The sequence below is a fragment of the Calypte anna genome, chromosome 2 (assembly GCF_003957555.1).
Source record: "Calypte anna isolate BGI_N300 chromosome 2, bCalAnn1_v1.p, whole genome shotgun sequence".
NCBI classification, from domain to species: Eukaryota; Metazoa; Chordata; class Aves; order Apodiformes; family Trochilidae; genus Calypte; species Calypte anna.
Genome location: NC_044245.1, coordinates 30003053 through 30147231, shown reverse-complemented (window position 1 = coordinate 30147231; position 144179 = coordinate 30003053). Strand labels below are relative to the sequence as shown.

The 144179-nt window shown below is 37.6% G+C and overlaps 1 protein-coding gene across 3 annotated transcripts; it reads right to left on the bottom strand.

Annotated features, from left to right (window-relative positions):
• Nucleotides 1-71352: 71352 nt before the first annotated feature.
• Nucleotides 71353-132026, bottom strand: AHR (aryl hydrocarbon receptor). Of its 3 annotated transcripts, XM_030444414.1 has the most exons (11): nucleotides 131550-132026; nucleotides 123880-124067; nucleotides 95597-95712; nucleotides 91927-92016; nucleotides 89992-90115; nucleotides 84905-85035; nucleotides 83797-83999; nucleotides 82064-82173; nucleotides 80421-80562; nucleotides 78385-79654; nucleotides 71353-74455 (listed from the first exon to the last, which is right to left on the bottom strand). In XM_030444414.1, the coding sequence occupies exons 1-11, from the start codon at nucleotides 131603-131605 to the stop codon at nucleotides 74300-74302; spliced, it is 2586 nt and encodes an 861-aa protein (XP_030300274.1). In that variant the 5' UTR covers nucleotides 131606-132026; the 3' UTR covers nucleotides 71353-74299. The 3 variants fall into 3 exon arrangements, with proteins under 3 accessions (XP_030300274.1, XP_030300275.1, XP_030300276.1); XM_030444415.1 differs by lacking the exons at nucleotides 123880-124067; nucleotides 131550-132026 and adding an exon at nucleotides 102315-102374 and having other exon boundaries at nucleotides 73913-74455; XM_030444416.1 differs by lacking the exons at nucleotides 89992-90115; nucleotides 91927-92016; nucleotides 95597-95712 and having other exon boundaries at nucleotides 73913-74455; nucleotides 131550-131892.
• Between the last annotated feature and the right edge of the window lie 12153 nt (nucleotides 132027-144179).

The window sequence follows — 144179 nt, the reverse complement described above, 5'->3', positions numbered from 1 at the left end:
AAGAAAAATCTTAAATTACTAAGTTTGTCTTGTTTAATTCATTGCATTAATGCAGCATCTTACTTTTGAAATTAACTACCAGCTACCATATGAAGGTAGAGACATTTTCAAAAGCATCTTTAAAAGAAGCCTTAAAATAAAAGGCTAAAGTTCAGGTACAATGTCAAAAAAGGAGAACTTCATACTTCATGTTCCACACATGCAGATTTTGCTTGTGCATTCTGAAAGCCAGGTCAGGTATTTCTTTTCACAAAGTGGCCTGACCATACAAGCAGTTGATCCTTTTACATTTAAGCAACAATGTTTTTCAGATGATGTTATGTTATGATCAAATTACCATAGTTTTTGAGTGGCTTTGGGATATCCTAAAAGGTGGAAGATTATTATTAATGAATATATTTAAAATAAATATTTACAAGAACACCTATATTTCATAAGTTAATTTCCTATGTCATTAACCTATGTTATTTACAGTCACACAGACTGATCATCATCTTCCTAGTTAAACAAATGAATATTATTTAATTTTAATCATTCTGACATTTTGTTTTAAGTAACAGCTTTTTGATCTCTGAATACTTTCATAGCATGTTAACAAAAAGAAAACTGTTACTCAACAAAAATTAAATGTGGTGAAATTTTCTCATACGGATGCAATAAAGAACACTTCTGGTGGTTTGACATTGCACAGCTGAATTTTTTTTGACAGGCAAAATAACTAAAGTTCAGTCTGAGCTTTGGCAGTACTATAAGTTATTAAATACTTGAAGTAATCCAGTAAGTGAAACTTTGTTATAAGCAGGTTGCTTGAAAGTATATTATCTCCATAGTTACAGGCATTCTCATTAGGTTAGCAATTTTTTTTATTATTATTTGAATGTATTACTTGTTTCTTAATTTTTATTGTTTCTGGGACTGATCAAAGGCCTTCTGGAAGTTTTCTGTTTTCCTTATTTCTCCTCCTTTCTTTTACAAGTAGGTTGAACTTGTTCTGAAAAATTTAAAAGAATGTTCTGTTAAAAATTAAAAATAGTTCAGAGCTGCTGTTTAAATCAACTAATTTTCTTTCCCCCACAATATTGAGTTTTATCTAGCTCTCTCATTCCCTTATTTTGCAAAATAGTACTGTATCACTGTGCATATGTTAACTTATCCTTTGGGCTTTCACAGCTCCAGCATGAGAGTTCGTCAGTCTTAATGTACTTCTGCAGCAGCTGTGAATCCCTGTCTCTAAGTGCAGATGAGGCAACCAGAACTCCTCTGCGAGAGCACGTGGAGCACAGTGCAGGCACACGAGGGTATCCACGGGAGCTGCAGAGAGGACAGCTCTGACACTGCTACAGGAGCAGCTCCAGCCATGCACACCAGCACAGCAGTGTCACCTCCAGGATCCCAGGTAGCATCTCTGCTGAGAGTTATGTGGGGTCCTGCAGATGTATTGCATGCTCCAAGCTATTGGCCCAGACTCAAGGAGGAGTTTGCTGGCATGGGTATACTATCTCCACATTGGTAAACTGTAGTGTAACGAGGCAACCAGGTGCCACTAATTGCCAGGGAGTGAGCATGAGCTTGTGTCAAGCCCACCTGTGCCCAATTAGGGTGGGCCCCCACTGCGCATGAGCAGGACCTGGGGGCCAATAAAAGGTGAGGCCTGAGACACAGGCGGGGCTCACTCCTGAGGTAGCCAGCAGAGAGGTCACTCGCTCTCAAAGCAACAGCACCGATCCAGACTATTCAGCCCTGTGGGCCATAGGCTTAGAGCACTATTTGTGAGTCTCTGCTGGAACACCTGGTTGGACCTTGAAGCGCCGTACCCTAAAAGAGGTTTGTCTTGCTACAGTAAACTCCACATCCTAGTTGAGGGTCACTATCTCTGCTGCATTCTTTCTGACATGCAAAACATACAAGCTAAAGGTCACTGAAACACATGGAAAGGAACCCGTTGGTTTTGACCGATGTTTCTTCAGACTTTGTGAAGAGACTGGGCTCACTAAATCTGCATATAGGGAGGTCTCTATTGACTTGTTCCAGGGTCATGTCCTCAGGGTTTGCAAAAATGCCTTCTCTTTTTGTAACAGGAAAAGTGAAAACACGTTCCTTGGACTGATTGCACAGATAATTTGAAAAAGAAAATATCTGTCCAAAGAAGGAGAAATCTATGAATGAGAGAGATGTAGCTGTTGTGCAAAGGTAACAGGAGTAATGAAGCACATTCAATCCGAAGTGTCCAAATCACAGTGCCAATATATTTTACCAAGTCCCTCCAGATATGGCTGTGGTTCTTTCAATAAAGATATTAAAATTAATACATCTTTCTAGTGATGATCTATAGGATAAAATAATTTATAGAATAATTTCTTTCAATTGACATATTTTTTTTCCTCTGGTAATTGCAGATATTTTATTTCTGTCATACAGAATTGTAATATGAGGTAACATTGAAGTTAAAATGAGGAAAAGATCACTTTACAATTCCAGAAGTGTTAGGTGAAAACTGAGAAACAGACTAGAGGGTGATGAAGAATTTTTCCAAAATGTGATTATTTTTTAGAAAAAAAAATCAGAATTCTGCCATTAGGCATTTTGCTCATCTTTCATAGAATCTGCCAAACCAGTAGTGGAACACATTTTTAATAAATGAGGGTGTATGCAGTGAAATAACCAATGCTGAAACCCTTGCTGTAAGCAACTGAACTATTGTGAGTCATCCTATGAATGACAAGGTTTGTATAAGATCATCTGTATCATAATTACAAAATAATGCAGAAGTTAAGTCATTCTGGCAGTCACTTATCATAAGAGATTTAATTCTTAAACTTTATTAGGTTTTATCATTATCCACATTACCATCGATGTAATACAGGCATTTTTTGAATATTTCTATGAGATAGATAATTTTAACTTTTCATTAAAACGAGAAAACATTTGTTGTACAGTGAACTGTTCTGTAGAATCCCAATCTGAGGACTTTTATGAGTAAGAGAACATGCAGTTTTATACAAGCAGTCTTTTGGGACTTTTAACTGTTTCGGGTTTTTGGCTGTTTTTTTGTTTTTGTTTTTTTGCTATCATGCTTATAGTGTGTCATTATTGGGCTTTTTTCTTGACATTCAAAAGGAAGCAATATTAGCTTTCTGGAGCTAAGCCAAAAGAATCTTTATTATGTTGTAATTGGAACTAGTTTGCAAAAATCAAGTATCAAGTAGAGGTGCAGAAACTTGCAAATATGTCAGCATTTTAAGACAGCTGTTTAATTTTTCTGCGGGTCTTTTTTGTTTGTTTTTTGTTTTTTTCCTTGTTGGGTTTTTTTGTTTGTTTTTTAACACATATTAATGAGGAAAATATTTAAGGATTTTTCAGTCAGTGTGGGATTTTAAGGGTGGGATGAGGGATGGGCTGAGCGTTACTCACAGTACCACAATAATAAGGCTTGAATACTACAAATGAAAGCTCTTCTGACAGATACCTGGTAGGTAATAAATTGTGGGACTAGTTAGAAGCTGGCAGAAATGAGGTTTGCAGAAGAGTTGAGGGGTGCTGATCTCAATCATGGAAACAAAGGTGCTGGAGAGGAAGGTGAGCCTTTGTACTGAGCTGTGAGACTGCCGCCAGGTTACAAAGGTCAAATATTTAGTAGCATTCTTTCTTTTTACAGCTTTATTCCAAATATGAAGGCAGTCTAGAAATCCAGTTTAGATAAGGGAAAGAAAGAAATACATATTTTGCTGTGCTTTGATATTGGATCTGTTTTATGTTTCTTTATTATAATACTAGAGCCTCGAGGAGTAGTGTGATCCCAACTCAACAGCCAGAGCAGTGACCAAAATATCCGTACTGCTGTGTGGTGTGTTGGGGAAAAAAAAAAAAAAAAGAGAAATCAATTCCAGTTATCATAGTTGCTCTGAACTCCCTTGTGGTGGGCTAGGAGCCCTTTCTCTATTCTTATATTAAAAATTTGCTGAAATTTACAGTAATTGCAGTGTTCTGTAGGTAGTCTTCCATGCACTCAGGCGATTTCTGGTTATCAAAATAGAGCTCTTTGTCAAAACTTATTCAACTCTAATTACATGATAAAATATCCAAAAATGTATTTAATGTTTAACAGCTCACCTAGTAAGAGTTGTAACAGACCTAGAGAAAGGAAATAAAATTCTCAGCTTACAGGTACTAAAAATAGTACTGTGACAGGCAACATTTCTCTGAAGACCAGCCCACAGGTTGGAATGTGTGAACAAAAAATGGAGCAGAAAAAGCTCGCAAAGAAATCCTGTCCTTGAAACTTTTAATAAAACTCTGTTGGCTCCCGCAGCACCCATATTTCTGATCCTCAAGCAGAAAAAACGTGTCTACCTGGAAATACGGATGGTCTTGCTAGGAAATCAAGAGAGGATGTGTATGCTCTTGTTCTGCATCATTGTGTAGGAGACCTCACCTCCAGTGACAGCACAAGGAGTCCTTGGGGACTAGCAGTTAACCTCAAGACTTCTGTTGATTGAAATGGAAGTACCATAAAAACCCTGTATGAACCCTCTATTCCCACTGGTGGGATTTTAATGGACCTATCATTTAAAGATCCACCTCATGTTTCTGTGGGCAAGGACCAACAATTCATTTGTGGGTTTTACATTACCTAGCTAAACAGAGCTCCATGCTACCTGATTCCTTTCCAGATTACCAAAGTGTAAATATTTAGTCACAAGTAAAATAACTCCAGTGTGACATAATGTTTAATTAAATGTAAATTAATATCAGTTTCTCAAAAAATGGCAACATATGATCTATAGCATGGGTCACAACTTTGACCAGCAGGGCAAAGCTCTGTGAAAATATTCAGCATTTGTGCAGGTGCAAACCATCAAAATTGTGAATCTTTCTGCAATATGGATAAATATTATTAAACCATATTTCCAATTATTTTACATTTTGTCCCACTAAGTTTATCAACATGCTCTATAACCATAATTGGCTTTCTACACCAACCTAACCTGTGACAATACATCTACTCAGAGAAATAACTCTTGCTTAATCTTACTGTGGATCAATCTGTTTGTGGAGAAGGAGGAAGAAGAGGAAACAGAAAAGTACAGTTCTCTTGGGGGCACAGAGCACCATTTGCTGTTATTGGGGTTGATGTCATTTACTGTTATCTTTGACTTGCAGACTAGAACATGATTCTTTGTAAAATTCCATGAAACACATCTGAAATGGTGATAAGGGGAAAGAAAATTCCTCCATTTGGGAACAAATAAAACATTTTGTGAGAGTCTTTTTTCTTTTCCTTGGTAAAAATGTACTGCTGCAGAAAAGCTGACACTGAGAAGTATTATCATGTGAAAGAAATGCATGTTTTAAGGAAAAAGTGTTCTCACTGACTAAGTTTCAATGTCTTAAAGCTTGGCTAGATTTAAACTTTCTCAAGGGTCTGCAGAAACAAGTAATTTATGTTTATGTAAGGAGAGAGGGATTCTTTGCACAAGCAGAGCAGTAATAGCTCTGGTATTTACTTCTGCAAAATTGTTATTTTCTAGGGAAAGCAGTTCATGAAATTTCCACTGCTAAGGCCAATTTGCACAATCCAAGTCAATGTTCTGGAGTATTCTCTGAGGGCTAAAGGGCTGAATACACCCACCGTATCTCCTCCCACCAGCAGCAGTCATGGGGGCCCAGGCAATCACTGTTGTCCTCTCTTAACATCCCATGAAGTCATATCACTTCTGCACCTATCTTTATCACAGAATTATAATTAATAATGATTCTAGCTAGTATTTTTTTCTTTTGTTTAATAACACAAAGACAAAATGCAGACTTATTTCCAGGGAACTAAAGGGAAATTTGCATTATCTCTAGGGTGGTGTCAAGTTTTTACACAGTGGGTGTTGACATTTTTTGCAGGATTTTGCATTACGTCCCTCACATTCACATTAAGACAGTGGAACACATTCAACCAGTGGACTAGCAGTCAAATCCTCTGAGGAAGCACTTTTCAGAACAAGTATCTCTGTGACTTGGGGAAAGGATGGGAAGCAAAGGACTTCTGTCCCTACTTTATAGCATTAAATACAAAGAATACATATCCCTTTTTTTGGCTTTGCATTAGGGGTTCTGCTTTTGACCTCCATGTCGTCCAACAATCTGCTAAAAATTTCCAGCAGCTACATTTTTCAATGAATCCAAGTACAGTATGAGGTTTTCCAAAAGGTGAATGAAACAATCCATTGAAAATGTCAGTCAGAAGCCAGAGTATAATTTTATTTATTTTTGATCCTTGTTCAGAATTCGTATGATTAGCATGTGGCAAACTGTAAAATGAAGTGGAACAAAAGTGCCTGAAATAAATTTCACCTTGACCTGATTTCCACTTGACTGAATTTGTTGCAGTAAACTGGTGACACATAGTGGATAAACAGTAACACATGTTTGCATTTGAAAAGGGAGAACAGATGGTAAACACACTGATATAAGGGCCGTTACACAAGAGTTCTGTGTATAATTCAGAAAGGTCAAATCCCCTGAAAGCCAAAACAGGTTTGATAAGGGAAAGGGATTCATTGACAAGGAGTCAAGTGGGCACAACTGAAGGAGAGAGGACTTCATGCTCCTCAGTGGGTTTCTCTCAGAAAAGGCATCTGGCCACATCTGTCTCCTTTAGTAAAAACAGTCTTAGAGGTGTTAGTCACATAGATAATTGTTCGGAAAAGTGCTTCCTCAGAGGACACTACTGCTAGTCCACTAGTTGAATTTGTGCCACTGTCCCAAAAAAACACCTCTTGTGCAACAGTAAAATCCATGCTTTTTATAGTTTGGAAAATATTTTGACCTTCCAAAGACACTGATTTACTGAAGCTTGGCTTCTGCAGTGTGGATTAGCTGCTCTTTCTGGTGACTACCAGCTGACCATGAGCACTCCATTGGGTAAAGGAATCTAAGATGAATTTGGGAAAGCAGATGTCTTTGAATGTCTTCACTGCCTGCATGCCCCCTGGTCTGCTTTAAGGGTTACCATCCTAATTTTCCACATTGGGACCACAACATTGGGACACCTGGGCTAGAGCACTGAACAGAAGAAGCCAGCTCCTAAGTAAATTACCTCTCCACTGAACTGCCTGCTGTCAGGAGCACACGGGATAGGTTTGGTCTGGATGGATTTGAAAAGGAAAGGAGCTGCTCAGCCTCGCAGGTGGTTGAAGCATTTACGGTCAATAAGAGAAACAAGGAAAGGAAAGAAAAAAAAATCCAAGTAAGAGATCATTAGCCAGTGGTGGTAGTAAACTCCTAGCCCATGCTCTTGTGGTCATTCAAGGCATCTAAGTCAAAAAAAGCTATGTACATGCAAATACACTTTTCTTTCCAAGCACCTATGTTTTATCTTGTAGTATGGTTCTAAAATCTTAAGTGTTGCTGCTCAGAAATGCATCAAATTATATCTAATTAGTGACAGATAATAAGTAGCTAAGCAGAAAATATTATTTATATAAGTGTTTAGTTTCAAGAACTATTAAAAGGAATTTTATTAAAACATCATTCATGGTATAATAGTCATTCTAAACTTAGTTTCTACTGTTAAAAGTGTACCTAGAGAGGATTATTTGTAAACCATATTTTTTCAATCAGTTCTTGGCAGGAGCCTATAAATTTAAAATTGAAGTTGGTCTGTTTAAGGACTCCCAGAAAACAGAGATGTAGTGAAAAATTAGGTGCTGAAGTCAGGCATGTTCAGTGTTCAGCTTGTATCTGTTTTCAAGAATTAGCAATGCCAAAGTCATTTCACTTGTGACTTCTTTAACAGCTGTCGGCAATTGGAGATCCAAATTTAGTGTCTTATCACATCTTTTACTTGAGGGGCTACTTATTCACTTAAAACAAAAGTGATCCAAGCAAACAATTTTCCCAATAATGCAGGATTTTCTTCTTAGCTGAAGCAGAGACCTTTCTGGTATCCCTGCCAAAATAAATAAATAAAAAAATAAAAAAAGACATATTTCTACCCCTTACCAATGTGCCTGAAGTTTCTTTAGTGGTTATGGCTCCAAGGCTAAAAGATTTGTGGCTTTGATACTTGCTGAACACGGGGTAGAGGTACTGTTCTATTTTCCTACTCAGCCACCCAACAGTGGAAAGATCCCTTCATCTACCCTACACATCCACCCCTTGCCTTTACATGACATCTCCCTGTGATGACTTTTGTGTATGACCTGAGGGACTCCAGGAAAAGACAAAGTAACCAGAATATGTCACAGCTCTGTGCTTCCTGGGCAATTTGTAGAACCTGCCTCTCCTGTGCATCTACATCTTCTAATTTATCTTAAATAAGCAGTCCACCTCATGTATTCTGAACAGAATTTGTGAACTAAAACACAATAAGCGAGAAAACTGTAGGAATAATTTTAAAAGAGCACTTCTGATCTAAAGTGGACTGGATAAGCATTAGGTACATCTATAACAACATATCCAACCCGCAAATAATGAATTTCAAAGAACTTACTGGCCATTTTTCAGTTGAAATGAATTTGTTCAGAGAAAATGCTAAATGGAAAAACAATCAATACAAATCCAGGTCTGGTTTTTTTAGGATTTAGGGACAAAAGGAGTACTGACTTGTTGGATGTTATGTATGTGAGAAACACCTATTAATTGTCTTTAGCAGAGCAATCTGTGTATCATAAAAATCCAAAAATCCAAATGGCTCTTACTCAAAAGAGAGATCGAGGTGAATGCATAGGGTATTAATGTAAAAATTACACAGCTCTAATATCATCTCTAAAGCTAGTTGCTAAAATCTGGCCTCCTGAGAATCAAATCAGCATTTTTATTCAAGGAAGAAATTCAGTAGCGTTTAAGACCTCCGAGACAGAAAAATTTGCTCCAAGGTGAGTGTATATAGAACATGTTGCCTCTAAGTTAGATAGTATAGAGGGTTTCTGGAATTAGATGTGTATTTAGTATTTGTAAGATGGTTTCATATTTTTGTAACAGCATATTAACCTGAATATATTATTACAGTCATAGCTTTATTTTATGAACCTGAAAATATACTCTGATTTTTTTTTTTTCAAGTGACATTTAAGAGAAAGGTTCCATGAGGTTGCCTGAGTGCTGCTCTTTCAGAACCACTTATTAATTCTGTCTTTAAAGGTCACCAATAAAGGGCAAAGTTCTTGGCTTTCTGCTTTTAAGAGTATTTTTCTCCTTTTTTTTCTTAATGGAGGATATTATAGGTTTCTGTATCTCGAGGTAGTGGCTTATAAAAGCATGGCAAGATAAATGGCTGTCAGGTCCACTATGTATTTTGTAAAGGGATCATGTTATAGGTGTATCATGATGATTTTTCTTAGTTGCCCATAAAGGATAGGATATTGAATGACATTTTTTTCCTCTTCAGTACTGGTATATTCTGTCTGCACCATGTGTCTGTACAGCTAGGTGAAATTAATTATAACTATAAGCATAAAATTATAGAAGGAAATATTACAGAATTTATGAGTGGGCATATGAGGAACATGTTTAATTCTGAAATAAATACCTTATCTCTAGCATTTGTTGAGTTGTAATAGGAATATAGTCTGAACAGCAGGAAAAGGCAGAGCTCAGAAAACATCACACAGCAGCATGCAGTGTGCAAGAAGAACAGCCTGAGCAAATGTAAATTATCAGAATTTTTAAAATAAAAAATGATAAATCAAGTCATAAAACAACCATGAAACTTATTCCAGTTTCTCATCTGATCTATGGAAAAAGCTTTTTTAACCATCTGCTTTCATAAAATAAAGCTGCTTGACTAAAGTAGTTTGGTTCTTTTCTGGTTTTGCTTACACCCTAGTGAGCAAATTCTGACATGTAAATTTAACACAAATAAATGGCCTTTAATGACTGCAGCAAATACTTAGTGAAGCAGACAAGAAAGCTTCAGCAGTTGGTTACTTGTTGGACACTTAACACATCTGCATTTCAGGAAACAAACAGATAAATTGTACATTTTATTTTTCAGCAGTTGGCATGTGGCCAGAGAGGTAATAATCACCTTTGCAGGTAGGAAATCAGATCAAGAGACCATTTAACAAAAAAATTCTAAATAGTACTGGTTACAACCATATATTGTAGATATATCTTTAAAGGCTCATGGAGTATGTAAGGATAGCTTATTTGCTAGGCTCAAGCACCCAGAGTATGTGAGCTGTGACTATGTAAGTTGAAGTCAGCTTCTGTGGCAAGTTTCATTTAAAGGAACTTTTAAGAGCCTACTTCATGCCTACAAGTAAAAAATTAAAAGTAAAAGCTTAAAAAATGAATGTGTGTGGAAAGAAAAAATTACATTGTCAGAAACGACGAAAAAATTACATTGTAGTTTGAAGATATTTAATACATTTATACAAGAACTAAAAAGGGCTTGATTCTACTATACCTAATATGTGGATTGCTTAATAAAGGCAAAAATATATTTATTTATTTATAATGTATTTTTATAATAAAAAACAATTGGAAATATTTTTTTCCCTAATAAATTTGTTTGGGGTTTTTTTGTTTGTCTGTTTTTTGCTTGCTTTCTCTTATGTCCTGTTTGTTAGAAGAGCTATCACTAACAAAAGAGAAAGAAATGGTCTTCAGCCTTCAGAAATCAGTATAGATTTACTGTGAACAAGTGTGTTTAGTTGAAAAAAACCAAATTCAATAATCTTCAAGGTCAACTGTTCTGTTTTTAATATCCTTTTTATATAAGGACACACTTGTCCTCTAGATGGTGACCAGTGATCTCAGAAATAAATATGTTGCCACTAGATAGTGCATTATGACATCTACATAAGCTCTAAAGTATGCAAGATATATGCTACCATTATAAATGCTTTCCCTTCTTCCCTCTATCTTCCTCTTCCTCTTCTATTGGACTTCTTATAGTAGGTATATATTTCTATATGATTTACTAACACTATGTTAACAGGTCAGGTGTGTCATAATTAAAGAGGAAATCAAAATTGTCCAAAAATAAAACTCACAGTGCCTCAGTGGGAAAGCTAGGGAGGCTATAAGTAGAAGTTCAGTGTGGGAGAACTGGATGACTTGTCAAATGAAGGAAACAGGACTGGATGTTAAATGTGGCTGGTCAAATGTAAACAGGAAATTATGAAAGCAAAAAAAAAAATAATTTGAAGAGGCTTATTCAAAGGATGTTGAAACTGTTAGCAAAATCTTTTGGATTACAAAATGAAAACAACTAGGAAATTGGTGAGACCACATATCAACAGAAGTTTGAAACAAAGTACACAGGGGTGATAAGGCTACAAAAGAGATGCTCGATGACTTTTCTAATCCTACCTAACTGCTGAACACTCTGAGGATAAGCCTATATATAATAGTTTTGTAACAGATGGGTCATTTTAGATGTAGATAGGACTGGACAAATGCAGAAGGAAATTAAATGTGAAATGTCAAAAGAATGTGCAAAGCACTACTCTGCCAAAAGATTGGCAAATTGCTTGTGTATTTGTTATCTAGAAACTGGGTTGTGGGGAAGATCCTGGAAACTGCAGGTCAGTCAGTCTATCTTCATTCCCTGATAAGATGGAACCATCTATAATAGAGGATAGGATCAAGGACCACGTCAATAATACCAGCTGTTGGAAAGGAGTCAACACAGTTTCTGTGAAAGCCAACCTCATCACCTCATGTGTTGGTACTCTCTGAATATGCTGATAAGCATGTGAATAAAGAACAGTGGCTGGAAATCCAAAATTTGGATTTTCAATGAGCCTTTGATGATCTTTTACACCAAAGGTTCCTGAAGAAGCTGAATTGCCATGAGGTTGGAGCAAAGGTAACCTTCAAACCAGGTGATCATCTGCCTGTACTATATGCTTCATGTATCACAGCTACATCACCTAGCTCAGTTTAGATAGGAAGACTGTCATGAAGACTGGAGAAATAATTTTGCCATTGCAGCAAATCATATTGAACTCTGGCTTGATTACTCTGTGCAGCTCTGGTCTTCAAGACTCTGAGACAGAGAAATCAAAGGTGCAAATTTGATCTAAAATGCTTCAGCAGAGGGAGTAAGCCAGCTGGGATTCCAGCCTGCAGAGCAGAGGCTGGGGTGAGATATGATCAGACTTTACACAACTGTGAGTAGAGTAGAAAAACAAAACATGGAACTGTTATTCACCAAGTCTCACAGCAAAAGGACAAGCTAGATTAGGAAACTAGTAAGGGAAGTAGATACTGAAAGATAAATAGACAGCGATATCCACTTATGCAACAGCTTTGAACAACAGGGGGAATTGTAAAGTGTATGGCACAGAAAGTGTCAGCACTGAAGTACCTGATTCTCCATTCTTCATGATCGCTGAGCCCCAAGTGGAGTGACTGTAATGTTTTGCAGGAATCCCATGATAACCTTAACCGGAGATTTGCACAGTAAAGCTGCATAGGTGTCCTAATGAGGTTTCCATAATGTAGCTCTATTACATTTTTTATTTCAAGGAGAAAATAGAGATGCCTAGGATCACTCTCATCCCAGACATCTAATACAGTTACCTAGTATCTACCTTCCTACCTTTTCAGGTGAACTCAGCACTACTGTATGCTGTTATGGAGGTTTTCTATATTACTGACTGTGTTTTATCTTGTGTAATAGTCTTTAGAAAATCTGTATAGAAAGTTATAAGTGTTAACTAGCAGAAGCACAGTAAGTTCCTCACTGACTTTACTTTGATGCATATATTCAAAAAGAGAACTCAACAAGAAAAGGAAGGAAAAAATCCTGCCTGAAAGTTATTTGGACAGATTTTTGAAAGATTTATTGCAACACTACATAAAAGCCTAAGAATCATGTCTGCAGGAAATTAGCTATGCATTCCAAGGGACATTTTAAGTGGAAATTCAGAACTAACTCTTTTCTAATCTGGTCTAAGAAAATACAAGACTGGAGAAACTTCCTGTCTTTCATCCAGTCCATTAATATTAAAAAAAAAACACAACAAAAACACCACACACAAAAAAAACTTGACAAAGACCATCTTATTTAATCTTTATATGCAGTAAAAGTTCTTTCAGTGTCTGATTAGCAGTCTGATTGTATCTCTGAGTCTTTAGGGTAGATTTATAAAAGCACTTCTTAAGGAGGAGGATTGTGTCCATCAGAGGACTTTTTTCTGTTTCTGAGGACACTTGGATGGACTCTAATAACTCTTCTAATGCTCAGCTGGTGTTGCAGTCCTTTGCAATAAATTACATAAATACGTGTCCTATTCGTGTGTCTATAATGAATGGAAGAAGGGCTAAATGAAGGAAGCATAAGTTATGTTTAATGGTATGTGAGTCTTTGGATTATTGAAAAAAATTCAGTTCTATCATAAGTGCTTCACCTGGGGACCCACTGATACCACCTCTTCATTGTACCCAGTTGCTTCACAAGAGCCCTGATCTGAGCCCAAGCAGCCTGCAAAGTCTCAGCCTCCACTGTCCCTGGTCCAGAGCAGGGGCAGGACTCTCTACACACCACTCACTACAGCAGGGCAGATCTCACAGCCCCATTACCTCCTCTGCTGCAGGACAGTCCTCTCCCTGCCCAGGAAAGTGCTGGAGAGGACTAGGTCTCCTCTACATCTGGGATCGCTGGTGTCTCTGGGTCAGAGAAAGGAAGCGTGTGGGGGGAAAACATCTCTCCTTCTGTTCCCCAGACCCTTTTCCAAAAGATGTAGTGTTATTATAACAGATGATAGTATGGAGATGCTTTTTATAGATTCCAGAATTGGAGAAGGCTCATGCAGCACTGCATATTAATTTTGATTACAGACTTAACTCATCTGACTGACCAGAAAATGAAGTGATATCTCCAAGTCTTTATTATTGTAAGGATACGATACCGTGGCTCTTACCTTCCTTACCTTGAGGATAACAGAGGCACATTTCCCATCAGAATTTTATAAATTGGTAAAATCTTTCTGGATCATATTTCCCTCTTCCTCCAAGTCCAGATGGTGCATAGGCTTACATCAAATCTGGCACCACAACCCATGCATATTGCACCTTCATGTCAGCCCCACAGGGGTAGTTCCCTGGCTCACCCTGAAACCAGAGATAGGCATGTGGCAACCCAGGTTGTGTGCCAAAAGGCACACGTAGGGTACAGAATGCCTTTTTTTCTGTTTTCCAACCTATAATATCTAAATATGCTTGTCTTGTACTATCTTGCTAATGCTTTGCTAATTGTTTTCTGTGGTTGTTTTTTCTTAAATTCTCATTAAATGATACACATGCACACACAATTCTATTACAGGGGGGCATCCTTACCAGCTAAAATACATTTATAGGAGCCACCAGTTAAGACTGTATCCAGTACAAGGTAAATAGAGTAACTAGTGGGCTATATGTTACATTCACTGAAAATGAGCTTTCTTCCACTGTATGACCACTATTTCCCTGCTTTAATACTTCCTTGTTATCAGTCTCCATTAGTGTATATGGCACTGGAATAACTAAGTTCAACATCAGTCATGCAGCTTGCAAAGAAAGTTCAGACCATTCTTCAGAGACTAGGCTCCCATAGCAGTGCATTGGAAGAAAAGTTGTCTTTAAGAAAGAAAATGGAAAACATTGTCTTGGCTCTATAAATGCACTTTGGTATTCTCCATGAGTTGTCAAAGCTGGTTGGGGATGATTTCAAGCAATCTTTGTCTTCTTTTTTGGGTTAAGATATGTCTTGTCAAGACAGACTAATGATTTGTTTGTAGTCACTGTGACCAGTCTTAAGAGGCCCACACAAGTCTGTAGGTTCTAAAGCAAACTTGGCATGACTTATTTGCCAGGGCCCACATTTGGTAGGTTAAAATCAGGTTTATAACTCCTGCTTAAGAAACTTACAAGTTAATTACCACTAATGAAGGTCATTCCTGTTAACCAGAAGATTCCAGAGATATGTCCTGAGCTGGTCTGGATGAGCTGGATGGACACATGCAAGACACTCATCCGAGGCTTCCTCTGCAGAGCTGACTGTTACACACTCACACCACAGATGCAGTGGCAGTATGTTATAAAGCACTGGAGTTGGGAAAAGATTGGATCAGAAGGTTTATGGTATAACGCACGATTAAATAGAGCAGAGATGGGAAAAGACTGGATGAGAAGGTTTATGATATAACACATGATTAGATAGAGCTGGCCGCCATCCAGCTTTGTGTGTGACAATCAGTAGCAGGCTGGAATGGCTGAGTAACAGATGGATGTGTGGATGTTAGAAAGGTTTGTATTTAGGCACGCCATGCTAAGCCAGCTAATCTACTTCACAGATGTCCTTGCCTCTGCAGCTGTTTTCTTTACATGTCCTTGAAAGTTCACAGTCTGATCCAAGGCTACTCCTAGGTGCACCTGATAGACTTCTACTTGACATTGTTTCTGCTGTGTGATAAATCCAATGTTGAGCAGAAGCACTGTGAAGATGTAGTATGATGGTTTTATTTGGCTAAATTCTGTCACTTCTTCTGGCATAAAACCAGATTGTTCATCTCAGCAATCAGAGGCTCTGATGGAGCACTTATGTAATGAAACGGATTTTTTTCTACATAACTTTAAAGAAAGTGATACACTGAATCAGATAGTGTGAGACTAGCAGTTTTGTTGGCTAAGACAACTGCTATCAAAGTCAGCATCCCATCAGGTTCTCACAGTTTCTGAGGGAAATAGGAGTCGAAGAAGATCATAAGAAATGAGGCAAAAGTACTAACAGTAAGACAGACTACCAGGTAGTTGTACCTGAGATTCTAAAAAAAGATACTCTTCCTAGGATGTCTCTAAAATACTTGACTATTTCTAGATAAAAGATCTTGTCCAAAAAAAAAAACAACAAACCAAGAAAACCCCCCAAAATTATAGTGTATGAAGCCTACAGGTTCAGCAAGAGTCATTGGGGAGGAGAGGAAAGTGCCTGCACTGTTGAGATGCTCTGTCTTAAGGGAGGAGTGCCCATCCATTCAGATACCAAAAGGCTGTGGAAATGGCATTGGCACTAGTGAGTGAAATCTGCAGAGATTCTTATTTCAGTTAAATTTAAACATAGACCTGAAAATGTTGAGGTTGGGCAGACCCTGGATTTGCAAGGCTCTACTTGGACAGTGGAAACACTAACCATAGAGTTTTAACTGCCTGTTAAGCATTGTGCTCCTTTTTTTTTTCTTCTGGATAGTTTATAAAAAACATGCCTGTGATGTACATAATGTAGTTCAGTACATATATTTGTGCATCAGCTAAAAATATCTGTCTCACTTCCCTTCTGGAAAACTTCCAGAGAAGCAAATGCAAAATTTAAGGTTGTAAGATAAGACTTCTAGAAATTATTTTTTAACCTTTTCCTCCACTGAAAATTGGAAGTATTGCTCCAGGATTTTCCATTAATGAGAGAAAGTGTCATAAAGTAGTAAATAGTAAGGACAGAATACCTTCCATCTAGCAAATTTTACAGAAACTATGGTTTCTTCTCAGGGTTATGATGGGCGTGGTCCTACTTTGGTAATTGCAACAAAAAACTACAGTGGGGCATGGATCACACTCATAAAGTGATTCAAACAGGAACTGTATCTTGATAAGGTGAAAAACTGTCAGGAAAGACTGCATAAATATCAGTGCTTTATTTTTCATCATTGCTTATCCATTAAATTCTTTCTTTTTGTTTGAATAGATGATTCAGGTGTGCCTTTTTTAGGCCTAGTTAAAGCTAAATTGGATTTATTTTTCACCAGAAGTAATGAACTCATTTTGCTTTCCAGGTAGCTGAAAGAAAGAGCTAAGGCTATGCTTTCACAAATAACAGTCGAAGTATAATGCCAGTTCAGATGATCTGTATGGAAAGATGTTGCTTAACATTCTTTTGCTCAACTGATTATGCAGAAAAGAAGTTTCTCAGTTGGAGAACAGAGAAGTAGGGAAAGCAGAGAACTTCAGAAAAGCTTGCAAAACCCTGTCTGGAGACTGTGGGCTTTGGGGTATTGGCTGAAGGCTAAGAAAATGTTTGTTTCATTGTATGTCCAAGAGACAAGACATTTGTACATTTTTACTATAAACCTCAGTCTCAGAACTTGGTGGGAGGCAAGGACTTTTTCTGCTGTTCTAACCACATTAGAGGTGCAACATTTTTACTTCATTTGTGCTTTCCACTGCTTATAATTTAATAGTATTATTTCTATTCTAACTAGACCTCCTTCAGAGACACTCAAGTCTAGCACCATTTTTACTCCTTATTGAAAATATCCCAACAAAAATAACTATTGGTTAGCCACACTGGCTAGAAGGGCTACTGTACTAGTTTTATAATAACACCTTTGCACAACATCTTTCACCGTGTGCCTAACAAATTGTACCCATCCTTGAAGTATTAGGGAAAGGGGCAGTTCTCAAAGTGTCTTTAAATAACCCACTACAGTAGAGAAAGTAAATCAAATTAACTTTTTATTATGTGAATTTTGGATGGACAAATAAATAAAGCTCCAGTTTTCTGACTTCTGCCTAAGGCCTCCTATTTATTCACTTTCATACTTTTCTCAAAGCTATGGCCCTGCCAGGTGCTGCTTGATTTATGAGAATCACAGGGAGAGGTGGTATGGATATTCTGAAGCAGCCTGAGTAAACAGCTTGCATATCAGGGTGGAGTGGGTTTAGCTTAAAATCTTTGGAATTTTAGGGATAGACCAGAGAGAGCAAAATTAGAGCAGCATTTCTGGGGCTCACTAGTGTGCTGCATTGTTAACCTGCCAGGCATAAAATTGCCTTTATTGTTGGGAGTCTGTAATTCTACAAATACCCCAACAATTTTTGGTTTTAACATCTGAAGGAACCTTGATGTTTACAGCACAGGTTTTTTTCATGATCTACTGATAAATTCACTGAGAAATGCTACTGAGATATGCTACTGGCAAGTGTGACCTTCTAGGGATGTTGGTAGTTTGGGTTAATGCTTTTTTGTTTGTTTGTTTTCTTCTTCAAAACTAAAAAGTAAGCAACAGAGATAAGAGTTTGCCTTCTTGGGTACTAAAGAAGGTTATTTTGATTCTCTGGCATGGATGGTTGAGTTATAGCAACTCTTGTGGCATTTCTCTTACCAGCACAGGTTTTATGAAACTAAGTGTTTTTTGCAGTATCTGAAATAGAATGGAAAACCAACAAGGGCATTTAGATAATAATTTTCATTCATATGAGGAGTCTTGAAGTCAGACTCCTGATTGTTCCACCTTGCTGTATTTTTTGATGAGCAATGTTTCTAGGGCATCTGAAACTGAATTCCTTATGGATGAAATGAAACAATTACATGCTCCAGGAGTGGAACTGATGGTCCAGACATCTCTGCACATTGAGTCACTGAATAAGCCCAGAGATAGCCTGAAAAACATAGTCCCAAAACAAGTAACATGGTCATCAGGCCCTTGGCACCAGATGAGGGGACCATTACACAACAGTTCTATTCCTAGCAATCTGTATTACTCCCTGGTGTTGGCATAATCAGTATTATGCCCAACAGGTATAAGATGGAACATAGGAAGTTCAATTTAAACATAAGAAAACCTTTTTTTACCATGAGGTAAAAGGACAAGGCACTGGAGGACAAGGACAAAGACAAGGACAAGGCACAAGGCCACATCCAGAACAAGACACTGGAACAGGCTGACCAGGGAGGTTGTGGAGGGTCCTTCTCTGGAGATATACAAAACCTACCTGAATTCAGACCCATCTAATGTGCTCTAGGTGGTCCTGCTTTAGTGGGAGAGATGGACTAGATGATCTCTAGAGGTCCCTTCCAACTCTGATAATTCTGTGATTCTATATGTCCTCTATGAGACTCTAATGTTACCTGAACTGTTTAGAGAAAAACCCTAAGTTCATAACATCTGAAGAAAGAGTGACTTCATTTTGGCTGATGAGCAGAGTGCATTCAGGTTGTAGAAGTCTGAGTTTTGATGAAGCAATTCACATATTAGTAATTCACAGATCTGGGTCACAATAAACAATGACTACATGTATGTGATAAAAGATATACATTAGACAGCTAAGCAATAGCACTGCAGATGGGACTGTGTCTATAGTTAAGATTAAAAAGTAGTTCTGATGCTTTCATTGATCATTTAGGAAACCCATTGCATCTTAGAGCAGTACTGGAAATATTGAGTTGGAAAATCTAGATTAAAAGTAGAACCTCTCCTTTTTTCTGTGACCATCGATACATTTTTGATTAATTTGCCCTAGTGTATGATAGACCAGCCACACTTTTCTCTCTTTATAATACAACTGCATGCCTTTTCATGAATTTTGTGTACCTGAAACAAAATAATTACTAAATAATTTGTTGGATCCACTTTTATACAGACAGTAGAGATCCACTAGAACACTGCTAGGATCAATTATAGAATACAAGTTGAGGACATTTATTATGCAAAATTTTAGGTTATCAAAATAGTTGCTTGGGATCTTAGTACTTATGCAAATGCTTTCTGGTTTTCCACTCTGCATAGAAGGCTCAAAACTTCAAGCTACTTCAGTAATTGTCTGGAATTACAAGGTTAAGATCTGTAAAGAGGAAGTCATACTTAGAAAACAAACCAACCTCCTCATCCTGTCTTTAGAAAATAACAGAGATAACTAAAATAAACACCACATGTAATGTATTTCTTCAAATGTACATTACAAGAAGTTAAATACATTAAAATCTAGTTTGCTTTCCCCAGTGGTTCCTTTTGTCAACTAAGTTGTGCCTTATGCTGAGATTTTTATGCAGAGATTTTCTCTCTGCAGAGAGGGTGGTAGTAATTTCTGGACTTTCAGTTGTAATTAAAACATCATGATTAAACCATTTCTGTATCAGGACCTTCATTATAAATATGATGGTGAAAAAAATCATAACAGAGAAAGGCATCCATTGAATGAAGTGATGTGCACAGGATTGCACACAAGATCTATTGAGGAGCCAGTGAGACTCCTGACAGTATTATGAAGTGCTGTGCATGAAGTGCCTATGGAACTATCAGAGACATCTCTTTTGACAATTGTATGTTTTAAAGCAATTGAGGTGGTATAAAATAGTATCTCTCTTGATTTCAGCTCAAGGCAAAGTACTGAACACCCCCTGAACAAAACAAAAAAAAATACTGAGTGCAATACTGCTCATTTAAGATGTCCATGGCTGAAATTCTGACACTACCTGAGAATCGCTGCTTTTTACCAGATCATGAAGTTTTGCACTGAACTGTATGAAAGCTAACAGAATGCAAACGAAAGCATTTGCACTAGTAAATTGTGATTCACTTGGAAAACTTTAATAAACTCTGTGCAATTGTTTGCCTAGCAATAGCAGGAAGGTAAACAGTAATGTGTCTGTAGATGCAATCAGCTGAACACAGTTTCTGTTCAACGCTTGTCTCTCAGACTGCTCAGGCCTGTGCCCCACAACATCTGTCATTCCTTAAATGTAAGAGCTGTATTGAATTTTCTTTAGTTCTGCCTCTAACCAGCTCGATTTTCTTGTAGCCTTGCAGGATTTGTATACAGAAGTGTGTTGTGCTTATTTCAACATGAGTTTGTATTATTTGAGCTGAATCAGTTGTGTCTGACATTCTTTTAGGAAAACCTATTAATTTTGTCATTACTCTTCTCCTCTCAAAGTCCCATTCCACCTGTCTCTCCTCCAGGTTATGCATCCTGTTGAGTGCCACCTAAAATGACATTGCTGCCTCAGAGACCTCATGATCAGACTTGTGTGGCATTTATATACATACCTGGTGCTTGTTAGTATGATTTTTTTTTTCAGAGTTCTGAAAAGTTTTCAGAGCTCTGAAAACTTTTCAGAGTTTTGACAAAGCAGTCAAAGAGTAAATGATTTACCTACCTACATTTTTTCCAGTCATTCCCAATTCATTGGAATGCTGATCCTTGGTTAGAAGTTCAGATCACAAATCGACCATCTATTTTCTCTTAAGAGCTGATAATTTAACCAGATCATATGGAAACAGGCTGCAATCAGGTCCTCTCTTAAAGAAAAATCTCTACACAAATGCCCAGGCAGCCATGGGATCTTAGGGGCAGATAGGGAATAACCCTCCAACACACCAGGAGGCTGATATGGGTGTATGGGTATGGCTGATGCTACAGCCTCAGTGTCCCATTGGGAGGATTTCACATCTCCAGGCATCTATCCACAGTGATTCTGTTTTCACTTCCCTGCATTTACGAAAATCTTAAAGCTACATTTGCAAGGACAGTATCTCCTTGGGTTTTTTCACACACCTGGGTCATGACATTTTTGTAACTATATAATCCAAGCCTAATCAGTAACATGTGCAACGCAAGGAACAAGTTAGAGCAGGAAGAATAATTATTAGCAACCAATTGACTCGGCAAATGTATCTATGTTTTCTCTTTGTGAGCTACCTATTAGTCCCCACTGGATGGTTCCCAAACCCACAGAAGTGTTTCTAATGACCACTGCATACCTCTGGCATGAGCATTTCTGTGAGCTCATAGTAATGACAACTTCTCATCCCATAAATAACTTTGCAGATAAAATCAACATGAAGTTTCACAGGATGTGAATAAAAAGTGACTTTTAGTCCAATAGACTCAATTGCAGTCTATATCCAAACAGATTTCCACAACTGTTTATTTATGATATTTGCTACCTACAGAGTACTATAGTAATTGTACAAGGATTATGCTGAACATAATGTCCATGTCTACACACAGTACTGGACAGTGTATTAACTAATATCCTTTTATGTAATGCCATAAGTGTTCTTACTGTGGCTAAATCTTATAGGGCATATTTTAAAAACATATTTCAGGGTGATCCTTAGACTTCTGAAACACAAAAGCTGTGTCAATGACACTGCCTTTATCTTACAAAGTAGCATTTGACACAGTGGGCATAGTTCAATGAAACATTCATCCTTGTCACTGTATAAAGCTGTTTATTTCTCAGTTGAGATAAATTCCTTACTCTACTCAACTCACATAGTAAAAAAATTTTCAGGATATGGTAACTGTTTGGAGCTAAAGTTGTGACATCAGAGAGCCAGGGTTTCTGCAAAATGATATTGTCTATTTTTTGTCTCTCTCTCCCTCTTACCTTTCTCTCTATCCCTTCCCACCCTTCCCCCACAGAATGCCTCTCTCATATGGAAGGGAAAGGATAATAATATTAAATGGTAGCAAATAGAAAAGACTGAGCTAACCACAAATGTAGATGCTTAGAAAATTAGACAGAAGTGTCCTACTCTCAGCAGACTTCTGTTCTTGGAAAACAGTGGGAAGCAGGAGACTGTGGCATGTTTGTTATTCATTGCCTCCATTTATTACATTAAAATAACTATCTCATTTTTCTTTGTGCCTCAGGTCCAAAAGGATAGCAAAGTACAGAGAATTAAACATCTAACATACAATTAAATACATAACCCAAGTGACTCATTAATAGGTCACTCAAGTGTATGGATCCTGCATATACAGTTATACAATTTAAATTAATATAGTTTGTGATAATAGAAATATCCTGCTCTTTCCCTGCTTCGCTCTTTCAATTTTTTTTCACAAGTAGGAATATATGGGGTTTTTTTCTGATCAGATTTGTTCATTGTGTTTCAATGCCATTTATGATGGGATTTTTTCCTTGAAAGCTCCTGTTTTCCACAGTCCTTTCCTCACACTACACATTTTTTGACAGCCCAAGCACCCAAGCACTTTTCTTTCCTCCTCTTACCTCTTTTTTTTTTTCCTCCCTGCTTTCATTTGCACTAAAAGAAAAACAAACAAACAAACAAACAACACAAATCTTTTTCCTATTTGCAGACACCTTCTTCAGAGATGTGAGTATAACTATTTCTTTTTTTTTTTCATTAATTATGGGAGCTCAGCACAGTCTAATGCATTTTTTTACCTATACTAATTTCCTTAACAGACACAGTAAGATTGGTTTGTTATGATACAAAATATCATCTAAATGACATTTCTTCCCAGAGTGAGCGAGAGACAGAGTGAGAGAGTGTGTGACAGTTTTCTGTTTTCCTGATTCCAGCTTTGTCTACTTTAGGATCAACTATTCAATCCAAGCTTAATGAAGTAATTAGGTCAGTGTGAGGCAGTTTCCCAAGAACAAAGTCTTTTGGAATTCTCTGTTCTTTCTTAAATGCAGAGATATTACCCAATACAGCACAGTTCTTACAAACAACATAGTATACTGCAGATTCGATCTGTATCTAACACAGTACCTCAGGAAGTCAAGATTATTCAAATTAAACCTGGCAATATTTCAGTGTAACTCCTATTTTCCTTTTCCCTTTTAAATTTTTCAAGGCTGAAAGAACACCTTTTCCCTGTGAATATTCTTGCCTTGTATTGCTACCAGAATCTGCTGAATTTTCTACAGTGATGATGAGATTGTGTACGGCAGCTTGGATAAGTACTTTTTCACTGTCTAAAGGAGCACATTAGAGCAGCAAGCCACTGTACTATCTGCACAGCAGTGGGCAAGAAGGTGTATCTGTACAGTGTATGACAAAGAGGTCCATATGTAACTCACAGTGACATTAATATATTTTCCTATTAATTAACTATTAACTCTATCATCGCTTAGTCCACATCAGTAGCAGTCAAACACTGTTTCTGTACAAATTATAAATGCTACAGTGAAAAAGATACTCCTATGTCAGTTTAGAGAAAAGATTAATTTCTTGAAAGCCGTAAAATACTTCTGTGCTAATCAGTTTAAGTAGCAATAATCTCTTTCTGGAACTAGAAATTCATTAATTAATCATCCCAACAGTAAATGTGGTCTAGGCAGAAAAATCAATAAAACCCTCAACCGTTCTTTTAAGGTCAGATGTTATCAACCAAAACTCTGATGTTTTACTTATGCAAGACTGCATAACTATTCAGAGATAAGGCAACCACTGCTGAAAAAAACAGCTTAGCTTAGATGAGGATGGATTTTCATAAAGACCTGAAAAAGGTCTTTTCAGTTTTATTTGGCTTGGTTTTGTCCTAATTTTTTTCATAGCACTGCTGCCTCATTTTATACTGCTTTCCCATAAGTGGAGAAACAAGCAGGATTTTCATTTAGCATAAGGGAAAAGGTTAGTTTTGATCATTATTGAATTTGTAGACTTAGCAGTTACTACTTTACAGAAAGACCTGGGAAATTTTTTGAAGTATGGAAATACCTTCTAGATGGTGAAAAATTTTCAGTAGGCTCTGGAGATTCATGAATGATTGAGTAATAAATAATTAATTAACAGTTTTCCGTAAGAAAGGACAGGGTGGTGGCACTCATCAAAGAGATAATAAACACAGCTATAAGCATTAATTTTCACATCTGTGATTAAACTGTGGTACACAAGTAACAGAAGATGCACTTGGTACTGAATCCTAAGTTGCCTCCAGATTTATTTAAATCATAAAGTTGCAACCTAGAGAAGAATTTTGGAAGAAAAATCCATCAAGAATTGATAAACACTCTTAAGTGCCTTGAAGACAGACTTTCAGATACTTGAGCCATATATTCTTGCAGTTTTCATGCATTCCTTCCCTAAGTATCAACTTCAGACCTTTGACAGAGTCAAGATCTTTGGCCTTTAGTCTGTCTTGAACATGAATATTTCTTATCCTCTGCCCTAGATCTTTTTTATAGAGTGACTCACTTATCTGTATTTCTGTCAGCAGATGGCATTACTCAATATGACCCTTGAATGTAAACAGAACAAAAGAGAGTTAATTCTTTCAGAAAAGGAAGTTTTCATCAGAGTGCAATAACAAAGTGGGCTAATCTATTTTCATTTTGCAAATTCCACTCTGAAAGTCAGGCAAAAGACAATAAAATGGTCCTCAATTAAATCCCTCAAAACATTACCTAATGTGAAGCAAGTAATTAATTTTCGAGAAAAAATGTGCATTGCAAGTGCAGTATTAAATTCAGAACTTTCCCTGAAGCTTAAAATGTTACAAAACCTTTCCAGATTTCATCTCTCAGGGCCATAATAAAAGATTGAGCTCTTGAAACAAATCTGCATTGCCAAAAAGTATTTTCTATTGCCAGTAAAAATGTAATATTAAATAATCCAGTTTACCAGACCAGTGACTATTTTCACCATCTTCACTCATGTTACATGTGTCTTGCTATTGGAATAACAAAATATACCAGGGTGGAAAGGGACCCATCAGAAATCATCCAGTCCAACTCCATGACCATGTGAGGTGGGAGGGAGAATCTTTTGGAGTTTTTGTTCTTTTCAGCAATGCTTATAGATGTATCATGGATATGTTAATTCCCAAAAAGTAGACCAAAGAAAAGACCTGAAACTGAATGTTACCTGAACTGCTTGAAAGACTGCTTTCAAACCAGAGTTAAAACAGTGGGGCTCATCTGTGCATACACTGAATAAAGCAGCTTGTGGATCCTGAAAGAGATAAAAGGAAAACATATAACTGACCAAATCTCTTGTTATGTAGGTTATTCAACAAGTGAATATTATTACTCTTTGTGAATTGTTCCTCGACATTCTGGTCTCTTCAGGAAGGTCAGGAACCTCCTCAGCAAGCATGCAATGCTACCTGCATATTTAGAGGCTTTCATAAACTGCTTTTTGTTCATCACGATATTCTCATTATTTATTTTTAATCTGTTTCACTTAATTAAAGCTGCATTTTAGGGATATTTAAAAACAGAGACAGTGTGGTTGCTGTGTTGAACACTGACACTGGTTAAATTATTTCAGAAATCTAACTTAGGTACCACTTCCCTTCATCCCCTTTTCCTCTCCCCAAACTCTGGAGGATTTCACCTTTCTCCTTTTGATATGAGGGAAAGATAATCCCTTTTTAAGATTCTAGAGACACACTCAAGTCCCATGCCTAAAACGAAACAATACAGGTGGTGAAAATAACCATTCATGTGTAACTACACCTTGTGCAGAAGCAATACAAAGTAATCCCTTTGGAAAAAACACACTAATAGGAAGTTACACACGTATCTCATGCTCCACTGAAAGGAAAACCATCTACTGGGAAAATGTTTCCAAGCAGCATTTTTTTCTTACTAAAAGACTTTACTGAAAATTTAATAGAAAACTTTTTAAAGAATTGACCAAATTTATACTGTTAACTCTTCCAAATATTTTCAGTGAATGATGATCTTCAACAGCTTAATGTATACAAATAGAATTTTAAAAATTATGGGAAAATATTCCATTTGACAAATCATGATCATACAGTCATATTTAAAGGAAGAAAAACTCTGTCAAATTATCTTTGCTTTAAGCTGGAGTACTGTAGCTAAAGATACTACGATATTCAGAATATAATTTGCATCACTTAAAATTCCGTTGTGTAAAACGAAATGTATTTAAGTAGTCAGCTGGACTTCAGAGTCCATTTGTCTGATTATGTAAAAAAATTGTATATTTTTCAGGTATTTCTTTCTGCAAAGTTTTTTTGTTGACATGCCAATCAGTTAGACATAACTCTTCTTAGATTAGTAAAATGAAAATAATTGCTGCTGTGTTTGTGGTTTTGCCTGAAAAAAACAGGGCAGTTCATTAAGACAATCATTTTATGTATGTTTTCCTTAACTGGAAATGCTTTTAAAGCTTTTATTCCTCCTACTCCTGTAGAGTTTCAGAGTAAAAAAATTACAGAAGTCTTCCTCCTGAAGAAATACCCATGAAAATGCATTTCATTCAGATATACGCAGCATTTCTGTGTATTCCTAATTTAGCTGAACTTGCAGGGCTGATTTTCATAATATGCTTAGCACCCCCCTCATGAAATCTTTAAGATGTCCCCCCTAAAACTGGAGAATTGTTGTATCTCTACTTTTTAAAAATGCTGGCTTATTTCTTTCTGCCAGGGAAAGATAATTCTATGTGACATATGAACCAACATGAGAAATCATGTATTTTAAATTTAAGGAAACCTATAGCCTGAAAAATAAAAATATTTCCACAATGGGTAAGATGAGCAGCAGGTGAGAAAAAGATGTATGGGGGAGAATCACAGATTAGAGCTACCCATAGCTAATTGCTGTTTAGATGAAACATGTGCATCTGTTTTCAGCAATTAGTGTGGAGATCAATAGAAAACATATATATTTAATTAGACATGTGCTTCATTTTACTGTAATTGGAACCCTATGTCACTTTTGGCTCTCCTCATGCAGTATACTCTAAATTGTTTTCTGGGGTGTATTTGCATCATATGGAAGGTGAGGAGCAGACACCAGCTGATGCTCAGATCTCATTGTCTCTTGGTACTATTAAATGTAGGCATTTACAGTGAATGAACCAGACCAGAAACCAATAAAACTTTGATTTGAATTCCATTTAACCCTTTCCCTGATGATTGACCACACTACATGACTTGTAACAACAACAGCTGTGAACCATACATCTGCTCACCAGTGTTTGAGCTTACCACTAGTTTGAAGCAAATTGATTCCCCAATCTCAAAAAAAGGAAAGAAATTTTCATTTCAACCATTCAGAGAAACATTCAGATATATCTCAACCAACCCTTCAGAGATACATTCAGAATATGGAATTATACTGTTTTACTCTCTGGATGCCTCTTAATCAGTGATTTCTGTAAAAAAAAAAAAAAAAAAGGAGAAGAAAATAAATAGAAACAGAAAAAAAATCTTCCAGCACAATGTGACCAGACAATCTGAATCCAATTCCCCAAAATTTCCCATTTACACAGTTTCTGGTTACTGTGGGTCAATCTCACATATATTGAACTGCAAATGAGGGGTAGCTTCCTCTGCAATGTCCAAGAGGAGATCTAAAAAGCAATGGAATTTGGGAAGGAGTTAGTAAAGTTTCTAATTGTCAGTGCCCAAAATGTCTGTGTATGTGTGAAATCATAAAATGTGTTCATAAACATTTTAAGTGTTAAATTCCTATGTCTAACTTATGCTATTTAAATGCTAATTTAAATATTCCAACATTGCTTATGATTTTTTTGTTTGTTTATTTAGCAGATATTAAATTAATGAAACAGGAACACATTAATGAAAATCACATTTTTCACATAGTTCTTGCTCATAATAAAAAATTGTAAATATCTGTCTAATTCAGCATACTGAATCTATTTTAAGCAGAACTCCTAATTAATAGAGTAAGAAAGCTCTGCTAGAGAGTGTAGGGGAAATGGCAGAACTGCATCAGCAGTGGTTGACAACTCTTCCTTAAGCTTTCATGTTAAGATGTTCTGTACTCAGTCTAATAAAGGATGAAAACACCAAAAGTTATGGCAGTGAAAGTACTCTTTGAAAGGATGAATAGGTACCTTTGACATCCACCTGTTAAATGACCCTGTAGCTAAAGCTTACAAACAGGAACTAAGAGCTAAAGTAAATCAAATCATCTGTCAGGGGGAAAGATTTCAAAACAATATGTCAGGAGAGCACATTGCAAAAAAATTATGGGATATTCTGGGATGTTTCCAGTCCTCTTGTTTTATGCTCTGATAATGTCAGAAAAGGATTGCTGCTTCATGGATGAAGAAGAGCAGAAAAAACATTGGAATGCTGAATCTTAGGTTTGTATCCCTTATGTCTTGCTGCATACTCATTTTATAAGGTGAGATGTTCAATGTGCATAAGGAGTCTTTGTTTCCAGGCTTGTGGTTCTGGAATAGAAAGCTTTGAGCCAAATGATCTAAACAGTGGACTTAAAATGAATTATTTTTCCTAATGTCCTTCACTAGAATGTTTGATCGTATCCACTAAGAATTTCACTTTTCAGTGTAACATGAGTGTAAACTAATGATTAATTCACTTTACCTAAACAATTCTCAGGTTGCTGAGGAAAATTTCTCTATGTAATTAATTTTGAGAGATATTAGGCAAAACACTTTTAAACAGAGCAAGCTTGTATTGTGAGTGCCTGAACAATGTTAAAATAAAAACTAAAGATTTTGTGGATTTAGAGGCAAGTTTATCAGGACATTTCTAGATTGTCATCTTGGTATAGATAATGACACTCTATTCATGTCTTCTTTAAAAATTTAAGTCATTTGCTCCTTAGACACATCCTGTTGTAAATGTGCAAGCAGGATAAGATGGTTTGGGGCTCCCTCTTCCTTGTCTTTGTTCACTCCATATTGGTAGAGGAGCCCATTGACCCAAGAAACCTTTGGTCCCGAGGCAACATCTTAATAAAGACACACTTCCGGTAGACAAGTCAGCTGCATTAATTTGTTTTGTCAGAAAATTGCTCTTGTTCTTAATTATATAAATGGGTTCAGAACAGAGCAGCCAGAGAATAAGAATTAGAAAAGCCAGAGAACATCATGTAGCTCTTTTCTCATGTACTGCTTCAAAGATCCACTTTGTCCTGCCTAATATTTTTTTCCTTCCTGGCCCTTTAAAGTGAAGCTGTCCAGATCAGAAGTGTTATTCTTGGGCTGATGCCTGTAAATGTTATCAATAATTACCCCAATTAGTGGGAACTTTTAAAGTATTACTGCCACTGAATAAATTGCCATCACTATCTCTGTTTTCCAAAGGGAAATTTCTTTCAGTGGTGTATGAATTTTTGCTTGCCTCATGCTGCAGCCTTGGATGTTGTTGCTGGACAAAGGCCTGGGCATGGAGTGCACTGAAGGACAAAACAAAAGAACAAAACAAACCAAAACACATATCCCTCTAGAAATCTATTGAAAGTGAAATTGTGTGTGTGAAGTTTTGTTTTCACAGAGTTGACTGAAGTGCAGCTGGTTCAGCCAGGGGACAGAGAGAACTGTCCTGGATTCCTATGTGGTGCCCTTCTGCAACACGAGGAAGGGGACAGCTCGCGTGACAGTTCCAGTCCCCTTTGCAAGGGATATTAACAGTTGACTTCCTCCTTCCCTACTGTGCTCAGAATGGTTGTATAAGTCAAGATAACATCAGGCTTTTGGCTGACAAGGCCAGGTTTTATGCAAGAGCCACTTGGGCTACCTTGGCACCAAGAGCACGTGCCCACACCAGGTCTGCTGGGCTTCCCAGCTAAGCCTTGGATGCACAGCAGCCTGTGACCCACAGCTGATGGAAGTAAGAAAAAAGCATATTTGGATCAAGATACATCAGCAAGAGTGTTGCTCCAAGCTCTCACTCAGGAGGTAGTGAACTCATCTCTGTTGTCAAAAGTGCTGGGAAGCTTTGGACGTGGTTTGAATCGCTGGCCCTGGGGCGGGGCAGTGGAGCAGGGCCCATGTGAGCAGCTCTGCCAGTGCCTCACCAGGAGCCCTTGCCCTCTGACCAAGAGTGAAGCAGTGAACTGATCCAACACCTTCTGTGTGTTGCCACCCACAAAGAGATTATGGATCTGCTCAGGCCGAAAGGATAACTGTTTAGCCTGTACCATGGAGTAGATACTGGCAAATATTAACTTTTTGTGTTTCTATCACTGGTCTTAAGAATCAAAGAAAAAATAAGTCCAAAAAGATGGCTTTAGCTCCACCCTGGGACTTTTTAATATTTTTTGTGTTATTTTAACACATCGTGAGGAGCCATGAGCCTACCTATTTCTTCTCCTTAAGCTGATTTTAAAGTTCTATTGGCATCAGGAGGGTGGATGCAGTCCAGGCACACATTTATGTAGAGAAACATTGTCAACCAGGTGCCGTGAATTGCCAGTGAGTGGGTGTGAGTCCACCTGTGCCTGATTAGGACAGGCCCCTATTGGGCATGAGCAAGACAAGGGGGCCAATAAAGGTGGGACACACACCCACAGAAGGCACCTCAGCTCACTCTGGTGCGAGGCATGGAGAGGCCAGCAGCTCGTTGAGCCTCTGGAGCAAGAAAGGCTCTTCCCACTACACTTCTACCCTGGAAGCGCTGTGTGGTGGCTGGAGTCCTGGAAGAGACCAGCAGCTCGTCGAGCTTCAGGAGCAAGAATGGCTCCTCCTGCTACACATTTATGGGAATAAGTGTGTTGCCTAGAGACCAGAGATCCATGCTGGGAAATACAAAACTACTGCTGCCACCTCATGAAGACCCCTCTGCTTGCGGCCATTTCACTATCAACATCTCTAAAGATTTAGCTGCTCTGGGGAAATGGGAAAATGTCATCTCCTCCCAGCCGCAGTTATTTAAATGCTCCAATGACAACCAGTACTATTCTTCTTTTATGTTTTTCTACATTAGACAGCTGCTAGCTCTGCCTTTATGGGAAAGCCACCCTTGAAGTCACTTGACCTCTGGGTGCCTTAGTCAACACAGATGGAACACTGAATAAAACCAGGATGTTGCTAGAAATCATGTGACTGGATTGAACTGGGGAGTGAGGGCATTTTCAGGAGTTGTTGTTTTTTTTTCCTTGAGTAAATAAGAATTTGGCTTATCTAATTATATGCAAAGGTGCATGAATTCTGTTTTGTAAGAATGTATTTTCACAGTCCAGCAGTCAAAGGTCAACAGCTGTATAAGAAAAAGTGGTGCACATTTTTTTCTGAAACAGTACCCTGTACTTCTTGTATTTGAATGATACCAGGATCACTATATTGAATCATTGCCATATACATGGAATCTGCTTTATATATCAAGACATTAATTTGTTTTATAATTCTGTTTAGAAGTGTTACACATGTAAAACAACTTAATAAATTGAAATTACAGTTTTTTCTCAGAGACAAAATGCTAAAAACTATAGTGATGACTTTTTCACTGTCATGACCCATCAGCCTTCTCAAAGAGCTGCCAGCAATTGCCTCGAGCTTGTTTCCTTCCCTTTTTTCTGGCCTTCTGCCAAAGCAGATTTGTTCAGACATTAAGACCAGCTCTACTTGCTGCTTCAATATACCAACAATTCCTAATCATCCTACTTTGCCAAATCATGGAGTGGATTTACTGAAGTGTCATAAGGAGGACAAAAGGTATGGTGTTACTTTAGAAGTGTGCTGAATATAAAAAAATATGGAACCATGACATTAAGAACAGGATGGAAGCACAGGTGGAAGCAGTAAAGCTTGAAACATCAAGCTGGAAAAATGCACGTTATCTGTTATTCTACAAGAAGAACAGTGTCTGACTATTTTTCTCACATCTATTTGATTGCTGTCTATTAGGTTTTCAGTCATAAAGTATTATACTTTACTGATGAGGCTTTAAAATATTGACTTGATATGAAGCTGTCAAATGGTGAGCGATTCCAGAAGGCTGACTCTGTCATTTAGGTGTCTGTAAAGCAGAATGAGAAGTTCTGAAGGAGCGGTGTAGGAATTCTAGTACAACCTCATCATTATGTATCTGGACACAGAATATCTCTACTTGTAAGCAAAGATCAAAGTGGATTTGATTGGAATGCAACATTCTACCATCATTCATTATTGCATTGCACTGCTAAACAGTGCATGGTCAGAAGTTTTCCTTTCATGATTACACACGAACACTCTAGCTTTGGCAAAGGCAGCCTTCATCTCATCATTCCTGATATTTTAAATTAGTTTCCAGATTTGATTTTGAAATTGAAGCCATGCAGCATTTACAGCTTCACATCACTTTTGTAGCCACCAATATGTTATGAAAGGTTTGTGACCTTCAGCAGGTCAGTTAACAGCCAGGGCCTGCACTAATTTCTGAACAGGAAAAGATTGAATCAGAACTATTATGTCAGAATCCTAAAATGCTTCTGATGCAGTGCCCCTTTTAAAATTCTGACATGCATTTATTGGGAGAAATACATTTTGTAATAGTGGCAGTAAAATAAATGGATGAACATGCAGTATGGGAAAACTGCATATACCAGATGACTTGAAAGCCCATAAAAGCAGCACAGAAGGACCAGATGCATCAGTGAATCAGAAAACAAATGGCAATGGTTAATTCCAGAGGAGGGGACATATAAGCAGTTTAAAGATGCATCTGTAAACCCAAATTTTAAGAGAAACCCTTTCTAGAAAGCTTTACATTAGTTAATACAACTATAAAGGGCTGCATTCAGTCTTAGGGTCTACAGGTGTCTGCTCACAGAAGACATTGATGTTCTGACTGAGAAGATACCAGCTCGCTAAGAGGAAAAAAGCACAGGCTTGACACTGGTACATGCACCAAAGTCACACTGCTTGCTCAGGAGTCCTGGAAAGTATTTTTCATCTCTCCAAACTCCTTCAGGGAAGGTGTGACTCCAGATGGAGCTGTGCCTAAACGCCACAATTAATCTTCATGTTAACATGACAGACAGTCTTCAAGTTAAATTTACTTGCAGCAAAAATTATATGGACAAGACTGCTAGTTATTTACAGTGTACTTCACTGAATCCCATCTTATCTCATTTAGTGATGTGTCCTATTACATACCCTATTCATCAGTCAGATAAAGTTACATTGGCCATGATCACATGTTTGTTTCATAACCCCTTGCCTATTGTGAAGGGCTGGAAGATCTGTGTAATTCAGAGACCTCTTTCTTGACCTACTTCAGTGATAACTGCTTTTTGTTCCATCCTTTGATAAACATTATTTCACATGTGGAAGACAGTCCCACATTTGAATATCTGTAACAGATGTTTTGTATATAATTTAAAATAGTTTTAAAGTGAAAGTTTTAAGAGTTGCTGCATATTACTTTTATTATTGTTTTTATTGAAAACAAATAATTTGTAAGTTTTCCTCCTCCACTATTACAGCAGTGGAAATGAACAATGAACTTCAGTTAAGTATAACAGAATTTTTTGCCCAGCAGAAGTCAGTTTAATGAAATTTCATTGAATAATATTGTTATCTTGATGCAGAATTACCCTCCTCCCCCCCACACGCCTAGTGCCCCTTCCTCTACCCATATGAGAAGAAATTATCTCATTCTGAATCTCTTAGTAAGTTATAAAAAGGATGTGTATTCCTCATAGGCTGCAGGTAGCAAAAAAATTAGTATTTATCAACAAATTTCCTAAGTGGCTTAAACTCTAATGCTGCCAGGATTGGTTTTTATGCAGGCATGAACTCTCTAGGCATAAAACTGCCAGTAGACTTCACCCTTAATTCTCTTCCATTGATATTGTCTAACACTACCTTTAAAAACTCTGTTTTCATGATTTCTCCTCAGTTCCTAGTATGACATAGCAGAAATCTATGCAGCAAATAATGTCAGTAGGACTCTATATTTGAAATTTCAAGGATAGAATAAGAATGGGAACAGAGGTATTATCACAGATTTTTTTGTCTCTATAAACCACAGCTGAATCACAGTAGTCAGTGGCTTTGTTGCATCTGTTCTGTGCATTTTAAAAGAGTTTCTATGCTCTGTGAGCTCTCAGTGGCACACATATTAAGTGCATGTGTTCTTAAGGAAATCCATTCTCACCCAACAGTGTAAAAGTAAAAAAAAAAACAAAACCTCACTAACCAGTAAGTGTTAAAAGTGGCTAAACTCTGTTACTTAAATAAAAAAATAGGATATTTCACTTTACCTGCATCTCTGTCACAACCCAAAAGCACGTCTTCAGGAACTACTGGTTCATAAAGATGGTGAATTGTTCACTGCATTAGACAAAGGGAATCTGAACTTTATTGCTAATGGGACTGAAAAAGTTATTCGAAATTCAAATATTCACCTTTGCAAAAACAGTAATAAAAATAATCTTCATTTTGCAAGAATAATAGCACGAATGCATACTGGAAAATTTATTACATTATAAACCACTGTTATAGAGGAGATTTTTTTTGGAACAGTTACAAAATAAATTGATGAAAGAAGATAAATAGAATTATTTTTATATTCATGCAAACTTTGGTAAGCTACTTATGAAATGAATGAGAATTAGGAGTTTGTAAGAAGTCTCTGCTCTCTTAGCTATGAAGTTTTGGTGTCTGACGGAAGAGACTGATTGAAAATAATGACCTCATCTACTCATTTACAATTGGCCATTCTGTTATTAGGGATATAATGGGGCTTTCTGCTAATTAGAGCTTATTTGGGCTCATTATCTAGATACTGACATTTCCCATGAAATGAGAGGTTATTCTGGAGACTTGTATGTCTCAGTTATAGTCTGGCATTCATTCTGGTATCATTTGAGGACTGTAATTTTGAAAAATAACTGAAGACCTCATGTGCTGTGAAGAGGAGGAAACAGACAGTATAAAGGTTGGGCACTGTGCCACTGTAAATACAGAAGTGTTTGCCATCCATCATATCACTGGTCTGGGCAATACCCAGAGTTATGCCTCCAGGCCAAACTCAAAATCAGGTTTTGTGGCTCTCAAAAACAATTAACTGCATCTGGTATTTGTTTAACTCTTTATTGCTTATGGAACTCATATGAAATGTATCTATAGATCAACCACACATACTGTCTGGCTTTCATGTAAACCTAAAGTGTAGTATAGAAAGTGTTCAGATGAAAGAGTAGTAATGCTGAAAAATATTTCTTCCTAAATGTGGGATCACAGAGAGTTAAGAAAGTATTTGATCCTCAAACATTGCAAAGAACCCTCTGTAACAATTGTAATTTTTTTTTCCTGTTTTCTACTTTCATACACTTTTGACACATTTCCAAGTATTCTGAACAGCCAGTGTAGTCAGTGAAGTTTCTTGGGTATAACAGAGACTGAAAATATGTTTCTCTGAGCTTTGTCTTGCTTCCTCTTTTGAGAGCAAACCTAGATAACAGTCATTATGAAAAATTCCTGTCAAGCCATTTGCAAGGTCAAATGTTTTTCTAACATTTGCAAACACCTTTGTGCAGTTTTGGGCCTTGGGCTGTTCTGATGCTTGAAGAGTGGTGCAGACAAAAGGTACAAATGTATCTCTCGTGGCTTCCTTCTGAGAAAAACAATGATTATCCATACATTCCTTTTCTTAGCTGCATAGAACATTTTGGCAGGTTTCCCACCCTCAAGTGTTTGTATGTCTCAGTGGAGGCATGTAATCTGACAGCACCTTTTAATATTAATACAAACTTTGCCATAGCAACATGAGTGTTGCCACATAAAGGTCACTCTATTCCCTTAGAAAAATAATTTTAATTACTGTGGGGAAAATTCCAGATTAAGCCCAGATTCCCAAAACTGTTATAAGATAGTCGATAGTTTCAATCCCAAACTGCAGCTCAGTTTTGCATTCCCTGTATATTTGCAAGGGAGCAGGACTTGATTTTTCATTAGATCTTCATAGCAAGAAGTAAGAATAGGCAGGACTCCATCTTTAATTGCCAGTAATTTGAAGTCCTTATGTGTAACTTATGGTGAACAAAATCGCTCCCCTTAGCCAATAAGGTCTGCAATTCCAGACCCTCAATAGATGTTGTTTTGCTTCATGGCAGGTCTCAGGACAGAGTTTCTATAAGGGTGGCAAACCTCCTCCAAGTGCTCATTGCTTCAGTGATAGGATGGAGGAAGGGACCCAGCCCAGAGAACCACATCAGCCAGATGCAGGAATCAGCTGGATGGAGTTGCCAACACTTTAGACTGATCTGACTGACACATTGTAGGACACAAAGAAAAGGGAACGAATAAGAAATGGAAAGCAAAATGTCCACCAACAAATTTACCAGTGCAGAGTTGAGAGCTGACAGGTAACAGTTGGTTCCGATACCCCCTGACTTTCTCCTTGAATAAAAGCAGAGGGCTGATATTCTCCCATGAGATTACCCATCATTATAATTAAAAGAGCATTAATTGCAGTGGCACAGGAGAGCTCAGGTGCAAAACAAACAGTCCACGTGATATTTCTTTAATCTGTCCTTTTGCTTTATGTTCTGTGAATCACTGGCACAAGACTTCTCACAGAAAAAGCTGAATTTAATAGGTGAAACCTTTGACCTTAAGAAAATACTGCTGAAACCCTCCAACCCCATGCTAATAAATCCTCCATGACTCAGCTTCTTGAGTTCAGTCCAGAAGACAGCCAGAAATGCCATGAATGACCATTTCATCTTCAGATCACACCATCACTTCACAGGCTGAGGCAAACTGTGAAGCAACATTCTCTGTGCCCTTGTCTTAAGTTTGCCCATGTGTTAGAAGCAGGAACAAAAGAGATATCAAAACCTGCAGCAGAGAACTCCAGATGTACTCTGAGCTCAGCTACCCTGAGGAAACAAATCTTTTCATGCCTTTTGAGGAAACAATAAAGAAGCAGCAACAGACTTCTGTTTTTAAATGAGATGCACCATGCAATTTAACTGCTCTTTTTAAAAATCTTTGTAAATCCAAATGTCTTCAGAAGGATTTTTCAGAAACTGTGGGCTCTTCAGAGCATCTCTACTTTGGCTCAGTGCTAAAAGATGCAAAGTCTCTTCTCCTTTTGAAGTCCATTCATCATTTTTTTCAAGGAAAGTACTGAGCAAAATTTATGGGATGTATCTGGTACTTTGGGCAAACATGAAAAGATTTAGCTGAAACAAAAGAAACCATTGAGTTTACTTTTATCATGTGCTCAAGGATCACAAAACATATTTCACAAGAATCAAATAGCTGGAATGGGTGTGGCTGATCTTAAGCAGCATGAAAAGACAAGAAAATTCATTTGCTCAGGGATCTTAACTGCTGCTTGATGAGTATATTGTATGATGACAAAAAAGTTATTCGCTGAAGCTGAGGGAAAGTGCTACAAGTGGCAGCTGTGAAATGATCATGTGCAGAGAATCTGTCCCTGTTGCTGTTGGAAGCACTGCAGAAGAGCCAGCTTTGAAAGGATTATTATCCATGAGAAGATGGGGAGATCACTTCCTCCCACGGACCTTAGGGTTGAAAATTGTCTCAAAGAGATCTTCCTATTTCTAAAAGAAGACCTCATCTGGGACCAGCTACTTCTCAAAGTTTTGTCCTGAAAAACAAGCAAGCTGGAAAATTACTGAGCTGTGATGAAGTTATTAAGGCTGCCAACTGAAGCCTACAAAGAGGTCTTAATAGCCACCACTCCCCCCTACCATGTATAGATGGCAAGAGAGATTTAAAGTAATTTAATTGCTTCCAAGCCCTTCCTTCTGACTTTTTAAGTGTACAGGATGGTGATGAAACAGCTCTGCTGAAGAAGTCCAGGTCCTCCAATATCCTGTCAGTTGAGACTTGGGAGACACAATGCCAGAGCCTTCTGTGTACTCACATCTTCCCCTGAGCTGGAAAATATACAGATGCTATCCCACATAGGCACTTGATCCTGAGGATCACAAGAAAAAGCAAGGGAAGAAACCCAGTTCTGTCTTGACTAGCATTTAAACACTTTGCAGTAAGCACCTCTGGGGACCACACTGTAAACACACAGAGAAAACAATTTAAAAAATACCTGCTTATTAGGGACACCCTACCCATGCTGAGCACTGGACTAGGCAAGGACAATCTGGGATATGCATGTGCAAAACCCAGCTAGGTTATGGTCACAAAGCCCTTAAATCTACCAGTTCCAAACTGCTGAAATTCAAGCTAGGGAAGTTTGGAGAGATTGATGAATTTACCTTTATGTCCATTAAGTTCATAATCCTTCCCCACTTACCTTTGATGCTTAAAATATTCAGGGCCTAAATTCTTGCATGTTTCTATCTAAGTCCTTACACAAAAATATAAGTGCAACAGCACTCATGACCAAGCTCTAGCACATTGCAGAAATACATTAGCCTGTCTTCTGTCTTAACTCTTCCCTTGTTAACTCTTCCTTAATAGCTCTGTGATGTTTTCTAGCAAAAAACACTGAAATAAAGCCCATCCCTTACCCTGTCCTGCATCACTGGGAAGTCAATACTGAGATGACTTAGGCAGGATGAAGACATCCAAATTCATATCTTTTCTCTGCCTGATCTCCCCTAACCACTGCAGAAGCAGACATGTACAGCTCTGAAATCCTCTCAGTCTGTCTTGACTCACTGTGTAAAAAATACTTAAATATTCATTGAACTTGGACAGAGTGTTAAAATGACTATATTTATACCCCAGCCTCTGCTCATACAGCTACTAATGTGTGTAAAGTGGATCACCTTCAACAAACAGACAAAGTTTGCTCTACAATCTAAGTGTAAGGAAGCTCTCTTGGGAGGAACACAGATCAGATGTCAGGGGGACTAGAGTCTAAGAAAAAGATAGTTTTATTTCAGCCATAATGATAGCCTTCCTTTCTTGGCTTTTTTAAAAAACACTCACATCTACCCTACTGAAGAAAATCATACAGAGCTGTGAACAGTATATTAAAGAAATTCTCTGTCCCTCTACTCAAAAATTTGAAGGTGAACCATCTTCTATAAAAGACCTGAATCCTACTCTTGCCTGGGAATTCCCTCTTGGTCAGGGTAAGTCACTCATGCATGACTGTCTTTTCTGAGCTTCCCAGGCTTCAGCTATTTAAAGATACCCTTGAGTTTCATGACAGAGTGATGTCTTCAGTAGCTCTTTGGAGGCTGCAGGGATAGCAAAGGTGATGCTGCCTCCTCAGTGGAGTAGAGAGTCCAGAGGAGGAAAGTGATGGAACCCCCAGGTCCAGGGTTGGCACCACATGGGGCACAGTCCACCCCTCTTTTTGACAGCTCTTGGGGCAGAACGTGGCCCCACAACATCAGGCGATTGTGCAAAGGCCAAGAAGAGAACATATGGAAAGAATGAAATTGGGGAGCCTTATAAAAAGACTGCATTTAAAAAGATGAAAAACATGGAAATAACCTGTGAGACTTAGCCTGGAGCAAAAGCTATGGGTACTGCCAGTCTTTTTCTGTGCAAATAGAGACTTTTGGCCGAGATCTGAGGTATAAAGAGATTGTTAGCAATACTATGGCTAACTAGTATCAGGTTGGTACACTTGCAGTATTTCCATTTTAGTAGGCCTGATTTTAAGAAATGGAGTGAAGCTAGACTTGAAAAGCTACTTGTGGTTGGCAAATGCTAACAACAATAATTTGGGTTCCTTGTTGTTGTCCACATTTTTACTTCCTGTTCTCAGCCCTTTAAATTTCCATAAGAAAGTGTGGTCTAGGCTGTGTACCAGGCAGATGGTTCAGCTTACCTCAGGTAAACTCTGTCAGGACTTTACCTCCCTGCTCCATTTGCTGTAGCTCATTCCCTTTACTTAAAAGAGAGAGGAACGGGTCTTTACCCTGTGAATCTGCTCACCATAGTAGAGCAGAAAACCAGCAGTACACTGGTTGGACCAGTGCAAGTAAGCTAATAGCAAAATACTTTGCTGACCCATCAGTTATGGCAGCACATCTTGAATTTTTTATGATGATCACAAGTAAAACAAGAGCTGAAAAAAGGTAGTGTGCATGGTGATCATGGCACAGCAGCAAGCACAGCCACAGCAAGTGTCTCTCAATGCATGCAAACTGGAAATATGAGTATAGAACCTTCTTTCTTTAAATGCAATTGTCAGTCATCCTTCAAAGCATAAAAATGTTGTGGGACAGAGTAACTTGTAAGCATAAAATTAAACAAATTCCTTTTTGCAGCTGAGGTTTCATCTCTGCTTATGTTGCACAGACTTTTTTATTTTGCTTCCTGTTCTGTATTTGTTTTATGATGTGTAAATGTACCACGGGGAGGCTATTGGCAAGGGATACATGACACTGACATTTTCTAATGAATTAAATATAACAGCAGGTTATACCTAATCTTTCTGAGAATCCAACTTGGAACTTTAGAAGTTGATATCTATACATCATAAGTGAATAAAACCAACAATGATTCTTTCTCCTTAAATAAATCATGTTTCTCTTCCATAGATGAATTTAAGAATGTTGCTTATATAACCAGAAAGATGAAATTATATATGCAAAAAAAAAGCTTAGTGCTTGATAAAACAACAGACACAAATTAAAGAAATGAACTGATAAAAAAAATATAAGTTTTTTTAAAAAAAACCACAGATAGCCCCCCCCCCCAAAACTATTAAAATTTAAATACCTTGCTCAGGCCAAAATATATTCCAGACAGTTTTGTAAGAGCATTAAGCAGTCTGGGTAGTTTCAACATTAAGCTTTCAGGTAGTACACCTTAAATGCAGTAAATATGTTATGTTATTACCTGTACCTGTCTGAACTTGCTTTACTAGCCCAGGGCTGCTCTCCACACGAATATGTCTGATGTCTTTGCTTTGAAACGAGCAGACGGTGTTGTGGGAAATAAACAGGTCTGTGGAGCACCTACTTAATTTTTTTGTTATGCCTGTTTTATCAGAGAAGGAATGTACACATTGCAACCTCTCCTGCTTTCTGTTAATGCAGAGTGACTATAGAATTCTTTCTGGATTACTCTGCAATCCTTAAGAACCAGAAATTACAGTAGGTACAAGGTATTACCTATCAAACCCAGTGTACTTATCGTGTAAGCAGTGAGTGCTTACATGATAGCCATGGTCTGTAACTTAGCTATCTTAAACCCTGCTAAATGTTTTAAGGATTATTTCACAGAGCTCCCCACCAGTATAAAAAAAATAAAATAAAATAATGTCAGCAGATAATATGTAGCGGCTCTGATTTTGGCAGGTCTGGGCATTGGAAAGCACCAGAGATAATGGTTTATGAGATTCAAACTAATTTATCATTTAAAAGCACAGTGGGCATTCTATTACTAGATGCAACTAAACCAAAAACTTTTACTTTAATAACATAATTGAAAACAGCAGAAAAAATAAACAACTTAGTCATCTAAAATGAATGCAAGCCTCTTTGATCCTTGGTTTGACAGTTCCAGGAGTATGCTTCATTATGATCTAAATTACACTGGCACGTCTAATTATTTACACTGTAGAAGCATTTTTCAGCTTGTTAAAAATAGACACTAACAATAATTTCCCATGGTGAAAGTTTACTCCTTCTTCTTGCTTTATAGCCAAATCCTTACCCATGGTGGAACTTTACCATTTATGCTGTTGATTCTTCAATGAATTAATATTATTTAATTTTTTAAATAATAAGTGCATTTCTCAAAGAACATTTCATTCTTTGTAGACTGTTCCAGGATTTATATCACCCCTTGTTCAGCCATCACATTTTTGTGCATACACTGAGATAATTCTGATTAATTTATCTTAATTTTTCCATGCGTGGGAGACACAAAAGAGTAGTTTAACCAGGGTAGAAAGACATCAGGTGTGAATGAGGGTTCAGGCTCCTACAGAATTATCTTTCAGCTCTCCTAGGAGTTATCAGAGCCTCTTCTACTCACATTTTTAACCCTTTAGAGGCAGAACTGAATTCCATCAATAGTACTCAGTTGCTCCATACAGGTGCACACAAAGAGTTCCCTCAAGGTCACCTTTTGCCCACAGAGCACCCTGAAACCTCCTTCCTTCTTCCTGTCAAATGAGCAAGACTTGCTCTTCTCTGTCCCAGCTCTTACAAAGGTGCTCTGGGACTAATGGAGGGTTGGGTACAGGGAGTTGAAAGATGTTCAGACAAAGGAAAAAGAGAGGGGGGACAGTTTATCACATTGTCAGCAGCTGATAGAGAGCTTATTTTTGCCCAAGAAGTTCTGTGTGCCCTCTAAGGTACAGGTATACTACTGAATATGATGGGGAAAAATAAACCCAAACTTTGCAATGGTATATGATGAAAAAAGCATCTATTCTTGAGCCTCCATTACAAAAAATCTTAAGCTCAGCATCTTCTCTGAGATAACATCTGTCCTTCATTATTTTCATATTCAGTCTTCTCTCATATGTGCTTGTGAATTTTTTCTGTGATAACCCTGACAGTACAGGACTCTCACTTACATTAGAAAACAAGGGTTCCTTTTGTTGAATTACTAGTACTGAGTCTTACAGAGTTATGTTTTTAATGAAAGTTTCCATAGATGGTGGATTTTATTTGGATGGCATTATACTTCCATAAAAAGCAGTAAGTCTTTATTGTTTCCATATATACCTCTTACAGTTGCTTTTTGAGCTGGTCATAGGAAAAGCTGATATCATCTAAAACTTGTATGAAGGACCCTTCAAAATTTTTTTATCATTATCATAGAAAGAGAATAGAGAAAAAAAACATGTGAAAGACAGGAGAAATTTTTACTAATCCACTTTTATTTGGCTCATCTTAGCATGACTATGCCTGCACTCACATTAGCCACAGAAAAAACAGTGACTCTGGTGCTCTCCTTAGCCATGGATAATTTTAGCGTTAGATCTACAAATCTTTGCACATAAAACTTCCAGACACCTACAAATAGTGAGCTCTAGGATAGGATAACAGGTAAAAGTCCTATCAACTTCACATTCCCTTGATTAAATTGAGGATGAATTGTATCTCTAGTTTCAGTGTGGTAGGGTCAAGTATGTATGGTCTCAAATGCCATGTGCTGAAAGACATGAAGGTGTTACTGTTTTCCAAACTTTGAAGGTACTAAAATTGCTATATCAAATAATTTTGATGCTCTTAGGCAAGGGCAAGAATTTTCCACAGTAACTTAGGGAGAAGGGACAGATTCATATCATATGACTTTCGGCATGTAAAGTAATGGTCACTGTATAAGCTGGTTGCCTGGGCTGCTTCTACAGGCACTAGAAAGACATAGGAACATCTGTGGGGCAAATTATCTCACTTGCCTTTAGAGCCCTCATCAGTCTTTGGACCTACAGAGCTGCCAATAAAATTGTGGTAGGCACCTTTGAAATGTACCCGTACCAACTATGCTGCTACAAAAACAAGGGAGTCTTTGTCTGGATATACTTGAAAATCAATCCTTATTGGCATCAGTGTATGGGCAGCGTGATTCATAATGTGATGGAATAAGTGTCATAAATGAAGAAAAAATGGAAAGAAAATTTAGGCATATCTTCTCCCTATCTTTGACACAATGCTACATATACGTCATCAGGGGTGTACTTTGCAGGCTTAAGAGAGCTCCCAGGGAATTTACCATCTAAGGTTATTTGTCAGTGCTTTACATGAAACTACTAAACTTGGCAGAATCCATATTCTTTTCTAATATTACGAGGGATAACATAAGCAGCCAGAGATCCCACAGACTGAGTAATGCTAAAAGAAGGTGTTTTATACTGTAAATCTGGCACCCTCTACTTCTGTATCTTGAAAGTCGAGATGCATCTGGTCTCAAGATGGCTTGGAGTGGAAGTGGACATCATGGTCATGTATAAAATTCCTCTATCTCAGCTTGAGAACTTGGCTGCTCCCAAGCTGCAGGTGGTCCTCTGCTGGGGACACTGCCTCTTGCCAGGAGTCCTTAATTGAGATGGGAGAAAGGAAAGCTCCAGAGTTTCCTGTTTTTTTGAACTGAAGTGTCAATGATCATTATTTATTAACTGACAAAGGGGCCTTTTTTCCTCTCTTTTAATTAGAAACTACAACAACTTGCTTTTCAAAGCTGAAAATACTTGAAATGATCCCAAGTAATATTCCAAAACCACTAGCCTAGAGCTGGCAGTTAGAAACCTAATGAAATCTGATCAACTGGCTGAGCCCTCCTTTTCCTACACACATACTCACATGCACACACACGTTTCCCTTACCCCTGCACCACAAAAAAAGACCCCAGGAAGGGCAACTGCATTCCTTTTGAACAGCCATTTATGTTTGTTACACAGCAGATGACTTGGGATCTCTCCATGAGAGATTACACAGACTGCTTCAAGGAGGAAAACCTCCTTCATAGCCCCTCCCAAAGCAGACTAAGAAAAGCACATTCATTTCACATGCTATTTTTAATTTCACTGCAGGCTCACTACAGGGCTTTATAATCCTGTTATATGGGCAGCAGTTTCATGGTTTGAACTCCTCTTTAGTGGGGTAGATTTACCATTTGCTGTGGGAGAGGGAAAAACTAAATGAAGCTGCTCTCAGTTGCAGCAGCTGCTCCATCACAGGCTTTCTCCTTCCCCATATAGCATGACTGCTGTTCTAGCACAGGCCTCTGCAGCACTACACACACACACACACCAGCTCAAAAGATGTGAGGAGTTCTGTTTTGTTCTGATTTGTTGGTTTTTTTCGACAGCAGAGTTTGACAGACAGCTTGCTGCTGAGGTTCATCCAGATACAGCTGGTCAAAGCAATGCTGCTCACTCACATCTGTCTCCCATGCACTGAATTCTGTCAGGTTTTATTTGTCATGGATGAACTTAATTGTAAAATGCTTGATACAGAGAGAATATGGAAGATACGATATAAAGCAAGCATCTGTTCTACAAGAAAAAAAATGCTGACACAAAACTGGCCTATATAGCTAAACCCATTTCAATGGTTGCATAGGAGCCGTGTGCTTGAGTAGACTGGGATTATTTAGTCTGTCCTATCCAGCTGTAATCCTAGGAAGTTCCTCTACCATAGGCTGCCCATGGAAACAGGTTCTCCATCTTTCTTGCTCTGTGGCATCACAAGAGGTGCTTGCAGATTTTACTTATACACAGATATGCAAGACCATGCCACAGAGGAATACACAGTGATAATGTTAGAGATTTTTGAGGAGTTTTCTGAAGATACTATGGTGCCCAGAAGTTTCCGCAAGGAAAATACTACATCTCTGTGAAAGCATGAAAAATATCTTCTCTATAGGCCTTCAATCAGTGACTGCCACTGGGAAGTGATGGCTTATAGAAATATATAAAACCATCACATGACACTTCTCACACAGTGTAAAGACCTTTCCCAACAGTATGCTGTTTAAAGACATGATACTTCATTTCCCTTTGCACAGAGTTTTATCATGTGTTGTTTTATCTTTACTTGATTACATTATGTTTGATGTCCCTGTCTGTGAAAACAAATCTCAAATGAGGGATTTTCAAGGTTACCCATACTCTGTGTAGTTGGAATATTTTTTTTCCTATTCTGGCCTTTCAGATGGTACAGAAGCATCATTTGAAAAATATTGACAGCATACCATTCAATGCATATGCCAAGAAATATACTTAAATCCTGTTGACTGTAGTGAGACTTCAGCATTATCAGGCAAAAACCACACACTTAAACCTCCCGCAAAATGGGGTCTTAGCTACTTGTTAAAGCCTATTTCTTTTATTCCAAATGTCCATGATAATGTGGAGTTAGTAATGCCACTTCTGGGTACTTTGATCTGTGTAGCAAATTCCTTGTTGTCTGCTGCACATCTGTTTATCTCTTCACCCTGGTTGCACTCCACAAGAACCAGGAGGCTCTCTGAAGTCCTACTCATTTAGGTGGGATGCAGTTCTGATCTGTCAGAAAGGCTAAAACCCATTGACACTTTTGAGTCAGGAATGAGAAGCTGTACCAGATGTGAAAAAAAAAAAATTGCAGTTAATTAGAGAAAACTGACTGCCAGCAGTCCACAGGAAGGTGCAGATCTCAGTCAGAAAATCCCACAAACTTCAGGAACAGAAACAGTGGTGCTATCCCAGGTTGTCTTCACAGTCTTTCTCTGAAACCAGCCTCTAATCTTTCTAACATCAAATTAGCTGTCTCTTAGCTTCTTCTGTGTGAATCATCATTCTTCACCACCTTTTTCACAGGTTCTTCCCCATCATCCTTACCTCAAAAAATATACAAGTAAATAAATAAGAACTGACTGTGACCTCTTTCTGACTTTGTTCTAACTTCAATAGAAACAAGGTGCAGGTTGATGCTTGAGCAGAATTCATGATAATTACATTCCTCTTGAAACTAATGTTTCCCAGTATAGTCATCTGGAGCCTTAGCATAAACTTAGGATCAAGAATATACTGCCTATATTTGTTTTTATTGTTTTCAAGATCTTTATATTTGGTTTTATTTGTATACAGTATATTGTCCAACACCAAAAAGAAAAGGGAGAGTCTCTGTGGAGTCATAACTATCTGTGGTAATCATTATTTTTTCTGTGCTTTGGAAATTTGGAATTTTCTCCCATGTTCAGAGAGTCAAACCCCTTCAGCAGATCAGCTTCACCATCTTTCTGAAGAAGAAAGGCAATATTATATGGATTTTTCCTTTGAAATTTCGTCATATGAGGCTTGTGGGAACAATGTTCTTTTCTAAATGTCACAATCTTTGTACGTCTGCTGTTCTCCATCCTTTCTGTTAATACCATTTCTTTTATGCCAGCAGTTCCAAAATAAGAAAATCCACCTCCTCTGCCAAGGAGACTTGACATTCTGCCACATCCATAGTAAGGCAGCTTTCTAATCAATAAAGCACTTGACACATAGTAGGCACAAAGCATAAAAGTTGTCATTCATATCCACAGCACACCAAAACTGTGTGACCAAGCACAAGGCTACAAATACTTCTGTTTCACAGCATTCATGACTCCATTGTAAATGCAATGGAGCATTCTGCAAGGTATTTTCCCAAAGACTTTATACATTTACCTAGAAAAAGTGAACTGGATTGCCACATTATGTCTATTAGCTCATTCTGAAATCCTGGCACTGGGCTCCAGATGGTGAGTGTGTGCTCCACTCTAAGATAATGGAAGGTCAGGTCTCAGCTTGTCCAGCTGGCAAATGTCAGTACTTACACTTTCTTGTCTGATTTAGAAATTCACAACACAATAATTTATACATACAATTCTTTGTTTTTAAGAAATCAGAAGGATCAAAGAAGTAAAAATGAATGAGTGTATTTTGAATTTTTCTATGTTTCAGTAGTTGAAGAACTTTAAATGTGTAGTTTTTTCTAGGACTTTAAAAGAACATAAAACTTATTGGAACCACATTTAGCTTGTTTTTAAACCCTAGTATTCTGGCCTATAAATTCAGATTATTTTTGTGGGAAATTAATGTCTACTCTAATAATTTGATCCAATTTCTAAAACTTAAACAAGCACGAATTTTTTGATAACCAGTTAAATATCACTTGTGAATTTACCACATGGCCCAGATTCAAATTTGGTCATGTTCCCCAGCGTTTTTGTTTGCATTGATGAAAGCTAATTCTGAAGTAAGGGGCTTAATTACTTGCAAATACTTGAAGGACAGAGATGATGTTGGCTACTGCATGACCACAGCCTAGGATTTTTGAAGAATTTAGGGAAATTAAAGTACCAGCTTGTGGTGGAAAATAGACACATAAAGCTCCTAAAACTTATCTATATTATGATTAAAGGATGTTTTATGACCAATTTACCTCCTTCCAGAAATGCCATGCTAACTATTATTTGAGTTTTGATCAGATACCTTTGTTGTAGTCGGGAAAATGGGAAATGCGTGACTTACTTGTATGCTTCCCTTGAAAGTTTTGTATCGAGTTGAAAACAAAGCACTGTGCAATCCTATATTTTGGGTATCAATCCTATATTTTGGGAACAGGAAAAAAAAAAAGTGTTTCTTGATGCTACTATTAATCAGGTTTTGAAAATCAGGTGGTAGTGTTTCTACCTTGCATGTTACTATCTGCAACAGAGTTTTGTGTGCAAGTTTGTGATACCATAGACATCTCAGTAACATCATACTCCTCAGATGACACTGGCCAGGACACTGGGAGCTGCAAGATCAGTTGGATGTTAGAATTTGGTGACTGCTAGTGGTGGCCACAGATGAACAAGGTTAACAGCATTAAGTAGCTCTTGTTACTCTCTTGGATCCTGAGTAGCCAAGAACAACTGCTTGGTAAAGGACACATAGTAGGCAAGGCCAACAAGAAAACCAAACATAGTAATCAAAAGTAAAGTAGAAAAATGTCTTTGGGTGGGAGAATAAGTTTGTTGATGGCAGACAAGAGTACACTGCCATATAGTACAACAATAATTTTCGAGGTGGACAAGCTATGGAGTGCATTGCTTATTGTATTAATTGTATTGGTCAGGTTTAATAGGATGTCATACATAAATTATGGAGTTCATACTTTCCAATATAAAGGGATCTTTTTTAGCTGTAGCTAATAATTTCAGAGCATGAACTTCGAGTTCTGAGATAAATGGCAAGGATACTATCAATATAACATTCACCAAATGAGGGCAAGCTGAGCTCCAGTCTCCACTGGCAATGGTCAGAAAGCCTCAGACACGTGTCATTATGTCCAAGGTGCAAATGTAGAATAAACTGGGAATAAATACTACCTCCAAGTTGACTGTGGTTACTTTACATGTTTCAGCTCAGGCCAGGTAGCTGTTCCTACCATCACAGTGCATTTTCCCTCAAATCAGATTGCTAGCAGTAGCATCTTATGAACTGGTCTGGTCTGTATTTCTCATTGAAAGAATGAATAGGCTACACCAGTATTTTAGACACATTTTTAGACTGTGCTTGGCAAAACCCAAAATTATTAACATACACACTCTCAATATAGATTATGTTTCAAATTGAACTGACACCTACCTCTCTCTTTCCATTTACTTTGAAAGCAAGCAATGAGTCATTGACATGGCTCAAATGAGAAGCTGGCTAGCTCTATTACTTTTCTTGAGATGAAAAAACCCACAAAACAAGACCTAATAGCCAAAACAGAAACATTTTCATTGTGATACAATAGACCAAGTTTTTGGCTGTAAACCTTACTTGTGGTGTACTATAGTGTTAGCAATTCTTCTACCCTGTAGATAAGACAAAAAAGAATATACGGTTGTTTTTAAAGCATAAATACAAACACAAACACACACACACACAAACCCCAAGCCTTATTAATTTTGGATGTGTTTGTGCTTATCTAACCATAATTGTTAAAACTATTTTGGCAATGTAACAGTGTATTATATAGTTTATTGCTTTTTGTTTTGGAAAATGAAAGCTGCTAAGATATTGTGGTTTGGAAGGTGTCTGCAGAGTTTGTACAGTATTTCTTACAGGCATACACTTTCACTGTATTTTTTTTTGGTTTTGTCAATGGATTACAAGACCTCTTGTATAGTTAGAATTTTATGTACCTTTCTAAAGACCCTTAAAAAGTGTAGTCTCACCTCATTTAGTTTGAGTAACTCCTATGATATCAGGAAAAAATTACCATACGAAAATTAATAATAATGTACTCTACCACCACAAAGGCTCTTGCTTTTTATGCATTATCATATTTTTAAATTCCTTTCTCAATAACTAAATCTGTCTTACTCGTACCTTTCCTTAGAGGTTTTCTATCTATAAAAATATATCTCTTTCTAAGATATATTGAATAAATAAATGATAATGAAATTCCACAATCTTTTTAATGTTGTATAGATCTGATGCCAAAACACATACAGAAGCAGTAAATAGAAAGAGAGGTGAATAAAGGAATTCAAGAAGAAACTGACCAAGGGTGGTGGTGGGTGATTTAAAAAAGATTGCAATAGCAACAACAAAATCAGGTTTTATAATGAGAAAGGTTTGCAATCTGTGGCACATGGTTTGGTTATTTTTTCTCAACATTAAATATACAGAGATACGATGAGGAACATCATCACTGTGGAGTTGGAGCTTACTTGGGGTTTCTCACTTACCTGGGGTTGGGAGAGGTATTGAGTAGCTTTACAGTTATGGACACTGAGGCCATCAGAGTTGTACCAGTGTCCTGCTTTGCCTGGAGACCTGGAAAGTGATCTGGAATTACCACTGGAGTGTTGGTGGATCATTTTTGTTGTTTCACCAGTACTTTAATCTCTTTCAGTTTTTTTCTACTTACCTCTCAAATCTTTCAACTGGGATTTATGTTGTACTCGTTTATCTGCCGGGTGATGGTGGGGGGGAACTTCCTGCCAGTTTCGCTCAAAACAAATCCAAGTGAGATGAGATTCCAAGGATTAGTTGGCAAAAAATCAGATGGTTCAATCCAAAGGTAATATAGGAGCTGCTAACTCTGACAGGGCTCCATGGACCTCTTCACTTCCCAGCACTGTCCCAGTGGTAATCCCTTACTTGGAATACATAAATTTATTTTGAGGAATGTTTCATAGGTTTCTGTGTTTCCTCCCCTTTGCAAATAAAATGATGAGCATCCATTTAAACCCATCTCAGTGCCTTTTCCAGCCTCTTTTCTTCCCACCTTTTTCAGTATCACTAAACAGTAGCTTCAGCAAGAAGCAAATGACAGTTTTTAAAAGGGATAAAAAAAGTTCTTTGTTCACTTTTATCACAGGAGAGAAAAACTGATGAAAGTACAGAGAAACAAATCACTAACTTATTGAAGTGTTTGCCAAAGAGAATGGGCTCCCATTTTGCACAGTCCAATGTGTGAGTGGAGAGGAAGTGAGGAAATATTTCTCTAGTGGAAAAATACTGCTGCCAAGACAGTCATGAGAAGGAGCAAAGGCTGAGCAGTACCCAGGTGTCAGTCTGCAGTCGTGTCTCGCAGGTAGCTTGCCCGGCTGTGCCTGCCAGCACCCTCACCCCCAAGCATGCCCAGGCAGGCACCCAGGATTATGGATTATTATTAGGGCTCCAGGTATGCCTAGGGTCACCTCTGCAGGCACACAGCACATGGAGAGAAGTCTGGCCATGAAGAAAGCCTCATCCTGGTGGAGATATGGCCAGAAATTCAGAGCTTGAAGTACCAAGGTTTTGAGAGAGGCTACAGGTTTTAAAGACTGCAGCACATGGGAAATGCAGACTGAATTTTATATGTTGTTAAATAAAGCAGGAACTTAATAACATCATCAAGTAGCTATCACAGTGACTGTGCACACAGTGGTTGTTATAACACTTGGCCTTTGTTATTGCCTTCTGTTACTGTAGCTATGCATTGACGTATGATAAAGATACGTGGGTGTAATAAGTATTAGGGTGTTCTCATCTCTGGTATGCCACCGAGAGGAGTAAAATCAATAAAGAAGAGATAAAAAAGAAAATTAGTCTTAGAGGGTGAAGCTGTAAATCAACAATGTGTAAAATGCCAATGAGGTTGTTTGGTGCTTTTACTGGAAAAAGAAATAGCAATACAAACTGGAGTGGGTAGGACACAATAGCAGGTAGGGCTCATAACCCCACCTTTGCCTTCCCTGCCAACATTTACCCCTGCCAACACAACTGTGCTGACACTTACTAAGGTTCTCCTTTTTTTGAAGTTAATCTGGCTTCCAGCACCTAGGCATCTGGACTGGAGCCTCCTGGCAGTGCTTGGGGACCAGCAGGCACCTGGCAATTGGAATCAGCATGGCCAGCATGGCCATGGAGAGAAGCTGGCCTTGCAGCAGTGCTTGCAAGCCATGCTGCCAGGCTGGGTCACCCCCTCTTTCACAAGAACATCTTCCCTGTTTCTGTCAAGGTGCAACAATGAGATTCCTCCAGATCAGTACCAGATACTGCTCCAGGTGGGGCCCACATACCCGTACCAACTGTATGCAAACTTATTTCCAACACTTCTTCCAGGGACCATAGCCTGCCTGTTGGTCCCACTAGGAAAGATAAGTGCAGGTCTAGGCTCAGTTCCCAGACCCTGGAGACAGCTTCTGAGAATATAAAAGTGCTCTTCTGCAGTCTGAGCTGTAACCCCATGAGTGCTGCAAAGGGGCCCCTCTGCTCATGGCAGAATTTAAAGGAAAATGGCAGTCATGAATGTGTTCAGCATGCTTTGCAAATGCCTCTTTGATGATGCCCCTTTGGGGATTTAGGCAGAGGAATGTCTGGTTCCCCACCTACCAGCTGCTCAGCCCTGTCAGAAATGGGCCAGTTATGGGAATGGGCTGAGATGTGAACTCTGCAGCAAAAGAGTAAAAGTGTCTCTGGTGTTTAGGTGCCTGCAGGCTTATGTGACAGCTGTGCAGTGGTATTCGGTGTCTTAATTTTGCATTCAGCACCCAAACACTGCTTGACACTCCTAGCTTGAATTCTGGATCTGGTTGCATCTGACCCACTTACAGTTCATTAACTGGTGCACAGAATCGTACCTTCCCATTCTAAAAGGGGTGTTTGGTTTGTTGTCTACTTATATTCCTTTATTTTATATCTGGTTGACTCCATCTCTTCATCTGACTCCTAAACCTAACCTCTTCTGACTCACATGCCTGGTCGCACCCCAGCAAGCCCCAGAAACCCTTGAGACCACCTTGTCCAAACAAGGCCTTTCCTCAGAGTCTTTCATCCCAGGGCCTACAGATTATAAACTTCTACAGATTATTTGACATATATCTCCCAAAAGACAAATTTTCTCTAAAGCTGCAGTCAGGATCCCTCTATGATCTCCCAGTCCCAGTGGCAGATACTGCTCTTCCCCAGAGCTGTACAGCAAAAACTAGTTTCCAGAAGATAGGGTTGATTTTATGGGGGAACTATCGGGTTGGTTTTTTTTTTGTTTTTTTTTTTTTTGACCTTTATTTTTTTTCCTTTACTAAGTGTTTTGTTTCTGAAATTCTTCTCTGTGAAGGGACCGCAGGTAATGCGCAACAGCGGGTTGCGTAACCTGGTGCAATTATCTGTTTGCTCTTGTAAACAGAGCACAGATCCAGCCAGTTCCCAGATTTCATACTTTCCCCAAATGTTTTCGCAGGAAAGAATTCACATTTCGCTTCCTCTGTTGTTGCAAAGGTTCAAAGCATTTATACTTGGCATATGGTTTTATTTTATTTTGAGTTTTATTTATCCTTGTTTTCCCTGAATATACAAGCCACCATTACTACACTGTACTGTAATTCAAATGCATGTTTAACTACATAGTAAAACAATGAAAAGCAAATTTAAACAAAAAGTAAATGAACTCGGCACTGAACCGCAGCATCTTTCCAAATGGAACCATTACTGCCCCACAGAATCACTATGTTGCTTGTGTGGTGGGATGCAATGAAAATTACCTCCTTGAACATTTTTCAGCAAAACAGCAATGGAGACTATACAAATATAGTTATATGTGTATATATAAACACATATGTATAACATAACATTGGCTAGTATCACTTGAACTTTATTTCTCTATATAATATCCTTGATTATACAGCTGCTACCTTTGATTTAGGTCAGTACAAGCAAGAGGAGAACCATGCCCTACCACTTACAGGCAATCATACCATCATGTTCTCAAATGTAATCTCTGTAGCAAGCATGTTTTCAATGGTGTACTTCATATTTATTTCTGTTGTTATTTTTTTTATGTTTAAAAAAATTAATTAATTTGTGTAAAGAGGACTGAACAGATTTAAACAGATGTTGACATTTTCAAAAGTAGAAAAAAAATTTTTGATCATTTTCTGGTATAAGTTTATACTAAGCAGATAATTTTTTTCTAAAGTCATATTTCTGAATTGTTTGGAAATAAACAGTACATGGCACAAAAAAAACCCAAACAAGATCAGAATACATAATCCTACGTTATTCTTATACCTAAGATTCTTAAAAAAAAAAAAAAAAAAAAAAGGTTAATTTTCTTTCTGTGATAAATTTCATACATTAGGAAGATAACACTTTTGTAGCTACAATATCATTAGACATGGATTTATTATTGCAAACAGTGCCAGTCATTCATCCTACTTGTTATTGCTCCTTTGAAGCCAAATGCTCAATGTAGGTTAACAGAATTCCTACCAGTCACAAAAAAAAACAAACACTGTTCCAACTGAAGAGGAAAATGTTGGCAAAAATATGTGAGACTCATGGTTAATCTCATGGAGAACAATGAGTTCTTCAATAAAAAATTGGGAGTTTCTGCACGGCAGTAATTTTATATCCCCCATTTAAAATGAAATAATGATCAAACAATTTGCTGTGCAGATGCATTCTTGTTGCATTAATTGTGGCAGGGTGAACAAGTTCTAACAATATGGTGATTAAAAACGATCATATTTCAATAGAGAGCTAAAAAAGACTGGAAGGTTTCAGCAGATAAGTACGGCAAGACAGTGTCTTTCATCTTTGTATAGCTGGCTTGAAGCAGCCCAGGTCAGCAGTAACCAAAAGTTTTTATTGTCCTTGATAAAGATCTTCTGAAGTCTGTTTTCTAAGTGAAAAGAAGCAGCAGTTTCTGTTTCACTGACCAGTAAATCTCTCACTGCTGGCAGGACCTTTGCAGGCTGTACCAGCACACTGAGCAGGAGTTCAGCATTTGGGACTGTACATTTACTTCTCACCCCTTGAAATATTCTCCTGGAGGACAGGTTTGGCAAAGCTTGCTGTGGGAATGTCTGAAGGACAGACAGTATTGAAGTAAACCATACTAAATTAACATGTAAAATATACAAATTGTTTTAAATAATTATTCTTTTTTATTTGACCTGTTGAGACTTGCTGCAGACTTGTTGGGCATCATTAGAGGCTGTAGGAAATGTAAGTCACATGCTGAATGATCTTAACATGAAACCAGAGAGTGTAGGAAGACTTTGTTTTATCTTCACCTTCTGCACTATTTCTGTTGTTGGTCTTTTATATGGGAATTACATTAACACTCAGTGAGAATCTCATACTGCTTGTTTCTGAATTTGAACCAGTCAGGAAAAGGTTTGCATTACATTTAGAGAGAAAGCTTTGCCTTGCTTCTTTATTAGTGTAAATAATTTTGCTGAGTCTATATAAACCTCAGAGATGTAAGACTTACTGGAAATGATAGGTAGGAGAAAAAGATGGGAGGGAAACCTTCTCTCATGCATTTGTATGAATGACAGTATCTCATACTATGCTGCGTGGTACTTGAGGTAGTGTTGTTGAGGAGCTGATGTTCTAGTTGTGAAAATGACATAGTGCAGTATATGGACTCAAATTGCACCACAGGAGGTTTGTAATAGATATTAGAAGAAACTTCTTCACTGAAAGGGTAATTAAACACTGGAACAGACTGCCTGGGGGGATCGTTGGATCACTCTCATGGGAGGTGTTTAAAAGACATATAGATAGTGGTGCTTGGGAACATGGTTTAAGCACTGGACTTGATAGAGTTAGGTTAATGGTTGGACTCAATCATCTTAAAGGTCTTTTCCAACCAGAAAAATTCTGTGATTCTGTGTAATTCTGTGAATCTCAGTAGATCTACAAAACTGCTGGCAAAGAGAGAAATGGCTACTCAGAGGGCAGGAGCAGTGCACATCCATGAACAAATAGGCACAGGATTCTTGCCTGAGCAAGATATAGCCTTCAACACTGTAGACTGGCTGTCTGAAACAATTTTTTTTTACTTCATCTTGAACTGCTCAGCCCTATCTAAATGTTATTCCTCCTACTGAGATCTTCTCTGCAGGACTGCTCAATCAATAGTTGAATGAATGAGCTCAATTTATGAAACTGGAGCATATAGTTGATGCCAGAGAGATGCCCCTGCTCAGTCTCCTTCTGACTTTTTGGGTAGTCTACACAGATATGTAAAAGCAATTCAGAGTGAGAGAGAATTATTTTCTAACTGTCCTGGAAGTACTCAGCTAAATTTTGGACAGCAGACTGGACAGCTTTTCAGATACTCATTTATTCTCTTCTAGCTTCAGATTTTGGAAATGTCCTCTCAATCAAAACCAACCCATGTTCCCAGAGATTTCAGGACGCTTTCAAAGAATCACTGAAAACACTACTGGTGGCAAGGATTGCTCATGACCCTCCACCCTCCAATTACAGATTGAATATGACCCTGCAGGAATTTTCCATGTGCTGAGAAAGCCAAAATGTTCTAGAGTAGACTGGCAACTTGCCCTTTTGCTTTTATGTCCCTGTCACATCATGTGCACTGAGGACTAAAAAGAGAGGAGCATATGAAGTTCTGTAATAAAAATGTATCTTGCAAGTACCTCAGGCAGAACCTTTACAGAGAGATTTTTGCTTTTGCTCTTGAGCAGTGACAAAATAATGTGCTGGACAAGAGGATATGCTCGACTATTTTCAAAGTAAAAATGTATTTTTTAAGAATTGGGAAAAGCATAATAATAGTTCAGGCTTCATAGACTCAATCTTTTAGAATGGAAGCAAAGGCCTGAAAATCTGGAAAAACAAAGAGGTTTAAGAAAACAAGCCAAATATATACATAAGCATTTTTTGAAAGCTGCTGCTCATGCTACCAAGGAAAATGAGAAAAGCAAAGTCACTTTGCACACATGCCAATGTCACTTGCTAGTCAAGAACTAAAACTCTTTGACAGCCTTTTTCTCTGAAGGCAGGAGCCTCAAGACCCTTCTCTATGGTGCCCACAAATAAGCTTAGTCTTGGCCAAGGATGAATTTGATTGTAAGAAAGATGACTTAAAGGTAATCAGAGAAATCGAGGACACACATTAGAAGTGTTTGTTTAGCAAATGAACCCTATTTTGAACTATAATGGAATCTGTTTTGGCTATAGTGTTGTGTGCAAGCTTGGTTTGTAATGTTTTATGTATATGTAATGATAGGTTAAAGTTACGTGTTTATTAAAAGAAAAGCTACAGGGCTTAGCCAATATATGATCATCCTAGATAAAAGCTGATTCATTTTGGCCCAAAGGCAGAATCACTGGAATAAATTCTACTAAGCGCTAAAATGAGAGAGAATCAAAGCTACAAATCTGGCATGCAAGAGCTTTAATCTAGAAGAACCATATACATTGTATTATAGTTTGGATTTTAATGTACTCATTGCTTGAGGGAAAAAACATCTGCTTTATATTATGCCTGTGGTACAGAGTACATTGATTTCATCATATCTCTGTACAGAATAACAATAAACGGACTGTGAACCATTCTTCAAATAACTTCTTTGAGAATACAACAATGGGTATCATGTTTCAAGGTATGAAAACATAAAGGGAATAAAATAGAATAACTGTGAAATTGCACTTGAGAGCATGTTTCAGAGCATTCTTGATCATCCCCTGTTTATTTTATCCTCCATTTTGTCAGCTGGCTATCTTCATATGACACTGAAGAAATTGATTCAGAAGTTTCTCTTTGTTCCTGTTCTAGAGGTCCTGTATAATACTGGAAAGAAATATTGATCTGTAACATGAAAGATGCATGATGTGTCCTGTGAATTTTTTTTTAATTACAAAGAAGTTATTACTTACAACATTAGGAAAAAAATAGCAGAACTTTTGATTTTTAAAAATAGATTAAGGCAGAAAATATTTGCTAGGCTTTACAAATAGCTGGGCTAAGAAAGTGGATGTGAGGTTGCTTTCTGAAACTTCCAGAGTGAAATAAAAACCTAAAAGTACAGTGACTGCAAGTGTTTTGGAAAATAAGTCAGTAACATGTTTTGACATAAATGCAAATATAATTACCTGGAACTTTTAGAAAAGGCAGAATAGATGTGATGATGGGCACAGTGTTAGTCATGCTATATCACTGCAAACATTTTCTAGAGTGACATACATGTTATTATTGTCATTGGCCAGCACAAAGAAAGTTTAAGGATGAGGTAAAACCCTGAAAGTAAACACAGTCAGTGGCAGTTTCCCACCTCTTTGATGAAGACGTGTGGTTTCTCCTGCAATGCAAAACAATGGTATTACAGCAGCAACTCATCCAGCAGAAATTGTCAGATCAGAGCCTGAAACTTCTGTAGAAGTCAAGATGGGACTGAGCCGGACCTAAGTGACAGAACAATGTAAGGGGCAAGCCTTTAAATTCTGTCATTCTGTCACTGTGGGACCTGGATTTTCCAACTTTGGAGCATAAGTAACCATTGGCTGACCATGATTAGGCCAGCACTTAGAAAACTGTTCCTAGCCATCAGAAAAATTCCATTGATAACTTTGTGTGTGGATGACTGGTTACCCAGAAGTCCTCCCCAACTGCTTCTGTTTAAACTAGAAAAAAACTCCAGCATCTGAATCACTTTCCAGACTTCACTGACTGCAGGTCAGGATCTTTGCTGACAACAACTGTAGCACTGGCACCAACCTCACATGTAGATTTCTAAAATTAGATCTCTTCACCTGGCGCTGAGTGCCCAACCTTTCACTCTGCTGTCGTTTCTGTTGCACTTTTCCAGTTGTATGAGTCAAGACAGCACCGAGCTATGCCCATGCAGAGTAGCTGGCATGCATCATCCTTACTCATCCATGAATATGCAAATCAAAAGAAGTTTCAAACACTCAGTAAAATCGTCTCAGATGCTGAGGTCTGCACACAGGGAATTTGAAAGCTTTTTTGATTTTTTTTTCTTTTTCCCTAAACCTTAACTAAAATAAAGGACCTCATTTTTAACTGGGGAACTAGAGAGTAGGTACGTTTTGTCACTGGAGTAATCTCCAGTGCTTTGGGTCAGCCCAATTACATGACTCAGTGCTTCTCAAAAGAGCAACCGGGACTTCAGGTTTCTCATTTCAATCAAGATTTTGTCATAATTATAGAAGAAGGAGAGCCTTGGAATGAAATTTGCTCCTGCAAAGGCAGTAGAAGAAAATGAAGGAATCTTTTCTATGAGTGGTAACTCAATTTCCCTGCTTGGACTAGAAATGTCCACCTCCAGCAGTTGTGAGGAGTTGCTCAGTGCCTGTGCCATTTCAGGTTGGTAAAACCTGCCCCTTTTTCCTTCCTGATTTCATGAGCTGGCACTGACAACATCTGCCTAGTCAGTTTTGGAAAACAGAAAGTTTAGAAATAAAGTGAAGCAGTTCTGACTTCAACAATGACATGCCAGAGCTGCTTTATGCTGGCTTCTTTGCCAAATTAAAAAAGGGATGGGAATAAGCAGAAATAAGGGGATGAAACCAGCACACCTGGTTTACACACTCACACCTGCTCAAAATCTCCTTGTGCTCAAACACTGCAGCACCCATGCCCCAGTGCTGCTGTGCATATCTTCATAAACCACCTCAGTTTCTACCTGTTGCTGGAAGTCCCACAGCTGCCTTGTGTGCCTTGACATTACATGTGCTGGCCCATGACTGGTGCTGCTGCCTAGCAGGTTCCCTGACTGAGCCTGGCTCTGACAGCAGTCGAAGGACCAGTGTAGAGTTCTGTGAGCACATCAAATGATCTAAATCTCTTTGAATCTTTTTTGAAAAGATTTCCGAAGACAGAAAAAGCAGGAAAAGTCTAGTAAAAAAATTGAAGTAAAGGTAACAGGACCCCGAATTAGTCTACATTTACATTTACTACTTTGAATTTTATTTTTAGCCTGGGACTAAAAATGAGGTTGATTCATGATATTATATAATATCTCAAGTTGGAAGGGACCAATAAGGATTATGTTATACTCTCAACCTGTATTTTTCTATTTTGTGGAAAATGAGCACTTCTTCCACTGCAGTAGGCAAAGGAAGTGAGTACATTTCCAGTTCCCTTTTTGATACCTAAAAGAAGACTATGAAACAGTGAAACTGTGCTAGCACATTGCCTGAAGTTACACTGTATATAATATTTTTTCTTCAGTGTAAGTCAATTGCTTTCAGCAGAATAAACAGAATAAATGGAATAAATCATGATAAACGTAAAATAGAAAAGGGGGCTTTGGCAAGAGTAACCAAAGAGATGGAGAAAGACTGCTAAGGGAGTCAAGGGGGTGAAAGCAAAATATTATGCTATCATTACATAATTATTTAATAATTATTACATAATAATTACACAAAGAAGGAGTCTATAGACTTGCCCCTACCTGCATCTGCCAGAACCCAGATGTCAGAATATATCTGTGATAGTGAGAACCTAGTATGCATGGTCAGTGGTTACATCACTTCAAAGGAGAGTCATTCTGTGAGTGGGACCTCAAGGAAAATGTGTCGTACAAAAAGAACCTTAAGTAAATGACCTTTCTTGCAAAGATCATGTTGGTATTTCAGGTAGACCAGACTATGTTTTAAAAAAATGAAGTAAAACCTTAATGAATGCCTCTGCATTTGGCATAAAGCCAAAGAAAAATGTTGTAGCACTGCTTTTCAGAGAAAGTGATGTTATTATTGATGGGTGTAGGTAATTGTTATGCACTTCTTTGAAGCAGCAGTTTTTCAAAGGCAGTTTAAAGCATCAAGTAAATTGCATGTGTTTTACTGACGGTCCACACATTTGGCCAGAAAAAAAAAATCTGTAAGAGGAGCAGAACAAGTTTATTAGAAGAAGTAACAGAAAGGGTTTCTTAAAGATCAGAGCTCTTTGAAATGCACTATTTTATTTTTGGTGACTCTTACTCCGTCTATTCCAGCAAGTTGATTTTAGTGAGAATTTTGTTCCTGTGCATATGTGTATGTGCTTATATATATATGTCTATAATATATCTGATATATATATATATAAATACATGTGATATATACATAAAACTGCCTGATTCTCTCATAAGCACAGACCTTCATGAGTGGTAGATGTTCTTAGCTTCATACAATTCATGGGAGAGATGCAAATTCTCAGTACACTACCAGGAATGCCCCTGCTAATATTTTAATTTCATTCAGAGGATCTTTAAGGGTCAGTCAAATAAAAACCATTCTATGATTCTACATTCTATGAATCTCTGATTATGAATTCTCCTGGTTATACAGTCTGAATGATTTAATCACAACCGCCAATATGAGGGCTAATATTGGGCATATGTCTCAGCTCACCTTCCCACACAGTTCTCTGAGCTTTTGAGTCACAGATCATCCAGTCTGTAAAATTGTGCAGAACTGTCCACAGAATTTTGTGGCCCAGTCAGCAAGCTCATCTTTGGCCCATTACCTCATCTCCAAGAATGGCTCTTCAGAATGAGAAATAGGAGATAAGAGGGAGCAGTTATGGCAGAGCTTCTTTGGAAGAAGTGGATGCATCATCTATGAAAAAAATCCAGCCCCGTTCAAGCTAGCTGATGCTACCCATATACTTGCAAAGTACATGATTGAGGGTTCACAATCATCTTTAAAAGTCTTTGCTTTAGAAATATCTCTTTAGAAATGTTCTTCTTCCCTCACCAGGCCAGAAACTTGGAGGAAGAAGAGTTAGCATAGAAATCTGAGCAGAGTGCCAGCAGTTCCAGCAAAGCTGAAGCACTGTGGTCTCTGCATCTGGCTTTTGTATCTGCCTAAGGCAGCCTGGACTGACAGCTGTAACACCCAGTGAGTACTGGCAAACAGCCTGCACTGTGTCGCTGTAAAAGCTTTCTGGTCAACTTTCTTACCCCTTGTCATAGACAAGATGCCACCTACAGCAGCAAAATGGATGACTCTCAAGGTCTTTTACTCACAGGACACTTACAGGCAGGATGCCACTTAGCTGAATGTGTTGGATAATTGATCAGAATGGTTTTACGTTGAAGGCTGAGCACTAAAGGCCAGAACTGATGTCCTATCATGCAGCCACGTTTGAACAAAAGCACTGCATTTTCTTTAGTTAGATGAGGTTGGCAGGTTTTTTCACACAGAAATATAAATTGCTTCTGCATTCTTGATGCTTTGGTGACACAATTAACTTTTTCAGATTTTAAAGAGTTTATCAGTACAACAATAACCAGCTATGAGCACAAAAGGACTATGGCCTGATGACAGATAAAAATGATAAGTTGTTACTAGATTCAGTTTTGCCCTCCTAATATTCAGGTCTGTGAGACAGTGGTAATTCAAACTGCCTGCCTATTAATGTGCTAAACAAATCCCCATGTCGATCATGTCAGAATGTGAAGGGATCTAATCCCTCATTAATCTTTCTCCTCCTAAGGGTTCCTAGAGAATGTGAGTCTGCCCCAGTGTGGCAGTGATTCATTTGCCTGATGTGGGCATCAATCTGTTCTGGCTGACCAGCTGCTGCTCTGGGAGGTTGTGAGACTGCTTATGTGGATGCTTTGGATAGCCTATAGCTAAATAGGCACTAGATGCCTATGTTTAGGTCCCTGACTATCTTCCAGTGTGTCATTCACTGATATGAGCAGAAGATTCATTTTTTGAGTTCAGAATGGCAAGATTACGTTGTGTAACCACAAGCTATGTATACCCTGAGTAATTAAGTGGCTGATCTTGATCTTATACCTTTGTCATGCTCTTGATATTCTGAAAAATACAGAAGAAAGCTTCATTTAGCATTATATCCTTTCTTTTTGCAACAGTGAAATATTTCAGCTAGTCACTCTTCATTCCTCAGAGTTAAGAGCAAAAGAGATGATGACATTATCGCTGAGCGAGAAAGAAAAGATGCATACCAGCAAGACTGTGTCAGGAGATTGCTAATACAGCAAAGGTTTCAATTTCTCATTGAAGGGCAGTGATTACATTCTTTGAAACTACACAGATTCTGAGGAGAGGCTGAGTGGCTGAAGAAAAAAAATAGCAAGAAGGAAAATACAAAAGTTGATTTCTCCACCGCTAGAAAATATAAACTTCCAAAAGGTGGTCAGAAAATACAGTAAAAAGATCTTTCTACTGCCTTAACCACTTCTAAAAGTGTATCATCATTTATGAAAAATTATCTTTCTCATGAGCCAAATAATGGCAGTACTGAAATTTGGAAAGAGCCCTGTTTTTCTTCTAATTTCATGATACTGTCTCCGCTTTGGTGCCAGAAAAAGGTTGCAGAGTAGATTAGAAAATTAAGGCTAAAAAAACCTCCCTAAGAGTCAGTGTTTGTGAATCTTGATCCATATTAATTTTTAAAATGGGCATAAGAGCTTTTTTTTGTGTTTTATATAAATTACACTCATCTCCAGCTTCAGTGAAGCAGTCATTACTGCTGGAATGGGAGCAAACTTAGGAGGCTCAGAGGTAAAATTCAGAGCCTGAGACTGCCAGAACTGTTTTCGGTGCATGGGGAGAACAAGTTATTTTCACAAATATGGCCTAATTTTCTACATGGATAGGCAGAAGTGATCTCTTTCCTGAGGCATAAAGGTTCTATATATTTTAAGCCAATTCTAAACCCACCTGTCAGCTTTAAACAAGCTAATTTTCTTACTTTGCAGACTGAACTAAATCGACTGTGACTGGGCCTGCAGGTGAGGAAGAACAGTCAGGGTACGGACACAGGCAGGAATGAAGAGGAAGGCAGAAGTCAGTGGCTAAATGGAACTACGTGTTTGTTTCTTTTTCAGATACACAAAAGCATTGCAGAAACATTTAGAAGCAGCAACTATGGGATTTACATGCAATTTTTGCAAAGAATCTCAAATAATTTATACGGCAATTTGTCACATTCCATGGGACAAACCAGTGTCAGAGCAAAGGAAGATGTATGCTCAGCTGCTATGAGAGCATCTTGATGAGAGCTGAGAACACCCACTACAAGCTGAGATATGACACACAAAAGCTGTCAGCTAGGGAGTAAACACCTTTCCTTTCCAATTTTTCTGGATGGATTTTGAAATATTTGGGTGACTCACTTCCAAAAGTTTTATATTATTTTCAAAAACATGTGAAACCAAAAAGAAAAAAAGAATTTGGCAGGCAACTAGGAGCCCTTTAAAAACACACAGGCAAACATACACTGTTGGGCTGCGCACGCTTTTTTTCCATAGAATGAAAGGCCTTAGTCGTGGACTAGGCAGAGTCATAAATAAAAGATGGGAGAAATCCATTAAGTCCTATAGATTATTCCCAGAGTACAGGCTAGCTCAGTCTAGGTCTGAGTGCCCTACACAATGGCACCTCTAACTGACCCTCAAGGGACCATCCTTACTCCCCCAACCTTTCTTAACATTTTGGTCTACCGTTCTTTCACAATTTTATCTAACAGCTCCCTGCTGTATTCTCTTGTCAGAACAGTTCTCCTCTTTAATCTTTATTGTTTGGGAAATGCAGACACTTGGATAGGACAATTGACGTGAGTTTGCAACACAACATGCAGCAATGCCAAGCCAATACAAATCTGGCATGCATAAGGAATTTCACCATATAAAGAAGGAGGCAGGGGATTTCCCCACTTATGCAAGTCTCTAATAGGATGAACAATTGATTCAAGTAACGAATCTTTTTTCCAGCACTGATATAATGGACTTATAGTTTCAGCAAACAAGGATGAAAGCAAAAAACTCAGAAAAACCAGCTTGCTAAAATGAAAGAATTTTGGAAACACTAATAAAAATGGGCTTGTGTTAAAAGGAAGGATTAAGGATTTTTATTGAAGAACTTGGTTTCTTTTTTTCAAGAAAAATATTGGCTGGTCATCTGCCACTTCTACTTCACTGCTGTATTTCTTCTAATTTTTCTTTTCATACCAACTGTTATATTGCTTGTTGTGTGAAAGTATACACACTGTTCAGCCACAAAATTACTAAAGGTAGAAACAGTCAAGAAATACTCTGTTGTGTGGCTGTCTGGGAGACAGCATCTTGAGATACCTACATAAAGAGACTAGTGGAAAGAAATGAAGAGGAGGAAAAGATGGGATTGAAGGGAAATGTCCCAGGGAGAGCCATTACAGGCTGACTGCACTCTTAAATGAGCAGGATTTACCACAGCTGCCCTAGTCAGACAGATGAAGCTTTTATATGACAAGGAGGGACCTTATTCTGCTGGTGAGAGGAAAGAGATTATGTAAGAATTATTTGCATCACTCTGTGATTCAGTAGTATTTCTGTTTACTGATGCAGTTGATTAAAGTGGATCAGGTGATGTACTTCTACTAAAGCCTTTGCAGTGAAATAGCGATTTTGAAAGTTCTTGTCTGATAAGCAGAGATTAAACAGTCTGATCACAAGCTAAATAAAGCCATAGGTCATAGCCTGTTTATGCAGCACCCCAGGAAACACTCCAGCAGATGGATGACAAGACTTTACATGAGCAGGGTAATGAACATAATATAGCTGCAAGTCACAGCACTTGATTATTTTTAGTTTCTAGTGTGCCTAAAAAAGCAGGCTTTGCAACATTAAGAATCAAAAAAGTCAGAACAGGATGCAATTTATCCTGCAAGGCCAAAAAAGCCTAGAGGTCTCTTTAATGTGATCTTAATGGCACTGTACTGACATTCAACTGATATTTTATTTCGGCAGACTAACAAATAAAAATCTCAAAAGCCACACAGCCTGCACTGTGGTTACAAATGAGCATGATCCCAGAAGCAGGTAAGTAGCTGATTTGCTCCCAAATGTGTAGGACCTCAACATACTTTCATGGTGGGTGAGACATTTTTAATCTCCAGCCAGGAGTTACTATTTTCCCTCCTTCTGCTACCAGGCAAAAAGTGCCTGGGTATTTGACAGCATGTTATAAATTAAAGAACACCGAGGGAACCCTTCCTCTTTAATATAGCAATCTACACAAAAACCACAGTCTGATTTTATCCTGTAAATAAAGCAACCTATCTGGTTTCTAATTCTAGTGAGCTGAGCAGCTAGCTGTTAATGTGACTCTGAAGAAGCATTTCATGAATGATTTAAGCTGAGTATAGGTAACTGTATCTGAAATTATACTACTAAAAATATAGTATGATAAATGAAAGGTCAAATACTGGGCTCTTTAAGGATGGGAGAAGGGCCTTCATCATTTGTTGCATGCTATTTTTAAAGTAGTGTTTCTCAAATTTTGGGATACAACTAAGAAGTTATAAAAGAGGTGATGGGTGGAAGAAGTATGTAGAGGTTCTATTCCTTTCATGTGGGGAATGACGATGGAACATGAGTGGGCTGTAATACCTGGCTGGGTATGTTTATCTTAGCCAGGGAATTGCTACTTACCTATCACTGCTGGCAGAGGCTTGATTCCTCCTTGGCAGAACAACTGACTCAGGGCTGCAGGAAGACTGACAAGCCAAGAAGTTGAGAAAGACTGCTTTGAGGGAAGACATGACGCAGAAGCGAGTGGCAATGAGAGCACTGAACTGCCTTGGGTCTAGCACTGGGGTGAGGTCCCTGTTCCCAGAGCACAGGGGGCAGAGGAGGAAGGATGATGGCAAGGAACAGACCTAAGACTGGTAATCTACTTGCTAATTCTGCTGTAAGATTGACAACCAAGGCCTAAAATCCCATAAATAAGTCTCTGCACTAAGTGGAATAAAAGGCTGTTATGCAAAAATTCCCTGTGTGCTGCAAAGTAGGAAAAACTGTTCAAACTAACACACAAAAATTTGTATATAGGATATCTGTGTTTTTTTCAGTGTTACATGCTCTGACTTGTGGCAGGAACCAGTCATGAAAGTGCCATGGTAGAGTGGCTGGCAGGAAGCATGGAGAGCAATGAGAACTTACATTGAACAGTAGCAAAGAAGTGTAGCAAAGCTATGAAAAGCAGGTAATAAAAGCAACCTAGCAGCTGTTCAGATGGGGTTGTGTTACCCAAGAGGTTTCATCAACTAAGGGCTCCAACTTAAGTGATATCCCATAGTGGACAAGAGTTGACCCAACAGTTGCCACATCAGAGGAAAGCAGACTCTAAAATAGTTTGGTATTTGCTTTAGGCATTAGGTGTTATAAATCATCCTGTTTACCCAACTTGTTGGAATTTTCTATCTTCCTCCTCATCCCCTTAAATAACAACTGTTAAGTGATCTGTGCTAGCAAGCTGGGAACTCAGCTTACTTTGAGCATCAAGTAATTCAGCTCAGTTATTCCAAGTTCCTGGGTGGAAGCTCAACTGGTGCATTTGTTGCAATGCTCCACATTTAAACACAGTTCCTCCCATTGCCAGTCAAGCCCTACTAGAACCACCAGGCTATTGCATAGAAGGCAGTCACCGGTTTCTACACAAATGTCTCAGACAAGTCTGGTCTGGGAGCCTACAGTCAGCTCTGGGCTCTGTGGTGTGAGCAGCACCTAGCAATAAGGCTCTTCTCACAGTACCTGTAAAGGGGTTAAGATCCTTGGCAGCAATTCTGAGCCATATCTTCCTTTGCATGCCCTAGTAGCAACTTCAGCTTCTGTGCATCATCGTAGCAGAAGTCTGGCTACCTTGTTCTCTGAGGAAACATGAAACTTTTCCAGCCATGAAGCAACTGTTCTTGCTATGCAGACTCTCATCTGTCTGCCTTTGCCATGTGGGAGCAATCTATTGAACTGTTTTGAACAGATATTCATACTACACTTCAGCCCTTCCTGCAGAAGCTACTCAGCTGTCTTCATTAGGAAGCAGCAAAGGCTACAAGAATGCATTGATAACATCTAAATGATAAGCTAAGTTGGTCTTATTCTGTTAGCATCTATTAGAGTAGATTCTACACAAGGTTAAAATGACTTCTGAGAGTAGGTGAGCAAGCATGTCCATTAATATACAAATACCCTACTTATAAAAATAAATAATAGACTGAAAAATGTCCCAGTGATGCATCCACTCATCTGGATCTTTTGCCAGATGTCTCACTTTTATTCAGATATTATAATTAAAGACCAACTGGAATCTGGACATTTTAAATGCTGGTTTTAGATGTTCGTAAAGCAAGCAGGGAATGGAACCAGCTGGATGAATGTGACTTTACAGAGCTGTATCTGAATGGAAAAGCATGAAGCTCTAGAAGCATGTTAATAAGGTTTACCTAAACTAAATTTTTCCACATTGCTGCTGCTTAACAATAATATTCTTGGTCTGAAATTCCTGCCATTATGTTTTACCTAGGAATGAAAACCAAATCATTAAGCTAACAAAACTTCTTTGCCTGAGAATTTCCTTTTATTTATTTTGTTAAGAACTATTGAAGGACTGAAAGTAGCCTTCAGCAAGTACATAAAAGTTTATGTGCTGATTACAAGTCTAGGTGTGAAGTTTAATGCAGATCCTTCTTTGCATTGAATGAGGTGTCAGAGGCTTCTTACTAGCCTTCCAAGGCTTGATGAGATGCCAGTGTAATATAAACATTCTCTGGCACACAGTCCTGTGCCTTCGTGATCACAGCCTGCTCTGCACTCATGTGCATGCTACACAGCAATACCACAATCACCCACTATGGCTCACAAACACTGTACCATTTTGCCCAGTAATTCTGGGGACATTTTAAGCAAAAGAATGATCTATTTTCCATAATGATTGGCATTACTATAACGCCCCAGATCTTACAATTTTATTTGAAGCTCTACTGAAACTCGTCTTCCACAGTTCCATTTTAAGAGTAATTCAAAACTTCTGTAGAAAAATGTTCTCAGTGACACTGATAATTAGAATGGTGATGAGAACTTGGAAAATATGTGCTTTAAAAAACATATATAGCAAAACAGAGATAAAAATTAAAGGAAATAACCTTTCTGGTAAGACCACCTATAGCATATTATAGCATATATATATGTATATATAGCATATATAACTCCATTAAAACCAATTGCTACAGTGATCCTTCATCCACTGTAGGTGTAAAACCAAGTACAATAGGCACAGTTGGGATGTGTTGGTTGGGGCTTTGGTTTTGTGGGGAGTTTTTTTGGGTTTTGTTTTTTTGGGTTTTACATTTGAACTTCAATCCAGAATTGATGACATTTCTGCCCTCAAGAAAATGAAAAAGATGTTGGCAAAGAGCAGAATGAGCACCCTGATTTCTGGGCCACAGACTGCCCTGAGCACTCAGCACCTCATATTAGAAATCCAGTTGTCCTAAGTGCAGATCCTTGCTCCCAGGCTCCTGCTTTCTCAGCTATTTGTGAATTATTTGATCCAAGTGGAACAATGTAAGAGGAGAGTTTATTGTATTTCAGGACAACCTATGAACCACTTTGATTTCATTCACATCCTAACTCTAGACAAGGCAGAGAATGGAGCTAACCTGTATGTTTTGCTTGCCTGTTAATTCAGTTTGACAGAAGACTTTCTAACTGAATTCTGTTGGATGAATTTCTTTAGTATGTTCTGCAACCACTTCCTGGTTTGGGCCCAAAAGAAACTCAGGAAACACCTGCTATGGAACTTCTGGAGGACTTATTAGCCAAGTAGCTCAGTTTTGCCAGGCTATGAGTAGTTATGGAATACTCAAAGTAGTTGACAGCTGAATAGAGGCCATTTAAAAAATATGGATGAGGATTCAGAAAGTACAAAAATAATAGTTACCCTCAGACATCCCTCAAGCACATTGAAGGGCAAGACCATCCTTTCTCTTCCTGAACTTCTCTCAAAACTTTACTGACTAGTGTCACAATATGTAAAGTTTCTTCTAATTTAGCTCTTACTTGTATTATCAAGGAGCCAAGTTCCTCTTCCTCATACCACCTACCAAGAGATTCCCATTTCTCCATGCTGAGGGAAGTCTTCGTGTACAGTCAGTAAAAAGCTGAAAATTTGAAAAAAATCTTCTCTTTTCCTTGTAATTCTGTAAATAGAGGAGGAATTGTTACACTAAGTTATATTAATGATAGTAGTTATTGTTATGCAGTACGAAGAATTCCAATTGGTGCAAACATGCCTCAGGCTTCCTCTTCTGTTTTTATGGCTGTTTTGTTTTGGTTTTTTTTCAATAAATCTTCTTAAACCTATTTGTATGGACTTCAGAAATCCAGACAATTATGATCACACATGCTCAAAATTAGGAAAAAAAAAATCTGACTAAATTAATAATTTCTGAATATTGCTTATGCATTTATTTGCAGCCAGGCTGTGTTCAAGACTAGGTAAGAACACACTGGCTTTAGCATGAACTGTAAGAACCACACTAACTCTAATGTTGAAGAACCTCTCCCTTTCTCAAAGGCTGGCTACTCTGGACACTAAATTGCACACAGCTTTGTTTAATGCTAATAACCTACTCTGATGGACCTTGCCTAGAAAGCTCAAGCATGCAAAGAAACCTCCTTATCCCACAGCCTGATCATATCTTCAATTTCACATCTTTGGCTGAACCTTTGAAAATTTTGTACTTAGCTGCTGATGCCTTATAATTGTGGTTCTTCACTTGTCAGGAAGAACAAGAAATAACAGGATTTCTAAAACATATGTTCACCACAAAAAATCAGTGCAAGAGAACCTGCTTGAGAGAAAGAATGGATGTATTTCTGGAGAGCTGGCTCTGGTAAACAACCAAAGTGAATATTGCTTAGTGGAGGTAACAGAAATGAAAGGGGTAAAAGTGGCCTATGCTCAAATTTCATTACTAGTTTTAGATGTCAGCTTGTATTCTGGATGTCTAATGCTGTTTTGGTCTTGTACTATTTAACAGCAGATAGGTCAGCTTGCAGGTAAGGATGCCTAGGCAGAGAGGGAAGAAGGGAGGAATATAATTTGTCAACTTAATAAACAGAATATAAATATTGAAGGTAGGATCAGTATCCCTCCTTCAAACAAAAGTGCAGTGAAGGACACTTCTGGGAACAGGTTGGCATGTGGCTTGAAGGTATCCTTTTAACAATTGCAACATACCAAAAAAAAATTATGGCCTGTGTAGCTTGTATTATTGCATGATCATTTCCTTGATTAAAAGATTTGCAGCCTTGACAAACTCCTCTTTAATCTCAGCTTGTCTTTTTGTGCTATGCAAGGAGAGTAAACAAGAGGACCTACACACAGAGTTCATAGACTACTACTGATTCTGGATGTGTCAATACATTATGAGATCATAGTGTAGTTAAACCCAATTAAGTTCTTGTTCATCGTGTCACTAAATCAAATAACTATTTTAAGCTTGTTAAACTGCACAGGGGATTACAGTGAAACATTTGATTCAGCATTACAACTGATTTTAAAAGCTTATCAGTCAAAGCCAATACAAAGCACAGGAAACAGTAACATCAGTAACTAGAAATAAACTAAAATAATTTTTTTCTTAACTTACAATCACTATTTACAGAAGAGCAGTTATCAGTAAATAGGTTACCAGTGGCCAGCTACAAGTCTCAAAAGAGAAAACGATTCTTATTTTTAGCAGCATCCATTCAGAAATGTATTCCTGCCTCAGTATTGTTGAATCTTGAATTTACTGTAAGCAATGAATATAGAAGCCTTTCAGCTGCTAATTGTGGCTTACTATTTACAAAGTTTATTTTAAAACTCATTTTCATGCAAGTATAAAATACTAATTCCATGGATAAATACACATTTGTTCACCACTCTAAGTTATATACATTGTATTTGCATCTAATATTCAGAGAAGTGCAAAGTCCACAGTGACGCAAATAACAACAGCTTTGCAAAATATTAAATGAACTCTCAAAAGGTATCAGGAACAGCATGATAATGTTTCCTTCTGCATACTGCTGAAATCAAACATTTTTGCCGTAAAAGAACATACATTTCAGCTACATTCAAGTGATTACTTTATTACCATATATTATGTCTTACAAACTTTACTGGAGATGAGCAAGAGAGCTACAAAACCATACCTTAACGCAAGAGGTGTACTGCATGGTACGTGCAGGCATAGCAAAGGAGAGATAAGAACTGGAAAGAAAAAACAAGCTAAGAAAATTTGTACAAAAATGGATCGTAATACTGACTAACACTGGGTTATAATCTTACTTATAACAGACCTGAAGGGCTAATAGAGATCTGAATTTAGAAACATCTGTGCACTGTAGGTACAGTTTGGTGCAGATCAAGAGTGCACTAATACAGTCAATGTTGTACGCATAAGATAATGCACAAAATACGCTGATATGCATATAAACAACTAATTTGTTTACAGTAAGGAGGGCAGCACAGCTGTAGCACTGCATCCTTGGCACTTAGTGATAGGACAACATGTATTTGGTTTAACTAAATTCACAAACAGGATATAAACTGGTTTGTAGGATGTACAACATACATTATCCCTTTGAACCTCCCGGTTTTACAGCATTTTTCTAATTTTCAAGTTCTAATGCAAACATGATACACTAGCTAGATATGGAAGACGTTTCAGATATTGGCTTAAAACAAGACCTTCAATTAAAAAAATATCAAATACTAATTCCAATTACATTAATTAAATCTGTTACTGTTGTCTTGTGCTGAAAACAGAATCTGAAACGTTTACATAAACCAAAAAAACCTTCGACCCTGTAATACAACCCACAAGGTCTTTATGGGCTTTTCCTGAATAGTAACTGATTCCTTAATGTCCCTTTCACATGTGGTAATTTCACTTTAAATAACTGCTGAAGTTACTAATCTGAACAGTTGTAACTGAACAAAAGTGTGGCCTAGCATATCATATCACACAGAATGGGAAAAAATATGCTCTTCTTCAAGGAAGACATATTTCAGCTATGAAAGGATTCCAATTTTCAGTGATTGTCCCTGTATTAAATATTAACAACCATCTGGAGGGAGCCAATTTACTTTTGCCATTTTAAACAAACTGGCTAGACTGCTATTTTATATTATATTTAACAAATGCAATAGAGTTGTTCTTAACATATAATGATGTAACACTTTAAAATTAACTGATTTAAAATATTTTACAAAGACATTTTATTATATATGAACTATACAACACACAACAGTATGAAATATTTTGAACATATACACATTTCTGTATTTTTCACTTACATTATTATTTTGCACCAAACATTGGTGTCTGCAATTCTAACAATCCTCTCAGATAAACACAAAACAAAAATTCAGTCTGTTTCGTGGATGTGTGGGTGGTTTTGGTTTTTTTCCTGAAAAAAACCTATTACAAGGAGAATTTATCTAATGAGTTTTTTTTTTCTTTTCCTATTTTCATATTTTGCACAAACCTTTTCAAATTGACCAACATACATTAAGTATAACCTTTCTGTACTTTCCAGGGCAATTTGCTAGGGCTTAAGTGAATCAAAACTGACCCTCTCCCTGCTATGAACACTGAAAACTGCAGTCAAAGTAAATGTCAATACCAATCACTACTGATTCCTTTCCCCCTTATTTAAAATGCAATCCTTTTCAATATCCAATTTAATGAAAGTATTTGCATAGAGCAGCCTTGTATTATTTCTAAAGAACATTATGAGCATTTTAACACAAGATAAGGCACATGTTTTTCAGCATTAATAATCTAAGACTAATCCTGAGGATCTGCGCCTCCCCCCTCAGCAATACCTGCTTTTTTTAATATACCCTGTATTACCTGAAGAAAGCAGAAAAGCAGTATAAACCAAAACTCTTTAGCTGAACTAAATTCAGAACCTTAATTACTCTTGATAATAGTGTCAATCAAATCCACAGATAAAGAATTAAGTTTCTCTCTAAACAAATTATCTTTAGGGGGAAAAAAATACAGCCAGTAGCACTGTAGATGTTACATAAAATTCACGTAATATGGTTGACATTTATAGTGAGTTTTGCTAAAATAAGCTCCTATCAGAAAAAAGGTAGCTACATTGTGAGGCACTTAAGGTTGACAAGAAAAGGAGGAATGCAAGGGGTCTGTTTCACAGAAAACCTGAAGTTGCATATCATATCCTTGTATTAAGCCTTCTATTAAAGTGCTAGAAATTGAGATTTAAAACAAAAGGATTTAAATACAAAATAAGTGATTAAAGAGCTTAGTATGCATTAAAATGAAGTGCTTTTGATTCTCATTAATTCAGAGCTTTTTAATAGATTTTTAAAAATAAAGTCTGGTAATAATCCATGTGTGAAATCATCTTCCTTGTGCCATTGATGCTATTTGTAAAGTGCCCAATTATTTTACTAAACAACAAAACCATTTGCCTTATCTTATGTTGTACAGCATGACATAGTCTGTAGTACATATGTAATCCATACTGCAACGACACAGTTAATCTGATGGAAAACAGCACATGTATCCTTTCAGTCAGAAGTTTTAATTCCACCTAAAAAGCCAGGTCTTGGATTACATATCCACCAGTATATAGTGCAACCAACCTCATATTCTCAAAATGTAATTTAGCTGTTAAAGTCTGATGCTCAAAGATAGACTTAGCAAGCTTTTCCTCAGAGCAGCCTTAGGCCCAGACAAAATCACAGATGGAGCTCTAGATCTGAATCACATAAATCCACTAGATGCCAAATCTGAGAAGGATCTGGGTTCTGTCGGATGATGAAGAGGCTGAAGGTGTGTGGCAGTCTGTGCATTACTGATCGCATCTAACTGAGAGGGATATGCTTCATTTACATTACCTCCATTGAGACCATTTTGGAACTGGCAGGAAAAAAGACAATATAATGGTTAGTATGAGAAACCAATTAATTCTCAAGTTTTTCTTTACTCCTTCTAAAGACATAGATTGGATGAAATAATTCTAAAATATAAATAAGAGTTTTAAAACTTTTTTTTAACTATGAATGATAAAAATCTAATTTGCATCATTAAAGTAGGGTCTGAATCATGAAACTTACCCACACTGATGTCAGTGGGAGTCCTACTCCCAGATAAAAACGTTGCTATTATCTAAAGCATAATACAGTTTCCATTTGTAGAAAGTACAGACTGACTGAGCACTAATTTCCACCCCAGCTGTTACATGTTAAAAGCAACTTATACACTACATCTCTGCAGGTCTGCAATAGGATCCAGACTTCACAGCTCTTCCAGGAATTCATGTGCAGCTCTTTTCTTAAGCTGAGTGTACTGCACTCAGTTCCCAGGCTGAGCTGTCATAGGGTGGGCTTTTTTTCCACAGTTTTCATATTGGCAGTGTGAAGTAAAAGCAATGAATGGCTTTCATCAGTCCTGGCATAACTGCTCATAGCATTACTTTAATGATCTGATAAGAATGCTTTCTTGTCATGATATGGAAAAGTCAGTTTATCTACAAAATACTCCATTCAATCATGCAAAGAAAATACAACAAAATAGTTTAAATGTTTACATCATCTCTTCAGGAGCAGCTTGCTCATTCATTCAAGTTTTGTCCTTAAAACATATATTGAAAAAAAAAAAAAAAGTCATTCACCTGTCAAAATACACCAGTTTTTGGAAACATTTTTCATTCTACACAAACACCGAGGTCTAACTGCACCATTATCCAAGTTTAATAAGACTATAGCCATGTGATGCATCTTTTTAATCAAAGTTGCCATATTTTTTAAGACAGCTACAGTAACATTAGGTAAGATTAGTTCTGATAGAAGCAGCTTGTTTCACTATTCTTACAATATGAGCACACTTGTTAAAATTTCTGTGGAAGTTCTCAACACAGAATCTAGTAATCAGCAAGGTTTATTAAGAAACACCAACCTTAACCAAATTATTTAAAGCCTTATTTGCCCTCCTCCATCATGGCAGGAGGGCTGCCATGTTTTTAGGCTTCACTGCCTGTGATGCTACTGCAATTACAAGTTAGGAAGAAGGTGAAGGCAGATGACCACAACAGACCCTTCAGGTTTTCTTATCCCCTAGCCTTATCACATAGAAATCACTAGGAGCTGGAAGTCAGCTATCATGGCAAGAGTAGCAAGGTCAGTCCTCTCTCAAGACTTCAGCCATTGATAGGGATGTCAGTGTGACAAATCCAGCCACAAAAAATGGCCCTGCTTTAGTCAGGCTGTGTGAATGTAGATTTAGATGTTAATATCCTATCTGAGTAGTAACATCCTTACTAAAGTTACCAATTCACAATAAAATCAAAGCTCAAGTTTAATATCATAAGTAGTGATATGTTCTCCTCATTTACAATAAAATGTGTATTATTCAACATCAGGGCTTTGGTACAGGCGATATTTTACAAGATTAATCCAAGTACAGAAAATATACTTCTGACTTATTAGTTCCTGTTGGTTCATATATTTTGAAATTTTTTACTCATCTGATACAAGACTAGATACAAATCTTTGTAACATAATCAGACAAAAACACAGGGTTATCTTTCCCTGGAGCAATGATGTTTCTAGGTAAAAAACAGTTCCACATTAAAACACTTCTGAACATGACAACTTTGGTTTACATAGAGCCTTACTTTGTCCTCGAACTATAAAAATGATAATTGGCAGATGTGAACAGAAGTCAAAACTGAGTAGAGTCTGATAAAAGAGATGTTGCTATTTGGTCGTTTTTTCATGTGAGCAGTGTACAGCAGTAGAGGTTACAAAAGTCAATGCTATTTAGTTCAGGAACATGCAATCTCTTCCCATTCCCCCATTGCACTCAGCTGGCATACCTAAGTTTTAGACCCACAAGGAGTTGGAGATAGTGATCAGGTCTTTATGATCACTTTTCTACAAAAAGGTTAGAGAGAATAATCCTTCCTTATCTCATCAAGAAGTGTACTCCTCTTTTAATCTCATTTGGACAAATGTTCAACAGTTCTCTTCAGTGGTAAACAGGAGCTAATGCGCCCAAGGGTAACATCACATCTGCACTAGGCTTCTGCTTGTGCAATGCTACCCAGATCCACACAGCATGGCCAGACCACATCAGGAGGGACTGAATTTGCCACTCAACAACTGAAGATAACTTTTCACAAAGTGGCCTTTGTTCATTTTTCATAACAAGCTAAAACTCATTATTATTATAGCACAGCATTCTACTAAATATGCAGTAACAGACATTCATTTATTGCATTCAGAGATGCTGTGTTAGTTATTAGTCACTAAACTTTTTACAGATAGATGAGAAGTGAACAAACAAATATTAAAAAGGCGGCATAGCAAAAATTAAGGCAACAAAATAATCTACAAATAAATATATTTGAAACCAACCAAAAAACCAAAAGGAATTGTCTCTGTGCTGATCATTCAGAAGTGACACAACACACCAGCATAGCTTTTGTGGAAAGAACAATTCTATACTATTATAGAGATAAACTTGGATGACCCTGGTACTGTTTTGCAACCCTATTATCAAGCAGTATGAAGGACTAATAGCACTGACCACAGCCAGACAACATACAGCCAAACACTGTGCAAGCTTGCACACTGCATTTTGCCAAAGTCATTTCAGCCCTTGGGCACTCAGGCAGAAGTCATTCACCTTGCTGAACTGTCCTGTATTTTAGCTAAATTTGTGTAATTTTATTGTTTTTTTCCACTAGTAAACCAGTTTTAAAAAAGATATATTTTATACTTGAATTAAGTATATTGAAAAAATGGGTATGTTCTGCTTGCATTCCTCTCTTCTGTCTTGTATAGGTTAAATGCCAATTAGTACTTTAAATCTGTAAATGCTTGTGAATGTGCATAAGCATTTGTAGGCTCAGTACTTTAGAACATAAACTCTCTAAGGTAAAAATAAAGAATTGTGGCTGTGTACTTGAGCAGCATTAACAAAAATGGTGTGATTTAAAGTACTTTAATAAAGGTCATGCAGAATCAGCAGCTGCCTTATGTAACTGATTATTTTTTTAAATTATTTCTGAGTAAATTTTACCTATGAAGAACTATGCTTAAAACTGTAATCTCTGATAGAGCCAGGCTCCTCTATTCTACAGCTTTTATTATGGATTCTCCTTTACAGTGTAAAAAAAGTCCTATTTACCTACTCTCAATGTAATTTTTTCCTGCTCTTGTTTTCAGCAGACAAATTAGAGAGCAGCTTGAGGAATAAGCTGACTTTCATTTATGTCAGTATATAAAGATATTTTTACTGTATCATCACATGTAGAAATGCAGTAGTTCACAGTATTTTATGCTACTTACATGACATTATAATCTGGTAATTTAAGCAATCCTAAAATCAAAGGATCTGAGTAAACACTAACATTTTAGCATGAGTTATTTTTCTGGATCCATCCTTAAAACATATTTCATAAAAATGAATGTGCCAGGCAGCATTACTGGAATAATTCCACTCTTCTATAAAAGCTACATAAACAAATTCCAAAGTTTTGACCAATCTGCTTTGCCTTTGCTCCTACTAGTAAAATTACTGTCAGGTACAACAGAGTAGTTCACTCCAATAGCTTTAATACTGTCAAAGAGAGCTTTGAGGCTGTGGATACAGTTACATAAAAACTTGATTAAATGCAACTCTCTTTATCTCCTGAACAAATTAAAGCAAGGACATTCACACATTACTAACCCATCGCTTTCAAGCTCAGTGGATTAATTATGACAAACTCTGCTTCCCAGTCACCATCTGAAACAATAACAACACAATTCAAAATGGGAGCAATGTATAACGATGCTCTTTACCTTGTTCAACAAGGTTTGTTGGCTTGCCATCACGGGATCATACTGCATTTGATCCACGCAGCTGGGCTGTGCTTCCTGCGCGCACTGGTACATAGAGACAGCGCCTGCATAGCATGTCTGGGGAGTCAGCATCACTGACTCAGGGCCGATCCCACACTCACGATTTTCAGGGACTTGCTGCAAACAGCTGAGAAAATCCTCCAAGTTGGAAGAAGCAGAACAGGTCGATCTGTCAAAACCTGCTACAGGAAAATCCATTTGAGCAAAATTAGAAAGCTGTGGCATAACAGCTGCGGGTTGCTTGTAAGGAATAAACTCTTGCCTGCACGCGTAAGGGGAAGTGTTTACTTCGGATTTGTAAGAAAACTCGGATGTAGTGGCATGCACGCCAGGGAATACATATTGCTGGGGTTGCTGCTGCTGCTGCGAGCAGCTAAGAGGCATGCTGGTGCCAGAGCTCCAATTTGTGAACATCCCATTGACTTGCATGTGTTTCATCTTCTGACAGAGCTGTTGCTGCTGCTGCTGCTGCTCCATGAGCTGTTTCTGGTGCTGATGAAGTTGATGTGGATTTAATTCTTGCTGTACCAAGCAACCTTCATTCTGGACCATAGGCTGCTGCTGGTTACAGCCTGAATATAAGAAGTCAGACTTATTTAAGGAATCCTGAACATAAGTCAGGATTTCATCAGTTATGTCAATGTCCCCAATATCATCCATACCAGATAATTCAGTTTTAAAAAATTCCTCATCCTGCTGAATACACTTCAGATCTTCAAAGTCAATACCCAGATTTTTCATGATGCTGTACAAATCACTGGTTTTATTATCTTGAAAGAGTGCTGCACTGTCTTCAGGAAGTGGAACAGTACTGTCCTGGGAACACTCCACTAGCTCCCGTTTGAGAATGTTGTGATTTCCAGAAGGTAGAAGGTTATCTGTCCAGCTGCTGCTACCACCACCACCCAGTTCATCCCTGCTGTCTGAAAAGAAGTTTCGCTCAAAGGAAAGTTTATGTGATGCTGGAGGGCAGAGATACACAGATTCATCCTGCCTTAACATGGCACCAAGGAGGGAGTTGGGATCCACGGAATCGCTGTGTAGCGTTGCTTTGGCTCCTTTTCCTGTCGTGTTTTTACTCTTCGGCTGAGAGGGATCCATAAGGCTCGACATAGGGAAAGACACCTCATACAGCACAGCCTCACCAGTGGCAAACATGAAGGGCAACTTCATGTTACGCTTCCGTAGGTGTTCTGCTCCTTCTTCATCTCTGAAAATAATTCAGATATTCAGCATAATACGGCAGTACTAAAAAGTTACTGAAATCTTTTTCTCCTCTGGAATTAATATGAAAAAAAAACCCAACCCAAACAAGACCTATTATACTCCTAGGCATTTTTCAAATTCTTAGCTATTCCAGCTCTACTTGTCTGAGTTAAACCAAGGGGCAGATTAGGAAATAAGGAGCTTATGACTGTAACACTACCTTAACATATTACATTTGTAATTAAATCTAGATTGCATATACTATTTTTTGTGCATTATGAGCTGAAATGAAAATAAGTGGGCTTTGTTCCATGCATTGTTTTCCTTGCCATAGCAAGTAAATGCATACTTCAGTAACAAATTCTCTCTTTCTTCATTTCACAGACTTCTTACCAAAAGTTATTTGATCTCTATAATGCTGAATTCCATACTATGTAGAACATAGCTCAGTGTGCCATAAAGGTCGTAATTTGTTTAGGTTGTCTGCTATTTCTTCTATACAGCTGCCATTGGATTTCTCCATTTTTGCTAACAGGGATGCTGAATTAAAAGTAGGTTGGATGGAATAACCTAATGCTTGTATCATTGCTCTTATTCTTTATAAGAAAGCAAAATGTCCAAATTTTACACATAAAGGACTAGATGTTTTCTTTTGGGAGTTCAGAATTTAAGGGGGTGTATTGGAAAACAAGTAAATTTCTTTCTGAATATAAACAAGTTTAAAAGGTTTTAGTCTTTGAAATATACTGTTTTAAGTGATGACTACTTACGTCAGAGGTCTTTGTGTGGCAATGATGTAATCTGGTCTCCCATTTTTGTATACAAGACGTGCATTTGCCTGTACCCAGGCCCATCGGTTTTCTTTGGTTAGAAGCCTAAATACAGTCATTCCACTCTCACCTGTCTTCATCACTAGAGTTAAAGAGTAAGCATACTATTTACTGTCCAGTGAACACAAATAGGAACCCTGGCATATCATAATAGTAATCCCATTTGCAAATCAATTTTACAAATCATATGTCCTTTATCATCCATTTCTGTGTGGCACTAATGCATTCCTAATGAAACAGAATGACTGCTCGCTTGAAGTTGTCTAATTTACTGCCAAAATGAGTCAAATCTGCAAGCAAATTCTAAGATTTACAGATTGTAAACATCCTATATGGAGCTTCATCTAATATTTCTACAGTAATAGAAATTATTAAATACTGGAACATGTTAATGACAAAAGCCTAAGCCTCTTTTATATCCAAAAGGTGACTATTACTTAAGAACTCAAAAAAAACATTAGCTGTAAATTAAATGTTCATATTTTCACTAGTTAATGAAGAGGTACTTCAAAATTCATTATTTTTCATTCCCACTTTTACTTCACAAGCAATGCTTGATAAAAATACTGTATTTTGTTGTACACTGCTGAAAACACTGCACTTCTACACAATTAAATACAAAACCAATAAACAACAATAAATAATAATAAAAAAATTAGGAAAGTTTAAGATGCCTAACAAATGTAATCTTTGTTGAAATACTTTTTTTATCTTCTCATCAGAAATAGAGGAAAATCTATCTTAAGGCAAACCAAAATTTCAAACCAAAGTTTCATCCTGATCTATTCTGGAAATATTTTCTTCCTTATCAAGCGAACTAAACCACTGACAAGCAAGCAGTGTCTGAGCTACACCTGAAACAGAAAGCCTGCTTAATGCACACTGAGAAATTAAATTACTGAGGGAGGGTATTTAATTGTGTATAAGGGGACTAAAGAAAAAACAACTTTTCAAGAGGCGTCACCAGAAAAGAAGCACCACCAAAAGATCCTAAAGGTGCTTCTGCAACTTCTAAAGACAAATATGTTTCAGCCAACTGAAAAGTCCACCGAGCAGTTAAGTTTCAGATGACAGAATCACAGAATGTTAGGGGCTGGAAGGGACCTCAAAAGATAGCTGATACTTATTTTCCTTATCTTCCTTATATTTCTCTCCTTAAGTTGTGACTTAGACCAAATTAAGCTGCCAAGAATCAACACCAGAAATGTATAGGACACTAAAATGCTAAATAAATGATTAATTTCTGTTCAAAGTCTTACACTGATAACAAAAGAAAATGCTTTATCTACTCTTCCTAAAAGGAAAGCCGTCTTTGAAATAATCCCTTTGCCCAAAGGAAGTTGTTGAAATAGGAGAAGTTGGCTTGTGAGAGAAGGAAGTGAGAAAAGCAAGATTGAAAAAAACAGAAATATAACTTAAAAAGGTCTATATAGTATTATTAAATATTTTTTCACCCAGTGTAAGTTTTTAAAGGGAGGGAAAAAACACATGAAATTAATTTGAAGACTACTTCATAATATTGTTTTCAGTAGAAATATAATTCATGCTTTGATTTTTAGCCTTTCTTGGAAAATGAAGCTTACTTCGGACATGATTTTCAGCACAATAAAGCATATCGGCTGCATGAACAAACTGGTATCCTGTTCCTCTCATACACAGCTCTGCTTCAGTGTACCCCAGGACAATCTTTCCTCTGCAAGGTAAAAACAGAAAATTGCAACAGTGCTGATAAAACAACTCGCAGAACAAATGCCAATTAAGTTAATTATGGTTAGAACATTTCAGACGCAAACGCTAACTACATTTTGCTGCAGTAAATATTATTGTGGAAGTATGACAGTTCCAATAAAAACACAGTTAACAAATCATGAAATTTTTATTAGTCTTCCAAGATGCCTTCAGTGACTAGGAACAGGTTCACACAATCATTAGATCATTAAAAAAAAAAAAGGTCTACAGTTCAGCTGGCCTATTTATTCTGTTCCTTTGAACATACCCACTTAACAGCAGGCAGCTCGCATTTGTTGCAATGACAGACTGCTTAGCCCTATTTCATCATGTACTTAGAGGTGCTTGCATGTAGACTTAAGTGAGGGCTTAACTTTAGTCATCTAAAACTTCTTGAATAAATTAGTATTTTTAGTAGCTTAAAATTCAAAAGAGGGCATATCTCGAAACTACATCCCTTTAGCTATTCAGTGGTTTGGGATCCCTGCGTTTGCATTTAAGCTTTCTAAGAAATGCTTCAGGTGAGTACTGGCAATAGAATCATGTTTGACTCTGGTAGCTAAAATCAGAGTACTTTACTAGAGGTTAAGTAGATGAAGAACTTAATAGCATTTATGTGGATGCTAGGAGATGCGTGATAGATTGAAACAGTAAAAAAGAGAGCGAAGCAGGATTTGGAACAAAGAAATGGAGACGTGGGAGTAGAGATCAATATATGCAAAAACGTGAAATGTGACAAAAATTTAAGGTTATTAAAATTAAGGTACAATCAAAAATACCAAAAGAAAAAAAGTTGGTGTTTACATTTTTTTAACCTTAGAATCTATCCATTTATAAGACCAAAGAATAACATTATGGTTTACCAGTCAACAGAGCACTAAGTAATTCAAGTCTACGTTATTTTGTAAATGGGAAGTGAAATCCATAAGAGATGTCATGACAAGGAGTTTGAAAACTGAAAGCATTATCAGTCACAAATAAGAGGGAGAGGAGAAGTAAAGAAGGAGGCCAGAAGCTTTTTCTTTTAAAAAAGAAACATCTTAATGGGCTCCTTGCCATGTTGATGCATAGTTACATTATGTTGATGTAGTAATGCAATATTTTTTCCAGTAAGAAAATTACTGATTTGGAAATGAGTAAAAGTTACTGTAAAAAAGAACTGAATTTGTTTACTTTAAAGCAAATAACATTTGCATTATGTTTTACATCTATTTGAACTTTTCTATTTGGAGGAGAAAACAAGCATGTAGAACAAAATGAAACATTTCTGTCAGTTTTAAAATTTCAAACAGATTTAAATGCTAAGCTTTTATTCTTCCCTGTTCATTAGTGGTCTGTCTTCTGAGGTTTTGTGTTTTGTTTTAGGGTTCTTTTTTTAAATGAATAAGGATTAGAAAGCAGCATGTCCTTTCAAGGAAGTACACTATGAATATCCCATTTCTGTTAAGTCACTAGCAGGGCTTAAAAAAAAAATCCTAACAGTTTCTTAACAATCACCTGTACGGACTGAAATAGCAACCAGATTTGTATTTCAGATACATACATGAAATCTATCAGCAAAGGATATTATGCAAAAATTTACACCTACTTTGCATCACAGCCTGTAGGTGTAAAATCCAGTTTGTGTTTAGTTCTGAAGATGAAGTTTTTGGTTCGTATCTCAAGGATAGATGGTGGCTGCAAGGGAGTAGCTACTGCAAACAAAGCGAGCTGTGGTGACAAGGTAGCCCCATCCTTCCCTTTCTTGTTTTGTCCATGAAGAAACTTCAACCGTCCTTGAAAATTCATAGCCTTAGAATGAGGAAAAAGGAAATTTATTTTTTTATGTTGGTTATATATTTAAGAGTTGGATATTTCTATTCCAATGTAAAGCATAATTTTTTTTTAAATCTATCATATTTAAGCTTTGTAGCATGGCATACATGGTAATTAACAAATACAGCATACTGAGCAGCATACGTACCCCTGAGCACCTCACTTAGAGAGCTACTAATAAACTCATTAGAAAAAGAACTAATAAGAAGTTTTTGTCAAAGAAACCCAAATATGTAATAGCAAATGCCAACTGCATCATCTAGTAGCCCAGTGAATGTGGCATTATACATACATAGAAATAACCATGTTACTTCTTTTGCATTTCTGTCAGTCATTAGGACAAAGTACATAAATGCATAATACTGAAAGATCTTTTATAAACAATTCTATTTGCAAAACGTCACTTAGAGAGTGACAAAGTCATACTATTTCATTTAGAATCTACAGTGTTGATGAAAAGGTATATTCAAAAGAGGAACCACAGAGTTTCCTAAGGGAAAACCAGAGTTTTTTTAGTTGTTACAATTATTTCAAGGTACCCAACAGAAAATAATCTCTGTAATGCTTTTTAATCCACAAATTACACAGTGCTTTACAAAAGCAGATGTTTATTCATATTTCACAGAGAAAACTGAGCCATGAAAAATGAGGGTACCTGCACCTGGTTGTAATTGTACATTGAAGGGGAACCCAACAGTACAATCTTTACTTGTCATTCAGTGTCATTAGCTGAAACTTAGTGATTCAAGTAACTCAGATACCTATTGATATATTAAATGTATATGTACAAGTATACATGCAAAGTAAGTTGCTGTATAGGGGTAATACAGATTTCCAACTTGCAAGCATGTGTGAAAGTTTTTACATAGCTCCATACTCACCAGGAACCCAGATGAATTATCCAGGAGGCATCGCAACCTGCAGATGAAATTTCTTTCCATAAAGGACGAATTCTCTGGAGGAAGTTGGTCTGGGTTATAATAGGTTGCTGGCTGTGAAAAGCCATTATCTCCTACAGGAAAAGATTATTTATAAGGCTTATTTTTAGAAGAACACCTAGTGAAGGATATCTATAACAAATCACCTTCCGTCTCATAAACAAAACATTAGGTCATAACCTCAGCAAGAACAATGTAAACTGGAAACATCCTCAGAACCTGCACTAATCACAACATGAGGTGAAGTATCAGTTTTTCTTATGAGATTTTATTTCACAGTCTATAGTATTTAAATAACATATGCAATTTACTTTTAAAATTTTTAAGTGTTTTTTTTGTTAGGTTTTGTTTTGTCTCTCTCTCTAAGTTTATTCATTCTGTTTGTCAACAGCCTTAATTCTCAATCAGCTACAGAAAGCTGAGCTCTCTGCAGAGAGCATCCCAGCACTTCAGAAATTGAAAGATCTGCAAAAGTGAAGCAGGCATCCAGTCAAAGTAACTGTAGGAACTGGCTATTCAAAAGTGTATGGTATCAAACTATCAAATTGTTACTTTTCACAGAGCCAGGTGAAAGCTGTCAGTAGGAATGAATAAAAGGAAACATCTCTAGAGAATCTCCACAATAAATCAGTGTAAGCACTATCTCAGATCTATCTCATTATATCAGATAACAGATGGAAAGAGCAGCTAACTCAATACTGAAAATATCTAGGCTGTGCTAATCACAAAAACACAACAGTCAGACCTCTCCAGAGGAACATGAAGCACTTATTTTTAAAAACAATCAACTCAAAGACATGATTGACAAAAATTGTGTAACTACACGATATTCTTCTGCCACTTCAGAAGAAGCATTTTCTGTTAAGTGGCATTCAGAAAACAGACTTAAACATTTGGAATGTAAAGTAAAAGCAAAAGGTAAACCAATAAACTTCTGATAGAATACATATGTTCTGCATGAGGCTACATATACAGAGGTACCAGAGCACGTCTACTCACAGCAAACTTAACAACATGATCTTGTTTGTAATAAATATTAAAACAACCCCACAAACTGGGGGTCAAAATCACTGGGAACTCACACATGTAGAAAATGAAGAAAAAAATAGTTCAAAACATTATTTCAGAGTGTTATATGTTCTGCAATTTCAAAAAAGTCCATATAGTCCAAGAGAACTGATTGCCATGTATGGACAAAAGAAAACAGATTTTAAGAAAGATCCCATATTGACCTTCCAGACTTGGAGATGAAGTCAGGGAGAGCATGTCAGTTCATCACACACCACATTATGTTCTGTGGAACGTAATTCTGCCTCTTGCACAGCTGGAAAAACTTACAGATAGGCTAGGTGGTTTGTACGCTGCTGAATCAAAGCCAAAGGAAAACAAAATAAAAAACCAAAAGCCAGTTTAATTTAATCTCTAATTCAAGGCCCTGAACTAGAGTCAAAGGAGATGGCCAATGGCTCACCAAAAGGCCCTGAGCTTAAAGCCATACAAATTGCACAAGAATTACACAGCTTTTCAGATAAAATTGGGAGATTTAAAAAAATTATTTTCTTTTTCCTTAGAAGAACTTCTATGCAAGGTCAATTTTTGCTAAACAAACTTCAAGGTATGAAGAAAAACACAGTGTATGAAAAGGCATAATCTGAACTCACAGCCACCTGCAGAACTGAGTATTGGCCAAAGCCATTATTATTATGAGTCTGTTTCACAGGTTACAGAAACTCATATTTCCAATCTAAGACAGTTACCACCTACCTTTGATATTAGAAAATAACAAATTCCCACACTTCTCATATGGAAGCCTCTCAAAAGACAAAAGCAAATTTACTTTGCTATTTCCTACTGCTACAGATTAGTTTCTTTTTAATTACCTAATTCCTGGTGAGAATTTTCAACACTTCTGAGGCAGGGCTTTTCCAAGAGGTGCTGAAACGTATTAGAAGCCCTCTGAAGAAGCAATGATTAAGAAGAAAGGGCAAAGAAATAGCTTGCAAATCCAAACTCATTTTTCAAAAACGCCAACTCTGATGTCCTTGAGAACTCTGGCACATACATTACTTGAAGTCTCTTCAAAATGGCTAATAATAGGCTGCATGTATTAACATTTGCATTTGACAAGTATCAGCCCCAAGGCAGCCACTAAAATACTTTTTTATTTTCCAAGTAATCCCAATATTTGTGCCCCTTTTCTATTGCTGCAGCATTATTCCTGCAAGGCCAACTGCTACTGAGAAAGGTGCCAGTTAGTGAGACCAAAACTGGTATCAACAACTGCCTATTGTCAGAAGAAGAGCTGACTTGCAAAAGCTGCTGGCCTGGCAGGAGCAAACTGAGAGCACTGAGTAGTTTAGGGTGCCTTAAAGGTCTTGTGTGTGTTTGCTCAAACAGTTTTTTCATGGAGATTAATTGCATGGGCAACTTCATGGAGGGGATGTAGAAATGGACTTTAATCCTCAGTAGCAGGCTCCTCAAAGGGCTCTGATTAAGTTCTCCACCTCAGATACATCTTCAGGCTGAGAAGTGCCTACTGAGTGTAGCTCTACTATCCAACAAGCAGTGCAGGGTTTTCTGACAGCATCCTTGCTGCTGGCAGCTCTGCCACAGGAGAGACTTAGCAGTATTCTTTAGGTAAATACACTGCTGGAATTTGAATGTAGGTATCTTAATCTTGGTTCTCTCAAGTGCCTGACAACTTCCCTAGTGAAGAGTTCCTAAAGTTACAGAACGCTTTGGTAGAAGAAGCCACACAGTTTGCAGCTTGCAAGAGGAGCGGAAAATAACTGAAAACAGGAGGGAATGGGCTTCAAGCCCAAGTCTCCCACATTTGTCAAAAGAATACTACTGCACTTTCCCAGGCAGAGGGGAGGCAGAGAGGTTTTAGTGCCAGGATCTTGGAGAAGTGACTCACTGTAATAAAGCAGAGTCTTACAGAGCATCTGTAAGCTCTGGAGCAAAATTGCCAGTTAACTCTACAGGGGGTAGAACCCATATCTCCCATAAAACTCCAACTGGAGCTCACTGACACCATGAACAATGCACAGAACATGCTGTGGATTAAATCCTTTTCTTTCTCTTTAAGCTCAAGACCATACATGGTTGCATAGCAAGCAGACTTTATAGATAGCCCTAACAAAGCTGCACACTTGTGAAAATTTTGCAAATTTTGCAAGCTTCTCTGGCAACATGACAGGGCTGGGAGGAGTGTCTTGGAAACACAGTAGAGTTGAGGAGACCAGTGGTTTAGGGGCATAGCAGAGTATTGAGTGAGAAGCAAGTAGTTCAGACTACACAAGGCAAAATTAGTTCCCAGACTCAGGCTGAAATCTGTGCTTAAGCCTGAGCACAATTATAATACATCCATATACTGTTAGTTGAATGTATTAAAAAAATAAATGGATTAAATAAGCAAAACCAGGGAAGATCTTTATGATCTGACCATTATCCTTTGTTACAAATATGAATCAAGTTTAAAAAGCACAAACATTCAAAAATTGTATGCTACCTGAGGACCAAAAATAATTAGCAGCTTTCTAGTAAGCTAGGAATGTAAGATACAAAACCCTATGATTGTTTGTAATCCTGCTCAGCACTTCCATCATTCAGTCAAACCTGATGTCAAGTATTTTTCAAACACAACCTTTTGTGAATTCATATGCACTTTCTTAAGCACTACAGACCACCATTTCACTCTGAAGCAAGCAGTAAGCCACACCATAAAAACATCGTTTCCGAGTGTCAGCAGCTGTTTGCTACACCAAATTGTATTATTAATTAGCTCTGTAGCATGTTTTCAACTGGATTATGTAGTCTGAATCCTAGATGCTATAGAATGTTGACCCCTTAATGAAAAATTGAAATACACTGTGCAGGTAAATAAGATCTGCAGGTTTTTATTTCTGTATCAAATCATGACATTTCCATACTACAAAACATTTAATGGGAAACTGCTAGGAGTTTCAAATCAAGTTACTTTATGAATGGTAGATTTATTAAAAAACAGACTTTTTCTGAATTAAAAAAATATCAATAACCAAGCAACATAGAGCTTTAGCTACCCATTTAAACAACTGTTGTGCAAAATAGAGTATTACAGTTATCTCAACAGGTTTGTCATTATTATCAGGCAGGCAAATGCTTAAAATATTACATGCAACTATCTGTACCAACACATCTGTGTTCCAATATGTAAGCAATTTCTTTCTCAATATAGCAGGTCACTTAAGCATCAGTTAATAACAAGTGACAACCTGATGCTCTAACAAATATACTGTTTGGTCTTAAAGACTCCTCTATTTAATCTTTTTTTCCTCTTCCCTTTCTACTCCCAAGAGAAGGACTGGTATGTCTGGCAGGCTGCACAGAAGAATACCAGCTATGGAAGAATAAAACACTTCCAGGGACAGGACCACACTATCCCACATATCACTGCAACTACCCCACTCTTAGTCATGGAATGGATCTACCAGCCTGAATTGCTTAAAGTGGCTGTTGCACCCAATAGACTGCTGGTGTTCATATCCTAACAAATGGAATGTTGTGATCTGTAACTAGGAGTAGCAGATGTAAAAGAACACTCATGTCTTCAGAGAAATCACTTTCACAAACAGTGATTAAAGACAAATCATGTAATTGAGGGTAAACACCAAAACAACCCCAAATTTCCTTGTTTCTTATGTCACACCAAAAGATACTGTCCACTTCTCATTGCCCTGTTTGCAACACAAACATGCTGCATTCCCTGCTTTGCTACTTACCCCAGGACTACTGATCAGACGTAAAAGACATTCAGTCATTTATGCTCCACATAAAAGCCTTCCAACTGTGCTATGAATAGCAGTACTTATTTAGAATGCAAAAAAACCTCAGTAATTCCTATTGTTGGCTAAACATATAAAAAATAAGTTTAAAACATGTTATTCTTTCCCTTGTTCATGTAAAAGAATCTAAACTTTTTATATCCACCCATTAAAAAAACCCCAGCTAATCAGACAGGCAAACAAAAAACTTGGCTGCATTCTCACCTTGTAAGCTTGGTCCAGAATCTGCAGACTGGGCAGGATTTAATGCCCAGTGTAGCTGTCGCTGAAACTCAGGTCTGTCTTCAGTGTGAATCAACTCAAATACACTCTGATGTATAATATCAGACTACAAACAAAAAGGAAACTGGTGAGAAAGAGGGAGACTAAGAAACTTATATGACAATATCATAGAAATTGTCGGGTTGACAACATTGCTATCTACATAGTAAAATGGATTTTGCTAAGATATAAAAACATACATTTCCATGCATGAGGTAAAACTGTAAGAAACAATTTTTAGCAACACAGAGAAGAATTAAGTCACACCCATGACCGCAAACATGAGAAATAATATTAAAAAAATATTGCCTAAGAAAGAAGAAAAAAAAAACCCAAACCCCAAACATTTTGACATGGTATTTCTTTACTTGCTTTTACCTAAGCAAGCCTGGAACTGTTACACTTATGTTTTGTGAAAACAATTTTACATACTAGTAAGTAAAGTACTTGCCAGCAGATACTTGGACCTGACCCATTCTAGATGCTAAAGGAATACAAAAGAAACCAAAGACCCTGAAACATACAACTTCCAAAACTAAGCCAAGTGGGTTATGAGCATTGGCTTTGTCTGCCTGAAAGCTTTTTCTCCCCTAAGAATGCATTAAAACCTATAATTATTAAGCTCTTGTATCACCACCAATTGTGTGGTTAGGAATGTGATATAAATGGCAAAACTACAACAGCAAGGATCTGCAGTTGAAAGAAATTAAGGGAGGAAAAACACTCAAAATATTCAAGAAACATTTCCGTCAACTGAGAGGAGTGAAATTGCCTATTTTCTGCATGGATCAAAACCTCAAGCATTATATAAACAGAGGATACTTAAAATAAAACAGTTCTAAAGAAATTAGGATGAACTGGCAAAAGCAGAAGCCTTATTCCTTTGATGAATTCCATAAAAGAATCAATTATTTTCCAGAATAAATTGGCAGAAATGCCGATTTTTATAATTTTAGGACTTCCCTTCCATATAATGCACTTGATTTATTGGCATTACTATATAAATTTTGTGCCAAATTTGTTTTAAAAGCTTTTTTCTTTATTTCCCAATACCAAAAGAATTTGTAATCCCAGGAATAATAATGGGTTTTTTTGGATTATTTTCTCTTCCATAAATATTCCCCCATCTTTATTTTTTTTTCCAGTTAGCTAAAATTGCAGACTAAGCAGACTTTCTCTCTATTTTTAGAAGGCAACCAAATCTATTGTTACCCAGAACTCAAAAATATAAACTGGTAACTATGACTAAGCTTCTATCATCGTAACAAACTAATCCCAGGGGCTCTCTAAGGAAGGCAACATGTGCTCAATTGGGTCTTGGTCTTCAATAGTTTGGTATGTGGCTTGAAAGCCCAAGAAAATCAGCCATACGTGATGTCCATCATCAACTGTAAACAACAAAATTTCTCGTTTTGAAGTAGGAAAATAAAGTAAATACAAGCTAGAGAACACTAACATTCTAAAAATACTAAAATCACCCTGTTGATATTTAAAATCTCAAGGCATATGGAGTTAATTTTGTATGAAAGGTTTCTATTAAAATAATTACCTTCCCATTGAATTATGTCTCACTCAGCATCATAAACTAGGTAACACCACAGTATAAATTTCAAATAGTTGTTCCAGTAAAGACTAATTAAGTGTGAAAATTTCCCATCTTGCCCAACCTAACTTTGGAGACTATATTCCTGTTGTGCTTGGCCTGAGGACCCATTTCAGCTCTATAAGTCGATAGAAAAGTAGTATGGTTTCAGATTAATCCAACCCAAAGTACCTCACTGAGTTTATTACGACCTATCAGACTCTGACTATGAACACAGATGCCCTCTGAAATCAAGTAAAACTTTTGCAAAAAAATAAAGCAAAAAATAAACTTACCTGTTGGAATCCCAAGTAGTCTTGGATAGTAGAAGAGACATAAAAAACCAGAGCATCGGATGTAACAACTAATACAAAACCATTTAATGCCTGGGGAAGAAACACACCAATCTGTCAGCTCCAGAGACAAAATTCCAGATAATTATTATGGCTGTAAGTCTACCTGCACCCTCATCTCACAGTAAAATGGGAAGAATGCAAAACCATATTATCTAACAGCATGAACATTAGGATTATTCTTCATTGTATCTCTCTATGGTTTACGTGGCACAATGAAAAACAAAAATTAAAATGTTCTTTTGGAAGAATAAGAGAGAAACCAAAGCCTGGTGATGACTTTTAATTACCCTTGACTGTGGAAGATGAGGGACAGCAGTACAAACAACTGTAGGTTTATCTGTTGTCAACCATAGTTCACACCATTTGCGTGGCTCCAGCCTTTGGCACAGCCAGCTGCTGGCAGCAGAACAAGAGCCTTGTCACATACCCACTCCCAAAATCTGCTCTGTTCTTAGTGCAGACAGACTGAAGTGGACAGGAAATCAAGCGACCAAGATCCCCTCCATAGCCCAAGAAAACATTTTATAGCTTGCTTAAAATAGCAAACCTCTGCACAAGCAGATTGTGGCAAGTAAACAATGTTTTTGAAGAGATTTCCCCCTTCATGAAGCAGCAGACTAAGCGGCTCCTTATTCAAAGTCACGCAAAGGGCATTTATCTGAACTCCCAATCAATATGCTTCATGGCAATTGTTGTGATAGCAAACAGTACATTTGTGACTTGGCAGCTCATCTGAAAGGTGCTGATTTACTTCTATGGATTTCAGTCAGGATTTAACAAAAGGCTGTCTCAAGGGACCGGATTAAGTACATTGTGCCACTTAATTTCATCAGCTGCATTCAAAGTCAAATTGGCCAGCATGCTCAAAACACATTTTGTAAACCTCTTTATTGTGCAAAATTATTGTAACTAATTCAAAATGTAAAGTAAGCAAAGAATATCCTAAATCTTTCTGTAAGAACATAATATATATTTATTATGAAAATACATTGCTCTTCTACAAACCTTAATGCCAAAGTCATGCACTGTGGTAACCACCACAGATGTTTTTCTGCATTTTACAGAGATTCTGGTTTAGTATTTCTTGCTCTTCAGCTAATGAAGTCTAATTCAAAGATCTGATTATATAGTTTTAAAATGCTGTGCATCACTCTTGCTTAATATGCAGACATTTCTTAATCTATTCTCATAAACAGCTGTGAGCTGTAGAAAACCTTCATATGAAAGTTCAATGAACTTCATCTGAAAACAATCTGAGGTAATAAATAAATAAATAGCAATAATCTGAAATGAACACAGCCAGACCAGGACATCTTGAGTAGCTGTGTAGAATCCTTGGTTTGATGAAGTTAACGATAATTCCTAGCAAGCAGAATTCCACAGTAGGAGGTGTTCATGTCCTCTGCTGACCTTTTCTGCAGGACATTTCACCTCAAGTGGTTGATACAAAAAGTGTCCAAACTGCACAGTATCCAATTCTGGACTACATGTTAAAATTGGTTATTCTGCTCTGTTTCATGCAAAGCTACGTAGTACAGCTCTCTTTCCTGGAATTCAATCACATTTTGCAGTGGCTTTGGTACACAGTTCATCATGACACAGGATTATTACATCCGAAATCTGATGCCTCCTGTATGTCAAAAATTCTGTCAAATGGAAGTAGTTTGCCCCAAAATCTATTTGGGCATAATTACTGGAAGCTTCTTATGCAAGTACCCAAGATATACCACTAAATTGGAGATGGATTCTGATGGATGTTTTGGCAAAATGCAGTCCTAAAATAATTATCTTAAAGGCAGAATGAAATTTTCAGTGTGTTTATTAGTCTTGAGCACTAGAGATAATATTTGTGCATCTAGAAAAATACTCTCAGTATTTCCAATAAAAAGACAGTTAAAAGCAGTGAGAATTCAGCTGTTTTAAAGTCTTCTTAGTGGAAGTCATTTGACTTGCAATTCACTTTATAAATGTGGTTAGCTGGCAGTAGATTATGCATCCTAAATAAAATAATTCAAGCAATTTTAAAGGAGATATATCTTAATTTTAAGGAAGGTACATCAATGTATTTGATCTCTACTTCTGCAAGATATTGAACTCGTAATATATGTTCTGTGTTGGAAATTAAGATCATAACTTTGTTTGTTAGAAAACACGAAGAAATGTGATGAACAAATAAAATATAAGCAATATGGTATTTATTCATACCACCTTTGCAAAAAAAAATAGAGGGAGAATAAACAGGAAATGTTCCTCATCAGTTATAATTTGTGGAAACCTGTGTGACATAAAAGACTTACAATCTTAGGCAGAAGGGAAGGATTTTACCAGTATTTACATCTTACTGATGTAAAACTTCTAGAAAAATTCTCACTTTCATCACTCACTATTTCTTACATTCCCTAAGATAAGTCTATCTACATATCCTTTCTCATTATTTTTTTTCTATATATAAAAAACATTTACAAAACAAATTAATTTAAGAATCAGTTTTACTTCCTTCCCAAGGGGGGCAGAATTTACAGCAACAAATATACCAGCCAATTTTCATACTGGAAAGCAGTTTGCTGTGTCAGTTCCCTCATAAATTTCATGCAGAAGTAACAGAAAAATAACTAAATTTCACATCAAATAATTTCCCACAATATAAACCATATACTGTACCTTTTAAGATAATTTCAGTATAAAAGAAAGCTGTTCACTTGCAGTAACTCCAGAGTTCTTTGTCATACTTTATTAAGGTTAGAAAATTACATACATGTCCTAGTTTTTTCACTGGTTAGAAAACCATTTTCCACAAGTATAATTTTAGTATAACTGCTTTGTGGGATTCTTAGAACCTGTTTTCATTTCTACCCTTTGAAAAGTTAAATTAATTTTGTTCTAAGCAAACAATTGGCTCTGACCTAATGATTAGCCACTTCTGATACATCGATATGAAACCAGACAGATTATTAACACATTTCAAATGGAGCTGCAGGTCACAGTTAAATCTATTTTGTGAAACTAATTAGAACATTGGAATACTTACATTAATGATGTCTTGAGTTTAACCTGGACCTAATGTTACATTATTATATTTTATACACTTTGACACTCTAGGATATTGAAACAGGCTATAATTTTAATATATTAATGAAAAACAGTTTTTTAATGTAGTTTACATTGCTGAAAGTTATTGAAAGTATGTTTAAATCTATCCTGAATCTATACTATCAGTTCTGTGTTCTTCCAAACCACTGAAAAAGCAAAATATTCCAGCAAGTCTAAGTTCTTTTAAAGAAAGTATTTCTTCAGATAATTAGTCACCCAATTTACCATACATGACTAACCTATATGACCTTTATGAGGATTTTTCTTCATATTAAGATTTTTATTAAAAACAGATGCAAAGAGACAGGAAAAAAACAACTCTATAGAATGACTCAAGGAGTTAAGAGGACTCTGTAGTGTAAATACCTGCTCTTCAAAGTCACTACTACCACCAGAGGAAAGTGCAAGAGATGCATAATATTAAACTTAAAGAAAATGAGAAAAGAAACTGACAATAAGAAAACTTCTTTTTCAGTCTCATCAGTGAATAACTGGTGCACACATCCACTGTGTAATATACCTGCAGTAAGAGTTCTCCTTCCAGGATCTGCATCCCTTCTCCATGTTTTGTTGTCCTACAGTTTTCCTGAATACTATTTCTTTCTGGTCTTGCAGAATTAGAAGATTTTAATGCAACTACAAAAAGAAAAATAAAGTGGAGTTAACTTTGAAAGGCTCACTAGAAATTTATGTCATGTGCTCTTCTTGTGTAAGAAAACATTATGTTTTATGAATGCTTATGAAGTCCATATAGAGAGAGATGTTTCAAAGACAGCTTTTTCATTACTTTTAGAGACAACCCCCAAATTTGTCATCCATCTCCTTTCTATCCTGTAATACTTTCACAACAGAATCAGTATTACTGAAATCAAACCTCATTATTTTAGTACCTTTTTCTTGCCCTCCTTCTCTTCATTCTAAGGTTCACTTTTAGTTTTGTTACTCTCGTTAAAGGACATTTTTTTTTCATATAACCTCCTGCAAACTGGTAATAGCTCTGCTTCAAAGTATGACAACAGTTACATATTTTTACCCCATCCAATTTCAGACACCTAACTACAAAACTACAGATAAAAGCCTACTCTACGCCTATATCTCCCTTCAGAGAAAGGGCAGAAAGACAGAGGAACCCAAACTGCCTATTACACAAAGAAAACAAAGTAAATAAAGCTATTACAAACAAAAAGGCTTTTTTTCCCCAGCCAGTTAAATTTTAAACCCTTAAACAATTAATCATGTTTTTTTCAATTTCAGATAAAATTCTGTAACCATGAATCACCATTGCTCAGCTCACAAATATACTCAATTTAAAAGAGAAAATTACACAATGAATAAGGGACCAAATTGCCAGAAAGTACTCGAAAGACATAGTGTCTCCCCTCTCTGCACTACATCTTGTAATAAACAGGATATTAGCAAACAAAACTAGATGCTCAAATAATGGTCTACAACTCAGAATTTATCTACTTTCCACACAGTAGTAAAAAAGAAAAGCCTCCAAATCTGAAATTAGTCTGAGTGAGTCTGTAGTGTCTGAACAGCTTAAAATTAGAATCATAGAATCATAGAATCATAGAATAGGCTGGGTTGGAAGGGACCTCAGAGATCATCGAGTCCAACCCTTGATCAGCTACCGCCACAGTCACTAGACCATGGCACTGAGTGCCATATCGAGTCGCTTTTTAAATGTCTCCAGGGACGAAGAGTCCACCACCTCCCCAGGCAGTCCGTTCCAATGTCTGATCACCCTTTCCGTGAAAAAATTCTTTCTAATATCCAATCTGAACTTCCCCCGGCACAATTTAAGACCATGCCCTCTTGTCTTATTGAGAGTTGCCTGGGAAAAGAGACCAACCCCTGCCTGGCTCCATCCTCCTTTCAGGTAGTTATAGAGAGCAATGAGGTCTCCCCTGAGCCTCCTCTTCCTCAGGCTGAACAGCCCCAGCTCCCTCAGCCTCTCCTCATAATTACTTGAGTAATTGTATCTTGAACCTTTATGATCACGCTAAACACCACACCCAACCTTCCCAACCCCAAACCTGCTTAAATGCCAAGCAGGGAACATTTATAAAAGTAACTGCCCTTCTGTACATGATCTGCAGTTTCTCTCGTAATGACAAGATACTCACCCTAAATTCTGTTGAAAACTTTGATTTTTCAGCTGCACAGAACTAAAGTCAAGAATCTGAAAGAACTCTTGTTCACTCTCTTTCAACTGTGATATTTTACACTACATATATTAACTGAAAGTCAAATTATACCTTTCAGGGTTTTTTTAAGCTATCACAACAGCTAAAAACTTTCAAGCCAGTTTTCATTAAAATATCCCTCAAAGGCACTGCAGAGGAAAAATGTGTTCTAAAAACACATTAACTGGTTAATCAGTCAGGAATTTATCTGAGGGTTTGCTTTGAAATCAAGAACTTAATGTTCTTCTTCCTACCAGATAGTGAAAAAGTCCTGTAATAGGCCATACAGAGCTCCAATTGCAAATTAATTTAAAATTCAAATGAATGAAAGATGTAGCAGTATTTCTTTTCCCAATCAGTACTTTAAAAGGACATCTAGAACATTGACTAAAACCCCTTGAACCCTGCTGGCAGTGGAACAAAACTTATTATCCTTTTAATTTATATTGTATGACTATTGACAAAGCTTGTATTCAGCTTCCAAAACTGCAAGTAAAGCTACTTGACCATGCTTGTTATTCTGAAAAATAACATATACAAATACATATAGATGGTTTTTCTTTTTTTCTTTTATAATGTGCAAATAATAAATAAAAGAGAGGAATACAGATGACTGATGATTGCTACTCTGCTCTATATCTATTAATTAATTGAGCTCTAGAGCTCAAACACAGCCTACACATTGTGGCTCTAAACCTCCTAACTTTTACAGCATGCAATATGTACATGTGAAATTATATATTTTGCTAAATTAGAACATACAGCTTTTGCAGAAATCAGAATGTGGCTGAAATCGAGCAAATCACGACATGGAAACTGCTGACAATCTGGGGTTAAAAAAAAAAAAGGGGGAATATACAGTGGAAATTACATGTGTATACACCATTGGGTGTATACAACTCCTGAAAAAACAACAACCAAACAAACAACAAACCAAACAAAAAACAATCAAAGGTTTACCTAGTTCTGATAGAGAAATCTCAGTCCCACTAGTGCCCTCTAAAAGCCACCGAGTCACTGGAGTTTCTCCATCAACACTCAGACAGGGTGAAGAGAACACACTAATGGGGGCTTCATGTTCTGAGACTTTGGAAATGCATTAGTGACAGCTGTAAAACTAAGTTGCAAAAAGATTGTTTCATCTGTGGAAAGAATAAATTTTAAAATCCTTCCTCTCGGCTGACAAAGAAGCATCAAAAATGTAGTGATGTTGCTTAGGTAGGTGTGGTCTTCCCTTGATTTTAGAAAAACTAAATTGCATTTATTAAATCAAAATGACATTTTGGTTAGCTGGTACTAGAAAAAGCCAGTTCCACAAAAATCAAAACAGCTACAAGGACATAACTGCAACAACTAAATAGGCTTGTTATGTGGAAGTAATAAAAATATAAAAGATAACATAGATAAAAATAAAGAAAGATGACCAAATACTTCTAATTTAATATTCCTGAGAATAAAAAGTGAGATACTCACATTTCACAAATGTAAGTCCTTAAAGTTCAACAGAACTAAAGTGACTGAATATGGATATTTTAGATAAAGAAGACTAGATAAATTTTAGTCAAGATGTCAAAAACGCCTTATTGAATTTCCTACTGGGGAGACACAACAATGGAATGGATGAGACAGAACTTTGAATAATAAATATTTAATAGAAAGTTGCATTAAATAAATAGTATTTATGGGGAGTACATGCTTCAAACTAAGTGTAAACTTCTAAAATTAAAATGTAAGTGTACCTTGTGAAGGTTATAATGTTAATAAAATTAAGGTATGGTAATTACCAGGCCCTTGTGATTAAATTTCTTTATCAATGCTATTCAAGCAAACCTTAAAAAAACTGCTAGTAAGATAGTTTTTTTAGGTTGATACAAATGCTATGAAAAAGATAATACATCCCTGACACTGAGCAACACTGGGATACCTGGGAACAAACCTGCAATGTGTCAGTGCAGTCAAACTGAAGGTTACCTGATCCCAACAACACTGGCCTCACAGCACAGGAGGCACATCTTGCAGAGCAATAATTCTGAAAGGACTTTGTCACATTAGTCACGGTGCACTGTGTGGTGGCATCAGAAACACCAGCTAGAGCTACAGTAATAGAGGATTATAAGAAGAACTCAAGCTAAAAAGGGTAACTCATACAGAAGTAGTATTACAGTCAGCATCACCTAGTTGAAAATCAGTTATGTGTTCTGCTTCTTCCCATAGACTAATGCTACTTATGTAGTCAGACAAAATAATCCCTAGAGTTCATTGCTTTATAATCTCTGAATCTCTGAACTATGTACAACATGTTCCAGCCTATCCTCTCTTAATTTTCTGCCACAGGAAATTAAAACATGAATACATCCACAGAGTAAACAATAGTAATAATAAAAAGCTCTATATATATTTTAGAAGACATGAAAGACACAATCAAGTTACTCTGAATTTCCCATAAATAAAGTTAAAGCAAAAATGAAAATATTTTCTGCTCTGTAATTTTAGCAAGAGGGCTAAACTGTAAGCACATGCTTTCCAAGTAGGTTAATGATTGTCACCTAATCCATCATTCAGCAACAAGCATCATTTTCATTGCCCTGACTTTCATGTTTTTAAGTAAAAACTAAATTTCCAAGACAAAGTAGACAGTGACTTGAAGATGTTTTTTAGACAGAGAACAAATTATAGTCTCTGATACATTTGTTTTACAGCTGTGAAATGCTGTAGCACCCAAATGTAGAAGATAATCAGTTTTACATTATATCTACAAAGATAAATTACATAACAATGGTAACACTGGAGTTTACCAGCTCCTTATTTCTGGTTCTGTTATGTTCAGATAACAGGAGATTTTTACAGAGATGTAATGTACTTTATTAGACTAACAAGATATCTGGGGAATAAAAAAAAAAAAAAGTCTGGCATAAAACTGCTTCTTCGCGTTTGGAACAGAATTTGAACAACGGAGTTCTAAGTATTGCCAGAAGTCATGTTTCATTTTAAAACCATAAGTTAGGTATTCCTTTAAAATATTATTTTCAATACATAAAAGGAGAAAAGGTATTAAGTACTCTTCCTTCTTTCCAGTGAATAACTTTCAGTATGAGAAATTTCTTTCTGATATATCCTCAGCTGCATGAGTTACAAGCAGTATGCTGAATCCACAGCTAATATATGAATTTCATGAACCATTTGTTGAGATATTTAGAAATTATTGTCTTTGTTATGCAGAAAATCAGTATGCTTTGCAGTCATTACATTTGTAGGAATAGCAACACATCTAGTTCCTCACTGGCCTTTTAAAATGCACTTCCATCAATATCATGACATTCACCTTCCATGGGAGAAAAACCTAAAGTTTCTTCCTCGCTTCTAACCAGGTCTCTGAACACTTGAAGACAAATGGGATTACTCAATGGATTCAGCAATCCCTCTCTCACTAGCTATAAACAGTGATCAAGAAATTAACATATTTTATGTTATGCATAACCTTAAGTCCTAACAACAGGAGCAGAGCAAAGAATGTAAAGAAAATTATTTTTAAAAAGAAAGAGTCATTTAATCTCCATGCTATGCCTGAAAAGAGGCCCTAGATCAGGGTGAAAAGGGCCTTTTTCACCTTCAAACAGTTGATCAGTAGAGTTCCTATTTGCTTGCTATGCCTCCCCCTCACCACAACCCACAACAACTGTTGCCCTCTTCCATCTGGGTTGTCACTCCTGTTCTCAGTAAGAACCTTTCCCATCCTTTCCTCACTTGACAGCCAGCTGCTTTCAAGTCCCATCTCTGTTATTTCATCCAGTTGAGTCTGCAAAAATCAGTGATCAAACAGTACCACACCTACTAGAACACCTTCAGCAGGAATCTTTGAAGAAGTAATTCCTTACTCTTTTTACCAGAAGTTAAACACCAGTAAACTACAAAATTGTCACAGAGCAAGTGCAAATACTCTACTGGCATACTCAAAAGGGCATTTAACTGTACACTAGTTATTGCAAAGTAAATGAAAAAAATGGGGGTTCACAGAATTCAGCATTATCACACAAAAGCCAGATTTAACACACGAATCCTTGAGTTGACTACTTTTACTTTACAATGACAATATTGGCAGTTAAACTTAAGAGTTAATACAGAGGAGCATTCATAAAGCATTCCAATTTCCCTTTCCATGAAAGAAGTGGCACACCTACAAGATTTATACAAATATTCAAAAGGAGTTCCAATAAAAATTAAATTAAAAAAAACGCCTTTAATGTGCATGTGACTGCTGTCTTATGGAATATTCAGTTGTCTGCCACAAACAACTCACCAAACAAAATTCTCCTCTCCAAGGAGACCTCATCACTCTCTACAGCTCCCTGAAAGGAGGCTGGAGCCAAGTGGGGGTTGGTCTCTTTTCCCAGGCAACTCTCAGCAAGACAAGAGGGCACGGTCTTAAGTTGTGCTGGGGGAGGTTTAGGTTGGACATTAGAAAGAATTTCTTTACCGAGAGGGTGATCAAGCATTGGAATGGGCTGTCCAGTGAAGTAGTGGATTCTCCATCCCTGGAGATATTTAAAAAGAGACTGGATGTGGCACTTGGTGCCATAGTCTAGTAACTGCAGCAGTAGTGGATGAAGGGTTGGACTTGATCTCTGAGGTCCCTTCCAACCCAGCCAATTCTATGATTCTATGAATATCAAGATGTCAAATTTTACCTGGGCCTTTTAGAAATCATATTGAGGTGCAACAAAACACTTAAATCAGGTTGGAGATAATTTTTACTTCTCGGCTGATCATCTGTTCAAGCCTAAAACCGTACTGAGGCAACACTTGCTGACTAACACAAGTATATCATTTGCACATCAGTCATGCCGTCCTGGAATTTAATCATAAAGAGCTTCCCAGCACTGCTTTACATCAAATTTTGGATTGTTTCCCACAGTTTGGCCAAACAGGTCAAAGTTTGCAGTCAGAGACAGTTTAGAGTGTTTCATAACCTTTTTAGTAAATTATAATTTCAGCTACACTGTTCTAGATAACTTTAAAAAACAACAGTTCTCATGAGGGGGTTGGTCTTACTTTGCTTAAGCAACAAGTGCTAACCTCCAACACAAAGTTCACCAGCCAAAACAAGACAAGGCGGGCACTGCTGAGAAAACAGTTTAATATTAAACTCTTACATAAATCATTAACATATGCTAAACTGTTTATGATGGCAAAAGGTCCATTTTAAGCAGGAGAAAATATGAAATATATCCCTGTATGCATATGCAACCTTAGCTATCCCCATTACTTAGGATTATATGAAATATTTTGCACTATTTCTGAGACTTTAAAAGGAAAAGTATCTATGAAAGTTATTAAGTAACACTCAAAAAATGCTATTTTTAGAGAGATAAAACATACACAATCATAAATAAACATACAAATCATAAATAGCTATACTTCTACCAGACAGCACAAACTAACATTTAATTAATAAAACTTGCTAAGTATAGCTATGAATTTAGAGCTCCAAGTGTAAATAAATGCAATTTACAAATAAATGAAAATACATAAAAGTAATACATTTATGATAATTCTGAGTTGTATTTATTGAATTGTATTTATTTGTATTTTATTATTTTTTATGTATCTCGAATGTTTGAGTTACATTGAATAACCAGATTTTGTAAACATAAGTAAAATAAGGGTGAAACTGTACATTCGGGAGTGACTAGAAAATAGGGATACCTTTTTCTTCTTAAGTGTGTGAATGACTGAATGTACCAAATTATGACAATACTGGCATTGCTTTCAAGGAATACATTTCACTTATAACATGTAAAAATACCAATACAGTATATGCAGGAGCCACCTATATTTTGATTTTTCCATAACAAAAGTTAAATAAAAGCTAAAAGATTAGTAACAATCTTCAACCTCGGAGGACATGGTGCTTTGTTTGATGAGCATATTTTCCCCAAATGGTGTGATGTATGAACATACCAACACATTTAGGAAAAGCAACTGAAAGAACCTATGAGCCACAAGAGACAGTTGTTTACTGATTTGGCCGCAGAGAAATTACTCATGGTTCAAGAGAGATAAAATGCCATGAAGCAACTATCACAAGAGGGTAAACCATACCACCAAAAATACTTTCAAGGAATTATTAGTAGGTTATGGCTGGTAAAGGAATAAAAGATACTGAGGGGAAATAACACCTTTACCAGAACAAGTTCTAACAAGAGATGGGGGGGGGAAAAAAAAAAAAAAAAAAAAAAAAAGCATGAAAATTTTAATTCCACTAATTAAAACAGAAGAAGATAAGGGGTGTAAAAAATGGACAGGTTCTGAGACTTTCCTGGGCTTTTACAAGTCAATAACTTAACCGATGTACAGATACAAATCTCCTACTGATGCATACAAATCACTACAAACCTAGAATTTCCAGGCATCTCGTTTGCAATGCAGATTTTGTTCTAGTGACTTAAATCAGAGTCTCTTCAGTTTCACAGACCTGCACTAAACATGATGCAAGCCCCGTGCAAAGGCACTCCTCAATTTTTTGTCATTCGGTATTTTCTAGTTCAACAAAAATTCAAAGTGAGTAAAATGCAAACCCATCAGTTATAAAATCAGACATGGCACACAGAGCACAACTCTACACAGGTTTGAGGATGTTCAAGTATACAAGAAATTTTCTTTAAAGGAGAAAGAAAAGTAGGATTTTCAAAAAAAATGCTTATGCTAAAGAAAAAAAAAAAGAATTATCTGTAAAAGTGGATAATTCTGATGGCTGAAAGTGCCATTTTACAAACAGTTTCATGGCAACTATTCTGAAGTTCTGATTTGCTACTGAAACTATTAGGAACCTTTAGAGGTTGTCACCAAAGCAACTACTACAATTAAGGTCTATTTGTTTCCTAGGCTAAAAAGAGTTGTTTATATTTTTGGTGCAATTAAGAAAACTTTTAGTATTAATTTTCTATTAAGAATCATCCTTGAATGTTTCACAGACCTTGGACAAAAACAATCTTAGAAACCAAAAATAAACCAGAAAATATTTTGTCAGCTGACAATACTCAAGGTACACCTCAAGAACTTCCCAAGGGCTCAATGTACTTACACTTCAGACAGGTCTTCATACATATTTTACATTCAACAACAGAAGAGCACAGAAGTGACACACATTAACTGCTGCAGAAGTCTAAAATGAAGAAGTCTTCATTGTGATCAATACATAACTGATGTACATGAGGAATAAGAACAGTACAAAACCACTTTTCCAAGTGGCAGGTACCAAGGTTTTTTAACATGTGATGTTTCAGGTTTGGCCAGCAAAATCCATTTAATTTAAAAATTACTGTAGGTTCCCCCACTGTACAAAATAAATTAAAAATAATAATAAAAATAATAAAAAAAATCCAAAGTGCAAAATAGTGTTTTCCACTTATCTGTGATCAAATAACTATGATTAAACAACTTTGCCCAAAAGTTATTTTTGGCATAAGGAAGTTTGTTGCTTGCCATTCCGGAATTGACATATCTGAGCTCACACCAGCACTACTTGGTTCCCAGGTCTATGGCAAGGATACATTTCCAGTGTTCAGAGTCATTAATCATAAGATGGACAAAAACTTGGCAGGAAGTATCACCTTTTTTTCTATTTAGACTTGAATCAAATTTCACTGGCCAAGACTCAAAGGGAGCCACAAATTTCTCAGAAATTATATTTCTGGATCACAAAATTATTTATGAGACAGTAAATAGGTTTACTGTTTTACTGGAAAACAAGAATTTTTTAATTTTTTTTTTTTTTTTTAAACCCGTGATTGCTGGTTGGTAAAACTTACCAAAACAACCAAATAACAAAAATAGAAAAACAACTTTCAAAAGGTTTCAAACCCCTTCTGTATACCTTTTTTCAACAAACCACTTCATCTTGGAATACTGTAACAGTAATTCAATTTCCCTTACCTTAGTCTGATTTTGATACGTTAGAGTGCAGCACAGCATGGTTTTGAATACACATCTTCTATAGAAGATTTTTATTTAAATGTAATTTGTCATTTAAAAATGTTACTAATAGTAAGTTTCATAAGAATTCATATTGTCACCTTTTAAGGGCCTAAAGGCTACATAAAGGTGAACCAACATGGTAGTAACTTACTTGCCATTTTACTGCACTGAAGCTACGTGCTCACTGAGCTGCAATTTCAATCATAAAACTAATTAATAATAAAACTAGGAGATAGGTTTTCATACCTTGTTGTACTGACAAGCCAATGTTCTGCTAAGTACATAACCACATGGGTAAATACTAAACAGGAGGAAGAAGAAACCCATAACCCCCTTCCTTTCTAACACCTGAAATATGGGAAACCCTCTACTAAAAAGCTCCAGCCCTCCCTGGTATTATTTTTATACCATGAGAAAGCCTCTTAGAAGAAATGAACCTTAACCTCTCTCTCCTACGGAAAGCTGAATAGGTAACAGCAGGTTACCAGGACAGGAATTAGATCTTACCTAATGAGTTTATTTGTGACAGGCTAAAGGTACAGCAAAGTCCTAAGCCAGAATTCAGACAAGACACTGGGTTTCCACTGTCATTTTGGGGCACCATCACAATCTTCACAGTTAACTATCCTCAAAGAAGGATGTTGTTTCACTGCAACAGCCTCCAAAACTGACAGCTATCTTTCCCTAGAGCATCAGTCATGGTGGTTTGGTAAGACAGCAGAACTACTACCTAAAAGTGAGAAAGGCAATGAAGAGGACAGCATCTGTGGTTTAGGTATTTTTTTCACATGGCATGCTATCTCTTTTTAAGCAAATATAGGACCATAAGCTACACTAGAGCACGTATACAGGACAGGGTGCGTGGAGGGCAGCTGAGAAACAGGCTGAAGACAAGAAGGCAGTCATCAAAAATATGCTTAAAAGTTGAGAGGATGGATGGTTCTGTGGTTCTGGTACTGTCTACCTGTGAAATGTGGTGGAAATCAGACAGGTACTGTGTACTTCATTTCCTTAACTGTGACACCAGAATAAGAGCACTTCTAACTCCAGCAGCCCTGCATGGATAAATGCTGTAAAGATTCAGGTCAGCTTCTAGAACTGGGAGAGATTTTAGTGCCTCAAATGAAAAGTCACATACATATAATGCATATTTGAAAGCTTATGATTGTGCAGCATTCCAATATCACCTTTCCCAAAGCTTTAGGTTGTTACACTGAACTATAAAGTTTACAAATTGAAGACTTTTGAATGGTTAGTCTAAATACAACAAATTAGGCAAAAATTTCAATGTCTTTCTACATGAGAAAGCAAAGAAAAGAGAAAAAAAAGATTGGACTGAGTTTCATCCCAGGCACTTTTACTGAAGACTGTGCTTAGGAGGTCAGAAAGAAGAGAGGTCTGCATTTGTTCTGAAGTGTCAGAAGGCAGAATTAGCAGCAGCAAGAATTAAATAACTTACGTTGTCAAGAGCTAGACTGTAAAAAAAAAAAAAAAAAACAAAAATAGGAAAACTCTACTTTATTCATTACAACATTAAGAAGAAGAGATTGAGAAAAGCAAGGAAGACTGCGAAGCATCACCTAACAGGCTTAAAACTCTTGAAGAATCAGACTTGTGGGAAACAGGAACCTCTGTGTCCTGTCTTCTGCTATCCCTCAGAAGGATGCATTTCACAGAGGGACAGTTTTGGTCTGTCCACAGGCAGACTTGTGAATATCTCCATTTTCAGACAAAAATTCGTCTGATAAAACAACAGAAAAACCATGGGTGTAAGTTTTGCAAAGCTTATTCCACTTACTCTATCATGAGAGGATTTTATACTAATACTGAATAAACTACATTAGATACTTGCTGCTGGACAACTCATATACCAGTCTTTCAGAAAACAACTGCTCAATAGAGTGGGAAGTGTCTGAAAACCACCACAGTAAAGATAAAGCAAAACGGTAGTTTGGATATTGCCTTTCCAAGGACATCTACCATTTCTCATATACAGAACCTTTTTTCCCCCTTTAAAATATTTCAACATTTTAATGTATTTAAGATTTGAAATTCAATACAGCTTTGCTCGTGATTTAAGTAATCAGTCCAGTCACGTCTCTCTTCCCTATCATTCTAAATACAAAAATAATACATACCTTTTACAGGACAAGCTTTTCATTAGGCCAAAAACCATCAAATTGTCTCAATATTTTCAATACTTCCACTCCATTGTTAATGAACTGCCTCAGAAATCAAGAGAGATGCACAAACAGTAGTCATTAAGCCTCACTGCTTAACTGACCCAGTGATACAGACAAAGCAAGCTCATGCCTTTAGAAGATTTCCCTGCAGGGTAACCACACAAAAACAAAGTATGAGCAATAGTATAACAGATATCTAATAAGATTTCAGTTTCTTGTTGCAGTTTCATGCTTTACAAGATCTACGTGGCTTGCATGGACTTGCAGAGGGCTGTTTTGTTGGGGAGGAGTTGAGGGTTTGAGTTTACTGTGGTTTTTGTATTGTGGCAGGGTTGGTTTGTTCATTTTTAAATAATTTAGAAATTAAACTTAATGTAAAAATCTGACAGCACAAGGGACCTTTTGGGAGTGGTGACACTACCTGGCCATGAATCTGGTAAGATACCCATAATATGTTATTGAACTATCTTGTAACTCTGGAGTTGACAATTATACACCACAACTTGAAAGGTATTTCCAGCCACTGCCACGTAACTTTGTTCCACAGTTTTGCAGAAAATCTGAGACTTTGCTAGATACACAGAAAGAACAGCCCATTTCACTCATTTCACTCATATTCCTTTCTTATTTGGGAATTCTAAATATTCTTTTTTCTAAAGACCCACTGACATTAGAAAGGCTGTATGCAAGTCATTACCATTTCTTCTCAAAATGCTCCTTGAAGCATATTCAACCTTGACTGTGGTTGAAATGCCATTAGAACAATAACCTGGAAGGTGAAATATCTTAAAGAAAACCAAGCAACATTTTCAGTCAGTAACTGCTGTAAGAACTTAAGACTTGAGAGGGACCATATCACCACAGTATATATCAAGGTAAACCTTGAGAATGGTTATTCCCTCTTCCTTTTTTTTTTTTTTCTGAAATTCTAGTGAGGCCTCAGAAACCTCCAAATCTCCAGTGCATATTTTATCATGTTCAGTTTACTCTTGTGTCTTTCTATGACAACACCATCCATTTAACTTCCACAGCTCTCCTCCCATCTCAGTGTTACCCTACCTGCTATATTCACAGACAGCAAGTGTAATCCCAGCCTTCATTTTGCCACGTATACATGACAAACATGGAATAATTTACTGTAATATACACTTTCTAGGGCTTCTCTGCACCTGTTCCTATTATATTCATAATACCTTAGATTGATTTTACAAACTGAATGACCTCTCTCAGATCTTTCAGCAAATCTTAGTTCGTTTAAGCTGCATTTGATAAATGGAGTAACCATGAGTTATGAGAACACACCATCCAATACTATCTCCCAGACTGCTTCAGGAGACTCTACCAAAGCCTTCAGAAGAAAGAAACAAGACAACCTGTCCAACTTAATGAACAGTCATTTTTATTTCTATAGTTAAGGCACAACAGAAAAGCTGAGACAAGAAAAACTGCAAGTTTATATAAATACTTTTCATCGGTATTTATGATCTGCAGCTACTGAAGTGAAAAACACTCTTATCATTTTTGTAGGCATTTTGAACAGACTCCCAGACTTGTAGAAAAAGTTACATAATAGGAAATGCTGTTCGAACATGAACAATTGTAATAAAGATTGATATGGCTGTAGGCCAGAATACTGTACAACTCAACTCTAGAAGGCCAGATCCATACAAAGGACACATGAAATTTAGGGTTTTATAACCAATATACTATGTAGAGACCTCACAATTTGAATACCATAAGTACTTCAGTTTCCTAAGCTTTAGCACAAGTCCCACTACACCTCCTTCTGTATGAGAACGGATGGCTTGGTACACACCCTAAGCATGGTCAAGAATCTAGATGTTCTTCTGACTCTCCCCCATATGGCATAAATTGATGGTCTACTGACAGGTGGCAGCCACTGATTCTATTACATGTTGAGGAAAATTACATAGCTCTTTTTTACACTATCAGGATATGCTAAACACAGGTTTCGTTCCCACCTCTGCTATAGGTGGTTACCACACCCTTCTTCCACTGCAGTAGAAGCCTTAAAGCTGGGGCTACAGATAACACCTACACCTCCTGCTAACAAATTTCCTACCATGCTGAAAATAATAAAGTTTGGCAAGCCTGAAAGTTAAAATCAGAAAGCGGGTTCTCAACTGGGCACTGATCACAAAGGATGAGTCCCTGATCCAGTCCCTTCTGAAAAGGCCATTCCACTCTTTCACAGGACAGATACTTCATGAGAAATGCATAAGCTAGTCCAGAAAACTCAGTTTGAAAGGACTTTAGATCAACTTAGTTAATAAAGAGAAATCAGAAATCATTTGAAAGGAAGCATACTCAATTTGGACAGCATGTTTCTTATAATGGGAGAAGTGGTTTTTTTATAGATAAAGGCTACAGCATCGGTAAGGGTATCTGCCCACAGAGTGGACACTGAAACAGAGAATTAGCATTCACTGATTTTGGCCTTCCCATAGGAAAGAAAAACAGAAAAAAAAGCTTAGAGCCAAAACTTTATGGCAGCTTTCTTTAAAATGAGTGTAATAATGTGCATATATTTGCTTGTGAACACCTGCATGAGATTAAACTTGTTTTTACAGTTACATAGATTGTTCAGGTTCTTACCAAGAAAAACGTTCTCTGGTTTCTTTGCTTTAAAAATTCAGTTAGAAGTTTGTGCCATGCCTTTATCGAGTATATTCAGATTCATATTAGAGTAGGCACAAATCAACTTGTATTTTAGCGGTGCCATCTGTCAGATTTTTTTTGTAATCTTCTGCCAATACTGCAGAAGATCAAATGAAATAAAATCTAGACATGAGGTTTCACTTACTCTGCCACAAGAAATAATGTTCAAGGTGGCAAAGACAGATCTGTTTGATAATTATGTATTTTCTGCTAAAGTGTTCCATATGCTTAGAATGTTTGGAATTAAGCCAGGAAGAAAAGCAAAAGCACTACTGCTAGTTGAGCTGTTCCTCTGCAAAATGTGCATCAGGTTTCCTTTGCACAACTGAATACGAGATAAAAACTTTCTTATCAACTATTTCTTTTCACTATGTTAATCAGAAAAACATCCATGTAATTCCAGAAATGTCTGCATTTAGCTCAACAGTTTCAAATATGAGAGAAAATAGTGCAAAAATACTTGAAATATATTGACAATTTCACTTGATTGATTCCATCAGATTTACTAGGCCTTTTGATCATCTAACAACATTTATAAATATAATGCTTTGACAACTGTCATTAATAACAAGATATACTCCTTATATAAAACAGCACAGTGCAGTTGCAACTATTTACCATCTCCATTTAATCTTAGAGAAAAAGATTTATTCCAAATTTATAATTTAAGACATTTGCATTAGTTCTAAAATTAATCCATCTAATTAAAGATTAGCTTTGATAAAACAAAATGAGAAACTATTATTAGTTCTGAGTGAGAGGAATATATAGAGAACAGATCAGAAGATGACACAGAGCACTTCTCAGGATTCAGATGGTGACTGTTACTGATAGGAACCCCACTTCCTTCCTGCATCCCAAGCTTTTCTGCTGAAGGATTCTGAACCCATCAAGACCGTTTTAATTAGTAGCTGTAAACTGAATCATATTCTGATATTTTTTTTTCCAAGTACACTGCTGCTATGAAGTTCTTTGTAGAAATGAGTATCAACTGATTCCAGGCAGAGCTCTGTAATACTGTATTGACCTTAGAAAATAAAAGAAGGAACAGCAACATGAGAATTTTGGGCCAAAGCTAGCTGAATCTCCCTTACTGCCTTGCATGTCACCATTTATGTAACAAAACTACCAATTATAATTTAAGGAATTAATTTACCTCTGCATTTAATAAATAATCAATTTGTAAAGGAAATAGAATGGTATAGATTACATTTTTAAAGTCTCTCAAACATGGAGTTCAAATTCTTGATACTAAGAAGGGTCCTAATAGCAACTACTGGGTTCTTCCATCAGAGAAAATGAACAGAAGGGAGACAATCTGGTGATTGTATATAAAGTCAGTAAAATCTATATAGACATGAATACTCTCAAGGTAGGGATCATAGAGCTGTAGAAGGATGCCTGTAAGAATGTCATAGCTCTACAGACAGTGCTATCTGTATCTATCAGTGCTATGAAACCCTGAAAATGGCTGAAATACAGCTGTCTTCCTGTTGCTGTAGCTTGCTAAAGGTAAATAAGGCAATAAGGCAATTCATTCAAAAGTCTCCTGGACATTCCATCTAATTGAGTATGACTCAAATTTGACATTTACTTTAATCTGTCTGTAAGTATGGGGTTCTCTAATGCAGCCAAAGAATCTTCAAAATTCTTGAGAGATACCTCAAGTATGAAAATATTTATATACAGTATAAATTCCCATGTTTTATTTTCATCCCAAAAGGAATGTCGCCCACTTTACAAAAGAGAGAAACTGTAACCTTGGGGGTCATTACCAGATCAGAAAAGACTTATCTTTCCCCGAACAGTTTCACACAGATAAGATACCATAAGGTTTCAAGCAGCACATGACTTTCAACACCATAGAAACTTCTGCTTCAAACGCATCTCAGAGAAAATGGCCTTTGCAAAATCTGTTTTCTGAACAGTTCTAATAGTGCACTATTTGCAACTGAAATCACTTTCCTACCCCATTCACTTCCATTTATGTCCCTTAATCAAGCAAGCCCTCTCCAAGAGATTTTCAGGTTATTTACTTACAGGCTTCCTGGGAGAGAGGCAAAAATTACCTTGGCTATATTTCTTCCTAACACATTTCTGAGCTTCAACTGGAAAAATAAGGTGAAAGGCTAAAAACAAGAGGGAATCTCAGCTACTAATAGTCATGTATGAGACCACAGTTAGAGGAAGTAACAGAAAAAAAACCAACCAACCAAAAAAAAACCCCACAGATTATCTGACCCCACTGTTGAACTCCATATAGTGTCTCCATTAAAAGACAAAATGAAAACTCCAGAAAATGTAATAGCCCCCCCAAACATGTCTTTTTATATAGATGTAGCAACGCATTTGAGCCATACTCATCCACAACCATTTCACAACTTGAAGCTGCTCCTCAGCACTGCTACTTGAACTGATGAATGGAAATATAAGTAAAGAGCAGCACCAGAAACATGTCCTTTGCCCTAGACAAACAGAGACTGGAATGGATGTTGCAGAGAACAGAAAATGACAGCAAACTAACTTGAAGCTGGGAGGTTTGCAATTGAAACACTTGCTAAGGTTCCTCTCAAACACAGCCAAGTTTCCACACTTTATGCAAGTTTTTCAACACATTCTTTTGTTTCAGTTTAATTCAGACAGATTCCAATCCTGAAAGAAAAAAGCTTCTAGGATTCCTCTAATGTACATGCACGCGTTACAGATAAAGCCTGATACCTCATTATTATTAATTTTGCCTGTTCAGGTACTTCCTCTCTTGTCATTAGTATATCTAGTACTTTCTTAAGTAAGAAGAGGCAATGTAAGGCTCATTGCACTTTTTACGCTATTAGTAAGTCAACTCTCCAAATTGTTTTCCTATATAGCTTGCAACAGTTACTACAATATTCCACCATTACATCTTTTTCTAGGCTTCCCTACTGCTTAATGAAAAATCTTCTTTGTTAGTCAAACTATGTTTAAAGCTTCTCATTACTATGCACAGATTTTTATAGCTTTCTTCCTTTTACCAGGTGTCTGTCTCTGTTAATTTTGACCAAGCACTTTAATGGTTTTGTACAAGTGTCCTCTTGGCTTCAATTCTTCCTTTTCTTTTTCTTTTTTTCTCCTCTTCAGTTTATATTCAACTGGAAAAACATTTGCTGAAGAGGTCAAAAAACAACTGATCCTTTTCATGCATTCACCACTTGTTGAAATTTTGCCCCAACTTTTGAATCTGAACATACCCTAAATCACATTTTTTAAGCAGGCAGCCATTTGGTGAAGAGCAATTTGCTTGCACACCCAGGCGCACTCTCAGATTTTTTTTCTTTACAGTCAAGGCCTTTTATTGTCTACAAAAGTTAACCTTTAGTTGGCCTGTACAGCAAAATAAGGCCAGAGTTTGGGTTTTTTTATGCCTGTTCCTGCTACTACAAAAACTTTCAACTAGGCAAGCTACAAAGCGCTTGCTAAATCCCTCTCCCAGAGTCACAAATGCTACTTTCTATAAAATTTACTGCAACCAAACTGAAGTTGTACTAACTGCTACAAAAAATTTATGACCAAAAGTAACAAATTACTGTTTTTTCAGCATCTGTAGAACTAATTCAATACCTTGCATAATATTCTAGTCCTCCATGTAAGACATCAGAAGTGGGATAGTTTTAGTTACAGGGAAGACATATTAATCACCCTACTGGCTTACACGAAAATACCTACTACATGCTTAGAGCAAAATGATTTGCAAAATGTAAGTTGCAGAGTAACTGAATTCTTTTCCCTACGATATTGCACCCATGTAGACTCAGTGTTTCTTTTAAAAAGCATTAACAGTAGCTATGGCATTCTTAAACATAGCTGCAGTTATGACGTGGAAGACACTGGTTTTAAAAGCACTTTCAGAATGAAGACATGAGATTATAGCCGATTTGTCAAACATACATACCATAAAATTATAAAAACCTGTTTCAAAACATTCACATAACCCAAGAAGTTGAAGCCTAACCAGATTGTGTGTATGATTTTCTCCAATCTCTTTTGACCTATTCCCAAAATGCAGCTCAGTAGGTCTTGAACTGTCTGTTGAAGATTGGTGTTTCTCTTAAGACCATTAAAAGATTAAAATACATAACGATCTCCTGTTGAAGAACTGAAAAAACATAATATACCACTGAATTGGTCACAGCACAGATTAAAACCAAGTCAAGCTCTGTTACACAGGGCAGTTGGTTTTATGTGTCCTTTTCCTTTTTTAACATTGGCTTATAAAGAAAGCAATAGCATTATTAAGTGTGGAATGTTAAGTGTTTATGCAAGTTGTCTCCCTTAAACGGGGTATGTATCTTCAGTTGCCACAAAGTGGTACTTAATATACTGCTATGTTTTCTTAAGCAGAAGTAAAAACCAACAACCGAGTTGTTTATTTTTTCCATCAGTAACTGAGTGATGCTGAACTTAGTTCACAGAGTGCGAAGTGCTCACTCCAGAAACACCACATTAAGTCAAAATGTGCCTTTCACCAAAAAAACGTGAGTTCAGTCATTGCATTTGGAAGACTCAACTCTTCATTCATGCGAACACTTGCTCCACCTAGAAGCAGATGATCCCAAAATGTGGTCCTGGGCTGGCAGTCAGGGGGATTAAAAAATGTAAAAAAATGAAAACAAGAAAAAAAAGAGGGGGCAGTCAGAAGCTGTTGCAACCATCATGTAGTAAAAGCTCATTCCCTTAAAGCCTACAAAAGCGTGTGCGTGCATCTTGCTTAGAATATCTCCATCAGGCTCCCAGATTGGGATAATGTAAGAGTCACAGGGAACAATATTTACGTGGGAGCTGAAAGGAAAGCAAGAAGTAGGCAGATTACAGGACCAAGAAGTGTAGGATCAGGAACAATATATTATGTCTTTCTCCAAGAGCATCAATGATATCTATATGCTGTCTGGGACTTTCTGAGTTTCTAATACACCAGTAGTACCTGTCCTTAACTTAAAGTAAAACCTAGAACTGAGAAAAAAAGCCATGAAGAATGTACATGACATAGGTAGAGAGCAGCAGAACAGCAAATTATGTGCCGTGTGCTTTTATGGCTAGCCAGTTGTACCAAGTCACCCAATGCCAGATAATTTTTTCAGTATTACTTAGGTTTTTTTAGAAACACGCACATGGAATATAGCTTTACATTTGCTTTTATCATTTACTTTAAAACAGGAAAGTAAACCTCAAGAAACATGCAGTTGTTCAAATTTGTCAACTCTCACTTGAGCTTTGAAGCTTAACAACCACATACCAAACCCTATACTGCTTGTGGTTTCAAGACTTAAAGCCAATGAACTCATGTTCCATAACCATTATCACAGAGACAGCAGTCACCTGCTGAATCACCAAAACCATATCCTGACAACTACTTCTGAGTTATTTCCCATTCAATTGTTTGTCTGGTTATATCTGCCTTGTTTCTATAGAAAAAACTCAGCAAGTAGTGCAGGCTTGTAAATTGTAATTTACCATCAAATCTATTCATATAGTACTGCCTTAGTCACAAAAATAAGAGAAAAAAAAAATTGCTTTTTTTTTTTTTTTTTTTTTTTTTTAAGGTGAGGGATGAAAAGTTGAAAAAGAAAGCGATTTCCTTCCTTGTGAAATGAGATTTATGGAAAGTTGAGCTTAGATTCATAGAGGTACCTACCCGTCATATTTCTGGCTTTGGAATCTTAAACAGTTATTTCATTCTTACAACTTAATTTTTCCATGTATCAGAGCAAGGCAGAAAGTTTATACATGTAAAGCTAATCAGACATTACATAGTGTTTAAAAATCATTCATTTTTTGTTTTGGATTTGTCAAAAAGATTAATACCAAGTAGAAAATGACAGTTAATACTGCAGATTATTTTAAAATTAAACCACTGACTCTGAAGAAAATCATTAAACTCTTCCCTTCAAAAAACCTTACAGAAATAACTGTTCTCTTAGCTCTATACATCAACAATCATCTTTCATTATATAGCCTAGGAACCTCAAGTGATTTCAAAATTCCCTTTACAGTTCAGAGATATTTTATTACCTATCAATTTCAGTGAGGAAGTTATCTTACTGAAACTTGGACTAGGTACCCAATAATTAACTCAAATCTGTATTTATTTTTTTTCCTTCTGAAGCAATGCCTTAACTTTGTCTTCAAACAGCTCAGCAGCAACTTCATAGAATCTGGGAAATTTCTGATTTTAACTGAAAAAAGGAATCAGTCAATTACCTGACATGTTTGAAACAGTTTAATTATTCTACTACTAAAATGCAATGGTGAGTTTTGCCACATTTACATTAAAAAGGTATAAAGGTAGGTTTTGACGGCTTCTTTACAAGACCATTCAAGTTCAGCCCTTGCAGTATAAAAGTATTAATGAGTAAGCACTCTAAAAGAAACATCTCTCATTTAAATTGAGAAAAAAAAAAGCATACATTCTATCAAAAGAGACAAACTGGCCTTTTTATGCCAATTCACAACTTTTGCAGTGATGGAAGCATGGCAAGGGAGCCCAGTGAGCTTTGGGAGGGTTACTGTGCAGAGCAGGATGGTACCAAAGCAAAATCAAGAGCAGTGGTGAGGACAAGAAGGAAAGATGAGGGTTGCTTGTTCTAGGTACGTATCTTAACATTGTCTCATAAAAATACACAAAGCAACAAATGGTATGAGCAAGGAGAAATCTGAAGGTTGCCCTTATCTTTTCCTCCAAACATGCAAAATATTTATGTCACACATTGAAAAGAAAAATCTGTAAAGGAAAGACATCATCTTTCATTTTGTAACTCTGACGTAGATGTCAATGTAAAAATTAATTTGCTGAACCAAATACTTCTGTACAAAATACCAATGTTTCATGTTGGCCCACAGGAATTGTACCCCTGAAAACATGGCAGTGGAATCTGATGGAGAAGTCAGAATATTTGACCAGCTAGGCCATGGAGTTGCTCTAGTAAATTCCTACTCCATGCAATCAGTTAGAATTTGTCTTCAGGGGCCAACTATGTATGTCTTTCAGCTTATTAGATGTTATACAATGCCACACATAAAGTGTACAGTACTGAGCAATTCAAAAGGCACATGGGTTGAATTTCAAGAGGCAATTATTCAGTGGAAAAAAATGAGCATCTCTTTATTCAATTAAAACCAGAGTTTAGGATGCATCACTGAGGGCAACTAACTTATTTCTTTGTCCCCTTTAATGTTCACAGCTGGCAAACAGCAAACCTACATTTTCTTAAGGCAGTTTCAGATAACTCCATTCTAGTTCTTAAAGTCTACTTCACTTAAGTAACTTCATTTAACTCAACTTCTTAATGATAAGTTTTATCGTTAACATAATGCCTTGTTAAAACGTGAAGCTCACCACTACACAGAGGTGCAGAAAGTCCAGGGAGGCTTCAGCCACGAAACATTTATTAATACATCTGAAATTCTGAGAAGCACTTCTGAAACTGGTTTTCTTTCTCTTCATTGAGATTCTCTTGAAAAAGAACTGTAAACAAATCCACTAGGACAACACAGCTCTGGCAATTTGCATTATCTTCTAGTTATCTACCTAGATTTCCAAACCAATTTACAAAGCAATCATTCTTTAACTAGTTAGTGCTCTGTCAAAAGAATGTATGGAGCAGAAATTGTTTCAAATGAGCTAAAGTTTTTGTTTACTCAGGAAAAAGAAACAATATTATAACTGGCTAGAAGTGTAAACATCTACAGAGCTCAATTATATAAGCAAGTCTTATTTCCTTATCAAAATACACATAAAGTCAAAAAGGGAATGCTGGGGCATTTCTCCTACCAACAGGCATCCACAGGAGGAAAACTGCTGAGTCATGAAGGCACACACAACATTAAAAGCTATTCCAGTATTACAGATTACGTGCATTTTTGAAGTGTATTCCTACTGAAGTTTCTAATTGCCATGACATATATTTAGAGGTTGTAGTCAAGCAAACTACACTTGGACATTTTCAAATGGATGAATCCCAAACACCACGGAACACAGATGTTGAGTGCATGGTGCTACCTCTAATTCTATTTCTCCACTTAAACTGCCTTTGGAGGAATGATCAACACTTACTATGGTTTGTATGAAAAAAGCTCCATTCTCATTATCTTTAGGTGTAACAGTAGAGCAAATAAAAATGTAAACAAAGATTACCAGATGTGGAATACACAGTGTCAGAGAGGAAGCAGTACTTCCTGATGCCAGGCTTTTTATCTTGCAAGGTTTGAATGCCACACTAACCCTGGCAGTGTTCATCTCCAGAATACTTATATTGTTAGCACAGAACAAATTATATTTTAGGCTCTCATCTTGCCAATGAGAGAATATTCAGTGCAACAGATAACCCAGAGCAAAGCTCAGAACAGTGTGCTTGAAACTGATTTCCCTTTAACAAGGCCTATACAGAAAATACAGATGCTCTCTATACTGGGACAGGGTTAAATTTTGCAACAGCTTTGTGGAACGTAAGAGGCTCCTACACTGACTTTACATATGCTTTTGATTAAGTAATACACAGAGGGCAGGAAAGAAGAGATAACCTTTTATTTCTCTTCCTTGCAAAGGGAGTTCTTACAATGATTAACATTAATCACCGAAACAGTGCAACAGGAAAAAGAAAATAAATTAAAAAACATTAGCAATCAGCATTTCTACCCAGTTTCTCCTCTTTATCCTACTAATATATTGACATATCAAGCTCTTACTTTCTGATATAAACAGAATTTTCAATTTTAAGTGTTCTGTTTGGGATATACTGTCAGTTGTAACAATCCATAGGGATACAGGACTGCCTAGTTGCATGACGTGCCTAGAGACAGAGCACTCCTAAAAATAAAATCTTTATGAGCAAGCTAAGAATGAGCATGTAACAATGAATGTATACACATTTTGAGAGTTAAGGTGATGTCACAGCTACACAGCTCTAATCATCATTTTTGAGGATTAGAATTTAGGACTTCAAAGCTAAATCCCTACTTATGTTGTGTTATGTAAAATACAGGCTAAAATAGCCTGTAGCAGGCAGCCACAAATGCTCAGTATAAATCTCAGGGGACTGGGGAAGAGAAATGTTAAGGGAAGAAAAAAAAAAAACAATGAAAAAAAAAGGACAAAAAAACCCCTACAACAGTGTGGAAGAACAAGCACAGATTAGAAAAAGAATTGAATGGTAGTCTCATACTGAAATAGCCATACAATTCCAAGATTCACATTTTTAAATAATTTTGGATTGGGGCCAGGGTGGAAGACAGTGCAAAATGAAACATGGTTCATTTGGGCTCTTTCTTCTATCTTTTTCTTCCTCCAAGTTTTAGATAAGATTCAAAGCAGCACGTTCAAAAATGTGAAAGCATATTCACAGGCATTGTAGAAATTCCAAATACAGAAAAGCTAGATAGACAAGAGAACAACATACTTTCAAGGCTGGAAACCAAGCAAATTTAGAGCTGAATAGTATTTTAATAGGATGACATATCTGCTAGAATAATCACTAAGAGATGTGATGGATATTCCATTTAACTGCTTCACATCAAAATCGGATGGTGTTCCAGAAAAAGCACAGGCAGTCTCTCTCAACCTATGGAGTGCTTTCTATCTTGGATGTACAGAAATGGCCCAAGACAGTTATGAATCAAATAAAACCAGTCAAGTCCACCAGAAGCTGCTTACAACAGTAAATTCCTATATGGCATCAGCATAAACACTTGAAAGAAATAAGAGCATCCAGACTCCACTGCTCTACCTGGGAGGGTTCTAGCTTTTTTCTGATGTAGGAGTCTGGAGTGTCTATGTATGCAGCAGGAGGAGCAGGAAAAGAGGGCAACATGAAAGGGAAGTAACACTTGTGAAGAATACATCAGGAAAGCTGTATTAAACAAGGTAGGTAAATTTAGTAACAGCCTGAATAAAAGCAAGTTGGGACAGCTCTGCTGTACTATTCTGGCCTTAATGGACTGAGGTTTTTTTCAGAGAGTTGTTTTGCGCTTTCAGGTTTTTGTTTCGGACCACCACCCAACACTTGGCAGAAAAAGCTATCTATATTCCCCTGTATTCCCTATGCTGTAGAAACATTGCAGCCCCTCCCAATGTGTCAGAATAAATGTATAGTGTCCCACTTTGCCTCTATTTCCCATCTGTAAATCTTATCTTAAGCCATACTTTCCAGATCAGGAACCACATGCAGTCTGTTCTCTCCAATACACAGTATTATAGAACAGCAAGCATCAGAGGAAAAATACATTCTATCGAAGAATATATTCTATGTGATGACAATGAGTGCATTACAAATTTCAGCTAAGTTATGCCAAGGAATGTGTGTTAATTATATTACAAAGCAAAATTAGGCAACGCAAGCTTACTGGAAAAATTTTTTAATTATTTTGTTATTGCATTGCTTGCCAGAATCACTTGCTTACAACATAAGAAACCAATTCTAGACTAATTTTGAGCAGAAAGTTTCTTCTGTAATTGCAGAATACTGTCCAATAAGAGGGGAAAAAAAGACATACTTTAAAACACAGGCATTCATAATGAAACAGACGAAAGGATAATTAATAAGAAATAGGTTAAATTTTCTTTCTAATGTATCAATACACATATCTCACAGCTATTTCCTTTTAGTTTCTGCAAGCATCTCATTAAATCTCCCTAACAATGCTCCTAACAATAAGTGATCAACCATATGAACTCTACTTTTACCCCTTTAATCTAACTGCTCCACCAAAACCCCAAGGAGATTCATTTATAATATATTCTTCCTTCCTGCAGTGAAGTACTTAGATTCTTACCAATCTAGCGTACAAGGACTCAAGTTAGAGGCAAACAAGCTTTAGCCTTTAGTATGCATGGGGAAGACAGGTTATACCTAAATGATCACCCATTTGTGCTCCAGATGCTGAACTCACACTAGTGTGCATCCATACAAAGAGCTGTTGTCCCATATTCCACTTAATATCATTCACTGCTGAATGCACACATGTATGGGCACTTAGCATCAAAACAGAGTGAAATAATACCAGGAAAACATATAAAGTCTTATTTTATTGACTGTCAGCAGACACCTGCCTGACTCATCCCAGTCTCTTAAAAATAAATAGCTTGCCTTAAGCCACTTTCAGAAAGTATCTTACATGCACAAAATAAAGACTCCAGCAGCTATTTAAGCTAACCTGCTTGACTTTGAGGACTGCTAATCCACTTCAGCACAGGCAGGTAGCACAGCACAGGTTGAGAAGTGGCAACACCTTAAATCACTTCTTAGTTTTGATTCACCACACAGGAACTTTGACTTTATAAAGAAACAGACTTGAACCACGTTGTTTTAAGCCACTACTGAAATTTCCTTCTTGACCAAAAGGTTAAATTTGTACATCTCAGAGCATGACATGGGGATACAAAAAATATTCTGACACCATGTGGACTTGAGACTAAGCTGACAACACAGATGTAATACAGAAGAATTGCCCAGCAGCACAGTAATTACACTAAGAAACTGTAACATTCAAAACCAACTGCTTAACCAAATATAACGACCAATCCAAGATGAAAAACAATATGTACACCTATTTCCTACAACCTGAAATACAGGAAGCATACAGAAGTCTACCATGCTTCAGTCAACTGTCGTCAGCTATGGAAACAGATTCTACAGAATTGATCTTAAAAACTGAGGGCAGGACAAGATGCCATTCTGTTTGTTCTATTTGGGTTTTTGTTTGTTTGTTTTTAATATATACACTTAGCTCTTAAACTAACAACAAAATTCCTTGTAGACTTCTAAGTGTGGCACATTTATTCAAACTGATATAACTTCTTGAGATGTCTTTCACTAAACAGTTGTCCCCCCCCCAGCAGTCCCCAGACTTCCGCCTTCAGAAAACAGACATTCACTCTGGATTATTTAAACTTGGGAAAATGCAAGTGTTTTCTTTGAAAAAATATCTATTGTTACAGCAAAACCTTGGGTTTCCTTTCAAGCAAGATCATATGATTACACGTTTATATTTTACTTTCCGCAGGAATTTACACACCCCCCCATTTGCATCCTGTTATTCATTTGGTGTTTCCCTTTACCTCAGCGTGCTGTGTTAATAAAGTGGTCCTGCTGGCTCAGAGTAGGCACTCAAGGTGACAACCAGTGTTCACTCCTGCATTTGTCAAGATTTATTCTACAAGGCTTTCCGCATATCTTTAAGTGCACAAAAGCTTCCCTCAAAAAAAGCAGTTCTGTAAGAAGTAATTCGCAGCCGGACTGTGAAACTCTAACCTAGGGGGCTTCAGGGTATTTTTGTTCATCCTGTACTTCAGAGTACTGATTTCTCTTTCAGAGGGTAAGTTTTAACCTAAACAAATCCCATATTACTTAAATACATTAAAATATCATAAAATATCTTACTTTCAATATTGGATCTATCATAGATTGCCTCTTTGTTATCACTGATGTCAGCCCTTAAACACCTTCACAAAAATTCTGATTACTAATCTTATTTGTAGCCCTACAGTTGAAAGTCCTGAAAAGAACTAAAAAACCTTTTCTGCTAAAAAAGGTTAAGATAGCTTCTAATGAAGCTACAAATTAAGCTTGCATGATTTTACAATGTTCAAAATGACTTGCACAATGTAAGCAACATAGAATTACTTATACTTCCATGTTTCACCAGTTGTTTTTTTTTTAAATGCAGACTACAGGAAAAATATTCTCCTATAATGCACCTCATATATGCACTTGTTGCTTGATAGGCAACCAATTGAAATTCTGTTAATTATAACACAATTACATACCCTATATTCTACAGCTGTGGTCTGATATTGTAAGCATTAGATGTGTGTGTTTGTCTGATGCAGATTGCACCCTAAGAGTAAATTATTATGTTAAAAACACAGGTTATGTATACTTCAATTCTGGATCCACAGTATTTAAATGAAGGTATAATTTCTTTGCCACTAACACATGTCTAACTAATCACCACTCTAGAATGGCTGAAAGCTACCTTTATGTTTAAATTAGAAACAAGCAACTGATGTACATTTTGGTGTAAAGTTCTGGCTGCAGCAATGAAAAGGAGCAGACTGTTTGAAAAACCAACATGAAACCATCACATCTCCCCCTACAGAACAAGGCAGTGTAAGAGAACAAGTTTCTGGCCTGACTATTCCGAGTGCTGCTGCACTATCCTTGCCAGGGCTGGGGCCAGGGAAAACCTGCCCACACAATTGAAGAACCTTAGTTGTCATCTTAATGCCTCATGCTCTGCTTTAATCTGGGCTTGAACACAGGAAGGACTTGGAGTTTATTTCTTTACAAGTCACCTTTGCAATAAACTACAGGAAGGGGCATTAGGAATTACTTTATATCAAAGCAAAGGCATTTTTGATGCATCATTAGCAAAACACAGCTGACGGGAACTCAACATGTTGGACAGCAATGGTTTCATAATTGCAACTTTCAGATGGGAAAGAAAGAATTACCTTCAGTATCTTTGAATGTCTAAAGAAAAGGGTTGGAAGACTCACCAGGGGCAACATAACTTCCAAATGCAAAGCTTTGAAAGACCGGTGACTTAAGTGAAATATAAGTAGTTACATTTGATTTTCAAGAAACTGGAAAGCTTACTTTATGCAGTTACATTGTATATAGCCACCCACTCCATGTTCCACTAAAATACAAATAAATTAACAGTTTTAAATACTTAAACAGATGAAATCAACAGCTGGTATGAAGAGAACTTTACTAATAATCTAGAACAAATAAATTCTCAATGCTTACCATCAAAAAAACTTTTGGCTCTCAGGTAACTGACACTAAGCCTAAGTACAGACAGTTTATCCAATTTGGCGATAACATCTTGAGGGAAAGGCAGAAGGCTCGCCAAGCGGTCCAGCTCTGCATTCAGGCGGTCCCTGTGTCTCTTGGATGGGTTGGACTTGACTCCTTCAGCTGGGGATGGCTTTACTCTGTGGCAAAAAAACCCATAACACAACATAAATGAAAGTTCTTCCCCAAAATGAAGGTAAATATTTGCCGAACTAAACATTTTAACTTGCCTTTTAAACTTTAACAAGTAAAATGTTTTTTCCCAAATGACTTCTGTTTCCCATTGGGAAAAAAAAATAAACTAAACTGGTTTAACTCCACCCTCCAGTACACACTGTTGTATGAAGCAGATAGATCTACAATGGCTACTTCAGACATAAACATTTGAAACCTTTGAGATTCAGCTTTTTTTTAATAAAAGAAGGTTCCTAGACTTTCACTGTCACTTGAATTCATCCAAATATTTGTATTACATATAATTCAACCATTTTTAGTAACATTTGTGTACAAATGAAATTGACAGTACATTTTCTTATAGAATCTTAGAACAGTTTGGGTTGGAAGGGACCTCAAAATTCATCTAGTTCCATCCTGACATGGGCAGAGACAACTTCCACTGGAACAGTGGACCAGCCACAACCTGGCTTTCACTGATGATTTTTCACACGTCCTCAACTTTTATCAGTGTTTGGAACTGGCTATTGACAACTTAATAAAAAAAAAATTTGCAGGAACTTGCTAGACAACGAGGTAACCAAAACTGCACAAGAAATACAGCTCAAACAGCAATAAAGATCTCTTTAGCAAACACTACTAAGTTTAGCTTTTAGGTCACCTCTCAACTGAAGGCATTTCATTTGTGTATGGCATGACAAAGGCATGCCTTCATACCTGACAAAATACAACTTTAAAAGCTTTTTGTTATGAATGACTTACTGAAATTTTGTAAACTTGCTATTTTCCATTCATTTTCAACCTGAGCTCCAATTCAAGATACTTGGATATTCCCACCTTCCCAATTATGCAAAATCTAGGAACAAGTTTAAATTATTCCTACTTATTTTAATTAGAATTAGTCATTACAAGATGATACTGAAACCAAATAATTTATCTGCACAAACTGTAGCAGATTTTACAATATTAAACAGTTTTCTAATTGAAGACTGATTTATTTTTACTTTTCCAGTATTGCAGTTCTACTTCAGATCTGCAGCAATAAACAATTTCTGCTGCCCTCATAGAAATGTTGGTTCTGAGAAATGTATCACTCACAAAAATAATTAACATGCAGACTTTCAGAAGCTTATTACCTCAGGGTTTCATTTAGTCTGCTTCCAAGCTTCATCCTTATATCAGTTTTACAATAAGAGTAGGCATTCCTATTTTTAGGTTGGTTTTACTTTATGTTTCAATTGCACTTAAAGTAGTTTAAATTCAAGCCTTTCTTTTTACTGGCATTGTTTATTCACATGTCTCTCATCAAGAACTTGCACCTAGGTCTGGCTGCCTGTTCCCTACTACTAATATTGCCCTTCTGCATGTTAAAGGAGACATGCTCCTTAGGTGGAGCCTGGAAACTTAAAGATGCCATAACACACAGAAATAGAACATATCTGCAGCAACTACTTACTCCCCAAATGGATAAAGTTAAGCTTGCTGCTGGGTGAAGATTGTTTATGACACTTTTAATAGGGCTGGAAAAGCAGGGAAAAGAGATGAATCAAGAAATTTCAAAATTCTCTCCCTTGAAAAAACACCACTTCATCATCAACTGAAATGGATGACCAGCTAAATATTAGATTAGATGTATCTTCGGTCACAAGTCCTGACTTTGAGACCTGTGGCTTACTGTATACTCAAGTGAATATTAAAATAACTCAGTAAAGTTCTCTTCACATTCTCTTATTCTGGCAGAATATTCACTTGTATAAGCCATATTACTAACACAATTTAAATGTAACTACATTAAAACAAAGTTTATAATCAGCAAAAACTACCAGTAACACAAACAGTGACTTCATAATTATTTTTTAAAATGTATTAAACTGCTGTAAGTGGAGAAAGAGAACAATAAATTCCAAAATTTAGGCAAGTAATAGTTCCGTAATAATCAGTAAACAGCTCACTGCTACCATTAAATCAAACAAGTCTGCTTCCAAACAGTGGAGACCCCCCTGGAATCCTTAATTCTAAGGAGTTCAAAGTATAAAGATTTTTAAAGTGTAGTATGCAACATTTCTGAAAATTAAGTTACAGGTATTTGCAGCATAAACCTTACCATGTTCTCTCCCTCCAAATCAAACAGTGACTTTTACCCCATTTTTCCCCTTTGCCACCCAACTAAAATCCATTCTATAAACATGTAAGCTTTGGAGACAAAGGGAATAGGGACGGAAATGCCAGGGGCATAAGCAGCAAGCTAAATGATTTTCCATCCACTTACGTAAACCCTTGATGCTAAAGGCAGCCCTGCCTGCATTGCAGAAAACTGTCTTCAAGGAAAATTATGTGCTATGACAAGATTAAATCTATACATCTGTTTTATTAAAAACAAACAAAAACAAAACAACAAAATATACAACATCCAAACAAACAAACCAAAAAGAAAACCAACAAAAAAAAAAAAAGGAAAAAAACACCAACTAAAGAACTAAAGGGGAGATTTTAAGTTGATCTTTCAATTCTTGATCTTTTACCTTCCCTAACGAAAGGCCAGAGGTCTCTCTACACTTGGTGCCCCCAAACAAGTCTATAATCCTTATTATCCAACAGCTGTAAGATGAGCAAGCACTCTTAATGCCTTTTTTAACAGTTCTAAAAGATTTACCATCATAACATTAGCTGACTACTATTTTCACAGGTCTGCCACAGACTACTTAATCAGTTGTCATTTCATTTGCTTATCATGCACACCTTTACAAACACTAACAACATTAAATTATTAAAAGAAAGTGTGCAAGTACCTGAAGCTTAATTATTATCAATGGCCCTAAACAAGTTTCAATATTTACACGGTAATTTGTATTTTAAGGAAAATCAAAGCAGTTCTGAGAAAAAAAGATACAAAAAAAGTACAAACTTTTTCACAAAATGTCAACAAAAGCTTTGAACAGGAAAAAAAAAACAAGCACTGAAAAGCATAATTTCTTACTAACTAGGACTGAAGTGTGAAATGAAGAATTAAAAGGACTTGCAAGAAGAGTAGTAAGAATACAGTGACATGTTTAAAAACTAATTCTGTTAAAAAAAAATCATTAGAAATTAATCAGAACTGTTTTATTGCTTAGCAGAAAAAAGATATAGGGAAGGAAGAACATACATGTCACCTAGCTAATGGATTTAAACTTTTCAGTCATCTATATTTTTCATGGCATATTTACCCTTACACGCAATAACATTTTATTCTTATATATATTATTTAATTCAATATAGATCAGGTATATGAAATGCATCGCTTACCACCGAGCAAGTATTAAAAAAAGGTGATATCCTCCAAAATTCTCTCCTTTGCAACTGAAAAATGCTTCTTTACTTTGATTTTCTGCACCAAATTTACAAATACTGAAAAATCAGCTGGCAATTCCTTTGTAACGATGGATACCATACAGACTACCAACCACTTCAATCAAAAGTTGTTAACCTATTCTGAAGGGTTAAGAGACCCTTTTCCAGTGGCTCCTTCAGCAGGCAAGGAAAGCAGCAAAGATTTAGGCAACTAAAAGGACAAAGTTTGTTTTGTTTAAAAAAATCTCCATCAGCAGCTTGTTACTCATACTGTTTGTTGTCCCAAACACTAGACAGGTTGTTACAGTGTACGAAGGACTCCACCAGAGTGACAGAGACAGCCAGAACACAAAATACAGTTTCACACTCATTTGTCTTTACTGTTTGAAGTCACTGAGAAAGAGGATATAGAAGTACATTCCAGAAAAAGAAGTTCATTCCCATCTATTGACTACATTATCTACATTTGTCTATCTCCATGTGCTGCAGATTCTCTTCCTAAAAAGTATTCTTTTTCAAGAAGCATTGACGAATCCTCACAAAACATAAAACCAGTGAGTTTTAAGTAGCAGTCTGCAGGTAGTATAAAAGTACCCCAAAACTGGCAAGATCATAATTTATATATAAGTTTATTCTACATGTAACAGTTTTATTGCCTCCATTTTAAGTAAGAAGCAAACTGCTGCTTGTAGCAGATACTGCTTTGCACAAAGCAATCTTCTAAGGATCATTTTTCTTTTCCAATTAATTTCCATTTGCAAGCTTGTTCTGACACTTCATGTTTGTTTGCCCTGAAAGAATAAATACTTTGATTTTTAAAATTAAAATATCTCTGAACTGCTTTCTGAAATTACTACGTCTACTCAGAATTAAGGATTAACTAGTCAAATATATTTATGATAGTAAGTACTCTAGAGAAGAATATTTAAGCTAACACAAAAAATAACTTATTTTGCTAAAGAAAAATGCCATTACACCTTCTGTGCTGCAAAGTATGAAAAATTTAGACTTCCTCACTCCGTTCCTTGTCTACGTTCATTCAGTTATGCAAAACAATTTCTATCCAAACACTTAAAAAAATTAAGAACAAGGCAAATCAGAGCTAGTAGGAAGGAAAATATAAAAACTACAAAGTGGAGCTACATTTTAGATTCTAACTACAGTAAACCCCACTTCCATAAAATCCACATTTTATCCTTCCAACAAAACAGTTCATTAAATCAGCAGTTCAGTTAATAATCATTAGAGAAGGAATTCAAGACTATAAAAAACCACAAACAAACAAAAAACCAAAAAAATAAAACAAACAAACAAAAAAAAACCAACACGGGGCCAAGCTTCAGTGGGGAGTGAAACGCCCCACGGACGTACTGCCACCAGGGGGACTCGCAGTGCTCAAACATTACACGGGGAGGAAATTTAAAGGCCCCAAGTTTTTACAGAAGTGATTTCTGTAGCCTATTACATGCAACTGGAGTGCACATGGCTTAGTGGACTTTTTTTTTTTTTCCCTTTTCTTTTCAGACGACAAGATAACAAGATGAACTGCAGGAACAGTTGCCTATTAAGTTTCTCCATGATTGCTTTTCTCTTTCAGATTTAATACTGTAATTCCCTACTGAATAAATAAATAAATTAAAATAATAAAAAAATAATTTTCAACACTCAGCCCTGCCAGGCAATATCCTGAGCTTCCCTCTCAAGTTCAGTTTTTTACATGGCACATATTAAAAACAGGGATTTGGAGGCAGGGGGAAGTTTCTTAAACCAGTTTTGAGTTACCACCATGGGTTTAATGAGTTGCTTGCACCTAAAGCAAGAGGTATTTCTTCTACAACATTTTTTTCCATGCTAACTATAGCATTATACGAATAGCTTCTTCCATTGCTATAAACTAGCTGCCTATTGCCACAGGTTAACAATTATCATGCTTCACTCACAATTACATAAATAGCAAAAAACAAACAAGCAAACAAACAAACAAAAAAAACAAACCAAAAACTGATCTACAGAAACAAATCTCTTCTACGAAGGATCCTAGTCCCAACAATGTACCATCTCTTCCTACCCACACCTCCTCCCCACCCCCAAAGAGGAGTTCTACTCTGCAAGTTCTACTGGAGGAAGGAAGTATTGACTTCAAGCAGATTAAAATCACGGTACCATCAAACCTTTATTAACCAGCAGCAAGTACATCTTCCCTCCCTCTCCCAGTTAGAAATGCTTGTTGCCTCTCTCACCCTCCAACCCACCAGTAATGTGCTGTAAGGTTGGTCTATCAGAAGAAGCAACCAAAGAGCATAGCCATTTTGAGCAGAAACATGGAAGAATTACATTGCAAGATACATCTGAATTGCATAAAAACAATCTCTAATAACCCAAGCATGGTGGGTTAATAATCAACCTCCACTTCAATTTACCAGTGAACAAACTATATTAATACGAATACTTTTATTTTAAGAAGAAACACTTACTTCTTCCTTTGGTCCTACAGGGCAAAGTCCCTCAATAGCTAGATGGTTCCCATTAGTAATAAAAAAAGGGACTAATCAACTAATCAGAGAAGCTCGGCCAGCTTATGTAACAAAGGGAACACAGAAAAGGAATACTTACAAAGATACTACAGTAAGGCAAAAGAGGTTTCATATCCTCTAATCATGGCTAGCAAAGATACTACACCAAGGTAAAAGAGGTTTCATATCCTCTAACCATGGCTAACCAGAATTTAATAGTAAGCCAGACACTAAGAGATCTTACCAACACTGCAGAACTCCTCAACCTTTCAAAGTCAGGACTTGAGAACTATTTGCCTTTAGCTACTAACAGTCTATAAATACCCCCAATATAGTTTTTCTTCACTCATTTAATTCTGAAAATACAGATCTAGGGACTCAATTTAATATGATAATCTAATTTTTTGCTTGGAAAACAAATCGTCAAACAAGCAAACAATGTTATTTTCATAATGAATGCACCTTCTAGCAAGGGAGCTCTTTTTATAAAAAAGGCATTTTTGTGAATACCCAGATATGTACCTGCATTCATTCTAACACCTTGAGTGTTTGTTTCTTTGGAGACAATTTCCCTCCCTCCAAGACAGCTGTCTGCTATAAATCTAGAAATGTACCATTCACAATAGAATTTCATTAAATGTTGGCAATGCTCTCCTTTAATAGTTTCACAGCTATTTTATATCTAAAAAATTCAGAAATAGATGGGGATTTTTTGAGCTTTGCATCACAGCTAGCATTTTTTTTTTCAGCTCAGCAATTAAGATTTCCTACTTTTTCAGACCGATAGATTCTTGACTTTCAGTTGAAAGTGTAAGTTAAGCATGTCCACAAGCCAGAAAAATCATTCTCAGGAGACCAGCCTTTTCGCGGTGCATGCAATGCCTTGGACTCAAACCTATAGCAGGTGCATAAAACAAAATTACTCAAGGTACTAAGCTAACTGCACTTTTTTTCTTCTTTTTATTCCAACCGCTTTGCAGCACTTGGCTTTGTTTCGTAGGTGAAGAAATAGCATCTACTGTAACACAGGAGGTTTATAGCTGGTTCAGCCCTCCCAAATAGGTCAAAACATCAGACGGTGGGAATCGTCCGAGCCGCTCCCGGCTCCCACCCTGCGCTGCCTGCAGAAACACCTGAGCGCTCGGCAACAGCGGTGCGGAGTGCGGCAGCCATGTGGCGGGGGCCCGCCCGGGACAGCGCGGCCCCCCCGCGGCCCCCACCGGCGACACCCGCTCCGGCGGGGTGAGCGGGGCCGCCGCTTGGGAGCCGTCACCTCAGATGCCTCCCAATCTAGGTCAGCCGGCTGCGCCGTGCTGCCGGCACCGCTCCCTCCTTCCACCGCCGCCATCCTCCGCGCCCCGACACTCCCTGCTTTTTAGTGTGGGGTTTGTGTCTGTTTGTTTGTTTGAAGAGAAAAAGCTAAAAACGACACAAATCCGGCCGGCACCCTTAGGCACCACCTTTCCCGGGCGCCCCGGCACCGCAGCAAGCACCGGCCGCCCCCGCAGGGGCCTCCACGGCGCGGTGCGCGGCAGGACGGCGAACCGCCGGGAAGCCGGTCCCGTCCCTCCCTGCCTGCCTCTCCCGCCCCGCGGGGCCGCTTACATTTTCTGCACAGGTTTCCGCCGCTTGCGACTGGCGTAGGTGACATTGGGGTTCATCCTGCCGCTACTCCAGAGCCTCGCGCCGCAGCCCTCGCTTCGCTTGGCCCGCGGGCCCCGGCCCTGTTGTCCGCGGCCGCCCGGAGCGTAGAGAAGTGCAGCGCCCGGAGCACGCTCGCTCGCTCGCCGCGCTGGTGGCGCCTTCCCTGGCCGGGCGAGGACGGGAGGCGGAGGCGCTACGGGGCGGGGATCCCAGGTGATCGGCGGCGGCTACACCCACTGGCCGCCCCCGGAGGGCACAGGTGTGGGGGCGGCCGGGGCTTTCCAGCTCCGTTCAGCCCCGCGTCTCCCTGTCGAGGCGACGCCGTCTCCCGGCGGCTCCCTCTGCGGCGACGGCCTCTGCACCCCAGCGCGGCCGCCGTCTGCTGGCCGAGCGCCTGTCAGTGTGCGCGGCGGCGGGCCGGGCCGCACTGCCCCGCCCCGCCCGGCCCAGCCCCGAGCCTGCTCCTCCCGCCGCCGCCGCGCTCCCCCGGCCGAGTCCCGCCCTGCTCGGCTGACAGCCGCCACCGCCCCCTCGCCGCGGAGGCCCCTCGCGGTGGCGGGGCGGAGGGAGGAGGGGGCGGCTGTGCCGCCATGTTGGGAAGGTCAGGCGAGGAGGGGGAGTGCCGGTGCGACAGAGGAGGGGGTGGCGGCCCGGGGAGACAGCGGTGGGTGGGCTCCGGGATGGGGTCGGAGAGGGAAAGTTCCCTAGCCTGGAGTGCCGGGGAGGGATGCGCGGGCCGCTCCCGCGGCAAGGAAGATCAGCTCCACGCACTCACATCGCCCCAGTAACAAAAAATGACTGGAGGAAAAAAATAAGAAAATCACAGCGTTTAGTTTTGAAAGCAAAATGTCACTGCCTCAGCGGCGCGATTAAGCCTCTACCGGTCACCCCCCAGCTGCCCCCCTTTCCCTTAGTCTGCCATCTCCCCCGCATCCCGCCTCCCCCGGGCTGAAGCCGTCACGGCCGGAGATCTCCCGGTAGAGAAACCAGAAATAACCAGACAACCCAAAATACGAGAGGAGGGGGGAGCCCTGGGTAGAAGTACCCGCGGGGGCGGAGATGAGGAAGGCACCAGGGTCCACCGAGGACGAGGACAGCAGGACACCTGGGGAAATGAAGTCACCGAGGACAAGGTTGGTTCTCGCTAAGCAGCAGGAGGACCGGTGGGTTTTATTGGCCAAGGACGTGGTTCACATCTCATTAGGGGGTAAATCCATGAGTTATTACACTTATATGTTAAGATAAACATTTATTTTAAATGAGAGGAGCAGAAAAAAATAAAAAGAAAAGAGGTGCTGCAAAATAAACCCATCCAAATAGAGCCCCGGTGTCGTTCTGACCCCGCCGCTTCTCCCGCCCATTTTCTTCCTCCGTTTCCCCTCGCAGCAGCAGCAGTAGCAGCGAAGCTCTACCCCCGGGATAACCGCAATAAATTTTGCCTCAACGCTAAACTTGGGAGCCTGAGAGTCGCCCTGTGTAAACACAACCTGCTCGGGGGCACGGCTGAGACAGGAGCTGGGAAGAGCACCCCCCTCATCCCCTCCAATGCACCCGCGTCCCCCGCGGGACAGTTGGGGGGGGGAAGGACTGGCCGAACGCGCCCGCAGGGGAGCGACTCCGGCTACGGGCTCAGCTCCGCTCCCGCCGCTCGGTGCCCCCGCAGCCGCCCGTTCCCGGCGGCGGAGGCAGTGTCCGTGGTGCTGGTGCCTGCCCCCCCGTCTGCCCTCCCGCAGGAGCTGCCCGGGCCCTCAGCGTTGCTTCGGCGGCGGGGATCTCGCACCGCCCCTCGCTGCTCACTGAAATCCCTGTTACGCCAGTGCCTGTGCCCCGCTCTGCCTGCGGAGGGGTTTAGAGGTGGCCCAGGTGTTACCGTGCGGTAACAAGCTGGGGGTGTGCGGAGCCCAGCCCCAGACAGCCGGCGGGGGGAGGAGAGGAACGGCGCCCGCTCCGCGGCACCGCAGGTCAAGGCCGGGGCCGAGGCCAGGGCAGGAGCCGGGCCGGGGCCGCTTGGTCCCGCCGCCCGGGCCTCCCCCTCCTCTTCTGCGAGGATTAGGCAGCATAAGGCGCTCGTGTTTACCAGCTTAATTACCCGGGTTTGGTTGCCTGTGAAGCTATCGCGGATGCAAAGTACGCCGAAGCTACAGTATGAAGATAAAATTAATTTGACTAAACCTTAACAATGCTAGTGTGCTTGCTGGTAGGCCAGTTAATCAAATAATGCCTTGATGTATTTGAAAAATACATCTTCGGCAAACAACATTTAAAAAAAAATTGTAAATAGACCATACAATTTACAAGGTCAGTGCCTTGCAGTCATGTTCCTATCACAGCACTGGACAAACACCTTTGCAGAAGACATCAACTACTCGCTAGCTTTTGTCTCTCCTCAGTCCCTTTCCTCTTCACATTCTTTTCAACATACTGGAAAAAAAGAAGTGGGCAGTACTGTACACCACATCATACCACCTTATCTCCTCCAGTCCCTGTCTTCTCTCGATTTTAGGACTGAAACTTGGAATCAGTGCATTTTCATTGCTCCAAACCCATCCAAGCACTCAGTTTCTTCTAGTCCCTTTCAGTACTCTTGTCTCCTCTAGCCTCTCCCTGCTCAGTTTCTTCCTCTGTCAACAAGTATGCTGTGATCACTCCATATACAACATAAATTGCTGCTCTGCTTTTATTCTTCTCTTCAGCTCCATTATCATTGTGTTGAAAGCTTGCAGGCATCATTTAAGGCTCATCTTCTAATTTTTAATTTAATTTCTTCCAGTCTTTCTTTTACTTCCTGACTGAGATTGAACAAAGTCTCTAGCAGCTTCTTATTCTTCACTGGACCTCAAGATCTCAACCATTTCTTGACCCTGTTACTTAGATACTCTCAGAGACAGTCCTGCTCTCTTATCTGCCAGCTCCAAATCTACTGGGGGCGAAATGAAGAAGGAAGTAGGCTTTAGCCAACTATGATGGACTTCATGTCCTGGTTCCCTTCGGGAGCCATGGAAACTCATACAGTGTCTGAAGTACTGTAGTTACTCCTCAGCTCCCTAATTGGGAAGTGAGAGTAAGGAAAACCCATGCTGCTAGGCAGAAACCACATTTTCTGTACCTTCATAGTACACTGCCTGCTACTGGAAATCCACTCCTATGGTTCAGCCACCTATTTAACAAGAAATATGAGAGCTGAGATGTTCTGCACACAGAGAGTCACAGAATGCACGGAGAACTTGCTTATATGTTACTGGAGCCTTTTAAACATATTATCTACAGCTTTTGCAAATCTGTCCTCACCTAATGTTCTTGCTGCCTCTTTGCCTAATCCATTGTCTCAGTATTTTCTTTTATGTTTGACAATTTGAGTACAGTAGAGATCTTGTCTCAGATTCAGTGTTAAACTAGCAAAGACAATACAGCCATGATTCAGCAATCTTCAAGCCTACTTTTCAGCGTACGTTTTTTGTTGGGCTTTTTAAATATTGTTTTCTGATGAAATATATTGCCAGGTTTAACAACATGTTTGGTCTTGCAAAACATGCCTGTGGCTAATGTCATGTGGGCAGTTAAGAGGATTTAATTCATAGGCAGATCGCTTTCATGTATATTGTACAGTTTTTACTAGTCTCTTCTCATCACTATTTTACCCACTTGGGTAGTAGCCTACTACCTAGGTCTAAACACAAGATCACATCTTCACTTAATAAATTCTCTCAGACCATTAAGGATCACTTCTCTCCATATTGTTTAAATCCAGCATTTTTGTCTGTATAGTCAGGAATCATGTTGTTATCCAGTGATTAGATTTCTAAGAAAAAATACATTTGTGCATCTTGTGAACTGTGCCTTTTCCAACCTTGGCATGTGAGAGGTGTCATATGAATGAACACATTCTTCATATCTAATATACTTTTTGATTACCATCCTCTGAAGTTTCCAGTTCTCACCTGTCAGCTGTAGCATCTGTTTCTCTGACTCCAAAGAGTGATGTTCTTTTGCTTCACACATCTGTTCTGACCCATTTCTGCTTCTCTTGCCCTGCACAGTCCCCTTCCCAGCTCTGTCTCCTGGCCTCTCACTCATTTCACAAGGTGGGAGCTTTTTGGAGGAGTAGATTTTTACTTAACAGATAGAAATTCCTGAGTGCGATGGAGTTTCACAGGACACAATGAGACCAAAAAAAATCTTGTCATTTGGGAGGAATTTATAAGAATTATAAACACTGCTTGTTATCTTAGGGTCATCTCTGACTCATTTCAAGCCTGTATCCTAATCTTTCTGTCCATGTCCAAAATTTTACTTCCCTCAGCTTAGTTCCATGTGCTGTCTAGCTGTCTTCAGTGCAAATAATGCAGAAAAAAATCTGGTTTGGTTATCTGTGATTTATATTCTGTCTCTAGGGAAGAGGAAAGAGGATTGTGAGTTAAAATTGTGATTTATGCACCTCAGATTTTGGGGATATATAGCACTATTGCTGACTTAGGTGTTATTTTCCATGGCACCTTTGTTCTGCTAAGAATTAATATCCATAATAACTCAGATGGTTCTCATCATACTCAACTGGGGGAATTAATAATCTAGAGAAGTTGAATTAGTCAGTGAATACTTTTATACTGATTCTTTAGTGACTGGGAAGGTCACACAAACCTTTTACTATGAGGAACCAGGAATATTAAGGGAAATTCTGCCCCACCTTTTAAAAAGTAAACAGAAATAGCTGTATCTAGAAAAAAAAAACCTCAGCAATGGGACTAATAGTACACTGCTTTATAATGGTTTTTTGCAAATAAGCCTCAGCAGATACCATTTGAACTGCAAACAGTGCTTCTTCTTTTTCTTGCTATTCGACTTTTTGCCAATATAGGACAGAACCAGCACACTCTTTTTCTCTTCTTTGGTCCCCACACCTGGCTCCCCACCTCCACCAGCCTTGCAGGAGCCTCTAATATGCCAATGTTTAAAAGTACACCAAGTTTTCTATTTCTATTTCTATATTTAACTCGGGGAGTATTTCCAGAAGTCAGACATCCATGTAAGGGATGAAAAATACAAAGCATAATTAATATTCAGGCAAGTAGAATAGCTTGTGTTGAAAGGTCTTTGTTAGTAATGGTATTTTAGTTCTTTTAAATTCATTGCACCAGTCCACTGAAACCCATAGTCTTAATTGTTCCAACAGGGACCCAAAAAAAATCCCGAACAGATGTAAAACACATTTAGAGACAGGGATCAAGATTTTTTCACTTTGAGAAAATTAGAGAAATCATTAACCATCATCACTGAGGTAGGGCCATGATTCTGCTCGATCCTATGATATGTAAAATGAAAAGCATGTTTCACCTGTGAGCATAGACAATCATGTTTCATTATTATCATTATAATGGAAGTCTTAAAATCAGTACATCACTTACTATTGTCAGGTATTCTCTTGTATACGGAAATGAGCAGAAGAAAGTATATGGAAACTGCCTCTTCTTTCAAGAGAACTTTCTTTTTTTTTAATCTTAACCAAAAAATTTCTGGAGAACTACACAGTTACATGAAGCAACTTCATTAACCTTGGCTGCCTAATACATTCAGCAGTACTCTTCCCCCAGAAACATTAAAAGTAAATTTTATTATATGGTTAAAATAGCCTTTATATTCTATATGATTCAAATGAGCTTCACATTTTTGTCCTGAAAGTGAAGAGCCACTCATTATTTTAATACAATGTAATTCACTTCTAATCAAGTACTCAGAGCCTTAGAGTAATCAGGGGTAACAAGTCATCCCTTCCCAAGGACAAGTCAAGAGGAGCTGGTAGAGCCTGTTAATCAAGACACCAGTAGTTAGACACCTCTGTGATTGACCACTACTCCTTCCTTTTCACCTTCTTCCTTGTTGAGAGAGTAAATTTTTGTTTGTTGTGTCAATATGCAAAGAGTTCTGTTTGCAACTAGGAATACATTTAAAGACAAATACTCTTTCTGCATTCTTTGTACACTGTTCATCTCTCTGGCAGTCACACTGTTGGGATCAAAAAATACCTTCTGTTTGCAGGACCCCACCAAGGCTCACTGGCATACAATAACTCGGATCCATACCATTATATTTTTTTAGTTCCAAAAATAAGCCTGCTGCAAGCAAGCTGGAAATAGACACTGGTCTGTGCTAACCTTTGAACTGCCCTTGGGAATGACAGGGGAATGTGCCATAACTGTAAAGGACAATTCTAACCATTAAAAATAACCAATGATTGAGTTTTAATGTCCAGGAAGTTCAATAGCACTCATTAAACTTAATAGTACAGATAAAACCTTAGAGCATATTTCCAATGCTTTTGGCCATAAATGAAACAAATAGCCTACAATTATTCATATGCAGAAGCAGAAATGTTTGGGTCACAGCAGTAAATCACCATGACAATCAGCAGATCTGGGCAGCATATGATCCACTTGCATTCCCATATGATCTTGCTGAACCAAGACCTTTTGTGCTGTTATACAGGAGAACAAATGCATAAAGAGCTAGTCATTTTACTTCTGCTTTAAAAACACTGCTGAACTGTATTTATTAAAAGGTCTTTGTTGCTAAATTGGCTTATAATATTAATGAAACCTGTGGTTTGTGAGTGCCTGAAACAAGCTTACAATTATGATGGGTAACTCAGTAGGCTGCAAATTCTCTTTCTGCTCTCATTAAGAGGAAAGTGTATACACAAAGTAAGACTAATGAGTAAAAAAAATTAACTAAATTGGAAGTGACAATGCAGTTGCCATGCCAGGGTTTAGTTTCTGTATCAAGAAACCTGAGCTAATTTTAATAAAGCTAGCTGTCATGAATTTTCATTTAGCCTTTAAAACCTTTTTGTGAATAACACAAGCTACAGGTATGGTAGTAGTGGCAATTGTGTTCTCTATGTTTTTAATGAGACTTTCTATCAAATCTAGTAGGTACATAGAGAAGAATATGAAAAAGTAGCAAATACACAGATGTTGGAATGCCAAAGGCCAAGGTTATAACCAATACAAAATGTGTATAATCACACAGAGAGATTTCCAGGAACATGCTCCGTAATCAATGGGTTGGGTTGGGAGGGACTTTAAAGATCATCTAGTTAAATATCTAATAATAAATGAGAACAGGAAAGCCCAAACAGAGCAATTTTAATACCCACTCAGGAAATAGCCTGCCTGAGAAAAAACCAAAAAAAGTAGTATGTGTTACTTCCATTCAAATCGTTTTCGTTGACAGGATACAAAATACAGGCATTCAATGAGTCCATAGTTCTTGAAAGCATCGTGAGCTGTACCTGTGTCACATCTGACAGCTAATTGCCCTACCCATCATTTATAGCCTTCTGGCACAGGGGACCACAGCCTCCCTGGGTAATCTGCAGGGCTTTCTCCTGAAGACTGTCTCAAAAAGCAGTTGTAATTTTTATAGGTTTTGTAGTTTAGACTTGTAACATCTTCTCCCATCCAGAATACTACAACTGTCCCTCATTCCAACAGTAAATTTTTATTTCAGCTTTGACTCAGACATCTGAGGAAATGAAGGGAGGAGGTAGGACAGTGAGTCTTGTAGGGCAGGAATGTAGGGAAACAACTGCCTCTGGGCAATTCAACAATGGAGAGTGGCAGCAGGTAGCTTTGCTATGGCAAACACTTTTATTCTACTAGTAGTAAACATGGCATGTTGTTTCTTCTCAGCATTACAGAACATACATGTACTGAAAACTACCCACAAAGCATTTGATATATGGTTTGCTTTATCCTTTCCTTTTTTCTTCTTTTTTTTTTTTTTTCCATATTTATCATGTTAAGTGTCCTAACCAGACTGTGTTTACATATATCCCTAAGCAAGCCACAAGTGTTGCTAGCTACATGTCATCTTTATAGTCCCATTATCTCTGATTCTCTGAATTCAGTCTGGCCCACAGAGTAACTTGTTTTATTTAACACTTGCTAGTAATGAGCGTTCTGAAAACCTTCTAATCAATGTTCTTACATGCAGGATAAATGTTTTGTTTCTCAGTTACAGTGGCTTACCTGTTAATTTTCACTATTAGTTATGTAGCATCAGGTTCACAGTAGAGCCTCGGGTGCTGTCTGTAAAGTAAGGTTTTAACAATCTCTGGTATGCAGAGGCTGTCTCCTTAAATGTATATTAGAGATTCACAAAACAAAAACCCAAAAAACAACAGACCAATGCTTACAGTGTTCTTTTGCAGTTCAGAATGTTCTTTACATATTTTTCTGTTTACAGTAATATAACTGATGATGCTGAATTAGAAAATCGTCTGTCCAGTAAGAAAAGCTGCTCTTCTGTCTCTTCTAAATCATACTGCCTTGTTTATAGTTCCTAATCTATATTACATATGTAACTGTAATATCCATGATAAAATACTGAAAAAAGTGGGAAAAAAGTTATCGTGAGCATTCTTTGTAATAAAAGTTATTCTAAAAAGAAGACATATTCTAGTGTATGTCTAGTGTATGTCTAGTGTATGTCTTTAATCTTCTAGAAAACATTAGAAAAAACAGCTTCAAAACCTGAACAATGCCAGTTCTCTTAGCAGTTTCAGAGATCTTAGCATATTAGTGTTCAGTACTGCTTCTTCAGAGTTTGACATAAGTATTCTTACTGAGTCCCTGTAGCTACAATAGGTGTCATCAGGATACCACAAAGTTTTAGAAGTTTGTGGTTTCTCCTAAATAATCAGTGCTATCTAATAGCTAGCTGCAATCTAATCTATCTGACAGGGATTACATTTGCTCATTTCAGAGGTATCCAGTATTACTGATTTATTTCCAAGGGCACATGTCTAGAGCCAGTTTGAAGTTTCTTTCATAAGGAAGGCTTACTAAAAGGGATATCCTAGAGGTAGCAAGACTCCAGAAAGCATGATTATTTTTTTGTCTAGGGTTTCCCTCACAAGAATTCCCTGAATCTCTGCTTGGTAAGTTTGGATCTGGGCTCGTCAGGTTACAAAATTACGGGCAAGGGTTCTCTAGTAATGGGCAGCATGGTAGATGGTCCTTCAAAAGTAGCTGATAATAATTTCAAACAATGCATGACTACATTTTGTTGTAGAGAAGGATTTGAAAAGAAACTAAGCAATAAAAACAGAAGTTGGGTGAGGTGCTTTCATCCATTTAAGAAACAAATAAACAGTTGCAAATTAATCTATCTGAACCTTTCAGCTGACCTTCAGGCTTGCATTAGGGTGGCCTGTGGTCTGCATAATGCCCCAAGACTGCTGTGACTTCTTTTTTAAGCGTGTTTCCAAAACTGGATGAATTAATTTCTAGTCTTGTTGCTACCCTGATCTAAAAGAATCAAGAGTTACAACTGAAGGTTATTTCAGTTATTGAAATAATCTTATTGAATTAAATGCAAAATTGTAGTTCCTTTTTTCTGTTTCCTAGTTAATATTCCTACTCTCCCTATTAAAAATATAAATAGTAATTAGAACACACGGTAAACTGAGTCTATGATTCATCTGGTTCCATAATTTAATCAGATCAGAAAATCTGGTAAGTAAACTTGTGCATGCTAGGTGACGAGAGAACATAATGTTGTTCTCAATACAATATATGCATTCATTATATGCTAAAAATAATTAAGGTTTTATAACCTTGAGGTGTTTAATAAAAAAAAAAAAATCTTGGAATCAGTGTTTGTAGTCACAGACCTTTTAAAGTCTTACTCTCTGAAAGTGCGATACTTACAGTATATTCCTAGAAATGCAACTAGAGTTGAACAGGAAGGCAGAACTGGAGAAAAGAGAATAAAACTGCACAACAGACAAGGAAAGAAAAATAAGCCAAAGAAGTGGTAATTGAAGAGAAAGCTGGTAAAGAGAAACTTGTTCTCTGAAGTAACCAAAAAGAAGACATTGCCAAATATCTGAAATAAATAGAAATAAATAAAATAAATAGAAAAACACAGTTTCACTGCTAGCTCATACAATCATGGAAGTTATTATTTTCTAATAATTCCTTTGGGAAAGTCACTGTAGGATCTAGTGACCTATGTTGTTACATATGATCTTTATATTGTTACATGAAGACCTAAATGGTGGTAGTTTAGGTGGCAGAGAGACATGAAAGGAATTTTAGAAATTTAACAGCAGATGTATGTCTGAGCTGCACTATCTGTGTCCTTACCAATGTCTAGGCTCTACGTATTTTCCTAACATCCAAGTAGATGTTGCCTTTTAAGCCCATATACTATAATCAGCCAGTCCAAAAAATGGACAAAGAAAGGGAAAGATACAGGAATGATCTTCACTTACTTCCCATAAAAAGTCTTTAGCTGCCCTTGTAGCTCTGTAGAGCATCTTGTGAATTCACAATAACTCTTCTTCAGTGAAGCCTTCAGGGAAGAGTATACACTGGGAAACTTCCACCTCCTCCCCGACACAGTCTTTCAGCAGTAAACTGGAAAAAAAAAAAAAAAAAAAAAAGCCTTTCTAAAAATGGAGACACAAAACCAAATTTACTTTGAAATATTAGTCTTCCTGTAGGAACTTCTCCCGAGCCACAATTGTTTCAGCAGTCCATGTTCCAGAATGTTATGGCTAGACTGTGTTTGTTCAAGATGTATTTCTACCCTTGTGTGAAATATTTAGGTCATTCCCATAACATTTGCAATATGCAGCAAGTATGTTCCTTTCGGTCTCTATTGTTTAAGGCCAAAGTTTGAAGTAAAGTCATGACAACATTTATAATGGACACAATGAGGCAGTTATCTTCATCAGGGCAGAACCTTGTAGTTACCTTGAATGTTTTTTTTCCCCTTGTTTTCCTTTTCTTTGTAGCTACACAGATGGAAAAAACACAGCTCAGTGGGTCCTTCATCTCGAATTTCTCAATTGTAGGCAGACTAAAATAAAGAAAACTTCCAGTTTAAGAAGATTTTTGGCCTAAAATGTTACAGTTCCTGATGTCTGGAGAAATTATTACCTTAAAATTGCAGCTCTCGGTCACCTAACTGCTTTTATTAGATTAAAATAACATTATATACAGGAATTCCAGGTACATTTATGCCTTTCTGTTCCTCCTGTAGTTACTGATACTCCAAGTTTGCTGAGTTTGTTCCTTCAGCATCTCCATAGAGTTTAATTAGCAGAAACAGTTTGCATTTTCAGAAATATTTATAAGAATGACCTAACTTACAGAACAAGCTTTGTACCTTACTCCATATTTTAAGTCACCTGTATCTTTTTTATGAAATAAAACATTATTTTTTAGCAGCTAGGACATTTCTGTCTATAAAAAGCACAGAAATCACACTGTTTGATCTGGTAGTTTTTCCAAATCCTTTCAATCTATTTAGCATAACAGCTGTACAGAAACACACAGATAGAAAAAATCATCCCTTTTCAAGGTTGTTAAGAAAATAACCCAAAAAGCAAGCTAGTAACACTATTCCTATCTTGTAACAAGCTAGTGCAGTGGTGATATAGGAGGAGAAAGCATATTAATTTCTAGAAAACTATGGCTTCCCTGTGGATTATCTAATATCCAGGCTGCTTTATTCACAGAAATCATTCCAGTTTAAGAAAAGGGGCTATCCCCACCAGCTCTGAGCTGCATGCTGCTGTGCAAGGGCTTCTGTTGAAATTAATGGTGCTGATAGTCCCTGAGCTTGGGTGATGCAATGGCAGGATGAGGTGAGCTGCAACTGAGTATAATTATTCTCTTTTCCTCTTCCCTTATTTTATATACTGCAGCTTCCAATGGAAGGAGAAATACCAAGAGGAAGGAAAGTCAGCATGCACTGTGAATCAGGGTAGATAAATTTTAAGATCAGTTACAGACAGCTCCTGCTGGGCAGTCTAAATGCAATGCACGAAGAGATCTTACTGAACATTAGGTTAGCAGAGCTTAGGCAGTGATGAGTACTTTTGTGATTTCATCACACTTTCCTTAAGGATTGATAAGATTCAGAAAAAAAAACACAGTGGTGCTCTTTGTTTTGATGAGCAGCCACCTGTACTGCCAGATGTACAGATCCCCAGGCTTTTGTGCCTTTCAAGTCAGTATTCTGCAATCCAGTCATTCTGACCAGCAATCAGGTAACAGTCTCAAACATTCAGCATGGCTCACTTAGGAATTTCAGCTGGGGTTTGGACCCTACAGGACTTTCCTTGAAGGAACTTGTCATGGCATGTTTGAGCTTACAGAGGGCTTTAGAAACAGAGTAATTTATAATACTTTTTGCAAGCTAAAAAGCCACGAAGAAAATCAGGAAATAAATAAATCCTCTTTGTGAGCAAATCCCACCATTGAAAAGAAAACAAACACCTATGTTTTGCATAGATATCAGTAGCAAATTTTTGGTAGTTTCTCCTTTCTTTTCAAATTATTCCTGTTTGAGGAAGATTTCTTGAGATTTTTAGTTTCCCTTGATCCATGGATTAGTGACTTGTCAGTCTTGTATTTCTCCCAAGTGTTCTTACCCCCATATACCCAAATAAAAGCATTTTCTGCATAGCTTTGAAAAGGTCTGGTGACGTTTTACCAGTGCCATTATTTTACCTTTTCTTCTCGATCTTTAAAAAATCTTTAACTCTTCCTCTATTGCCTTCTCTTACCTAACTCTTGGATG

Bases quoted from the DNA above. Each gene is read 5' to 3' on its own strand.
- AHR (XM_030444414.1), bottom strand. From the start codon at position 131,605: ATGAACCCCAATGTCACCTACGCCAGTCGCAAGCGGCGGAAACCTGTG. The intron at 85,036-89,991 runs GTGAGAATGCAG...CTTTTCCTGTAG, and splicing joins TTCTGGACCAAGCTTACAAG to GAGATAATGGCTTTTCACAG. The intron at 80,563-82,063 runs GTAAGCTTCATT...CTTTAACTCTAG, and splicing joins TGCTGAAAATCATGTCCGAA to TGATGAAGACAGGTGAGAGT.